The 144,179-nt window shown below is 41.0% G+C and overlaps 2 protein-coding genes and 1 long non-coding RNA gene across 10 annotated transcripts; all 3 read left to right on the top strand.

Moving 5' to 3' along the window:
• The first annotated feature begins 84,060 nt into the window (after positions 1-84,060).
• loxl5a (lysyl oxidase-like 5a) lies at positions 84,061-140,689 on the top strand. 2 transcript variants are annotated; one of them, XM_082525488.1, is made up of 7 exons: positions 84,061-84,118; positions 90,029-90,137; positions 90,718-90,855; positions 91,239-91,395; positions 91,519-91,614; positions 140,217-140,332; positions 140,416-140,689. In XM_082525488.1, the coding sequence occupies exons 2-7, from the start codon at positions 90,094-90,096 to the stop codon at positions 140,420-140,422; spliced, it is 558 nt and encodes a 185-aa protein (XP_082381614.1). In that variant the 5' UTR covers positions 84,061-84,118; positions 90,029-90,093; the 3' UTR covers positions 140,423-140,689. The 2 variants fall into 2 exon arrangements, with proteins under 2 accessions (XP_082381614.1, XP_082381613.1); XM_082525487.1 differs by lacking the exon at positions 84,061-84,118 and adding an exon at positions 87,762-88,841.
• LOC309700446 lies at positions 110,374-113,774 on the top strand. Its single transcript, XR_014274671.1, has 3 exons — positions 110,374-110,585; positions 111,409-111,434; positions 112,682-113,774. It is a non-coding gene; the product is annotated as an uncharacterized lncRNA (long non-coding RNA).
• On the top strand, positions 115,688-123,269 carry LOC309700444 (uncharacterized protein). Of its 7 annotated transcripts, XR_014274668.1 has the most exons (5): positions 115,688-121,178; positions 121,371-121,469; positions 122,425-122,778; positions 122,960-123,096; positions 123,183-123,269. XR_014274668.1 is itself a non-coding variant. In XM_082523954.1 (3 exons), the coding sequence occupies exons 1-2, from the start codon at positions 115,764-115,766 to the stop codon at positions 121,024-121,026; spliced, it is 5,133 nt and encodes a 1,710-aa protein (XP_082380080.1). In that variant the 5' UTR covers positions 115,695-115,763; the 3' UTR covers positions 121,027-121,046; positions 121,139-121,217. The 7 variants fall into 7 exon arrangements, 4 of the variants coding, with proteins under 4 accessions (XP_082380078.1, XP_082380080.1, XP_082380081.1 ...); XR_014274669.1 differs by having other exon boundaries at positions 115,688-121,469; XR_014274670.1 differs by having other exon boundaries at positions 115,688-121,469; positions 122,410-122,778.
• Positions 140,690-144,179: the final 3,490 nt, after the last annotated feature.

Here is a 144,179-nt window from a genome sequence, read left to right as displayed (position 1 = left end):
CTTTTCTACTTTAAATAACACTTTCAAAATTAATTGGGCCAAACATTTTCTTAAAACCCTACCTCTATCTGGAACTTTATACCATACCACATTTTCTCTCGTTTTGGTGGCTTTACTTTTATTTGAAATTGTAATTACAATGTTGAGAAAGTCCCTGTAAAGCTTTCATCCTTCCATAAGCAGGTCCTCTTAGCGTGGACCCTCATTTATAAACACAACTTCTCACCTCACAAATACCTTATCTGGAACAACAGAGATATTTTATAGAAAAATAAATCACTTTTCCTGGAAACTTGGCTCCAAAATGGGATCCTATTGGTGGCTCAGCTGGTTAGTAAAGAGGGACAACTACTTACTTACAACGACTTTATTGCACTATATAATTTTCCAATCAGTGTTCCAGATATCAAGCGGAAGACAGTCTGGATGGTCCCCCATAAATATTTGATTGTAAATAAGGTGAAAGAAGTCTCTTTTAAAATTCGACATACATGTTATCCAGCCAGTCACTACATGGTCAAATTTAAAAGGGACATAAATACTAATTGTACTTTCTGTGGGGATCATCCAGAAACGGTGACACATCTTTTTTGGTACTGTTCTTTTACACAGAGATTCTGGAAGGAATTTAGCAGCTTTGTTATTGTCCATATTTTAAGGGAGTTTTCTTTACGATGGGAAAATGTTTTATTCTGTTTCTTTAAGTTCCCCAAGAAGTATGAGAAATGTTTTTTATGATAAATTTCTTAATACTTTTAGCTAAATTTTTTATCCATAAATGTAAGTTTACTAACAAAACACCATATTTCTGTCATTATTTTAAGGATGTGCACATGCACATACAATCAATATCAGACTGCACCAACAAAAAGGCTCTCACAACAATATATGTATGTGAATTTTTGCGTGTATTCTTATAATTGTTACCTTTTTCTTTCACCCTTGGCTTTTTGTGTTCATGTTCTGTTGTATACTTCATCTGTTCGTATGTTGTATACTCATTGTTTGTTAAATAAAGTTTAAAAAAAAAGACACGCTTTGTTTAGACCCCCAAAATCCTTTCCACGCCCACCCCCGTGACATCACGCTCCAAAGCCCTGTTACGTCACAGAACGTGGTGATGTCATAGTGACAGTCCTTTCATCCTTTGATGTTCAAGTCTATAAATAGAGGACAGCTGTCAAAGGGAATTCATTAAGCTATCGTTTTGTTGGAGTGATACAGCACATAAAAAAGCAGAAATGAGTTCGAAAGCTAACAAAGACAGAAATGTTAATTTCTCGAAAACAATGGTTAAAAAAAGTGAAAAAGAAAAAGAAACATATGCCAGACAGTTCGAGCAAAGACTGCAGCCAATGATCGACGAGGTTGAAAAGCTCAAAACTGAGCTTGACTACTTCAAAAACCTGCATACAGTCAATAAGAAACGGATCGAGGATCTAACAAAAGAAAACAATGAACTTTTGCAGAATAATAAGCTGCTGGGTTCGGTCTTGGATGACAGGACAAACATCGCAGACAGGTTGGACTCGATAAAAGATGACCACGAAGCTCTGGTAAAGTTCCGCGCAGAGACGGAGAAAACTCTGGCTGAGCTTAAAGAAAAACACGAGGACGAAGTCCAAGTCCTGCAAGGACTGCTGGAAACAGAGAAAGAAAAGGTGGCACGTCAGCAATTTCACAACAGCCAAGTTGTTGAATTATTATTGAAACGCCACAAAGAGGAAAAAAATAAGATGCAGCAGTTTTACCAGGAAAATACTAAAAAACTGGAAAACAAAGCAAATGCTGCAGACAGGAAGTTAGAAGAGGTGATCAACATGTATGACTCCAAAATAGAAAAGCTGCAGACGGCAGTAAAAAATAGTAGAGGTGTGACCGTCAATGCGGTTAAGGAACGCGAGGAAGAACGTCAATCCTCGCAGTGTTGGATTGACGGTGTTTTGTGGCATAATACACAGTTACAAGACGAAAATGAATTTATGGTTAAAAACATGAAAGAATTAACAGAGGAGAAAGGTCAAATGGGCAAAGTGATAGACGACCAAAAGGCCCAGAATATGGCGATCAAGCAGAAATGCCAGAGTAATATTAGAGCTCTGGCCTTGGAAAAGAAAATGAAGGCTATGCTTGAAGACGAAGTTGATTCTTTGAAAAAGAAAATTGAAGACGTCAAAAAGGCCCTAAGCACAGAGCAGGAAAACCACAGAAAGACAGCAGTGGACCGGCACAAAGTAAAAGCGGCACACAATCAGGCACTGGCTGAAAAGGTGGCGCTGGAAGAGAAACTGCGCTCCACAAAAAAGCAACGGGAAAGATTTATATCCAAAGTGAATTGGCTGGAGAAGAAAGAGCGCTACTTCCAAGAGGAATTGTGCCAGTGCGTTTTGTCCTTTGAAAAGGCATTTCCACATGAAGGTCACTTGAGAGGAAAAGAAAAGGTGGAATTTAGGGATATGTTCCACTACTTGAAAAAGAAATACGTAGACGGAGTGGAAGGCACCCCCTTTGTTGGAACAACGGAGTTTCTTGAAAAACAGCTGAACTGTCTACGTATCAGATGCAAGGATCTAGATGCAGCTTTACTAGCTAAAACACGGGAGCTGGAATCATTTAAAAAGCAGTACAATGACATGGTAAAGTCTTCCGAGTACGCTTTATTCCGACAAAGAGAGGAGCTCATTGGACCAGTGAACCAGATTATCCAAAAGGCTGCCAATGAAGAAAAAGAGATAGGTCATCTAAAATCTAGAGTGAAAGACGCTCAACTCCAGCTTAAATTAGAAAAACAGAAAGGACAAAAGCTGGCATCGTTGGACCATAGAAGCATGATGGGGAGATGTTCTGAGGAGACTCCGTCTCAGATTAATCCTCGTCCACTTCCAGGGAAAACTACATTTATTCAGGTACGTCCAAGACACCCTGGCAGAAGTGCAGGTATGGCTTCCCCAGTGAATCCTCCTGTAGAGTCTCCATCAACATCACCTTTCCTCAATTCTGATGATGGATTACCACCAGTTGATTGTTAAAAATTAACTGCTAAAATAGGCCATTAGAAGTATACTTCATCTTGTCTCCCTATATCATGGGTGGGCATTCTCAGTCCACGAGGGCCGGTGTCCCTGCAGGTTTTAGATCTCACCTTGGCTCAACACACCTGAATCACATGATTAGTTCGTTACCAGGCCTCTGGAGAACTTCAGGACATGTTGAGGAGCTAATTTAGCCGTTTAAATCAGCTGTGTTGGTTCGAGGACACATCTAAAACCTGCAGGGACACCGGCCCTCGTGGACTGAGATTGCCCACCCACCCCCAACCGGTCGCAGCAGATGGCCGCCCCTTCTTGAGCCTGGTTCTGCCGGAGGTTTCTTCCTAAAGGGAGTTTTTCCTCCCCACTGTCGCCCAGTGCTTGCTCAAAGGGGATCATTGGATTGTTGGGGTTTTCTGGCTTTTACTGTAGTGTTTTTACCTTACAGTATAAAGCAGCTTGAGGAGACTGTTGTTTTGCCATGATGCAATATAGTATTAAATATGACTACATTTTAAAAACATCTATTATAGCATCAAAGTAAAACAAAAAAACTAAATGAAATGAATCAAAATGTCTAATCTGGCAAAACAAGAAAAGAAAAAAGGTTTCACCTTTAAATAAAAATCCAAATCACAAACACATTCTGATTTTTGTTGTGTGTGTTTTTTTGTGTATGTTGTCACGTATAAAATCGTTGCACTCTGTCTCGGTGTCTGCCCGGCCGGCTCCGCAAGGCTACATATGTTTATTGTGTTGCTGCTTTCTTCCACTCGTCATTCTGCCTGGGCGGAGCTCAGGCCCACGCACCTGTCTGCAATTACGCTGCAACGTGTCCTGTCTGTATGGAGACTGAGAGCTGCCAGAGTAATAATGTAGATACAGGCCTCTTTCTCCTTCTGCTGCTGTTCATGCTTTTATTCCATTGATGTTGCTATCATTTGTAAATATATTTATTTGCTCTTATTTTATCAATTTACTGTCGTTCATGTATTTAATCTTCTTTGTATTTAAATATGATTTTTTTTAAGTAATGCCGCGAGATGGACAGTTAAATAAAGGTTTCATTGAATTAAAAAAAAGATTTAAAGATGACTGGTGGCGGAAGCAGAGCACAGACTGTCTGTGAGAATCTATCGCCATCGTGTGGTGCAGAGATATATTGCCATTGAATTTAGACAACGAAAGCTTGGCTCACAGAGCAGCTGCAACACGAACAAAAAACATTAAATAGCAACATGATATATTATATTATATTATATTATATTATATTATATTTATAGCTGTCGAAATTAACGCGTTAATTGCGATAATTAAATTTTGGAATTAATTACGTTAGAATATTTAACTATTTAGCGCAACACGCAGATAAGTCGCTCCCATAATTCCACTTGATTTGTTTACCGCGCCACTGAAAATGGAGAAGCAGGAAGCGGATGGCCTTCTGGATGGGGAATTTAAATACAAGAAGAACATAGATGGGACAATAAACAAACGCGTTGTAATTTGCACTCACTGTAGTAAAGAGTTTCAATTTCACCGTTCAAATTCGACCTTAAAATACCACCTTAATGCCAAACACGCGTTTGTCGGGGCAGCAGCTTCACCCGGCCTGCGTCAGACCACTCTTAGTGAACGCAGGCCACTCGGTAAGTCTTCTTTGGACAAACTGACCGACAATATAGCCAAATGGATAGCAAAGGACTGCAGACCGCTAAGCATTGTGGAGGACAAGGGCTTTGCGGATGTTTTAAAGGTTGCATCTCAGGACGCGTCCTACAAGCCCCCAGCGAGAAGCACAATAACAATTCGAATCCACGAACTGTATGAAACGGAGAAAAAGAAAAAAGAAGAGGCTTTAGTTCACACAGAATGCGTGGCTCTGACAGGAGACCACTGGACATCATTGAGTAATGACAATTACCTGGGAGTTACTGCGCATTTAATCACTGAAGCCTGGGGTCTGACATCCTTTGCGCTGACTATAATGAAAACGGAAGAGCGGCACTTTGCGGAGGCTTGTGCAGAGCAGTTCCAGACTGTTGCTCGCAGGTGGAGAATTGAGGAGAAGGTGACAACAGTAGGCACGGACAGTGCGCGCAATATGATCGCCGCGGCTCGCATCATGCCATTCAATCACATGCCGTGTACCGCGCACATTCTACAGAGATGCATCACAGTGAGTCTCGCAGACAGTGGCTTTGTCACTGCGCTGGCCAAATGCCGCAAAATTGTTGGCCATTTTAAGCACAGCCCAGCAAACACAGCAGAGCTGAACGCAGAGCAGGTGTCACTGGGGCGCAAGCAGGAGCCGTTGGCCCAGGACGTGCCTACGCGCTGGAACTCCACGCTGGAGATGGTGAAGCGCTTGATCCGCAACCAAACTGCAGTAACCGCGACTCTGGATAAACAAAAGCATAAACTTGTCCTCCTGACGCCTCCAGAGTGGGACAAACTCCAGAGACTGGAGACACTTCTAGAGCCCTGCAGGTGAGCCTGTCATTGTGACCATAATTGTAGGTTTAGATTAAATGTATCAAACATACATCTTAAATCAGTTTTGTTATTATGAAAATGTCTTATTTAAAAAATAAATGAAATCAAATATTTTATTAATATTACCTAGTATTAAAAAGCTTTTTTAAATTTGCTGTCTTATCTCTCTCTCTCTCTCTGTGTGTGTGTGTGTGTGTGTGTGTGTGTGTGTGTGTGTGTGTGTGTGTGTGTGTGTGTGTGTGTGTGTGTATTCCACTGCAGATATGTGACTGAACTGCTGGGAGGAGAGGCCTACGTCTCCTGCTCTGTAGTTCTACCAGCCTTCTGCCACCTGCGCCGTGTCATGGAAGTAACTGATGAGGACCCTGCATATGTGGTGAGGTTTAAAGAGAAGTTTAAGGAAGACCTTGCTTCCCGCCAGGAACATACCAACTATGCATGGCTCCAGATCGCAACTGCACTGGACCCACGTTTTAAAGACCTACGCAGTGTGCCCAAGACTGACAGAGAAGCAGTGTGGACCACACTGGCAGGCATGCTGCATGAAGACTCTCCTAGAAGATCACACACTGCAGAAGGTGGTCCAGCCAAGAAGACTGCAACCCCCCCACTGTGCTTTGCCCTGATATCTGCAGTGTGAGGTTGGATCGCTCATTCTCATCCTCACACTGATGCCACTTATTTCGGTCTTTGTTTGACATAAAAGGGCATATTTGTCACTTTATTGCAACTATATTTGCACTCTTGAGCTCCTTCATTCACTGACTGATCACAAAGTTATTACTTGCGTTATGTATTCATCCGTTTGAACATAATTAATGAAGCCACATGTAATCACTAAAATTTGTATTTTGGGTACAATAAGAGAGTTTCAGATGGAATGCTGTTTTGTTTTGTTTAAATTTCACCAACTTGCTGATGCCCACGGTTGTGAGTGCGGCTTCTTGCTGTACATGGGTGGATGGTTGTAAATCACATCACAGATGCCAAAAACCTCTCAAACCAAGCCCCCTTGCCGGTGATGCTGTGCGCAACCTCGTGACGGAGTCAAGCATATTCAAAACACCCCCTCACCTCCCGTGTCAAACTCAAATGTCAGCCTATTTCATGTGTCACTTTTGGAGCAGTTGCCATCCCGACGAGCCATGGAGAAGTTCGTGTTTGTGTTATTTTACTTATTTGGTGTTCTGGTGTGTTTGGGCACCGGTCAGCACCATCGTGTTGAGCACGTGTTGGACCGTGGACACACCGGATTCAGTGGGAGAATAACGGTCAGGTGTACAGTTTACTGAGCACTGGGACTCAGTATCGTTTACCAGCACAGACACGGAGACGCGCTCAGCTTCTATTGAGAGCAAACAACCAAGTGAACCCTCCGGCTGCGTCCAGTAGACGAGACACACCGTCTGGGCCGGGAGCTTTCCGAGCATTCAGACTCTTAAACTGCTTCCTCGCATCTGCTTCATGAATATGAAGGGTTGTGGTGGGAGGAGGTGGTGTGAAATCCTCTTTTGTGTGGGGTGAGGAGGGGGGTGTTGTAAAAGTCCCCAAGAGCAATGATGAGAGAGTCCGGGAATGTCCGCTCCATGTGCAGTATCTGCTCCGCGAGTGCGCACTGAGCTGCCTGCGCATCCGCATCTGGCGGGATGTAAACAGCGGCCAAGATGAATGAAGCAAACTCCCGCGGAGAATAAAACGGTTTGCAGTGAATAAAAAGGTATTCCAGAGAGGAAGAGCAGTGCTGAGCAATCACTGTTACATCTGTGCACCAGCCACTATTAATGTAGAAGCAGACACGTCCACCTGTGGTCTTACCAGAGAGAGAGGCCTGCCGGTCCGCGCGCAGCAGATGAAAGCCCTCCAGCTTGAGCGCGCTGTCCGGGATGTCCTCACAGAGCCACGACTCCGTAAAACACAAGACACAGGAGGAGGCAACGTCTCTGTTCATGCTTCTCATCAGGGCCAGCTCGTCCATCTCATTCCTGAGTGAGCGTACGTTGGAAAGGAAGATCCCAGGAAGAGCAGTTCGCAGTCCGCGTCTCCTCAGACGCACGAGTGCGCCGGCTCGCTTTCCTCGCTTTCGGCGTCTCACTTTCCTGATCAGAGTCTGCAGTAAATCTGCCGCAGATGCGACAAATATTGGAAGTAAATCCACAGGTGTTGTAGTCCTGTAGTTAAGAAGCTCTTCTCTAGTGTAAGAATATCCAGAGGAGTGCCCAGACACAGAAGTTATGCACAAAAACAAAACAGAAGTAACGCACTGAAGCACCGGGGCATCCATACGCGGCGGCGCCATCTTGGAACAAGGGACTTGTCTTTGAAAGGTAGAGTGTTAATTACTAAAGCTGAAGGGATATCCCGATGAACATATGCTGCTCTCTCCTTACATCTGGATAAGAAAAGTAGTAAAGATATTGACCGTATGCTCTTTAATTTTATATGGAAAAACCGTACGCACTATATTAGAAAAACTGTTGTGATGAATAAGTACGAATCAGGTGGGCTTAACGTCTTAGACTTTTCTACTTTAAATAACACTTTCAAAATTAATTGGGCCAAACATTTTCTTAAAACCCTACCTCTATCTGGAACTTTATACCATACCACATTTTCTCTCGTTTTGGTGGCTTTACTTTTATTTGAAATTGTAATTACAATGTTGAGAAAGTCCCTGTAAAGCTTTCATCCTTCCATAAGCAGGTCCTCTTAGCGTGGACCCTCATTTATAAACACAACTTCTCACCTCACAAATACCTTATCTGGAACAACAGAGATATTTTATAGAAAAATAAATCACTTTTCCTGGAAACTTGGCTCCAAAATGGGATCCTATTGGTGGCTCAGCTGGTTAGTAAAGAGGGACAACTACTTACTTACAACGACTTTATTGCACTATATAATTTTCCAATCAGTGTTCCAGATATCAAGCGGAAGACAGTCTGGATGGTCCCCCATAAATATTTGATTGTAAATAAGGTGAAAGAAGTCTCTTTTAAAATTCAACATACATGTTATCCAGCCAGTCACTACATGGTCAAATTTAAAAGGGACATAAATACTAATTGTACTTTCTGTGGGGATCATCCAGAAACGGTGACACATCTTTTTTGGTACTGTTCTTTTACACAGAGATTCTGGAAGGAATTTAGCAGCTTTGTTATTGTCCATATTTTAAGGGAGTTTTCTTTACGATGGGAAAATGTTTTATTCTGTTTCTTTAAGTTCCCCAAGAAGTATGAGAAATGTTTTTTATGATAAATTTCTTAATACTTTTAGCTAAATTTTTTATCCATAAATGTAAGTTTACTAACAAAACACCATATTTCTGTCATTATTTTAAGGATGTGCACATGCACATACAATCAATATCAGACTGCACCAACAAAAAGGCTCTCACAACAATATATGTATGTGAATTTTTGCGTGTATTCTTATAATTGTTACCTTTTTCTTTCACCCTTGGCTTTTTGTGTTCATGTTCTGTTGTATACTTCATCTGTTCGTATGTTGTATACTCATTGTTTGTTAAATAAAGTTTTAAAAAAAAGACACGCTTTGTTTAGACCCCCAAAATCCTTTCCACGCCCACCCCCGTGACATCACGCTCCAAAGCCCTGTTACGTCACAGAACGTGGTGATGTCATAGTGACAGTCCTTTCATCCTTTGATGTTCAAGTCTATAAATAGAGGACAGCTGTCAAAGGGAATTCATTAAGCTATCGTTTTGTTGGAGTGATACAGCACATAAAAAAGCAGAAATGAGTTCGAAAGCTAACAAAGACAGAAATGTTAATTTCTCGAAAACAATGGTTAAAAAAAGTGAAAAAGAAAAAGAAACATATGCCAGACAGTTCGAGCAAAGACTGCAGCCAATGATCGACGAGGTTGAAAAGCTCAAAACTGAGCTTGACTACTTCAAAAACCTGCATACAGTCAATAAGAAACGGATCGAGGATCTAACAAAAGAAAACAATGAACTTTTGCAGAATAATAAGCTGCTGGGTTCGGTCTTGGATGACAGGACAAACATCGCAGACAGGTTGGACTCGATAAAAGATGACCACGAAGCTCTGGTAAAGTTCCGCGCAGAGACGGAGAAAACTCTGGCTGAGCTTAAAGAAAAACACGAGGACGAAGTCCAAGTCCTGCAAGGACTGCTGGAAACAGAGAAAGAAAAGGTGGCACGTCAGCAATTTCACAACAGCCAAGTTGTTGAATTATTATTGAAACGCCACAAAGAGGAAAAAAATAAGATGCAGCAGTTTTACCAGGAAAATACTAAAAAACTGGAAAACAAAGCAAATGCTGCAGACAGGAAGTTAGAAGAGGTGATCAACATGTATGACTCCAAAATAGAAAAGCTGCAGACGGCAGTAAAAAATAGTAGAGGTGTGACCGTCAATGCGGTTAAGGAACGCGAGGAAGAACGTCAATCCTCGCAGTGTTGGATTGACGGTGTTTTGTGGCATAATACACAGTTACAAGACGAAAATGAATTTATGGTTAAAAACATGAAAGAATTAACAGAGGAGAAAGGTCAAATGGGCAAAGTGATAGACGACCAAAAGGCCCAGAATATGGCGATCAAGCAGAAATGCCAGAGTAATATTAGAGCTCTGGCCTTGGAAAAGAAAATGAAGGCTATGCTTGAAGACGAAGTTGATTCTTTGAAAAAGAAAATTGAAGACGTCAAAAAGGCCCTAAGCACAGAGCAGGAAAACCACAGAAAGACAGCAGTGGACCGGCACAAAGTAAAAGCGGCACACAATCAGGCACTGGCTGAAAAGGTGGCGCTGGAAGAGAAACTGCGCTCCACAAAAAAGCAACGGGAAAGATTTATATCCAAAGTGAATTGGCTGGAGAAGAAAGAGCGCTACTTCCAAGAGGAATTGTGCCAGTGCGTTTTGTCCTTTGAAAAGGCATTTCCACATGAAGGTCACTTGAGAGGAAAAGAAAAGGTGGAATTTAGGGATATGTTCCACTACTTGAAAAAGAAATACGTAGACGGAGTGGAAGGCACCCCCTTTGTTGGAACAACGGAGTTTCTTGAAAAACAGCTGAACTGTCTACGTATCAGATGCAAGGATCTAGATGCAGCTTTACTAGCTAAAACACGGGAGCTGGAATCATTTAAAAAGCAGTACAATGACATGGTAAAGTCTTCCGAGTACGCTTTATTCCGACAAAGAGAGGAGCTCATTGGACCAGTGAACCAGATTATCCAAAAGGCTGCCAATGAAGAAAAAGAGATAGGTCATCTAAAATCTAGAGTGAAAGACGCTCAACTCCAGCTTAAATTAGAAAAACAGAAAGGACAAAAGCTGGCATCGTTGGACCATAGAAGCATGATGGGGAGATGTTCTGAGGAGACTCCGTCTCAGATTAATCCTCGTCCACTTCCAGGGAAAACTACATTTATTCAGGTACGTCCAAGACACCCTGGCAGAAGTGCAGGTATGGCTTCCCCAGTGAATCCTCCTGTAGAGTCTCCATCAACATCACCTTTCCTCAATTCTGATGATGGATTACCACCAGTTGATTGTTAAAAATTAACTGCTAAAATAGGCCATTAGAAGTATACTTCATCTTGTCTCCCTATATCATGGGTGGGCATTCTCAGTCCACGAGGGCCGGTGTCCCTGCAGGTTTTAGATCTCACCTTGGCTCAACACACCTGAATCACATGATTAGTTCGTTACCAGGCCTCTGGAGAACTTCAGGACATGTTGAGGAGCTAATTTAGCCGTTTAAATCAGCTGTGTTGGTTCGAGGACACATCTAAAACCTGCAGGGACACCGGCCCTCGTGGACTGAGATTGCCCACCCACCCCCAACCGGTCGCAGCAGATGGCCGCCCCTTCTTGAGCCTGGTTCTGCCGGAGGTTTCTTCCTAAAGGGAGTTTTTCCTCCCCACTGTCGCCCAGTGCTTGCTCAAAGGGGATCATTGGATTGTTGGGGTTTTCTGGCTTTTACTGTAGTGTTTTTACCTTACAGTATAAAGCAGCTTGAGGAGACTGTTGTTTTGCCATGATGCAATATAGTATTAAATATGACTACATTTTAAAAACATCTATTATAGCATCAAAGTAAAACAAAAAAACTAAATGAAATGAATCAAAATGTCTAATCTGGCAAAACAAGAAAAGAAAAAAGGTTTCACCTTTAAATAAAAATCCAAATCACAAACACATTCTGATTTTTGTTGTGTGTGTTTTTTTGTGTATGTTGTCACGTATAAAATCGTTGCACTCTGTCTCGGTGTCTGCCCGGCCGGCTCCGCAAGGCTACATATGTTTATTGTGTTGCTGCTTTCTTCCACTCGTCATTCTGCCTGGGCGGAGCTCAGGCCCACGCACCTGTCTGCAATTACGCTGCAACGTGTCCTGTCTGTATGGAGACTGAGAGCTGCCAGAGTAATAATGTAGATACAGGCCTCTTTCTCCTTCTGCTGCTGTTCATGCTTTTATTCCATTGATGTTGCTATCATTTGTAAATATATTTATTTGCTCTTATTTTATCAATTTACTGTCGTTCATGTATTTAATCTTCTTTGTATTTAAATATGATTTTTTTTAAGTAATGCCGCGAGATGGACAGTTAAATAAAGGTTTCATTGAATTAAAAAAAAGATTTAAAGATGACTGGTGGCGGAAGCAGAGCACAGACTGTCTGTGAGAATCTATCGCCATCGTGTGGTGCAGAGATATATTGCCATTGAATTTAGACAACGAAAGCTTGGCTCACAGAGCAGCTGCAACACGAACAAAAAACATTAAATAGCAACATGATATATTATATTATATTATATTATATTATATTATATTATATTATATTCATAGCTGTCGAAATTAACGCGTTAATTGCGATAATTAAATTTTGGAATTAATTACGTTAGAATATTTAACTATTTAGCGCAACACGCAGATAAGTCGCTCCCATAATTCCACTTGATTTGTTTACCGCGCCACTGAAAATGGAGAAGCAGGAAGCGGATGGCCTTCTGGATGGGGAATTTAAATACAAGAAGAACATAGATGGGACAATAAACAAACGCGTTGTAATTTGCACTCACTGTAGTAAAGAGTTTCAATTTCACCGTTCAAATTCGACCTTAAAATACCACCTTAATGCCAAACACGCGTTTGTCGGGGCAGCAGCTTCACCCGGCCTGCGTCAGACCACTCTTAGTGAACGCAGGCCACTCGGTAAGTCTTCTTTGGACAAACTGACCGACAATATAGCCAAATGGATAGCAAAGGACTGCAGACCGCTAAGCATTGTGGAGGACAAGGGCTTTGCGGATGTTTTAAAGGTTGCATCTCAGGACGCGTCCTACAAGCCCCCAGCGAGAAGCACAATAACAATTCGAATCCACGAACTGTATGAAACGGAGAAAAAGAAAAAAGAAGAGGCTTTAGTTCACACAGAATGCGTGGCTCTGACAGGAGACCACTGGACATCATTGAGTAATGACAATTACCTGGGAGTTACTGCGCATTTAATCACTGAAGCCTGGGGTCTGACATCCTTTGCGCTGACTATAATGAAAACGGAAGAGCGGCACTTTGCGGAGGCTTGTGCAGAGCAGTTCCAGACTGTTGCTCGCAGGTGGAGAATTGAGGAGAAGGTGACAACAGTAGGCACGGACAGTGCGCGCAATATGATCGCCGCGGCTCGCATCATGCCATTCAATCACATGCCGTGTACCGCGCACATTCTACAGAGATGCATCACAGTGAGTCTCGCAGACAGTGGCTTTGTCACTGCGCTGGCCAAATGCCGCAAAATTGTTGGCCATTTTAAGCACAGCCCAGCAAACACAGCAGAGCTGAACGCAGAGCAGGTGTCACTGGGGCGCAAGCAGGAGCCGTTGGCCCAGGACGTGCCTACGCGCTGGAACTCCACGCTGGAGATGGTGAAGCGCTTGATCCGCAACCAAACTGCAGTAACCGCGACTCTGGATAAACAAAAGCATAAACTTGTCCTCCTGACGCCTCCAGAGTGGGACAAACTCCAGAGACTGGAGACACTTCTAGAGCCCTGCAGGTGAGCCTGTCATTGTGACCATAATTGTAGGTTTAGATTAAATGTATCAAACATACATCTTAAATCAGTTTTGTTATTATGAAAATGTCTTATTTAAAAAATAAATGAAATCAAATATTTTATTAATATTACCTAGTATTAAAAAGCTTTTTTAAATTTGCTGTCTTATCTCTCTCTCTCTCTCTGTGTGTGTGTGTGTGTGTGTGTGTGTGTGTGTGTGTGTGTGTGTGTGTGTGTGTGTGTGTGTGTGTGTGTGTGTGTGTGTGTGTGTGTGTGTGTATTCCACTGCAGATATGTGACTGAACTGCTGGGAGGAGAGGCCTACGTCTCCTGCTCTGTAGTTCTACCAGCCTTCTGCCACCTGCGCCGTGTCATGGAAGTAACTGATGAGGACCCTGCATATGTGGTGAGGTTTAAAGAGAAGTTTAAGGAAGACCTTGCTTCCCGCCAGGAACATACCAACTATGCATGGCTCCAGATCGCAACTGCACTGGACCCACGTTTTAAAGACCTACGCAGTGTGCCCAAGACTGACAGAGAAGCAGTGTGGACCACACTGGCAGGCATGCTGCATGAAGACTCTCCTAGAAGATCACACACTGCAGAAGAAGGTCCAGCCAAGAAGACTGCAACCCCCCCACTGTGCTTTGCCCTGATATCTGCAGTGTGAGGTTGGATCGCTCATTCTCATCCTCACACTGATGCCACTTATTTCGGTCTTTGTTTGACATAAAAGGGCATATTTGTCACTTTATTGCAACTATATTTGCACTCTTGAGCTCCTTCATTCACTGACTGATCATAAAGTTATTACTTGCGTTATGTATTCATCCGTTTGAACATAATTAATGAAGCCACATGTAATCACTAAAATTTGTATTTTGGGTACAATAAGAGAGTTTCAGATGGAATGCTGTTTTGTTTTGTTTAAATTTCACCAACTTGCTGATGCCCACGGTTGTGAGTGCGGCTTCTTGCTGTACATGGGTGGATGGTTGTAAATCACATCACAGATGCCAAAAACCTCTCAAACCAAGCCCCCTTGCCGGTGATGCTGTGCGCAACCTCGTGACGGAGTCAAGCATATTCAAAACACCCCCTCACCTCCCGTGTCAAACTCAAATGTCAGCCTATTTCATGTGTCACTTTTGGAGCAGTTGCCATCCCGACGAGCCATGGAGAAGTTCGTGTTTGTGTTATTTTACTTATTTGGTGTTCTGGTGTGTTTGGGCACCGGTCAGCACCATCGTGTTGAGCACGTGTTGGACCGTGGACACACCGGATTCAGTGGGAGAATAACGGTCAGGTGTACAGTTTACTGAGCACTGGGACTCAGTATCGTTTACCAGCACAGACACGGAGACGCGCTCAGCTTCTATTGAGAGCAAACAACCAAGTGAACCCTCCGGCTGCGTCCAGTAGACGAGACACACCGTCTGGGCCGGGAGCTTTCCGAGCATTCAGACTCTTAAACTGCTTCCTCGCATCTGCTTCATGAATATGAAGGGTTGTGGTGGGAGGAGGTGGTGTGAAATCCTCTTTTGTGTGGGGTGAGGAGGGGGGTGTTGTAAAAGTCCCCAAGAGCAATGATGAGAGAGTCCGGGAATGTCCGCTCCATGTGCAGTATCTGCTCCGCGAGTGCGCACTGAGCTGCCTGCGCATCCGCATCTGGCGGGATGTAAACAGCGGCCAAGATGAATGAAGCAAACTCCCGCGGAGAATAAAACGGTTTGCAGTGAATAAAAAGGTATTCCAGAGAGGAAGAGCAGTGCTGAGCAATCACTGTTACATCTGTGCACCAGCCACTATTAATGTAGAAGCAGACACGTCCACCTGTGGTCTTACCAGAGAGAGAGGCCTGCCGGTCCGCGCGCAGCAGATGAAAGCCCTCCAGCTTGAGCGCGCTGTCCGGGATGTCCTCACAGAGCCACGACTCCGTAAAACACAAGACACAGGAGGAGGCAACGTCTCTGTTCATGCTTCTCATCAGGGCCAGCTCGTCCATCTCATTCCTGAGTGAGCGTACGTTGGAAAGGAAGATCCCAGGAAGAGCAGTTCGCAGTCCGCGTCTCCTCAGACGCACGAGTGCGCCGGCTCGCTTTCCTCGCTTTCGGCGTCTCACTTTCCTGATCAGAGTCTGCAGTAAATCTGCCGCAGATGCGACAAATATTGGAAGTAAATCCACAGGTGTTGTAGTCCTGTAGTTAAGAAGCTCTTCTCTAGTGTAAGAATATCCAGAGGAGTGCCCAGACACAGAAGTTATGCACAAAAACAAAACAGAAGTAACGCACTGAAGCACCGGGGCATCCATACGCGGCGGCGCCATCTTGGAACAAGGGACTTGTCTTTGAAAGGTAGAGTGTTAATTACTAAAGCTGAAGGGATATCCCGATGAACATATGCTGCTCTCTCCTTACATCTGGATAAGAAAAGTAGTAAAGATATTGACCGTATGCTCTTTAATTTTATATGGAAAAACCGTACGCACTATATTAGAAAAACTGTTGTGATGAATAAGTACGAATCAGGTGGGCTTAACGTCTTAGACTTTTCTACTTTAAATAACACTTTCAAAATTAATTGGGCCAAACATTTTCTTAAAACCCTACCTCTATCTGGAACTTTATACCATACCACATTTTCTCTCGTTTTGGTGGCTTTACTTTTATTTGAAATTGTAATTACAATGTTGAGAAAGTCCCTGTAAAGCTTTCATCCTTCCATAAGCAGGTCCTCTTAGCGTGGACCCTCATTTATAAACACAACTTCTCACCTCACAAATACCTTATCTGGAACAACAGAGATATTTTATAGAAAAATAAATCACTTTTCCTGGAAACTTGGCTCCAAAATGGGATCCTATTGGTGGCTCAGCTGGTTAGTAAAGAGGGACAACTACTTACTTACAACGACTTTATTGCACTATATAATTTTCCAATCAGTGTTCCAGATATCAAGCGGAAGACAGTCTGGATGGTCCCCCATAAATATTTGATTGTAAATAAGGTGAAAGAAGTCTCTTTTAAAATTCGACATACATGTTATCCAGCCAGTCACTACATGGTCAAATTTAAAAGGGACATAAATACTAATTGTACTTTCTGTGGGGATCATCCAGAAACGGTGACACATCTTTTTTGGTACTGTTCTTTTACACAGAGATTCTGGAAGGAATTTAGCAGCTTTGTTATTGTCCATATTTTAAGGGAGTTTTCTTTACGATGGGAAAATGTTTTATTCTGTTTCTTTAAGTTCCCCAAGAAGTATGAGAAATGTTTTTTATGATAAATTTCTTAATACTTTTAGCTAAATTTTTTATCCATAAATGTAAGTTTACTAACAAAACACCATATTTCTGTCATTATTTTAAGGATGTGCACATGCACATACAATCAATATCAGACTGCACCAACAAAAAGGCTCTCACAACAATATATGTATGTGAATTTTTGCGTGTATTCTTATAATTGTTACCTTTTTCTTTCACCCTTGGCTTTTTGTGTTCATGTTCTGTTGTATACTTCATCTGTTCGTATGTTGTATACTCATTGTTTGTTAAATAAAGTTTTAAAAAAAAGACACGCTTTGTTTAGACCCCCAAAATCCTTTCCACGCCCACCCCCGTGACATCACGCTCCAAAGCCCTGTTACGTCACAGAACGTGGTGATGTCATAGTGACAGTCCTTTCATCCTTTGATGTTCAAGTCTATAAATAGAGGACAGCTGTCAAAGGGAATTCATTAAGCTATCGTTTTGTTGGAGTGATACAGCACATAAAAAAGCAGAAATGAGTTCGAAAGCTAACAAAGACAGAAATGTTAATTTCTCGAAAACAATGGTTAAAAAAAGTGAAAAAGAAAAAGAAACATATGCCAGACAGTTCGAGCAAAGACTGCAGCCAATGATCGACGAGGTTGAAAAGCTCAAAACTGAGCTTGACTACTTCAAAAACCTGCATACAGTCAATAAGAAACGGATCGAGGATCTAACAAAAGAAAACAATGAACTTTTGCAGAATAATAAGCTGCTGGGTTCGGTCTTGGATGACAGGACAAACATCGCAGACAGGTTGGACTCGATAAAAGATGACCACGAAGCTCTGGTAAAGTTCCGCGCAGAGACGGAGAAAACTCTGGCTGAGCTTAAAGAAAAACACGAGGACGAAGTCCAAGTCCTGCAAGGACTGCTGGAAACAGAGAAAGAAAAGGTGGCACGTCAGCAATTTCACAACAGCCAAGTTGTTGAATTATTATTGAAACGCCACAAAGAGGAAAAAAATAAGATGCAGCAGTTTTACCAGGAAAATACTAAAAAACTGGAAAACAAAGCAAATGCTGCAGACAGGAAGTTAGAAGAGGTGATCAACATGTATGACTCCAAAATAGAAAAGCTGCAGACGGCAGTAAAAAATAGTAGAGGTGTGACCGTCAATGCGGTTAAGGAACGCGAGGAAGAACGTCAATCCTCGCAGTGTTGGATTGACGGTGTTTTGTGGCATAATACACAGTTACAAGACGAAAATGAATTTATGGTTAAAAACATGAAAGAATTAACAGAGGAGAAAGGTCAAATGGGCAAAGTGATAGACGACCAAAAGGCCCAGAATATGGCGATCAAGCAGAAATGCCAGAGTAATATTAGAGCTCTGGCCTTGGAAAAGAAAATGAAGGCTATGCTTGAAGACGAAGTTGATTCTTTGAAAAAGAAAATTGAAGACGTCAAAAAGGCCCTAAGCACAGAGCAGGAAAACCACAGAAAGACAGCAGTGGACCGGCACAAAGTAAAAGCGGCACACAATCAGGCACTGGCTGAAAAGGTGGCGCTGGAAGAGAAACTGCGCTCCACAAAAAAGCAACGGGAAAGATTTATATCCAAAGTGAATTGGCTGGAGAAGAAAGAGCGCTACTTCCAAGAGGAATTGTGCCAGTGCGTTTTGTCCTTTGAAAAGGCATTTCCACATGAAGGTCACTTGAGAGGAAAAGAAAAGGTGGAATTTAGGGATATGTTCCACTACTTGAAAAAGAAATACGTAGACGGAGTGGAAGGCACCCCCTTTGTTGGAACAACGGAGTTTCTTGAAAAACAGCTGAACTGTCTACGTATCAGATGCAAGGATCTAGATGCAGCTTTACTAGCTAAAACACGGGAGCTGGAATCATTTAAAAAGCAGTACAATGACATGGTAAAGTCTTCCGAGTACGCTTTATTCCGACAAAGAGAGGAGCTCATTGGACCAGTGAACCAGATTATCCAAAAGGCTGCCAATGAAGAAAAAGAGATAGGTCATCTAAAATCTAGAGTGAAAGACGCTCAACTCCAGCTTAAATTAGAAAAACAGAAAGGACAAAAGCTGGCATCGTTGGACCATAGAAGCATGATGGGGAGATGTTCTGAGGAGACTCCGTCTCAGATTAATCCTCGTCCACTTCCAGGGAAAACTACATTTATTCAGGTACGTCCAAGACACCCTGGCAGAAGTGCAGGTATGGCTTCCCCAGTGAATCCTCCTGTAGAGTCTCCATCAACACCACCTTTCCTCAATTCTGATGATGGATTACCACCAGTTGATTGTTAAAAATTAACTGCTAAAATAGGCCATTAGAAGTATACTTCATCTTGTCTCCCTATATCATGGGTGGGCATTCTCAGTCCACGAGGGCCGGTGTCCCTGCAGGTTTTAGATCTCACCTTGGCTCAACACACCTGAATCACATGATTAGTTCGTTACCAGGCCTCTGGAGAACTTCAGGACATGTTGAGGAGCTAATTTAGCCGTTTAAATCAGCTGTGTTGGTTCGAGGACACATCTAAAACCTGCAGGGACACCGGCCCTCGTGGACTGAGATTGCCCACCCACCCCCAACCGGTCGCAGCAGATGGCCGCCCCTTCTTGAGCCTGGTTCTGCCGGAGGTTTCTTCCTAAAGGGAGTTTTTCCTCCCCACTGTCGCCCAGTGCTTGCTCAAAGGGGATCATTGGATTGTTGGGGTTTTCTGGCTTTTACTGTAGTGTTTTTACCTTACAGTATAAAGCAGCTTGAGGAGACTGTTGTTTTGCCATGATGCAATATAGTATTAAATATGACTACATTTTAAAAACATCTATTATAGCATCAAAGTAAAACAAAAAAACTAAATGAAATGAATCAAAATGTCTAATCTGGCAAAACAAGAAAAGAAAAAAGGTTTCACCTTTAAATAAAAATCCAAATCACAAACACATTCTGATTTTTGTTGTGTGTGTTTTTTTGTGTATGTTGTCACGTATAAAATCGTTGCACTCTGTCTCGGTGTCTGCCCGGCCGGCTCCGCAAGGCTACATATGTTTATTGTGTTGCTGCTTTCTTCCACTCGTCATTCTGCCTGGGCGGAGCTCAGGCCCACGCACCTGTCTGCAATTACGCTGCAACGTGTCCTGTCTGTATGGAGACTGAGAGCTGCCAGAGTAATAATGTAGATACAGGCCTCTTTCTCCTTCTGCTGCTGTTCATGCTTTTATTCCATTGATGTTGCTATCATTTGTAAATATATTTATTTGCTCTTATTTTATCAATTTACTGTCGTTCATGTATTTAATCTTCTTTGTATTTAAATATGATTTTTTTTAAGTAATGCCGCGAGATGGACAGTTAAATAAAGGTTTCATTGAATTAAAAAAAAGATTTAAAGATGACTGGTGGCGGAAGCAGAGCACAGACTGTCTGTGAGAATCTATCGCCATCGTGTGGTGCAGAGATATATTGCCATTGAATTTAGACAACGAAAGCTTGGCTCACAGAGCAGCTGCAACACGAACAAAAAACATTAAATAGCAACATGATATATTATATTATATTATATTATATTATATTATATTATATTATATTTATAGCTGTCGAAATTAACGCGTTAATTGCGATAATTAAATTTTGGAATTAATTACGTTAGAATATTTAACTATTTAGCGCAACACGCAGATAAGTCGCTCCCATAATTCCACTTGATTTGTTTACCGCGCCACTGAAAATGGAGAAGCAGGAAGCGGATGGCCTTCTGGATGGGGAATTTAAATACAAGAAGAACATAGATGGGACAATAAACAAACGCGTTGTAATTTGCACTCACTGTAGTAAAGAGTTTCAATTTCACCGTTCAAATTCGACCTTAAAATACCACCTTAATGCCAAACACGCGTTTGTCGGGGCAGCAGCTTCACCCGGCCTGCGTCAGACCACTCTTAGTGAACGCAGGCCACTCGGTAAGTCTTCTTTGGACAAACTGACCGACAATATAGCCAAATGGATAGCAAAGGACTGCAGACCGCTAAGCATTGTGGAGGACAAGGGCTTTGCGGATGTTTTAAAGGTTGCATCTCAGGACGCGTCCTACAAGCCCCCAGCGAGAAGCACAATAACAATTCGAATCCACGAACTGTATGAAACGGAGAAAAAGAAAAAAGAAGAGGCTTTAGTTCACACAGAATGCGTGGCTCTGACAGGAGACCACTGGACATCATTGAGTAATGACAATTACCTGGGAGTTACTGCGCATTTAATCACTGAAGCCTGGGGTCTGACATCCTTTGCGCTGACTATAATGAAAACGGAAGAGCGGCACTTTGCGGAGGCTTGTGCAGAGCAGTTCCAGACTGTTGCTCGCAGGTGGAGAATTGAGGAGAAGGTGACAACAGTAGGCACGGACAGTGCGCGCAATATGATCGCCGCGGCTCGCATCATGCCATTCAATCACATGCCGTGTACCGCGCACATTCTACAGAGATGCATCACAGTGAGTCTCGCAGACAGTGGCTTTGTCACTGCGCTGGCCAAATGCCGCAAAATTGTTGGCCATTTTAAGCACAGCCCAGCAAACACAGCAGAGCTGAACGCAGAGCAGGTGTCACTGGGGCGCAAGCAGGAGCCGTTGGCCCAGGACGTGCCTACGCGCTGGAACTCCACGCTGGAGATGGTGAAGCGCTTGATCCGCAACCAAACTGCAGTAACCGCGACTCTGGATAAACAAAAGCATAAACTTGTCCTCCTGACGCCTCCAGAGTGGGACAAACTCCAGAGACTGGAGACACTTCTAGAGCCCTGCAGGTGAGCCTGTCATTGTGACCATAATTGTAGGTTTAGATTAAATGTATCAAACATACATCTTAAATCAGTTTTGTTATTATGAAAATGTCTTATTTAAAAAATAAATGAAATCAAATATTTTATTAATATTACCTAGTATTAAAAAGCTTTTTTAAATTTGCTGTCTTATCTCTCTCTCTCTCTCTCTGTGTGTGTGTGTGTGTGTGTGTGTGTGTGTGTGTGTGTGTGTGTGTGTGTGTGTGTGTGTGTGTGTGTGTGTGTGTGTGTGTATGTATTCCACTGCAGATATGTGACTGAACTGCTGGGAGGAGAGGCCTACGTCTCCTGCTCTGTAGTTCTACCAGCCTTCTGCCACCTGCGCCGTGTCATGGAAGTAACTGATGAGGACCCTGCATATGTGGTGAGGTTTAAAGAGAAGTTTAAGGAAGACCTTGCTTCCCGCCAGGAACATACCAACTATGCATGGCTCCAGATCGCAACTGCACTGGACCCACGTTTTAAAGACCTACGCAGTGTGCCCAAGACTGACAGAGAAGCAGTGTGGACCACACTGGCAGGCATGCTGCATGAAGACTCTCCTAGAAGATCACACACTGCAGAAGAAGGTCCAGCCAAGAAGACTGCAACCCCCCCACTGTGCTTTGCCCTGATATCTGCAGTGTGAGGTTGGATCGCTCATTCTCATCCTCACACTGATGCCACTTATTTCGGTCTTTGTTTGACATAAAAGGGCATATTTGTCACTTTATTGCAACTATATTTGCACTCTTGAGCTCCTTCATTCACTGACTGATCACAAAGTTATTACTTGCGTTATGTATTCATCCGTTTGAACATAATTAATGAAGCCACATGTAATCACTAAAATTTGTATTTTGGGTACAATAAGAGAGTTTCAGATGGAATGCTGTTTTGTTTTGTTTAAATTTCACCAACTTGCTGATGCCCACGGTTGTGAGTGCGGCTTCTTGCTGTACATGGGTGGATGGTTGTAAATCACATCACAGATGCCAAAAACCTCTCAAACCAAGCCCCCTTGCCGGTGATGCTGTGCGCAACCTCGTGACGGAGTCAAGCATATTCAAAACACCCCCTCACCTCCCGTGTCAAACTCAAATGTCAGCCTATTTCATGTGTCACTTTTGGAGCAGTTGCCATCCCGACGAGCCATGGAGAAGTTCGTGTTTGTGTTATTTTACTTATTTGGTGTTCTGGTGTGTTTGGGCACCGGTCAGCACCATCGTGTTGAGCACGTGTTGGACCGTGGACACACCGGATTCAGTGGGAGAATAACGGTCAGGTGTACAGTTTACTGAGCACTGGGACTCAGTATCGTTTACCAGCACAGACACGGAGACGCGCTCAGCTTCTATTGAGAGCAAACAACCAAGTGAACCCTCCGGCTGCGTCCAGTAGACGAGACACACCGTCTGGGCCGGGAGCTTTCCGAGCATTCAGACTCTTAAACTGCTTCCTCGCATCTGCTTCATGAATATGAAGGGTTGTGGTGGGAGGAGGTGGTGTGAAATCCTCTTTTGTGTGGGGTGAGGAGGGGGGTGTTGTAAAAGTCCCCAAGAGCAATGATGAGAGAGTCCGGGAATGTCCGCTCCATGTGCAGTATCTGCTCCGCGAGTGCGCACTGAGCTGCCTGCGCATCCGCATCTGGCGGGATGTAAACAGCGGCCAAGATGAATGAAGCAAACTCCCGCGGAGAATAAAACGGTTTGCAGTGAATAAAAAGGTATTCCAGAGAGGAAGAGCAGTGCTGAGCAATCACTGTTACATCTGTGCACCAGCCACTATTAATGTAGAAGCAGACACGTCCACCTGTGGTCTTACCAGAGAGAGAGGCCTGCCGGTCCGCGCGCAGCAGATGAAAGCCCTCCAGCTTGAGCGCGCTGTCCGGGATGTCCTCACAGAGCCACGACTCCGTAAAACACAAGACACAGGAGGAGGCAACGTCTCTGTTCATGCTTCTCATCAGGGCCAGCTCGTCCATCTCATTCCTGAGTGAGCGTACGTTGGAAAGGAAGATCCCAGGAAGAGCAGTTCGCAGTCCGCGTCTCCTCAGACGCACGAGTGCGCCGGCTCGCTTTCCTCGCTTTCGGCGTCTCACTTTCCTGATCAGAGTCTGCAGTAAATCTGCCGCAGATGCGACAAATATTGGAAGTAAATCCACAGGTGTTGTAGTCCTGTAGTTAAGAAGCTCTTCTCTAGTGTAAGAATATCCAGAGGAGTGCCCAGACACAGAAGTTATGCACAAAAACAAAACAGAAGTAACGCACTGAAGCACCGGGGCATCCATACGCGGCGGCGCCATCTTGGAACAAGGGACTTGTCTTTGAAAGGTAGAGTGTTAATTACTAAAGCTGAAGGGATATCCCGATGAACATATGCTGCTCTCTCCTTACATCTGGATAAGAAAAGTAGTAAAGATATTGACCGTATGCTCTTTAATTTTATATGGAAAAACCGTACGCACTATATTAGAAAAACTGTTGTGATGAATAAGTACGAATCAGGTGGGCTTAACGTCTTAGACTTTTCTACTTTAAATAACACTTTCAAAATTAATTGGGCCAAACATTTTCTTAAAACCCTACCTCTATCTGGAACTTTATACCATACCACATTTTCTCTCGTTTTGGTGGCTTTACTTTTATTTGAAATTGTAATTACAATGTTGAGAAAGTCCCTGTAAAGCTTTCATCCTTCCATAAGCAGGTCCTCTTAGCGTGGACCCTCATTTATAAACACAACTTCTCACCTCACAAATACCTTATCTGGAACAACAGAGATATTTTATAGAAAAATAAATCACTTTTCCTGGAAACTTGGCTCCAAAATGGGATCCTATTGGTGGCTCAGCTGGTTAGTAAAGAGGGACAACTACTTACTTACAACGACTTTATTGCACTATATAATTTTCCAATCAGTGTTCCAGATATCAAGCGGAAGACAGTCTGGATGGTCCCCCATAAATATTTGATTGTAAATAAGGTGAAAGAAGTCTCTTTTAAAATTCGACATACATGTTATCCAGCCAGTCACTACATGGTCAAATTTAAAAGGGACATAAATACTAATTGTACTTTCTGTGGGGATCATCCAGAAACGGTGACACATCTTTTTTGGTACTGTTCTTTTACACAGAGATTCTGGAAGGAATTTAGCAGCTTTGTTATTGTCCATATTTTAAGGGAGTTTTCTTTACGATGGGAAAATGTTTTATTCTGTTTCTTTAAGTTCCCCAAGAAGTATGAGAAATGTTTTTTATGATAAATTTCTTAATACTTTTAGCTAAATTTTTTATCCATAAATGTAAGTTTACTAACAAAACACCATATTTCTGTCATTATTTTAAGGATGTGCACATGCACATACAATCAATATCAGACTGCACCAACAAAAAGGCTCTCACAACAATATATGTATGTGAATTTTTGCGTGTATTCTTATAATTGTTACCTTTTTCTTTCACCCTTGGCTTTTTGTGTTCATGTTCTGTTGTATACTTCATCTGTTCGTATGTTGTATACTCATTGTTTGTTAAATAAAGTTTTAAAAAAAAGACACGCTTTGTTTAGACCCCCAAAATCCTTTCCACGCCCACCCCCGTGACATCACGCTCCAAAGCCCTGTTACGTCACAGAACGTGGTGATGTCATAGTGACAGTCCTTTCATCCTTTGATGTTCAAGTCTATAAATAGAGGACAGCTGTCAAAGGGAATTCATTAAGCTATCGTTTTGTTGGAGTGATACAGCACATAAAAAAGCAGAAATGAGTTCGAAAGCTAACAAAGACAGAAATGTTAATTTCTCGAAAACAATGGTTAAAAAAAGTGAAAAAGAAAAAGAAACATATGCCAGACAGTTCGAGCAAAGACTGCAGCCAATGATCGACGAGGTTGAAAAGCTCAAAACTGAGCTTGACTACTTCAAAAACCTGCATACAGTCAATAAGAAACGGATCGAGGATCTAACAAAAGAAAACAATGAACTTTTGCAGAATAATAAGCTGCTGGGTTCGGTCTTGGATGACAGGACAAACATCGCAGACAGGTTGGACTCGATAAAAGATGACCACGAAGCTCTGGTAAAGTTCCGCGCAGAGACGGAGAAAACTCTGGCTGAGCTTAAAGAAAAACACGAGGACGAAGTCCAAGTCCTGCAAGGACTGCTGGAAACAGAGAAAGAAAAGGTGGCACGTCAGCAATTTCACAACAGCCAAGTTGTTGAATTATTATTGAAACGCCACAAAGAGGAAAAAAATAAGATGCAGCAGTTTTACCAGGAAAATACTAAAAAACTGGAAAACAAAGCAAATGCTGCAGACAGGAAGTTAGAAGAGGTGATCAACATGTATGACTCCAAAATAGAAAAGCTGCAGACGGCAGTAAAAAATAGTAGAGGTGTGACCGTCAATGCGGTTAAGGAACGCGAGGAAGAACGTCAATCCTCGCAGTGTTGGATTGACGGTGTTTTGTGGCATAATACACAGTTACAAGACGAAAATGAATTTATGGTTAAAAACATGAAAGAATTAACAGAGGAGAAAGGTCAAATGGGCAAAGTGATAGACGACCAAAAGGCCCAGAATATGGCGATCAAGCAGAAATGCCAGAGTAATATTAGAGCTCTGGCCTTGGAAAAGAAAATGAAGGCTATGCTTGAAGACGAAGTTGATTCTTTGAAAAAGAAAATTGAAGACGTCAAAAAGGCCCTAAGCACAGAGCAGGAAAACCACAGAAAGACAGCAGTGGACCGGCACAAAGTAAAAGCGGCACACAATCAGGCACTGGCTGAAAAGGTGGCGCTGGAAGAGAAACTGCGCTCCACAAAAAAGCAACGGGAAAGATTTATATCCAAAGTGAATTGGCTGGAGAAGAAAGAGCGCTACTTCCAAGAGGAATTGTGCCAGTGCGTTTTGTCCTTTGAAAAGGCATTTCCACATGAAGGTCACTTGAGAGGAAAAGAAAAGGTGGAATTTAGGGATATGTTCCACTACTTGAAAAAGAAATACGTAGACGGAGTGGAAGGCACCCCCTTTGTTGGAACAACGGAGTTTCTTGAAAAACAGCTGAACTGTCTACGTATCAGATGCAAGGATCTAGATGCAGCTTTACTAGCTAAAACACGGGAGCTGGAATCATTTAAAAAGCAGTACAATGACATGGTAAAGTCTTCCGAGTACGCTTTATTCCGACAAAGAGAGGAGCTCATTGGACCAGTGAACCAGATTATCCAAAAGGCTGCCAATGAAGAAAAAGAGATAGGTCATCTAAAATCTAGAGTGAAAGACGCTCAACTCCAGCTTAAATTAGAAAAACAGAAAGGACAAAAGCTGGCATCGTTGGACCATAGAAGCATGATGGGGAGATGTTCTGAGGAGACTCCGTCTCAGATTAATCCTCGTCCACTTCCAGGGAAAACTACATTTATTCAGGTACGTCCAAGACACCCTGGCAGAAGTGCAGGTATGGCTTCCCCAGTGAATCCTCCTGTAGAGTCTCCATCAACACCACCTTTCCTCAATTCTGATGATGGATTACCACCAGTTGATTGTTAAAAATTAACTGCTAAAATAGGCCATTAGAAGTATACTTCATCTTGTCTCCCTATATCATGGGTGGGCATTCTCAGTCCACGAGGGCCGGTGTCCCTGCAGGTTTTAGATCTCACCTTGGCTCAACACACCTGAATCACATGATTAGTTCGTTACCAGGCCTCTGGAGAACTTCAGGACATGTTGAGGAGCTAATTTAGCCGTTTAAATCAGCTGTGTTGGTTCGAGGACACATCTAAAACCTGCAGGGACACCGGCCCTCGTGGACTGAGATTGCCCACCCACCCCCAACCGGTCGCAGCAGATGGCCGCCCCTTCTTGAGCCTGGTTCTGCCGGAGGTTTCTTCCTAAAGGGAGTTTTTCCTCCCCACTGTCGCCCAGTGCTTGCTCAAAGGGGATCATTGGATTGTTGGGGTTTTCTGGCTTTTACTGTAGTGTTTTTACCTTACAGTATAAAGCAGCTTGAGGAGACTGTTGTTTTGCCATGATGCAATATAGCAGGGCTGCCCAATCCCAGTCCTCGAGAGCTACTATCCTGCAGCTTTTAGATGCATCCCTACTCCAACACAGCTGAATCAAATGAATGGCTTGTTATCAGGCCTTTGCCAAACACGATGGCATGCTGAAGAGGTAATCAAACCATTTGATTCAGCTGTGTTGGAGTAGGGATGCATCTAAAAGCTGCAGGACGGTAGCTCTCGAGGACCGGGATTGGGCACCCCTGCAATATAGTATTAAATATGACTACATTTTAAAAACATCTATTATAGCATCAAAGTAAAACAAAAAAACTAAATGAAATGAATCAAAATGTCTAATCTGGCAAAACAAGAAAAGAAAAAAGGTTTCACCTTTAAATAAAAATCCAAATCACAAACACATTCTGATTTTTGTTGTGTGTTTTTTTTTGTGTATGTTGTCACGTATAAAATCGTTGCACTCTGTCTCGGTGTCTGCCCGGCCGGCTCCGCAAGGCTACATATGTTTATTGTGTTGCTGCTTTCTTCCACTCGTCATTCTGCCTGGGCGGAGCTCAGGCCCACGCACCTGTCTGCAATTACGCTGCAACGTGTCCTGTCTGTATGGAGACTGAGAGCTGCCAGAGTAATAATGTAGATACAGGCCTCTTTCTCCTTCTGCTGCTGTTCATGCTTTTATTCCATTGATGTTGCTATCATTTGTAAATATATTTATTTGCTCTTATTTTATCAATTTACTGTCGTTCATGTATTTAATCTTCTTTGTATTTAAATATGATTTTTTTTAAGTAATGCCGCGAGATGGACAGTTAAATAAAGGTTTCATTGAATTAAAAAAAAGATTTAAAGATGACTGGTGGCGGAAGCAGAGCACAGACTGTCTGTGAGAATCTATCGCCATCGTGTGGTGCAGAGATATATTGCCATTGAATTTAGACAACGAAAGCTTGGCTCACAGAGCAGCTGCAACACGAACAAAAAACATTAAATAGCAACATGATATATTATATTATATTATATTATATTATATTATATTATATTATATTATATTATATTATATTATATTATATTTATAGCTGTCGAAATTAACGCGTTAATTGCGATAATTAAATTTTGGAATTAATTACGTTAGAATATTTAACTATTTAGCGCAACACGCAGATAAGTCGCTCCCATAATTCCACTTGATTTGTTTACCGCGCCACTGAAAATGGAGAAGCAGGAAGCGGATGGCCTTCTGGATGGGGAATTTAAATACAAGAAGAACATAGATGGGACAATAAACAAACGCGTTGTAATTTGCACTCACTGTAGTAAAGAGTTTCAATTTCACCGTTCAAATTCGACCTTAAAATACCACCTTAATGCCAAACACGCGTTTGTCGGGGCAGCAGCTTCACCCGGCCTGCGTCAGACCACTCTTAGTGAACGCAGGCCACTCGGTAAGTCTTCTTTGGACAAACTGACCGACAATATAGCCAAATGGATAGCAAAGGACTGCAGACCGCTAAGCATTGTGGAGGACAAGGGCTTTGCGGATGTTTTAAAGGTTGCATCTCAGGACGCGTCCTACAAGCCCCCAGCGAGAAGCACAATAACAATTCGAATCCACGAACTGTATGAAACGGAGAAAAAGAAAAAAGAAGAGGCTTTAGTTCACACAGAATGCGTGGCTCTGACAGGAGACCACTGGACATCATTGAGTAATGACAATTACCTGGGAGTTACTGCGCATTTAATCACTGAAGCCTGGGGTCTGACATCCTTTGCGCTGACTATAATGAAAACGGAAGAGCGGCACTTTGCGGAGGCTTGTGCAGAGCAGTTCCAGACTGTTGCTCGCAGGTGGAGAATTGAGGAGAAGGTGACAACAGTAGGCACGGACAGTGCGCGCAATATGATCGCCGCGGCTCGCATCATGCCATTCAATCACATGCCGTGTACCGCGCACATTCTACAGAGATGCATCACAGTGAGTCTCGCAGACAGTGGCTTTGTCACTGCGCTGGCCAAATGCCGCAAAATTGTTGGCCATTTTAAGCACAGCCCAGCAAACACAGCAGAGCTGAACGCAGAGCAGGTGTCACTGGGGCGCAAGCAGGAGCCGTTGGCCCAGGACGTGCCTACGCGCTGGAACTCCACGCTGGAGATGGTGAAGCGCTTGATCCGCAACCAAACTGCAGTAACCGCGACTCTGGATAAACAAAAGCATAAACTTGTCCTCCTGACGCCTCCAGAGTGGGACAAACTCCAGAGACTGGAGACACTTCTAGAGCCCTGCAGGTGAGCCTGTCATTGTGACCATAATTGTAGGTTTAGATTAAATGTATCAAACATACATCTTAAATCAGTTTTGTTATTATGAAAATGTCTTATTTAAAAAATAAATGAAATCAAATATTTTATTAATATTACCTAGTATTAAAAAGCTTTTTTAAATTTGCTGTCTTATCTCTCTCTCTCTCTGTGTGTGTGTGTGTGTGTGTGTGTGTGTGTGTGTGTATTCCACTGCAGATATGTGACTGAACTGCTGGGAGGAGAGGCCTACGTCTCCTGCTCTGTAGTTCTACCAGCCTTCTGCCACCTGCGCCGTGTCATGGAAGTAACTGATGAGGACCCTGCATATGTGGTGAGGTTTAAAGAGAAGTTTAAGGAAGACCTTGCTTCCCGCCAGGAACATACCAACTATGCATGGCTCCAGATCGCAACTGCACTGGACCCACGTTTTAAAGACCTACGCAGTGTGCCCAAGACTGACAGAGAAGCAGTGTGGACCACACTGGCAGGCATGCTGCATGAAGACTCTCCTAGAAGATCACACACTGCAGAAGAAGGTCCAGCCAAGAAGACTGCAACCCCCCCACTGTGCTTTGCCCTGATATCTGCAGTGTGAGGTTGGATCGCTCATTCTCATCCTCACACTGATGCCACTTATTTCGGTCTTTGTTTGACATAAAAGGGCATATTTGTCACTTTATTGCAACTATATTTGCACTCTTGAGCTCCTTCATTCACTGACTGATCATAAAGTTATTACTTGCGTTATGTATTCATCCGTTTGAACATAATTAATGAAGCCACATGTAATCACTAAAATTTGTATTTTGGGTACAATAAGAGAGTTTCAGATGGAATGCTGTTTTGTTTTGTTTAAATTTCACCAACTTGCTGATGCCCACGGTTGTGAGTGCGGCTTCTTGCTGTACATGGGTGGATGGTTGTAAATCACATCACAGATGCCAAAAACCTCTCAAACCAAGCCCCCTTGCCGGTGATGCTGTGCGCAACCTCGTGACGGAGTCAAGCATATTCAAAACACCCCCTCACCTCCCGTGTCAAACTCAAATGTCAGCCTATTTCATGTGTCACTTTTGGAGCAGTTGCCATCCCGACGAGCCATGGAGAAGTTCGTGTTTGTGTTATTTTACTTATTTGGTGTTCTGGTGTGTTTGGGCACCGGTCAGCACCATCGTGTTGAGCACGTGTTGGACCGTGGACACACCGGATTCAGTGGGAGAATAACGGTCAGGTGTACAGTTTACTGAGCACTGGGACTCAGTATCGTTTACCAGCACAGACACGGAGACGCGCTCAGCTTCTATTGAGAGCAAACAACCAAGTGAACCCTCCGGCTGCGTCCAGTAGACGAGACACACCGTCTGGGCCGGGAGCTTTCCGAGCATTCAGACTCTTAAACTGCTTCCTCGCATCTGCTTCATGAATATGAAGGGTTGTGGTGGGAGGAGGTGGTGTGAAATCCTCTTTTGTGTGGGGTGAGGAGGGGGGTGTTGTAAAAGTCCCCAAGAGCAATGATGAGAGAGTCCGGGAATGTCCGCTCCATGTGCAGTATCTGCTCCGCGAGTGCGCACTGAGCTGCCTGCGCATCCGCATCTGGCGGGATGTAAACAGCGGCCAAGATGAATGAAGCAAACTCCCGCGGAGAATAAAACGGTTTGCAGTGAATAAAAAGGTATTCCAGAGAGGAAGAGCAGTGCTGAGCAATCACTGTTACATCTGTGCACCAGCCACTATTAATGTAGAAGCAGACACGTCCACCTGTGGTCTTACCAGAGAGAGAGGCCTGCCGGTCCGCGCGCAGCAGATGAAAGCCCTCCAGCTTGAGCGCGCTGTCCGGGATGTCCTCACAGAGCCACGACTCCGTAAAACACAAGACACAGGAGGAGGCAACGTCTCTGTTCATGCTTCTCATCAGGGCCAGCTCGTCCATCTCATTCCTGAGTGAGCGTACGTTGGAAAGGAAGATCCCAGGAAGAGCAGTTCGCAGTCCGCGTCTCCTCAGACGCACGAGTGCGCCGGCTCGCTTTCCTCGCTTTCGGCGTCTCACTTTCCTGATCAGAGTCTGCAGTAAATCTGCCGCAGATGCGACAAATATTGGAAGTAAATCCACAGGTGTTGTAGTCCTGTAGTTAAGAAGCTCTTCTCTAGTGTAAGAATATCCAGAGGAGTGCCCAGACACAGAAGTTATGCACAAAAACAAAACAGAAGTAACGCACTGAAGCACCGGGGCATCCATACGCGGCGGCGCCATCTTGGAACAAGGGACTTGTCTTTGAAAGGTAGAGTGTTAATTACTAAAGCTGAAGGGATATCCCGATGAACATATGCTGCTCTCTCCTTACATCTGGATAAGAAAAGTAGTAAAGATATTGACCGTATGCTCTTTAATTTTATATGGAAAAACCGTACGCACTATATTAGAAAAACTGTTGTGATGAATAAGTACGAATCAGGTGGGCTTAACGTCTTAGACTTTTCTACTTTAAATAACACTTTCAAAATTAATTGGGCCAAACATTTTCTTAAAACCCTACCTCTATCTGGAACTTTATACCATACCACATTTTCTCTCGTTTTGGTGGCTTTACTTTTATTTGAAATTGTAATTACAATGTTGAGAAAGTCCCTGTAAAGCTTTCATCCTTCCATAAGCAGGTCCTCTTAGCGTGGACCCTCATTTATAAACACAACTTCTCACCTCACAAATACCTTATCTGGAACAACAGAGATATTTTATAGAAAAATAAATCACTTTTCCTGGAAACTTGGCTCCAAAATGGGATCCTATTGGTGGCTCAGCTGGTTAGTAAAGAGGGACAACTACTTACTTACAACGACTTTATTGCACTATATAATTTTCCAATCAGTGTTCCAGATATCAAGCGGAAGACAGTCTGGATGGTCCCCCATAAATATTTGATTGTAAATAAGGTGAAAGAAGTCTCTTTTAAAATTCGACATACATGTTATCCAGCCAGTCACTACATGGTCAAATTTAAAAGGGACATAAATACTAATTGTACTTTCTGTGGGGATCATCCAGAAACGGTGACACATCTTTTTTGGTACTGTTCTTTTACACAGAGATTCTGGAAGGAATTTAGCAGCTTTGTTATTGTCCATATTTTAAGGGAGTTTTCTTTACGATGGGAAAATGTTTTATTCTGTTTCTTTAAGTTCCCCAAGAAGTATGAGAAATGTTTTTTATGATAAATTTCTTAATACTTTTAGCTAAATTTTTTATCCATAAATGTAAGTTTACTAACAAAACACCATATTTCTGTCATTATTTTAAGGATGTGCACATGCACATACAATCAATATCAGACTGCACCAACAAAAAGGCTCTCACAACAATATATGTATGTGAATTTTTGCGTGTATTCTTATAATTGTTACCTTTTTCTTTCACCCTTGGCTTTTTGTGTTCATGTTCTGTTGTATACTTCATCTGTTCGTATGTTGTATACTCATTGTTTGTTAAATAAAGTTTTAAAAAAAAGACACGCTTTGTTTAGACCCCCAAAATCCTTTCCACGCCCACCCCCGTGACATCACGCTCCAAAGCCCTGTTACGTCACAGAACGTGGTGATGTCATAGTGACAGTCCTTTCATCCTTTGATGTTCAAGTCTATAAATAGAGGACAGCTGTCAAAGGGAATTCATTAAGCTATCGTTTTGTTGGAGTGATACAGCACATAAAAAAGCAGAAATGAGTTCGAAAGCTAACAAAGACAGAAATGTTAATTTCTCGAAAACAATGGTTAAAAAAAGTGAAAAAGAAAAAGAAACATATGCCAGACAGTTCGAGCAAAGACTGCAGCCAATGATCGACGAGGTTGAAAAGCTCAAAACTGAGCTTGACTACTTCAAAAACCTGCATACAGTCAATAAGAAACGGATCGAGGATCTAACAAAAGAAAACAATGAACTTTTGCAGAATAATAAGCTGCTGGGTTCGGTCTTGGATGACAGGACAAACATCGCAGACAGGTTGGACTCGATAAAAGATGACCACGAAGCTCTGGTAAAGTTCCGCGCAGAGACGGAGAAAACTCTGGCTGAGCTTAAAGAAAAACACGAGGACGAAGTCCAAGTCCTGCAAGGACTGCTGGAAACAGAGAAAGAAAAGGTGGCACGTCAGCAATTTCACAACAGCCAAGTTGTTGAATTATTATTGAAACGCCACAAAGAGGAAAAAAATAAGATGCAGCAGTTTTACCAGGAAAATACTAAAAAACTGGAAAACAAAGCAAATGCTGCAGACAGGAAGTTAGAAGAGGTGATCAACATGTATGACTCCAAAATAGAAAAGCTGCAGACGGCAGTAAAAAATAGTAGAGGTGTGACCGTCAATGCGGTTAAGGAACGCGAGGAAGAACGTCAATCCTCGCAGTGTTGGATTGACGGTGTTTTGTGGCATAATACACAGTTACAAGACGAAAATGAATTTATGGTTAAAAACATGAAAGAATTAACAGAGGAGAAAGGTCAAATGGGCAAAGTGATAGACGACCAAAAGGCCCAGAATATGGCGATCAAGCAGAAATGCCAGAGTAATATTAGAGCTCTGGCCTTGGAAAAGAAAATGAAGGCTATGCTTGAAGACGAAGTTGATTCTTTGAAAAAGAAAATTGAAGACGTCAAAAAGGCCCTAAGCACAGAGCAGGAAAACCACAGAAAGACAGCAGTGGACCGGCACAAAGTAAAAGCGGCACACAATCAGGCACTGGCTGAAAAGGTGGCGCTGGAAGAGAAACTGCGCTCCACAAAAAAGCAACGGGAAAGATTTATATCCAAAGTGAATTGGCTGGAGAAGAAAGAGCGCTACTTCCAAGAGGAATTGTGCCAGTGCGTTTTGTCCTTTGAAAAGGCATTTCCACATGAAGGTCACTTGAGAGGAAAAGAAAAGGTGGAATTTAGGGATATGTTCCACTACTTGAAAAAGAAATACGTAGACGGAGTGGAAGGCACCCCCTTTGTTGGAACAACGGAGTTTCTTGAAAAACAGCTGAACTGTCTACGTATCAGATGCAAGGATCTAGATGCAGCTTTACTAGCTAAAACACGGGAGCTGGAATCATTTAAAAAGCAGTACAATGACATGGTAAAGTCTTCCGAGTACGCTTTATTCCGACAAAGAGAGGAGCTCATTGGACCAGTGAACCAGATTATCCAAAAGGCTGCCAATGAAGAAAAAGAGATAGGTCATCTAAAATCTAGAGTGAAAGACGCTCAACTCCAGCTTAAATTAGAAAAACAGAAAGGACAAAAGCTGGCATCGTTGGACCATAGAAGCATGATGGGGAGATGTTCTGAGGAGACTCCGTCTCAGATTAATCCTCGTCCACTTCCAGGGAAAACTACATTTATTCAGGTACGTCCAAGACACCCTGGCAGAAGTGCAGGTATGGCTTCCCCAGTGAATCCTCCTGTAGAGTCTCCATCAACACCACCTTTCCTCAATTCTGATGATGGATTACCACCAGTTGATTGTTAAAAATTAACTGCTAAAATAGGCCATTAGAAGTATACTTCATCTTGTCTCCCTATATCATGGGTGGGCATTCTCAGTCCACGAGGGCCGGTGTCCCTGCAGGTTTTAGATCTCACCTTGGCTCAACACACCTGAATCACATGATTAGTTCGTTACCAGGCCTCTGGAGAACTTCAGGACATGTTGAGGAGCTAATTTAGCCGTTTAAATCAGCTGTGTTGGTTCGAGGACACATCTAAAACCTGCAGGGACACCGGCCCTCGTGGACTGAGATTGCCCACCCACCCCCAACCGGTCGCAGCAGATGGCCGCCCCTTCTTGAGCCTGGTTCTGCCGGAGGTTTCTTCCTAAAGGGAGTTTTTCCTCCCCACTGTCGCCCAGTGCTTGCTCAAAGGGGATCATTGGATTGTTGGGGTTTTCTGGCTTTTACTGTAGTGTTTTTACCTTACAGTATAAAGCAGCTTGAGGAGACTGTTGTTTTGCCATGATGCAATATAGTATTAAATATGACTACATTTTAAAAACATCTATTATAGCATCAAAGTAAAACAAAAAAACTAAATGAAATGAATCAAAATGTCTAATCTGGCAAAACAAGAAAAGAAAAAAGGTTTCACCTTTAAATAAAAATCCAAATCACAAACACATTCTGATTTTTGTTGTGTGTGTTTTTTTGTGTATGTTGTCACGTATAAAATCGTTGCACTCTGTCTCGGTGTCTGCCCGGCCGGCTCCGCAAGGCTACATATGTTTATTGTGTTGCTGCTTTCTTCCACTCGTCATTCTGCCTGGGCGGAGCTCAGGCCCACGCACCTGTCTGCAATTACGCTGCAACGTGTCCTGTCTGTATGGAGACTGAGAGCTGCCAGAGTAATAATGTAGATACAGGCCTCTTTCTCCTTCTGCTGCTGTTCATGCTTTTATTCCATTGATGTTGCTATCATTTGTAAATATATTTATTTGCTCTTATTTTATCAATTTACTGTCGTTCATGTATTTAATCTTCTTTGTATTTAAATATGATTTTTTTTAAGTAATGCCGCGAGATGGACAGTTAAATAAAGGTTTCATTGAATTAAAAAAAAGATTTAAAGATGACTGGTGGCGGAAGCAGAGCACAGACTGTCTGTGAGAATCTATCGCCATCGTGTGGTGCAGAGATATATTGCCATTGAATTTAGACAACGAAAGCTTGGCTCACAGAGCAGCTGCAACACGAACAAAAAACATTAAATAGCAACATGATATATTATATTATATTATATTATATTATATTATATTATATTATATTATATTCATAGCTGTCGAAATTAACGCGTTAATTGCGATAATTAAATTTTGGAATTAATTACGTTAGAATATTTAACTATTTAGCGCAACACGCAGATAAGTCGCTCCCATAATTCCACTTGATTTGTTTACCGCGCCACTGAAAATGGAGAAGCAGGAAGCGGATGGCCTTCTGGATGGGGAATTTAAATACAAGAAGAACATAGATGGGACAATAAACAAACGCGTTGTAATTTGCACTCACTGTAGTAAAGAGTTTCAATTTCACCGTTCAAATTCGACCTTAAAATACCACCTTAATGCCAAACACGCGTTTGTCGGGGCAGCAGCTTCACCCGGCCTGCGTCAGACCACTCTTAGTGAACGCAGGCCACTCGGTAAGTCTTCTTTGGACAAACTGACCGACAATATAGCCAAATGGATAGCAAAGGACTGCAGACCGCTAAGCATTGTGGAGGACAAGGGCTTTGCGGATGTTTTAAAGGTTGCATCTCAGGACGCGTCCTACAAGCCCCCAGCGAGAAGCACAATAACAATTCGAATCCACGAACTGTATGAAACGGAGAAAAAGAAAAAAGAAGAGGCTTTAGTTCACACAGAATGCGTGGCTCTGACAGGAGACCACTGGACATCATTGAGTAATGACAATTACCTGGGAGTTACTGCGCATTTAATCACTGAAGCCTGGGGTCTGACATCCTTTGCGCTGACTATAATGAAAACGGAAGAGCGGCACTTTGCGGAGGCTTGTGCAGAGCAGTTCCAGACTGTTGCTCGCAGGTGGAGAATTGAGGAGAAGGTGACAACAGTAGGCACGGACAGTGCGCGCAATATGATCGCCGCGGCTCGCATCATGCCATTCAATCACATGCCGTGTACCGCGCACATTCTACAGAGATGCATCACAGTGAGTCTCGCAGACAGTGGCTTTGTCACTGCGCTGGCCAAATGCCGCAAAATTGTTGGCCATTTTAAGCACAGCCCAGCAAACACAGCAGAGCTGAACGCAGAGCAGGTGTCACTGGGGCGCAAGCAGGAGCCGTTGGCCCAGGACGTGCCTACGCGCTGGAACTCCACGCTGGAGATGGTGAAGCGCTTGATCCGCAACCAAACTGCAGTAACCGCGACTCTGGATAAACAAAAGCATAAACTTGTCCTCCTGACGCCTCCAGAGTGGGACAAACTCCAGAGACTGGAGACACTTCTAGAGCCCTGCAGGTGAGCCTGTCATTGTGACCATAATTGTAGGTTTAGATTAAATGTATCAAACATACATCTTAAATCAGTTTTGTTATTATGAAAATGTCTTATTTAAAAAATAAATGAAATCAAATATTTTATTAATATTACCTAGTATTAAAAAGCTTTTTTAAATTTGCTGTCTTATCTCTCTCTCTCTCTCTCTGTGTGTGTGTGTGTGTGTGTGTGTGTGTGTGTGTGTGTGTATTCCACTGCAGATATGTGACTGAACTGCTGGGAGGAGAGGCCTACGTCTCCTGCTCTGTAGTTCTACCAGCCTTCTGCCACCTGCGCCGTGTCATGGAAGTAACTGATGAGGACCCTGCATATGTGGTGAGGTTTAAAGAGAAGTTTAAGGAAGACCTTGCTTCCCGCCAGGAACATACCAACTATGCATGGCTCCAGATCGCAACTGCACTGGACCCACGTTTTAAAGACCTACGCAGTGTGCCCAAGACTGACAGAGAAGCAGTGTGGACCACACTGGCAGGCATGCTGCATGAAGACTCTCCTAGAAGATCACACACTGCAGAAGAAGGTCCAGCCAAGAAGACTGCAACCCCCCCACTGTGCTTTGCCCTGATATCTGCAGTGTGAGGTTGGATCGCTCATTCTCATCCTCACACTGATGCCACTTATTTCGGTCTTTGTTTGACATAAAAGGGCATATTTGTCACTTTATTGCAACTATATTTGCACTCTTGAGCTCCTTCATTCACTGACTGATCATAAAGTTATTACTTGCGTTATGTATTCATCCGTTTGAACATAATTAATGAAGCCACATGTAATCACTAAAATTTGTATTTTGGGTACAATAAGAGAGTTTCAGATGGAATGCTGTTTTGTTTTGTTTAAATTTCACCAACTTGCTGATGCCCACGGTTGTGAGTGCGGCTTCTTGCTGTACATGGGTGGATGGTTGTAAATCACATCACAGATGCCAAAAACCTCTCAAACCAAGCCCCCTTGCCGGTGATGCTGTGCGCAACCTCGTGACGGAGTCAAGCATATTCAAAACACCCCCTCACCTCCCGTGTCAAACTCAAATGTCAGCCTATTTCATGTGTCACTTTTGGAGCAGTTGCCATCCCGACGAGCCATGGAGAAGTTCGTGTTTGTGTTATTTTACTTATTTGGTGTTCTGGTGTGTTTGGGCACCGGTCAGCACCATCGTGTTGAGCACGTGTTGGACCGTGGACACACCGGATTCAGTGGGAGAATAACGGTCAGGTGTACAGTTTACTGAGCACTGGGACTCAGTATCGTTTACCAGCACAGACACGGAGACGCGCTCAGCTTCTATTGAGAGCAAACAACCAAGTGAACCCTCCGGCTGCGTCCAGTAGACGAGACACACCGTCTGGGCCGGGAGCTTTCCGAGCATTCAGACTCTTAAACTGCTTCCTCGCATCTGCTTCATGAATATGAAGGGTTGTGGTGGGAGGAGGTGGTGTGAAATCCTCTTTTGTGTGGGGTGAGGAGGGGGGTGTTGTAAAAGTCCCCAAGAGCAATGATGAGAGAGTCCGGGAATGTCCGCTCCATGTGCAGTATCTGCTCCGCGAGTGCGCACTGAGCTGCCTGCGCATCCGCATCTGGCGGGATGTAAACAGCGGCCAAGATGAATGAAGCAAACTCCCGCGGAGAATAAAACGGTTTGCAGTGAATAAAAAGGTATTCCAGAGAGGAAGAGCAGTGCTGAGCAATCACTGTTACATCTGTGCACCAGCCACTATTAATGTAGAAGCAGACACGTCCACCTGTGGTCTTACCAGAGAGAGAGGCCTGCCGGTCCGCGCGCAGCAGATGAAAGCCCTCCAGCTTGAGCGCGCTGTCCGGGATGTCCTCACAGAGCCACGACTCCGTAAAACACAAGACACAGGAGGAGGCAACGTCTCTGTTCATGCTTCTCATCAGGGCCAGCTCGTCCATCTCATTCCTGAGTGAGCGTACGTTGGAAAGGAAGATCCCAGGAAGAGCAGTTCGCAGTCCGCGTCTCCTCAGACGCACGAGTGCGCCGGCTCGCTTTCCTCGCTTTCGGCGTCTCACTTTCCTGATCAGAGTCTGCAGTAAATCTGCCGCAGATGCGACAAATATTGGAAGTAAATCCACAGGTGTTGTAGTCCTGTAGTTAAGAAGCTCTTCTCTAGTGTAAGAATATCCAGAGGAGTGCCCAGACACAGAAGTTATGCACAAAAACAAAACAGAAGTAACGCACTGAAGCACCGGGGCATCCATACGCGGCGGCGCCATCTTGGAACAAGGGACTTGTCTTTGAAAGGTAGAGTGTTAATTACTAAAGCTGAAGGGATATCCCGATGAACATATGCTGCTCTCTCCTTACATCTGGATAAGAAAAGTAGTAAAGATATTGACCGTATGCTCTTTAATTTTATATGGAAAAACCGTACGCACTATATTAGAAAAACTGTTGTGATGAATAAGTACGAATCAGGTGGGCTTAACGTCTTAGACTTTTCTACTTTAAATAACACTTTCAAAATTAATTGGGCCAAACATTTTCTTAAAACCCTACCTCTATCTGGAACTTTATACCATACCACATTTTCTCTCGTTTTGGTGGCTTTACTTTTATTTGAAATTGTAATTACAATGTTGAGAAAGTCCCTGTAAAGCTTTCATCCTTCCATAAGCAGGTCCTCTTAGCGTGGACCCTCATTTATAAACACAACTTCTCACCTCACAAATACCTTATCTGGAACAACAGAGATATTTTATAGAAAAATAAATCACTTTTCCTGGAAACTTGGCTCCAAAATGGGATCCTATTGGTGGCTCAGCTGGTTAGTAAAGAGGGACAACTACTTACTTACAACGACTTTATTGCACTATATAATTTTCCAATCAGTGTTCCAGATATCAAGCGGAAGACAGTCTGGATGGTCCCCCATAAATATTTGATTGTAAATAAGGTGAAAGAAGTCTCTTTTAAAATTCAACATACATGTTATCCAGCCAGTCACTACATGGTCAAATTTAAAAGGGACATAAATACTAATTGTACTTTCTGTGGGGATCATCCAGAAACGGTGACACATCTTTTTTGGTACTGTTCTTTTACACAGAGATTCTGGAAGGAATTTAGCAGCTTTGTTATTGTCCATATTTTAAGGGAGTTTTCTTTACGATGGGAAAATGTTTTATTCTGTTTCTTTAAGTTCCCCAAGAAGTATGAGAAATGTTTTTTATGATAAATTTCTTAATACTTTTAGCTAAATTTTTTATCCATAAATGTAAGTTTACTAACAAAACACCATATTTCTGTCATTATTTTAAGGATGTGCACATGCACATACAATCAATATCAGACTGCACCAACAAAAAGGCTCTCACAACAATATATGTATGTGAATTTTTGCGTGTATTCTTATAATTGTTACCTTTTTCTTTCACCCTTGGCTTTTTGTGTTCATGTTCTGTTGTATACTTCATCTGTTCGTATGTTGTATACTCATTGTTTGTTAAATAAAGTTTTAAAAAAAAGACACGCTTTGTTTAGACCCCCAAAATCCTTTCCACGCCCACCCCCGTGACATCACGCTCCAAAGCCCTGTTACGTCACAGAACGTGGTGATGTCATAGTGACAGTCCTTTCATCCTTTGATGTTCAAGTCTATAAATAGAGGACAGCTGTCAAAGGGAATTCATTAAGCTATCGTTTTGTTGGAGTGATACAGCACATAAAAAAGCAGAAATGAGTTCGAAAGCTAACAAAGACAGAAATGTTAATTTCTCGAAAACAATGGTTAAAAAAAGTGAAAAAGAAAAAGAAACATATGCCAGACAGTTCGAGCAAAGACTGCAGCCAATGATCGACGAGGTTGAAAAGCTCAAAACTGAGCTTGACTACTTCAAAAACCTGCATACAGTCAATAAGAAACGGATCGAGGATCTAACAAAAGAAAACAATGAACTTTTGCAGAATAATAAGCTGCTGGGTTCGGTCTTGGATGACAGGACAAACATCGCAGACAGGTTGGACTCGATAAAAGATGACCACGAAGCTCTGGTAAAGTTCCGCGCAGAGACGGAGAAAACTCTGGCTGAGCTTAAAGAAAAACACGAGGACGAAGTCCAAGTCCTGCAAGGACTGCTGGAAACAGAGAAAGAAAAGGTGGCACGTCAGCAATTTCACAACAGCCAAGTTGTTGAATTATTATTGAAACGCCACAAAGAGGAAAAAAATAAGATGCAGCAGTTTTACCAGGAAAATACTAAAAAACTGGAAAACAAAGCAAATGCTGCAGACAGGAAGTTAGAAGAGGTGATCAACATGTATGACTCCAAAATAGAAAAGCTGCAGACGGCAGTAAAAAATAGTAGAGGTGTGACCGTCAATGCGGTTAAGGAACGCGAGGAAGAACGTCAATCCTCGCAGTGTTGGATTGACGGTGTTTTGTGGCATAATACACAGTTACAAGACGAAAATGAATTTATGGTTAAAAACATGAAAGAATTAACAGAGGAGAAAGGTCAAATGGGCAAAGTGATAGACGACCAAAAGGCCCAGAATATGGCGATCAAGCAGAAATGCCAGAGTAATATTAGAGCTCTGGCCTTGGAAAAGAAAATGAAGGCTATGCTTGAAGACGAAGTTGATTCTTTGAAAAAGAAAATTGAAGACGTCAAAAAGGCCCTAAGCACAGAGCAGGAAAACCACAGAAAGACAGCAGTGGACCGGCACAAAGTAAAAGCGGCACACAATCAGGCACTGGCTGAAAAGGTGGCGCTGGAAGAGAAACTGCGCTCCACAAAAAAGCAACGGGAAAGATTTATATCCAAAGTGAATTGGCTGGAGAAGAAAGAGCGCTACTTCCAAGAGGAATTGTGCCAGTGCGTTTTGTCCTTTGAAAAGGCATTTCCACATGAAGGTCACTTGAGAGGAAAAGAAAAGGTGGAATTTAGGGATATGTTCCACTACTTGAAAAAGAAATACGTAGACGGAGTGGAAGGCACCCCCTTTGTTGGAACAACGGAGTTTCTTGAAAAACAGCTGAACTGTCTACGTATCAGATGCAAGGATCTAGATGCAGCTTTACTAGCTAAAACACGGGAGCTGGAATCATTTAAAAAGCAGTACAATGACATGGTAAAGTCTTCCGAGTACGCTTTATTCCGACAAAGAGAGGAGCTCATTGGACCAGTGAACCAGATTATCCAAAAGGCTGCCAATGAAGAAAAAGAGATAGGTCATCTAAAATCTAGAGTGAAAGACGCTCAACTCCAGCTTAAATTAGAAAAACAGAAAGGACAAAAGCTGGCATCGTTGGACCATAGAAGCATGATGGGGAGATGTTCTGAGGAGACTCCGTCTCAGATTAATCCTCGTCCACTTCCAGGGAAAACTACATTTATTCAGGTACGTCCAAGACACCCTGGCAGAAGTGCAGGTATGGCTTCCCCAGTGAATCCTCCTGTAGAGTCTCCATCAACACCACCTTTCCTCAATTCTGATGATGGATTACCACCAGTTGATTGTTAAAAATTAACTGCTAAAATAGGCCATTAGAAGTATACTTCATCTTGTCTCCCTATATCATGGGTGGGCATTCTCAGTCCACGAGGGCCGGTGTCCCTGCAGGTTTTAGATCTCACCTTGGCTCAACACACCTGAATCACATGATTAGTTCGTTACCAGGCCTCTGGAGAACTTCAGGACATGTTGAGGAGCTAATTTAGCCGTTTAAATCAGCTGTGTTGGTTCGAGGACACATCTAAAACCTGCAGGGACACCGGCCCTCGTGGACTGAGATTGCCCACCCACCCCCAACCGGTCGCAGCAGATGGCCGCCCCTTCTTGAGCCTGGTTCTGCCGGAGGTTTCTTCCTAAAGGGAGTTTTTCCTCCCCACTGTCGCCCAGTGCTTGCTCAAAGGGGATCATTGGATTGTTGGGGTTTTCTGGCTTTTACTGTAGTGTTTTTACCTTACAGTATAAAGCAGCTTGAGGAGACTGTTGTTTTGCCATGATGCAATATAGTATTAAATATGACTACATTTTAAAAACATCTATTATAGCATCAAAGTAAAACAAAAAAACTAAATGAAATGAATCAAAATGTCTAATCTGGCAAAACAAGAAAAGAAAAAAGGTTTCACCTTTAAATAAAAATCCAAATCACAAACACATTCTGATTTTTGTTGTGTGTGTTTTTTTGTGTATGTTGTCACGTATAAAATCGTTGCACTCTGTCTCGGTGTCTGCCCGGCCGGCTCCGCAAGGCTACATATGTTTATTGTGTTGCTGCTTTCTTCCACTCGTCATTCTGCCTGGGCGGAGCTCAGGCCCACGCACCTGTCTGCAATTACGCTGCAACGTGTCCTGTCTGTATGGAGACTGAGAGCTGCCAGAGTAATAATGTAGATACAGGCCTCTTTCTCCTTCTGCTGCTGTTCATGCTTTTATTCCATTGATGTTGCTATCATTTGTAAATATATTTATTTGCTCTTATTTTATCAATTTACTGTCGTTCATGTATTTAATCTTCTTTGTATTTAAATATGATTTTTTTTAAGTAATGCCGCGAGATGGACAGTTAAATAAAGGTTTCATTGAATTAAAAAAAAGATTTAAAGATGACTGGTGGCGGAAGCAGAGCACAGACTGTCTGTGAGAATCTATCGCCATCGTGTGGTGCAGAGATATATTGCCATTGAATTTAGACAACGAAAGCTTGGCTCACAGAGCAGCTGCAACACGAACAAAAAACATTAAATAGCAACATGATATATTATATTATATTATATTATATTATATTATATTATATTATATTATATTATATTATATTATATTCATAGCTGTCGAAATTAACGCGTTAATTGCGATAATTAAATTTTGGAATTAATTACGTTAGAATATTTAACTATTTAGCGCAACACGCAGATAAGTCGCTCCCATAATTCCACTTGATTTGTTTACCGCGCCACTGAAAATGGAGAAGCAGGAAGCGGATGGCCTTCTGGATGGGGAATTTAAATACAAGAAGAACATAGATGGGACAATAAACAAACGCGTTGTAATTTGCACTCACTGTAGTAAAGAGTTTCAATTTCACCGTTCAAATTCGACCTTAAAATACCACCTTAATGCCAAACACGCGTTTGTCGGGGCAGCAGCTTCACCCGGCCTGCGTCAGACCACTCTTAGTGAACGCAGGCCACTCGGTAAGTCTTCTTTGGACAAACTGACCGACAATATAGCCAAATGGATAGCAAAGGACTGCAGACCGCTAAGCATTGTGGAGGACAAGGGCTTTGCGGATGTTTTAAAGGTTGCATCTCAGGACGCGTCCTACAAGCCCCCAGCGAGAAGCACAATAACAATTCGAATCCACGAACTGTATGAAACGGAGAAAAAGAAAAAAGAAGAGGCTTTAGTTCACACAGAATGCGTGGCTCTGACAGGAGACCACTGGACATCATTGAGTAATGACAATTACCTGGGAGTTACTGCGCATTTAATCACTGAAGCCTGGGGTCTGACATCCTTTGCGCTGACTATAATGAAAACGGAAGAGCGGCACTTTGCGGAGGCTTGTGCAGAGCAGTTCCAGACTGTTGCTCGCAGGTGGAGAATTGAGGAGAAGGTGACAACAGTAGGCACGGACAGTGCGCGCAATATGATCGCCGCGGCTCGCATCATGCCATTCAATCACATGCCGTGTACCGCGCACATTCTACAGAGATGCATCACAGTGAGTCTCGCAGACAGTGGCTTTGTCACTGCGCTGGCCAAATGCCGCAAAATTGTTGGCCATTTTAAGCACAGCCCAGCAAACACAGCAGAGCTGAACGCAGAGCAGGTGTCACTGGGGCGCAAGCAGGAGCCGTTGGCCCAGGACGTGCCTACGCGCTGGAACTCCACGCTGGAGATGGTGAAGCGCTTGATCCGCAACCAAACTGCAGTAACCGCGACTCTGGATAAACAAAAGCATAAACTTGTCCTCCTGACGCCTCCAGAGTGGGACAAACTCCAGAGACTGGAGACACTTCTAGAGCCCTGCAGGTGAGCCTGTCATTGTGACCATAATTGTAGGTTTAGATTAAATGTATCAAACATACATCTTAAATCAGTTTTGTTATTATGAAAATGTCTTATTTAAAAAATAAATGAAATCAAATATTTTATTAATATTACCTAGTATTAAAAAGCTTTTTTAAATTTGCTGTCTTATCTCTCTCTCTCTCTGTGTGTGTGTGTGTGTGTGTGTGTGTGTGTGTGTGTGTGTGTGTGTGTGTATTCCACTGCAGATATGTGACTGAACTGCTGGGAGGAGAGGCCTACGTCTCCTGCTCTGTAGTTCTACCAGCCTTCTGCCACCTGCGCCGTGTCATGGAAGTAACTGATGAGGACCCTGCATATGTGGTGAGGTTTAAAGAGAAGTTTAAGGAAGACCTTGCTTCCCGCCAGGAACATACCAACTATGCATGGCTCCAGATCGCAACTGCACTGGACCCACGTTTTAAAGACCTACGCAGTGTGCCCAAGACTGACAGAGAAGCAGTGTGGACCACACTGGCAGGCATGCTGCATGAAGACTCTCCTAGAAGATCACACACTGCAGAAGAAGGTCCAGCCAAGAAGACTGCAACCCCCCCACTGTGCTTTGCCCTGATATCTGCAGTGTGAGGTTGGATCGCTCATTCTCATCCTCACACTGATGCCACTTATTTCGGTCTTTGTTTGACATAAAAGGGCATATTTGTCACTTTATTGCAACTATATTTGCACTCTTGAGCTCCTTCATTCACTGACTGATCATAAAGTTATTACTTGCGTTATGTATTCATCCGTTTGAACATAATTAATGAAGCCACATGTAATCACTAAAATTTGTATTTTGGGTACAATAAGAGAGTTTCAGATGGAATGCTGTTTTGTTTTGTTTAAATTTCACCAACTTGCTGATGCCCACGGTTGTGAGTGCGGCTTCTTGCTGTACATGGGTGGATGGTTGTAAATCACATCACAGATGCCAAAAACCTCTCAAACCAAGCCCCCTTGCCGGTGATGCTGTGCGCAACCTCGTGACGGAGTCAAGCATATTCAAAACACCCCCTCACCTCCCGTGTCAAACTCAAATGTCAGCCTATTTCATGTGTCACTTTTGGAGCAGTTGCCATCCCGACGAGCCATGGAGAAGTTCGTGTTTGTGTTATTTTACTTATTTGGTGTTCTGGTGTGTTTGGGCACCGGTCAGCACCATCGTGTTGAGCACGTGTTGGACCGTGGACACACCGGATTCAGTGGGAGAATAACGGTCAGGTGTACAGTTTACTGAGCACTGGGACTCAGTATCGTTTACCAGCACAGACACGGAGACGCGCTCAGCTTCTATTGAGAGCAAACAACCAAGTGAACCCTCCGGCTGCGTCCAGTAGACGAGACACACCGTCTGGGCCGGGAGCTTTCCGAGCATTCAGACTCTTAAACTGCTTCCTCGCATCTGCTTCATGAATATGAAGGGTTGTGGTGGGAGGAGGTGGTGTGAAATCCTCTTTTGTGTGGGGTGAGGAGGGGGGTGTTGTAAAAGTCCCCAAGAGCAATGATGAGAGAGTCCGGGAATGTCCGCTCCATGTGCAGTATCTGCTCCGCGAGTGCGCACTGAGCTGCCTGCGCATCCGCATCTGGCGGGATGTAAACAGCGGCCAAGATGAATGAAGCAAACTCCCGCGGAGAATAAAACGGTTTGCAGTGAATAAAAAGGTATTCCAGAGAGGAAGAGCAGTGCTGAGCAATCACTGTTACATCTGTGCACCAGCCACTATTAATGTAGAAGCAGACACGTCCACCTGTGGTCTTACCAGAGAGAGAGGCCTGCCGGTCCGCGCGCAGCAGATGAAAGCCCTCCAGCTTGAGCGCGCTGTCCGGGATGTCCTCACAGAGCCACGACTCCGTAAAACACAAGACACAGGAGGAGGCAACGTCTCTGTTCATGCTTCTCATCAGGGCCAGCTCGTCCATCTCATTCCTGAGTGAGCGTACGTTGGAAAGGAAGATCCCAGGAAGAGCAGTTCGCAGTCCGCGTCTCCTCAGACGCACGAGTGCGCCGGCTCGCTTTCCTCGCTTTCGGCGTCTCACTTTCCTGATCAGAGTCTGCAGTAAATCTGCCGCAGATGCGACAAATATTGGAAGTAAATCCACAGGTGTTGTAGTCCTGTAGTTAAGAAGCTCTTCTCTAGTGTAAGAATATCCAGAGGAGTGCCCAGACACAGAAGTTATGCACAAAAACAAAACAGAAGTAACGCACTGAAGCACCGGGGCATCCATACGCGGCGGCGCCATCTTGGAACAAGGGACTTGTCTTTGAAAGGTAGAGTGTTAATTACTAAAGCTGAAGGGATATCCCGATGAACATATGCTGCTCTCTCCTTACATCTGGATAAGAAAAGTAGTAAAGATATTGACCGTATGCTCTTTAATTTTATATGGAAAAACCGTACGCACTATATTAGAAAAACTGTTGTGATGAATAAGTACGAATCAGGTGGGCTTAACGTCTTAGACTTTTCTACTTTAAATAACACTTTCAAAATTAATTGGGCCAAACATTTTCTTAAAACCCTACCTCTATCTGGAACTTTATACCATACCACATTTTCTCTCGTTTTGGTGGCTTTACTTTTATTTGAAATTGTAATTACAATGTTGAGAAAGTCCCTGTAAAGCTTTCATCCTTCCATAAGCAGGTCCTCTTAGCGTGGACCCTCATTTATAAACACAACTTCTCACCTCACAAATACCTTATCTGGAACAACAGAGATATTTTATAGAAAAATAAATCACTTTTCCTGGAAACTTGGCTCCAAAATGGGATCCTATTGGTGGCTCAGCTGGTTAGTAAAGAGGGACAACTACTTACTTACAACGACTTTATTGCACTATATAATTTTCCAATCAGTGTTCCAGATATCAAGCGGAAGACAGTCTGGATGGTCCCCCATAAATATTTGATTGTAAATAAGGTGAAAGAAGTCTCTTTTAAAATTCGACATACATGTTATCCAGCCAGTCACTACATGGTCAAATTTAAAAGGGACATAAATACTAATTGTACTTTCTGTGGGGATCATCCAGAAACGGTGACACATCTTTTTTGGTACTGTTCTTTTACACAGAGATTCTGGAAGGAATTTAGCAGCTTTGTTATTGTCCATATTTTAAGGGAGTTTTCTTTACGATGGGAAAATGTTTTATTCTGTTTCTTTAAGTTCCCCAAGAAGTATGAGAAATGTTTTTTATGATAAATTTCTTAATACTTTTAGCTAAATTTTTTATCCATAAATGTAAGTTTACTAACAAAACACCATATTTCTGTCATTATTTTAAGGATGTGCACATGCACATACAATCAATATCAGACTGCACCAACAAAAAGGCTCTCACAACAATATATGTATGTGAATTTTTGCGTGTATTCTTATAATTGTTACCTTTTTCTTTCACCCTTGGCTTTTTGTGTTCATGTTCTGTTGTATACTTCATCTGTTCGTATGTTGTATACTCATTGTTTGTTAAATAAAGTTTTAAAAAAAAGACACGCTTTGTTTAGACCCCCAAAATCCTTTCCACGCCCACCCCCGTGACATCACGCTCCAAAGCCCTGTTACGTCACAGAACGTGGTGATGTCATAGTGACAGTCCTTTCATCCTTTGATGTTCAAGTCTATAAATAGAGGACAGCTGTCAAAGGGAATTCATTAAGCTATCGTTTTGTTGGAGTGATACAGCACATAAAAAAGCAGAAATGAGTTCGAAAGCTAACAAAGACAGAAATGTTAATTTCTCGAAAACAATGGTTAAAAAAAGTGAAAAAGAAAAAGAAACATATGCCAGACAGTTCGAGCAAAGACTGCAGCCAATGATCGACGAGGTTGAAAAGCTCAAAACTGAGCTTGACTACTTCAAAAACCTGCATACAGTCAATAAGAAACGGATCGAGGATCTAACAAAAGAAAACAATGAACTTTTGCAGAATAATAAGCTGCTGGGTTCGGTCTTGGATGACAGGACAAACATCGCAGACAGGTTGGACTCGATAAAAGATGACCACGAAGCTCTGGTAAAGTTCCGCGCAGAGACGGAGAAAACTCTGGCTGAGCTTAAAGAAAAACACGAGGACGAAGTCCAAGTCCTGCAAGGACTGCTGGAAACAGAGAAAGAAAAGGTGGCACGTCAGCAATTTCACAACAGCCAAGTTGTTGAATTATTATTGAAACGCCACAAAGAGGAAAAAAATAAGATGCAGCAGTTTTACCAGGAAAATACTAAAAAACTGGAAAACAAAGCAAATGCTGCAGACAGGAAGTTAGAAGAGGTGATCAACATGTATGACTCCAAAATAGAAAAGCTGCAGACGGCAGTAAAAAATAGTAGAGGTGTGACCGTCAATGCGGTTAAGGAACGCGAGGAAGAACGTCAATCCTCGCAGTGTTGGATTGACGGTGTTTTGTGGCATAATACACAGTTACAAGACGAAAATGAATTTATGGTTAAAAACATGAAAGAATTAACAGAGGAGAAAGGTCAAATGGGCAAAGTGATAGACGACCAAAAGGCCCAGAATATGGCGATCAAGCAGAAATGCCAGAGTAATATTAGAGCTCTGGCCTTGGAAAAGAAAATGAAGGCTATGCTTGAAGACGAAGTTGATTCTTTGAAAAAGAAAATTGAAGACGTCAAAAAGGCCCTAAGCACAGAGCAGGAAAACCACAGAAAGACAGCAGTGGACCGGCACAAAGTAAAAGCGGCACACAATCAGGCACTGGCTGAAAAGGTGGCGCTGGAAGAGAAACTGCGCTCCACAAAAAAGCAACGGGAAAGATTTATATCCAAAGTGAATTGGCTGGAGAAGAAAGAGCGCTACTTCCAAGAGGAATTGTGCCAGTGCGTTTTGTCCTTTGAAAAGGCATTTCCACATGAAGGTCACTTGAGAGGAAAAGAAAAGGTGGAATTTAGGGATATGTTCCACTACTTGAAAAAGAAATACGTAGACGGAGTGGAAGGCACCCCCTTTGTTGGAACAACGGAGTTTCTTGAAAAACAGCTGAACTGTCTACGTATCAGATGCAAGGATCTAGATGCAGCTTTACTAGCTAAAACACGGGAGCTGGAATCATTTAAAAAGCAGTACAATGACATGGTAAAGTCTTCCGAGTACGCTTTATTCCGACAAAGAGAGGAGCTCATTGGACCAGTGAACCAGATTATCCAAAAGGCTACCAATGAAGAAAAAGAGATAGGTCATCTAAAATCTAGAGTGAAAGACGCTCAACTCCAGCTTAAATTAGAAAAACAGAAAGGACAAAAGCTGGCATCGTTGGACCATAGAAGCATGATGGGGAGATGTTCTGAGGAGACTCCGTCTCAGATTAATCCTCGTCCACTTCCAGGGAAAACTACATTTATTCAGGTACGTCCAAGACACCCTGGCAGAAGTGCAGGTATGGCTTCCCCAGTGAATCCTCCTGTAGAGTCTCCATCAACACCACCTTTCCTCAATTCTGATGATGGATTACCACCAGTTGATTGTTAAAAATTAACTGCTAAAATAGGCCATTAGAAGTATACTTCATCTTGTCTCCCTATATCATGGGTGGGCATTCTCAGTCCACGAGGGCCGGTGTCCCTGCAGGTTTTAGATCTCACCTTGGCTCAACACACCTGAATCACATGATTAGTTCGTTACCAGGCCTCTGGAGAACTTCAGGACATGTTGAGGAGCTAATTTAGCCGTTTAAATCAGCTGTGTTGGTTCGAGGACACATCTAAAACCTGCAGGGACACCGGCCCTCGTGGACTGAGATTGCCCACCCACCCCCAACCGGTCGCAGCAGATGGCCGCCCCTTCTTGAGCCTGGTTCTGCCGGAGGTTTCTTCCTAAAGGGAGTTTTTCCTCCCCACTGTCGCCCAGTGCTTGCTCAAAGGGGATCATTGGATTGTTGGGGTTTTCTGGCTTTTACTGTAGTGTTTTTACCTTACAGTATAAAGCAGCTTGAGGAGACTGTTGTTTTGCCATGATGCAATATAGCAGGGCTGCCCAATCCCAGTCCTCGAGAGCTACTATCCTGCAGCTTTTAGATGCATCCCTACTCCAACACAGCTGAATCAAATGAATGGCTTGTTATCAGGCCTTTGCCAAACACGATGGCATGCTGAAGAGGTAATCAAACCATTTGATTCAGCTGTGTTGGAGTAGGGATGCATCTAAAAGCTGCAGGACGGTAGCTCTCGAGGACCGGGATTGGGCACCCCTGCAATATAGTATTAAATATGACTACATTTTAAAAACATCTATTATAGCATCAAAGTAAAACAAAAAAACTAAATGAAATGAATCAAAATGTCTAATCTGGCAAAACAAGAAAAGAAAAAAGGTTTCACCTTTAAATAAAAATCCAAATCACAAACACATTCTGATTTTTGTTGTGTGTGTTTTTTTGTGTGTGTTGTCACGTATAAAATCGTTGCACTCTGTCTCGGTGTCTGCCCGGCCGGCTCCGCAAGGCTACATATGTTTATTGTGTTGCTGCTTTCTTCCACTCGTCATTCTGCCTGGGCGGAGCTCAGGCCCACGCACCTGTCTGCAATTACGCTGCAACGTGTCCTGTCTGTATGGAGACTGAGAGCTGCCAGAGTAATAATGTAGATACAGGCCTCTTTCTCCTTCTGCTGCTGTTCATGCTTTTATTCCATTGATGTTGCTATCATTTGTAAATATATTTATTTGCTCTTATTTTATCAATTTACTGTCGTTCATGTATTTAATCTTCTTTGTATTTAAATATGATTTTTTTTAAGTAATGCCGCGAGATGGACAGTTAAATAAAGGTTTCATTGAATTAAAAAAAAGATTTAAAGATGACTGGTGGCGGAAGCAGAGCACAGACTGTCTGTGAGAATCTATCGCCATCGTGTGGTGCAGAGATATATTGCCATTGAATTTAGACAACGAAAGCTTGGCTCACAGAGCAGCTGCAACACGAACAAAAAACATTAAATAGCAACATGATATATTATATTATATTATATTATATTATATTATATTATATTATATTATATTATATTATATTATATTATATTTATAGCTGTCGAAATTAACGCGTTAATTGCGATAATTAAATTTTGGAATTAATTACGTTAGAATATTTAACTATTTAGCGCAACACGCAGATAAGTCGCTCCCATAATTCCACTTGATTTGTTTACCGCGCCACTGAAAATGGAGAAGCAGGAAGCGGATGGCCTTCTGGATGGGGAATTTAAATACAAGAAGAACATAGATGGGACAATAAACAAACGCGTTGTAATTTGCACTCACTGTAGTAAAGAGTTTCAATTTCACCGTTCAAATTCGACCTTAAAATACCACCTTAATGCCAAACACGCGTTTGTCGGGGCAGCAGCTTCACCCGGCCTGCGTCAGACCACTCTTAGTGAACGCAGGCCACTCGGTAAGTCTTCTTTGGACAAACTGACCGACAATATAGCCAAATGGATAGCAAAGGACTGCAGACCGCTAAGCATTGTGGAGGACAAGGGCTTTGCGGATGTTTTAAAGGTTGCATCTCAGGACGCGTCCTACAAGCCCCCAGCGAGAAGCACAATAACAATTCGAATCCACGAACTGTATGAAACGGAGAAAAAGAAAAAAGAAGAGGCTTTAGTTCACACAGAATGCGTGGCTCTGACAGGAGACCACTGGACATCATTGAGTAATGACAATTACCTGGGAGTTACTGCGCATTTAATCACTGAAGCCTGGGGTCTGACATCCTTTGCGCTGACTATAATGAAAACGGAAGAGCGGCACTTTGCGGAGGCTTGTGCAGAGCAGTTCCAGACTGTTGCTCGCAGGTGGAGAATTGAGGAGAAGGTGACAACAGTAGGCACGGACAGTGCGCGCAATATGATCGCCGCGGCTCGCATCATGCCATTCAATCACATGCCGTGTACCGCGCACATTCTACAGAGATGCATCACAGTGAGTCTCGCAGACAGTGGCTTTGTCACTGCGCTGGCCAAATGCCGCAAAATTGTTGGCCATTTTAAGCACAGCCCAGCAAACACAGCAGAGCTGAACGCAGAGCAGGTGTCACTGGGGCGCAAGCAGGAGCCGTTGGCCCAGGACGTGCCTACGCGCTGGAACTCCACGCTGGAGATGGTGAAGCGCTTGATCCGCAACCAAACTGCAGTAACCGCGACTCTGGATAAACAAAAGCATAAACTTGTCCTCCTGACGCCTCCAGAGTGGGACAAACTCCAGAGACTGGAGACACTTCTAGAGCCCTGCAGGTGAGCCTGTCATTGTGACCATAATTGTAGGTTTAGATTAAATGTATCAAACATACATCTTAAATCAGTTTTGTTATTATGAAAATGTCTTATTTAAAAAATAAATGAAATCAAATATTTTATTAATATTACCTAGTATTAAAAAGCTTTTTTAAATTTGCTGTCTTATCTCTCTCTCTCTCTCTCTGTGTGTGTGTGTGTGTGTGTGTGTGTGTGTGTGTGTGTGTGTGTGTATTCCACTGCAGATATGTGACTGAACTGCTGGGAGGAGAGGCCTACGTCTCCTGCTCTGTAGTTCTACCAGCCTTCTGCCACCTGCGCCGTGTCATGGAAGTAACTGATGAGGACCCTGCATATGTGGTGAGGTTTAAAGAGAAGTTTAAGGAAGACCTTGCTTCCCGCCAGGAACATACCAACTATGCATGGCTCCAGATCGCAACTGCACTGGACCCACGTTTTAAAGACCTACGCAGTGTGCCCAAGACTGACAGAGAAGCAGTGTGGACCACACTGGCAGGCATGCTGCATGAAGACTCTCCTAGAAGATCACACACTGCAGAAGAAGGTCCAGCCAAGAAGACTGCAACCCCCCCACTGTGCTTTGCCCTGATATCTGCAGTGTGAGGTTGGATCGCTCATTCTCATCCTCACACTGATGCCACTTATTTCGGTCTTTGTTTGACATAAAAGGGCATATTTGTCACTTTATTGCAACTATATTTGCACTCTTGAGCTCCTTCATTCACTGACTGATCATAAAGTTATTACTTGCGTTATGTATTCATCCGTTTGAACATAATTAATGAAGCCACATGTAATCACTAAAATTTGTATTTTGGGTACAATAAGAGAGTTTCAGATGGAATGCTGTTTTGTTTTGTTTAAATTTCACCAACTTGCTGATGCCCACGGTTGTGAGTGCGGCTTCTTGCTGTACATGGGTGGATGGTTGTAAATCACATCACAGATGCCAAAAACCTCTCAAACCAAGCCCCCTTGCCGGTGATGCTGTGCGCAACCTCGTGACGGAGTCAAGCATATTCAAAACACCCCCTCACCTCCCGTGTCAAACTCAAATGTCAGCCTATTTCATGTGTCACTTTTGGAGCAGTTGCCATCCCGACGAGCCATGGAGAAGTTCGTGTTTGTGTTATTTTACTTATTTGGTGTTCTGGTGTGTTTGGGCACCGGTCAGCACCATCGTGTTGAGCACGTGTTGGACCGTGGACACACCGGATTCAGTGGGAGAATAACGGTCAGGTGTACAGTTTACTGAGCACTGGGACTCAGTATCGTTTACCAGCACAGACACGGAGACGCGCTCAGCTTCTATTGAGAGCAAACAACCAAGTGAACCCTCCGGCTGCGTCCAGTAGACGAGACACACCGTCTGGGCCGGGAGCTTTCCGAGCATTCAGACTCTTAAACTGCTTCCTCGCATCTGCTTCATGAATATGAAGGGTTGTGGTGGGAGGAGGTGGTGTGAAATCCTCTTTTGTGTGGGGTGAGGAGGGGGGTGTTGTAAAAGTCCCCAAGAGCAATGATGAGAGAGTCCGGGAATGTCCGCTCCATGTGCAGTATCTGCTCCGCGAGTGCGCACTGAGCTGCCTGCGCATCCGCATCTGGCGGGATGTAAACAGCGGCCAAGATGAATGAAGCAAACTCCCGCGGAGAATAAAACGGTTTGCAGTGAATAAAAAGGTATTCCAGAGAGGAAGAGCAGTGCTGAGCAATCACTGTTACATCTGTGCACCAGCCACTATTAATGTAGAAGCAGACACGTCCACCTGTGGTCTTACCAGAGAGAGAGGCCTGCCGGTCCGCGCGCAGCAGATGAAAGCCCTCCAGCTTGAGCGCGCTGTCCGGGATGTCCTCACAGAGCCACGACTCCGTAAAACACAAGACACAGGAGGAGGCAACGTCTCTGTTCATGCTTCTCATCAGGGCCAGCTCGTCCATCTCATTCCTGAGTGAGCGTACGTTGGAAAGGAAGATCCCAGGAAGAGCAGTTCGCAGTCCGCGTCTCCTCAGACGCACGAGTGCGCCGGCTCGCTTTCCTCGCTTTCGGCGTCTCACTTTCCTGATCAGAGTCTGCAGTAAATCTGCCGCAGATGCGACAAATATTGGAAGTAAATCCACAGGTGTTGTAGTCCTGTAGTTAAGAAGCTCTTCTCTAGTGTAAGAATATCCAGAGGAGTGCCCAGACACAGAAGTTATGCACAAAAACAAAACAGAAGTAACGCACTGAAGCACCGGGGCATCCATACGCGGCGGCGCCATCTTGGAACAAGGGACTTGTCTTTGAAAGGTAGAGTGTTAATTACTAAAGCTGAAGGGATATCCCGATGAACATATGCTGCTCTCTCCTTACATCTGGATAAGAAAAGTAGTAAAGATATTGACCGTATGCTCTTTAATTTTATATGGAAAAACCGTACGCACTATATTAGAAAAACTGTTGTGATGAATAAGTACGAATCAGGTGGGCTTAACGTCTTAGACTTTTCTACTTTAAATAACACTTTCAAAATTAATTGGGCCAAACATTTTCTTAAAACCCTACCTCTATCTGGAACTTTATACCATACCACATTTTCTCTCGTTTTGGTGGCTTTACTTTTATTTGAAATTGTAATTACAATGTTGAGAAAGTCCCTGTAAAGCTTTCATCCTTCCATAAGCAGGTCCTCTTAGCGTGGACCCTCATTTATAAACACAACTTCTCACCTCACAAATACCTTATCTGGAACAACAGAGATATTTTATAGAAAAATAAATCACTTTTCCTGGAAACTTGGCTCCAAAATGGGATCCTATTGGTGGCTCAGCTGGTTAGTAAAGAGGGACAACTACTTACTTACAACGACTTTATTGCACTATATAATTTTCCAATCAGTGTTCCAGATATCAAGCGGAAGACAGTCTGGATGGTCCCCCATAAATATTTGATTGTAAATAAGGTGAAAGAAGTCTCTTTTAAAATTCGACATACATGTTATCCAGCCAGTCACTACATGGTCAAATTTAAAAGGGACATAAATACTAATTGTACTTTCTGTGGGGATCATCCAGAAACGGTGACACATCTTTTTTGGTACTGTTCTTTTACACAGAGATTCTGGAAGGAATTTAGCAGCTTTGTTATTGTCCATATTTTAAGGGAGTTTTCTTTACGATGGGAAAATGTTTTATTCTGTTTCTTTAAGTTCCCCAAGAAGTATGAGAAATGTTTTTTATGATAAATTTCTTAATACTTTTAGCTAAATTTTTTATCCATAAATGTAAGTTTACTAACAAAACACCATATTTCTGTCATTATTTTAAGGATGTGCACATGCACATACAATCAATATCAGACTGCACCAACAAAAAGGCTCTCACAACAATATATGTATGTGAATTTTTGCGTGTATTCTTATAATTGTTACCTTTTTCTTTCACCCTTGGCTTTTTGTGTTCATGTTCTGTTGTATACTTCATCTGTTCGTATGTTGTATACTCATTGTTTGTTAAATAAAGTTTTAAAAAAAAGACACGCTTTGTTTAGACCCCCAAAATCCTTTCCACGCCCACCCCCGTGACATCACGCTCCAAAGCCCTGTTACGTCACAGAACGTGGTGATGTCATAGTGACAGTCCTTTCATCCTTTGATGTTCAAGTCTATAAATAGAGGACAGCTGTCAAAGGGAATTCATTAAGCTATCGTTTTGTTGGAGTGATACAGCACATAAAAAAGCAGAAATGAGTTCGAAAGCTAACAAAGACAGAAATGTTAATTTCTCGAAAACAATGGTTAAAAAAAGTGAAAAAGAAAAAGAAACATATGCCAGACAGTTCGAGCAAAGACTGCAGCCAATGATCGACGAGGTTGAAAAGCTCAAAACTGAGCTTGACTACTTCAAAAACCTGCATACAGTCAATAAGAAACGGATCGAGGATCTAACAAAAGAAAACAATGAACTTTTGCAGAATAATAAGCTGCTGGGTTCGGTCTTGGATGACAGGACAAACATCGCAGACAGGTTGGACTCGATAAAAGATGACCACGAAGCTCTGGTAAAGTTCCGCGCAGAGACGGAGAAAACTCTGGCTGAGCTTAAAGAAAAACACGAGGACGAAGTCCAAGTCCTGCAAGGACTGCTGGAAACAGAGAAAGAAAAGGTGGCACGTCAGCAATTTCACAACAGCCAAGTTGTTGAATTATTATTGAAACGCCACAAAGAGGAAAAAAATAAGATGCAGCAGTTTTACCAGGAAAATACTAAAAAACTGGAAAACAAAGCAAATGCTGCAGACAGGAAGTTAGAAGAGGTGATCAACATGTATGACTCCAAAATAGAAAAGCTGCAGACGGCAGTAAAAAATAGTAGAGGTGTGACCGTCAATGCGGTTAAGGAACGCGAGGAAGAACGTCAATCCTCGCAGTGTTGGATTGACGGTGTTTTGTGGCATAATACACAGTTACAAGACGAAAATGAATTTATGGTTAAAAACATGAAAGAATTAACAGAGGAGAAAGGTCAAATGGGCAAAGTGATAGACGACCAAAAGGCCCAGAATATGGCGATCAAGCAGAAATGCCAGAGTAATATTAGAGCTCTGGCCTTGGAAAAGAAAATGAAGGCTATGCTTGAAGACGAAGTTGATTCTTTGAAAAAGAAAATTGAAGACGTCAAAAAGGCCCTAAGCACAGAGCAGGAAAACCACAGAAAGACAGCAGTGGACCGGCACAAAGTAAAAGCGGCACACAATCAGGCACTGGCTGAAAAGGTGGCGCTGGAAGAGAAACTGCGCTCCACAAAAAAGCAACGGGAAAGATTTATATCCAAAGTGAATTGGCTGGAGAAGAAAGAGCGCTACTTCCAAGAGGAATTGTGCCAGTGCGTTTTGTCCTTTGAAAAGGCATTTCCACATGAAGGTCACTTGAGAGGAAAAGAAAAGGTGGAATTTAGGGATATGTTCCACTACTTGAAAAAGAAATACGTAGACGGAGTGGAAGGCACCCCCTTTGTTGGAACAACGGAGTTTCTTGAAAAACAGCTGAACTGTCTACGTATCAGATGCAAGGATCTAGATGCAGCTTTACTAGCTAAAACACGGGAGCTGGAATCATTTAAAAAGCAGTACAATGACATGGTAAAGTCTTCCGAGTACGCTTTATTCCGACAAAGAGAGGAGCTCATTGGACCAGTGAACCAGATTATCCAAAAGGCTACCAATGAAGAAAAAGAGATAGGTCATCTAAAATCTAGAGTGAAAGACGCTCAACTCCAGCTTAAATTAGAAAAACAGAAAGGACAAAAGCTGGCATCGTTGGACCATAGAAGCATGATGGGGAGATGTTCTGAGGAGACTCCGTCTCAGATTAATCCTCGTCCACTTCCAGGGAAAACTACATTTATTCAGGTACGTCCAAGACACCCTGGCAGAAGTGCAGGTATGGCTTCCCCAGTGAATCCTCCTGTAGAGTCTCCATCAACACCACCTTTCCTCAATTCTGATGATGGATTACCACCAGTTGATTGTTAAAAATTAACTGCTAAAATAGGCCATTAGAAGTATACTTCATCTTGTCTCCCTATATCATGGGTGGGCATTCTCAGTCCACGAGGGCCGGTGTCCCTGCAGGTTTTAGATCTCACCTTGGCTCAACACACCTGAATCACATGATTAGTTCGTTACCAGGCCTCTGGAGAACTTCAGGACATGTTGAGGAGCTAATTTAGCCGTTTAAATCAGCTGTGTTGGTTCGAGGACACATCTAAAACCTGCAGGGACACCGGCCCTCGTGGACTGAGATTGCCCACCCACCCCCAACCGGTCGCAGCAGATGGCCGCCCCTTCTTGAGCCTGGTTCTGCCGGAGGTTTCTTCCTAAAGGGAGTTTTTCCTCCCCACTGTCGCCCAGTGCTTGCTCAAAGGGGATCATTGGATTGTTGGGGTTTTCTGGCTTTTACTGTAGTGTTTTTACCTTACAGTATAAAGCAGCTTGAGGAGACTGTTGTTTTGCCATGATGCAATATAGCAGGGCTGCCCAATCCCAGTCCTCGAGAGCTACTATCCTGCAGCTTTTAGATGCATCCCTACTCCAACACAGCTGAATCAAATGAATGGCTTGTTATCAGGCCTTTGCCAAACACGATGGCATGCTGAAGAGGTAATCAAACCATTTGATTCAGCTGTGTTGGAGTAGGGATGCATCTAAAAGCTGCAGGACGGTAGCTCTCGAGGACCGGGATTGGGCACCCCTGCAATATAGTATTAAATATGACTACATTTTAAAAACATCTATTATAGCATCAAAGTAAAACAAAAAAACTAAATGAAATGAATCAAAATGTCTAATCTGGCAAAACAAGAAAAGAAAAAAGGTTTCACCTTTAAATAAAAATCCAAATCACAAACACATTCTGATTTTTGTTGTGTGTGTTTTTTTGTGTGTGTTGTCACGTATAAAATCGTTGCACTCTGTCTCGGTGTCTGCCCGGCCGGCTCCGCAAGGCTACATATGTTTATTGTGTTGCTGCTTTCTTCCACTCGTCATTCTGCCTGGGCGGAGCTCAGGCCCACGCACCTGTCTGCAATTACGCTGCAACGTGTCCTGTCTGTATGGAGACTGAGAGCTGCCAGAGTAATAATGTAGATACAGGCCTCTTTCTCCTTCTGCTGCTGTTCATGCTTTTATTCCATTGATGTTGCTATCATTTGTAAATATATTTATTTGCTCTTATTTTATCAATTTACTGTCGTTCATGTATTTAATCTTCTTTGTATTTAAATATGATTTTTTTTAAGTAATGCCGCGAGATGGACAGTTAAATAAAGGTTTCATTGAATTAAAAAAAAGATTTAAAGATGACTGGTGGCGGAAGCAGAGCACAGACTGTCTGTGAGAATCTATCGCCATCGTGTGGTGCAGAGATATATTGCCATTGAATTTAGACAACGAAAGCTTGGCTCACAGAGCAGCTGCAACACGAACAAAAAACATTAAATAGCAACATGATATATTATATTATATTATATTATATTATATTATATTATATTATATTATATTATATTATATTATATTATATTTATAGCTGTCGAAATTAACGCGTTAATTGCGATAATTAAATTTTGGAATTAATTACGTTAGAATATTTAACTATTTAGCGCAACACGCAGATAAGTCGCTCCCATAATTCCACTTGATTTGTTTACCGCGCCACTGAAAATGGAGAAGCAGGAAGCGGATGGCCTTCTGGATGGGGAATTTAAATACAAGAAGAACATAGATGGGACAATAAACAAACGCGTTGTAATTTGCACTCACTGTAGTAAAGAGTTTCAATTTCACCGTTCAAATTCGACCTTAAAATACCACCTTAATGCCAAACACGCGTTTGTCGGGGCAGCAGCTTCACCCGGCCTGCGTCAGACCACTCTTAGTGAACGCAGGCCACTCGGTAAGTCTTCTTTGGACAAACTGACCGACAATATAGCCAAATGGATAGCAAAGGACTGCAGACCGCTAAGCATTGTGGAGGACAAGGGCTTTGCGGATGTTTTAAAGGTTGCATCTCAGGACGCGTCCTACAAGCCCCCAGCGAGAAGCACAATAACAATTCGAATCCACGAACTGTATGAAACGGAGAAAAAGAAAAAAGAAGAGGCTTTAGTTCACACAGAATGCGTGGCTCTGACAGGAGACCACTGGACATCATTGAGTAATGACAATTACCTGGGAGTTACTGCGCATTTAATCACTGAAGCCTGGGGTCTGACATCCTTTGCGCTGACTATAATGAAAACGGAAGAGCGGCACTTTGCGGAGGCTTGTGCAGAGCAGTTCCAGACTGTTGCTCGCAGGTGGAGAATTGAGGAGAAGGTGACAACAGTAGGCACGGACAGTGCGCGCAATATGATCGCCGCGGCTCGCATCATGCCATTCAATCACATGCCGTGTACCGCGCACATTCTACAGAGATGCATCACAGTGAGTCTCGCAGACAGTGGCTTTGTCACTGCGCTGGCCAAATGCCGCAAAATTGTTGGCCATTTTAAGCACAGCCCAGCAAACACAGCAGAGCTGAACGCAGAGCAGGTGTCACTGGGGCGCAAGCAGGAGCCGTTGGCCCAGGACGTGCCTACGCGCTGGAACTCCACGCTGGAGATGGTGAAGCGCTTGATCCGCAACCAAACTGCAGTAACCGCGACTCTGGATAAACAAAAGCATAAACTTGTCCTCCTGACGCCTCCAGAGTGGGACAAACTCCAGAGACTGGAGACACTTCTAGAGCCCTGCAGGTGAGCCTGTCATTGTGACCATAATTGTAGGTTTAGATTAAATGTATCAAACATACATCTTAAATCAGTTTTGTTATTATGAAAATGTCTTATTTAAAAAATAAATGAAATCAAATATTTTATTAATATTACCTAGTATTAAAAAGCTTTTTTAAATTTGCTGTCTTATCTCTCTCTCTCTCTCTCTGTGTGTGTGTGTGTGTGTGTGTGTGTGTGTGTGTGTGTGTGTGTATTCCACTGCAGATATGTGACTGAACTGCTGGGAGGAGAGGCCTACGTCTCCTGCTCTGTAGTTCTACCAGCCTTCTGCCACCTGCGCCGTGTCATGGAAGTAACTGATGAGGACCCTGCATATGTGGTGAGGTTTAAAGAGAAGTTTAAGGAAGACCTTGCTTCCCGCCAGGAACATACCAACTATGCATGGCTCCAGATCGCAACTGCACTGGACCCACGTTTTAAAGACCTACGCAGTGTGCCCAAGACTGACAGAGAAGCAGTGTGGACCACACTGGCAGGCATGCTGCATGAAGACTCTCCTAGAAGATCACACACTGCAGAAGAAGGTCCAGCCAAGAAGACTGCAACCCCCCCACTGTGCTTTGCCCTGATATCTGCAGTGTGAGGTTGGATCGCTCATTCTCATCCTCACACTGATGCCACTTATTTCGGTCTTTGTTTGACATAAAAGGGCATATTTGTCACTTTATTGCAACTATATTTGCACTCTTGAGCTCCTTCATTCACTGACTGATCATAAAGTTATTACTTGCGTTATGTATTCATCCGTTTGAACATAATTAATGAAGCCACATGTAATCACTAAAATTTGTATTTTGGGTACAATAAGAGAGTTTCAGATGGAATGCTGTTTTGTTTTGTTTAAATTTCACCAACTTGCTGATGCCCACGGTTGTGAGTGCGGCTTCTTGCTGTACATGGGTGGATGGTTGTAAATCACATCACAGATGCCAAAAACCTCTCAAACCAAGCCCCCTTGCCGGTGATGCTGTGCGCAACCTCGTGACGGAGTCAAGCATATTCAAAACACCCCCTCACCTCCCGTGTCAAACTCAAATGTCAGCCTATTTCATGTGTCACTTTTGGAGCAGTTGCCATCCCGACGAGCCATGGAGAAGTTCGTGTTTGTGTTATTTTACTTATTTGGTGTTCTGGTGTGTTTGGGCACCGGTCAGCACCATCGTGTTGAGCACGTGTTGGACCGTGGACACACCGGATTCAGTGGGAGAATAACGGTCAGGTGTACAGTTTACTGAGCACTGGGACTCAGTATCGTTTACCAGCACAGACACGGAGACGCGCTCAGCTTCTATTGAGAGCAAACAACCAAGTGAACCCTCCGGCTGCGTCCAGTAGACGAGACACACCGTCTGGGCCGGGAGCTTTCCGAGCATTCAGACTCTTAAACTGCTTCCTCGCATCTGCTTCATGAATATGAAGGGTTGTGGTGGGAGGAGGTGGTGTGAAATCCTCTTTTGTGTGGGGTGAGGAGGGGGGTGTTGTAAAAGTCCCCAAGAGCAATGATGAGAGAGTCCGGGAATGTCCGCTCCATGTGCAGTATCTGCTCCGCGAGTGCGCACTGAGCTGCCTGCGCATCCGCATCTGGCGGGATGTAAACAGCGGCCAAGATGAATGAAGCAAACTCCCGCGGAGAATAAAACGGTTTGCAGTGAATAAAAAGGTATTCCAGAGAGGAAGAGCAGTGCTGAGCAATCACTGTTACATCTGTGCACCAGCCACTATTAATGTAGAAGCAGACACGTCCACCTGTGGTCTTACCAGAGAGAGAGGCCTGCCGGTCCGCGCGCAGCAGATGAAAGCCCTCCAGCTTGAGCGCGCTGTCCGGGATGTCCTCACAGAGCCACGACTCCGTAAAACACAAGACACAGGAGGAGGCAACGTCTCTGTTCATGCTTCTCATCAGGGCCAGCTCGTCCATCTCATTCCTGAGTGAGCGTACGTTGGAAAGGAAGATCCCAGGAAGAGCAGTTCGCAGTCCGCGTCTCCTCAGACGCACGAGTGCGCCGGCTCGCTTTCCTCGCTTTCGGCGTCTCACTTTCCTGATCAGAGTCTGCAGTAAATCTGCCGCAGATGCGACAAATATTGGAAGTAAATCCACAGGTGTTGTAGTCCTGTAGTTAAGAAGCTCTTCTCTAGTGTAAGAATATCCAGAGGAGTGCCCAGACACAGAAGTTATGCACAAAAACAAAACAGAAGTAACGCACTGAAGCACCGGGGCATCCATACGCGGCGGCGCCATCTTGGAACAAGGGACTTGTCTTTGAAAGGTAGAGTGTTAATTACTAAAGCTGAAGGGATATCCCGATGAACATATGCTGCTCTCTCCTTACATCTGGATAAGAAAAGTAGTAAAGATATTGACCGTATGCTCTTTAATTTTATATGGAAAAACCGTACGCACTATATTAGAAAAACTGTTGTGATGAATAAGTACGAATCAGGTGGGCTTAACGTCTTAGACTTTTCTACTTTAAATAACACTTTCAAAATTAATTGGGCCAAACATTTTCTTAAAACCCTACCTCTATCTGGAACTTTATACCATACCACATTTTCTCTCGTTTTGGTGGCTTTACTTTTATTTGAAATTGTAATTACAATGTTGAGAAAGTCCCTGTAAAGCTTTCATCCTTCCATAAGCAGGTCCTCTTAGCGTGGACCCTCATTTATAAACACAACTTCTCACCTCACAAATACCTTATCTGGAACAACAGAGATATTTTATAGAAAAATAAATCACTTTTCCTGGAAACTTGGCTCCAAAATGGGATCCTATTGGTGGCTCAGCTGGTTAGTAAAGAGGGACAACTACTTACTTACAACGACTTTATTGCACTATATAATTTTCCAATCAGTGTTCCAGATATCAAGCGGAAGACAGTCTGGATGGTCCCCCATAAATATTTGATTGTAAATAAGGTGAAAGAAGTCTCTTTTAAAATTCGACATACATGTTATCCAGCCAGTCACTACATGGTCAAATTTAAAAGGGACATAAATACTAATTGTACTTTCTGTGGGGATCATCCAGAAACGGTGACACATCTTTTTTGGTACTGTTCTTTTACACAGAGATTCTGGAAGGAATTTAGCAGCTTTGTTATTGTCCATATTTTAAGGGAGTTTTCTTTACGATGGGAAAATGTTTTATTCTGTTTCTTTAAGTTCCCCAAGAAGTATGAGAAATGTTTTTTATGATAAATTTCTTAATACTTTTAGCTAAATTTTTTATCCATAAATGTAAGTTTACTAACAAAACACCATATTTCTGTCATTATTTTAAGGATGTGCACATGCACATACAATCAATATCAGACTGCACCAACAAAAAGGCTCTCACAACAATATATGTATGTGAATTTTTGCGTGTATTCTTATAATTGTTACCTTTTTCTTTCACCCTTGGCTTTTTGTGTTCATGTTCTGTTGTATACTTCATCTGTTCGTATGTTGTATACTCATTGTTTGTTAAATAAAGTTTTAAAAAAAAGACACGCTTTGTTTAGACCCCCAAAATCCTTTCCACGCCCACCCCCGTGACATCACGCTCCAAAGCCCTGTTACGTCACAGAACGTGGTGATGTCATAGTGACAGTCCTTTCATCCTTTGATGTTCAAGTCTATAAATAGAGGACAGCTGTCAAAGGGAATTCATTAAGCTATCGTTTTGTTGGAGTGATACAGCACATAAAAAAGCAGAAATGAGTTCGAAAGCTAACAAAGACAGAAATGTTAATTTCTCGAAAACAATGGTTAAAAAAAGTGAAAAAGAAAAAGAAACATATGCCAGACAGTTCGAGCAAAGACTGCAGCCAATGATCGACGAGGTTGAAAAGCTCAAAACTGAGCTTGACTACTTCAAAAACCTGCATACAGTCAATAAGAAACGGATCGAGGATCTAACAAAAGAAAACAATGAACTTTTGCAGAATAATAAGCTGCTGGGTTCGGTCTTGGATGACAGGACAAACATCGCAGACAGGTTGGACTCGATAAAAGATGACCACGAAGCTCTGGTAAAGTTCCGCGCAGAGACGGAGAAAACTCTGGCTGAGCTTAAAGAAAAACACGAGGACGAAGTCCAAGTCCTGCAAGGACTGCTGGAAACAGAGAAAGAAAAGGTGGCACGTCAGCAATTTCACAACAGCCAAGTTGTTGAATTATTATTGAAACGCCACAAAGAGGAAAAAAATAAGATGCAGCAGTTTTACCAGGAAAATACTAAAAAACTGGAAAACAAAGCAAATGCTGCAGACAGGAAGTTAGAAGAGGTGATCAACATGTATGACTCCAAAATAGAAAAGCTGCAGACGGCAGTAAAAAATAGTAGAGGTGTGACCGTCAATGCGGTTAAGGAACGCGAGGAAGAACGTCAATCCTCGCAGTGTTGGATTGACGGTGTTTTGTGGCATAATACACAGTTACAAGACGAAAATGAATTTATGGTTAAAAACATGAAAGAATTAACAGAGGAGAAAGGTCAAATGGGCAAAGTGATAGACGACCAAAAGGCCCAGAATATGGCGATCAAGCAGAAATGCCAGAGTAATATTAGAGCTCTGGCCTTGGAAAAGAAAATGAAGGCTATGCTTGAAGACGAAGTTGATTCTTTGAAAAAGAAAATTGAAGACGTCAAAAAGGCCCTAAGCACAGAGCAGGAAAACCACAGAAAGACAGCAGTGGACCGGCACAAAGTAAAAGCGGCACACAATCAGGCACTGGCTGAAAAGGTGGCGCTGGAAGAGAAACTGCGCTCCACAAAAAAGCAACGGGAAAGATTTATATCCAAAGTGAATTGGCTGGAGAAGAAAGAGCGCTACTTCCAAGAGGAATTGTGCCAGTGCGTTTTGTCCTTTGAAAAGGCATTTCCACATGAAGGTCACTTGAGAGGAAAAGAAAAGGTGGAATTTAGGGATATGTTCCACTACTTGAAAAAGAAATACGTAGACGGAGTGGAAGGCACCCCCTTTGTTGGAACAACGGAGTTTCTTGAAAAACAGCTGAACTGTCTACGTATCAGATGCAAGGATCTAGATGCAGCTTTACTAGCTAAAACACGGGAGCTGGAATCATTTAAAAAGCAGTACAATGACATGGTAAAGTCTTCCGAGTACGCTTTATTCCGACAAAGAGAGGAGCTCATTGGACCAGTGAACCAGATTATCCAAAAGGCTGCCAATGAAGAAAAAGAGATAGGTCATCTAAAATCTAGAGTGAAAGACGCTCAACTCCAGCTTAAATTAGAAAAACAGAAAGGACAAAAGCTGGCATCGTTGGACCATAGAAGCATGATGGGGAGATGTTCTGAGGAGACTCCGTCTCAGATTAATCCTCGTCCACTTCCAGGGAAAACTACATTTATTCAGGTACGTCCAAGACACCCTGGCAGAAGTGCAGGTATGGCTTCCCCAGTGAATCCTCCTGTAGAGTCTCCATCAACACCACCTTTCCTCAATTCTGATGATGGATTACCACCAGTTGATTGTTAAAAATTAACTGCTAAAATAGGCCATTAGAAGTATACTTCATCTTGTCTCCCTATATCATGGGTGGGCATTCTCAGTCCACGAGGGCCGGTGTCCCTGCAGGTTTTAGATCTCACCTTGGCTCAACACACCTGAATCACATGATTAGTTCGTTACCAGGCCTCTGGAGAACTTCAGGACATGTTGAGGAGCTAATTTAGCCGTTTAAATCAGCTGTGTTGGTTCGAGGACACATCTAAAACCTGCAGGGACACCGGCCCTCGTGGACTGAGATTGCCCACCCACCCCCAACCGGTCGCAGCAGATGGCCGCCCCTTCTTGAGCCTGGTTCTGCCGGAGGTTTCTTCCTAAAGGGAGTTTTTCCTCCCCACTGTCGCCCAGTGCTTGCTCAAAGGGGATCATTGGATTGTTGGGGTTTTCTGGCTTTTACTGTAGTGTTTTTACCTTACAGTATAAAGCAGCTTGAGGAGACTGTTGTTTTGCCATGATGCAATATAGTATTAAATATGACTACATTTTAAAAACATCTATTATAGCATCAAAGTAAAACAAAAAAACTAAATGAAATGAATCAAAATGTCTAATCTGGCAAAACAAGAAAAGAAAAAAGGTTTCACCTTTAAATAAAAATCCAAATCACAAACACATTCTGATTTTTGTTGTGTGTGTTTTTTTGTGTATGTTGTCACGTATAAAATCGTTGCACTCTGTCTCGGTGTCTGCCCGGCCGGCTCCGCAAGGCTACATATGTTTATTGTGTTGCTGCTTTCTTCCACTCGTCATTCTGCCTGGGCGGAGCTCAGGCCCACGCACCTGTCTGCAATTACGCTGCAACGTGTCCTGTCTGTATGGAGACTGAGAGCTGCCAGAGTAATAATGTAGATACAGGCCTCTTTCTCCTTCTGCTGCTGTTCATGCTTTTATTCCATTGATGTTGCTATCATTTGTAAATATATTTATTTGCTCTTATTTTATCAATTTACTGTCGTTCATGTATTTAATCTTCTTTGTATTTAAATATGATTTTTTTTAAGTAATGCCGCGAGATGGACAGTTAAATAAAGGTTTCATTGAATTAAAAAAAAGATTTAAAGATGACTGGTGGCGGAAGCAGAGCACAGACTGTCTGTGAGAATCTATCGCCATCGTGTGGTGCAGAGATATATTGCCATTGAATTTAGACAACGAAAGCTTGGCTCACAGAGCAGCTGCAACACGAACAAAAAACATTAAATAGCAACATGATATATTATATTATATTATATTATATTATATTATATTATATTCATAGCTGTCGAAATTAACGCGTTAATTGCGATAATTAAATTTTGGAATTAATTACGTTAGAATATTTAACTATTTAGCGCAACACGCAGATAAGTCGCTCCCATAATTCCACTTGATTTGTTTACCGCGCCACTGAAAATGGAGAAGCAGGAAGCGGATGGCCTTCTGGATGGGGAATTTAAATACAAGAAGAACATAGATGGGACAATAAACAAACGCGTTGTAATTTGCACTCACTGTAGTAAAGAGTTTCAATTTCACCGTTCAAATTCGACCTTAAAATACCACCTTAATGCCAAACACGCGTTTGTCGGGGCAGCAGCTTCACCCGGCCTGCGTCAGACCACTCTTAGTGAACGCAGGCCACTCGGTAAGTCTTCTTTGGACAAACTGACCGACAATATAGCCAAATGGATAGCAAAGGACTGCAGACCGCTAAGCATTGTGGAGGACAAGGGCTTTGCGGATGTTTTAAAGGTTGCATCTCAGGACGCGTCCTACAAGCCCCCAGCGAGAAGCACAATAACAATTCGAATCCACGAACTGTATGAAACGGAGAAAAAGAAAAAAGAAGAGGCTTTAGTTCACACAGAATGCGTGGCTCTGACAGGAGACCACTGGACATCATTGAGTAATGACAATTACCTGGGAGTTACTGCGCATTTAATCACTGAAGCCTGGGGTCTGACATCCTTTGCGCTGACTATAATGAAAACGGAAGAGCGGCACTTTGCGGAGGCTTGTGCAGAGCAGTTCCAGACTGTTGCTCGCAGGTGGAGAATTGAGGAGAAGGTGACAACAGTAGGCACGGACAGTGCGCGCAATATGATCGCCGCGGCTCGCATCATGCCATTCAATCACATGCCGTGTACCGCGCACATTCTACAGAGATGCATCACAGTGAGTCTCGCAGACAGTGGCTTTGTCACTGCGCTGGCCAAATGCCGCAAAATTGTTGGCCATTTTAAGCACAGCCCAGCAAACACAGCAGAGCTGAACGCAGAGCAGGTGTCACTGGGGCGCAAGCAGGAGCCGTTGGCCCAGGACGTGCCTACGCGCTGGAACTCCACGCTGGAGATGGTGAAGCGCTTGATCCGCAACCAAACTGCAGTAACCGCGACTCTGGATAAACAAAAGCATAAACTTGTCCTCCTGACGCCTCCAGAGTGGGACAAACTCCAGAGACTGGAGACACTTCTAGAGCCCTGCAGGTGAGCCTGTCATTGTGACCATAATTGTAGGTTTAGATTAAATGTATCAAACATACATCTTAAATCAGTTTTGTTATTATGAAAATGTCTTATTTAAAAAATAAATGAAATCAAATATTTTATTAATATTACCTAGTATTAAAAAGCTTTTTTAAATTTGCTGTCTTATCTCTCTCTCTCTCTCTGTGTGTGTGTGTGTGTGTGTGTGTGTGTGTGTGTGTGTGTGTGTGTGTGTGTGTGTGTGTGTGTGTGTGTGTGTATTCCACTGCAGATATGTGACTGAACTGCTGGGAGGAGAGGCCTACGTCTCCTGCTCTGTAGTTCTACCAGCCTTCTGCCACCTGCGCCGTGTCATGGAAGTAACTGATGAGGACCCTGCATATGTGGTGAGGTTTAAAGAGAAGTTTAAGGAAGACCTTGCTTCCCGCCAGGAACATACCAACTATGCATGGCTCCAGATCGCAACTGCACTGGACCCACGTTTTAAAGACCTACGCAGTGTGCCCAAGACTGACAGAGAAGCAGTGTGGACCACACTGGCAGGCATGCTGCATGAAGACTCTCCTAGAAGATCACACACTGCAGAAGAAGGTCCAGCCAAGAAGACTGCAACCCCCCCACTGTGCTTTGCCCTGATATCTGCAGTGTGAGGTTGGATCGCTCATTCTCATCCTCACACTGATGCCACTTATTTCGGTCTTTGTTTGACATAAAAGGGCATATTTGTCACTTTATTGCAACTATATTTGCACTCTTGAGCTCCTTCATTCACTGACTGATCATAAAGTTATTACTTGCGTTATGTATTCATCCGTTTGAACATAATTAATGAAGCCACATGTAATCACTAAAATTTGTATTTTGGGTACAATAAGAGAGTTTCAGATGGAATGCTGTTTTGTTTTGTTTAAATTTCACCAACTTGCTGATGCCCACGGTTGTGAGTGCGGCTTCTTGCTGTACATGGGTGGATGGTTGTAAATCACATCACAGATGCCAAAAACCTCTCAAACCAAGCCCCCTTGCCGGTGATGCTGTGCGCAACCTCGTGACGGAGTCAAGCATATTCAAAACACCCCCTCACCTCCCGTGTCAAACTCAAATGTCAGCCTATTTCATGTGTCACTTTTGGAGCAGTTGCCATCCCGACGAGCCATGGAGAAGTTCGTGTTTGTGTTATTTTACTTATTTGGTGTTCTGGTGTGTTTGGGCACCGGTCAGCACCATCGTGTTGAGCACGTGTTGGACCGTGGACACACCGGATTCAGTGGGAGAATAACGGTCAGGTGTACAGTTTACTGAGCACTGGGACTCAGTATCGTTTACCAGCACAGACACGGAGACGCGCTCAGCTTCTATTGAGAGCAAACAACCAAGTGAACCCTCCGGCTGCGTCCAGTAGACGAGACACACCGTCTGGGCCGGGAGCTTTCCGAGCATTCAGACTCTTAAACTGCTTCCTCGCATCTGCTTCATGAATATGAAGGGTTGTGGTGGGAGGAGGTGGTGTGAAATCCTCTTTTGTGTGGGGTGAGGAGGGGGGTGTTGTAAAAGTCCCCAAGAGCAATGATGAGAGAGTCCGGGAATGTCCGCTCCATGTGCAGTATCTGCTCCGCGAGTGCGCACTGAGCTGCCTGCGCATCCGCATCTGGCGGGATGTAAACAGCGGCCAAGATGAATGAAGCAAACTCCCGCGGAGAATAAAACGGTTTGCAGTGAATAAAAAGGTATTCCAGAGAGGAAGAGCAGTGCTGAGCAATCACTGTTACATCTGTGCACCAGCCACTATTAATGTAGAAGCAGACACGTCCACCTGTGGTCTTACCAGAGAGAGAGGCCTGCCGGTCCGCGCGCAGCAGATGAAAGCCCTCCAGCTTGAGCGCGCTGTCCGGGATGTCCTCACAGAGCCACGACTCCGTAAAACACAAGACACAGGAGGAGGCAACGTCTCTGTTCATGCTTCTCATCAGGGCCAGCTCGTCCATCTCATTCCTGAGTGAGCGTACGTTGGAAAGGAAGATCCCAGGAAGAGCAGTTCGCAGTCCGCGTCTCCTCAGACGCACGAGTGCGCCGGCTCGCTTTCCTCGCTTTCGGCGTCTCACTTTCCTGATCAGAGTCTGCAGTAAATCTGCCGCAGATGCGACAAATATTGGAAGTAAATCCACAGGTGTTGTAGTCCTGTAGTTAAGAAGCTCTTCTCTAGTGTAAGAATATCCAGAGGAGTGCCCAGACACAGAAGTTATGCACAAAAACAAAACAGAAGTAACGCACTGAAGCACCGGGGCATCCATACGCGGCGGCGCCATCTTGGAACAAGGGACTTGTCTTTGAAAGGTAGAGTGTTAATTACTAAAGCTGAAGGGATATCCCGATGAACATATGCTGCTCTCTCCTTACATCTGGATAAGAAAAGTAGTAAAGATATTGACCGTATGCTCTTTAATTTTATATGGAAAAACCGTACGCACTATATTAGAAAAACTGTTGTGATGAATAAGTACGAATCAGGTGGGCTTAACGTCTTAGACTTTTCTACTTTAAATAACACTTTCAAAATTAATTGGGCCAAACATTTTCTTAAAACCCTACCTCTATCTGGAACTTTATACCATACCACATTTTCTCTCGTTTTGGTGGCTTTACTTTTATTTGAAATTGTAATTACAATGTTGAGAAAGTCCCTGTAAAGCTTTCATCCTTCCATAAGCAGGTCCTCTTAGCGTGGACCCTCATTTATAAACACAACTTCTCACCTCACAAATACCTTATCTGGAACAACAGAGATATTTTATAGAAAAATAAATCACTTTTCCTGGAAACTTGGCTCCAAAATGGGATCCTATTGGTGGCTCAGCTGGTTAGTAAAGAGGGACAACTACTTACTTACAACGACTTTATTGCACTATATAATTTTCCAATCAGTGTTCCAGATATCAAGCGGAAGACAGTCTGGATGGTCCCCCATAAATATTTGATTGTAAATAAGGTGAAAGAAGTCTCTTTTAAAATTCGACATACATGTTATCCAGCCAGTCACTACATGGTCAAATTTAAAAGGGACATAAATACTAATTGTACTTTCTGTGGGGATCATCCAGAAACGGTGACACATCTTTTTTGGTACTGTTCTTTTACACAGAGATTCTGGAAGGAATTTAGCAGCTTTGTTATTGTCCATATTTTAAGGGAGTTTTCTTTACGATGGGAAAATGTTTTATTCTGTTTCTTTAAGTTCCCCAAGAAGTATGAGAAATGTTTTTTATGATAAATTTCTTAATACTTTTAGCTAAATTTTTTATCCATAAATGTAAGTTTACTAACAAAACACCATATTTCTGTCATTATTTTAAGGATGTGCACATGCACATACAATCAATATCAGACTGCACCAACAAAAAGGCTCTCACAACAATATATGTATGTGAATTTTTGCGTGTATTCTTATAATTGTTACCTTTTTCTTTCACCCTTGGCTTTTTGTGTTCATGTTCTGTTGTATACTTCATCTGTTCGTATGTTGTATACTCATTGTTTGTTAAATAAAGTTTTAAAAAAAAGACACGCTTTGTTTAGACCCCCAAAATCCTTTCCACGCCCACCCCCGTGACATCACGCTCCAAAGCCCTGTTACGTCACAGAACGTGGTGATGTCATAGTGACAGTCCTTTCATCCTTTGATGTTCAAGTCTATAAATAGAGGACAGCTGTCAAAGGGAATTCATTAAGCTATCGTTTTGTTGGAGTGATACAGCACATAAAAAAGCAGAAATGAGTTCGAAAGCTAACAAAGACAGAAATGTTAATTTCTCGAAAACAATGGTTAAAAAAAGTGAAAAAGAAAAAGAAACATATGCCAGACAGTTCGAGCAAAGACTGCAGCCAATGATCGACGAGGTTGAAAAGCTCAAAACTGAGCTTGACTACTTCAAAAACCTGCATACAGTCAATAAGAAACGGATCGAGGATCTAACAAAAGAAAACAATGAACTTTTGCAGAATAATAAGCTGCTGGGTTCGGTCTTGGATGACAGGACAAACATCGCAGACAGGTTGGACTCGATAAAAGATGACCACGAAGCTCTGGTAAAGTTCCGCGCAGAGACGGAGAAAACTCTGGCTGAGCTTAAAGAAAAACACGAGGACGAAGTCCAAGTCCTGCAAGGACTGCTGGAAACAGAGAAAGAAAAGGTGGCACGTCAGCAATTTCACAACAGCCAAGTTGTTGAATTATTATTGAAACGCCACAAAGAGGAAAAAAATAAGATGCAGCAGTTTTACCAGGAAAATACTAAAAAACTGGAAAACAAAGCAAATGCTGCAGACAGGAAGTTAGAAGAGGTGATCAACATGTATGACTCCAAAATAGAAAAGCTGCAGACGGCAGTAAAAAATAGTAGAGGTGTGACCGTCAATGCGGTTAAGGAACGCGAGGAAGAACGTCAATCCTCGCAGGGTTGGATTGACGGTGTTTTGTGGCATAATACACAGTTACAAGACGAAAATGAATTTATGGTTAAAAACATGAAAGAATTAACAGAGGAGAAAGGTCAAATGGGCAAAGTGATAGACGACCAAAAGGCCCAGAATATGGCGATCAAGCAGAAATGCCAGAGTAATATTAGAGCTCTGGCCTTGGAAAAGAAAATGAAGGCTATGCTTGAAGACGAAGTTGATTCTTTGAAAAAGAAAATTGAAGACGTCAAAAAGGCCCTAAGCACAGAGCAGGAAAACCACAGAAAGACAGCAGTGGACCGGCACAAAGTAAAAGCGGCACACAATCAGGCACTGGCTGAAAAGGTGGCGCTGGAAGAGAAACTGCGCTCCACAAAAAAGCAACGGGAAAGATTTATATCCAAAGTGAATTGGCTGGAGAAGAAAGAGCGCTACTTCCAAGAGGAATTGTGCCAGTGCGTTTTGTCCTTTGAAAAGGCATTTCCACATGAAGGTCACTTGAGAGGAAAAGAAAAGGTGGAATTTAGGGATATGTTCCACTACTTGAAAAAGAAATACGTAGACGGAGTGGAAGGCACCCCCTTTGTTGGAACAACGGAGTTTCTTGAAAAACAGCTGAACTGTCTACGTATCAGATGCAAGGATCTAGATGCAGCTTTACTAGCTAAAACACGGGAGCTGGAATCATTTAAAAAGCAGTACAATGACATGGTAAAGTCTTCCGAGTACGCTTTATTCCGACAAAGAGAGGAGCTCATTGGACCAGTGAACCAGATTATCCAAAAGGCTGCCAATGAAGAAAAAGAGATAGGTCATCTAAAATCTAGAGTGAAAGACGCTCAACTCCAGCTTAAATTAGAAAAACAGAAAGGACAAAAGCTGGCATCGTTGGACCATAGAAGCATGATGGGGAGATGTTCTGAGGAGACTCCGTCTCAGATTAATCCTCGTCCACTTCCAGGGAAAACTACATTTATTCAGGTACGTCCAAGACACCCTGGCAGAAGTGCAGGTATGGCTTCCCCAGTGAATCCTCCTGTAGAGTCTCCATCAACACCACCTTTCCTCAATTCTGATGATGGATTACCACCAGTTGATTGTTAAAAATTAACTGCTAAAATAGGCCATTAGAAGTATACTTCATCTTGTCTCCCTATATCATGGGTGGGCATTCTCAGTCCACGAGGGCCGGTGTCCCTGCAGGTTTTAGATCTCACCTTGGCTCAACACACCTGAATCACATGATTAGTTCGTTACCAGGCCTCTGGAGAACTTCAGGACATGTTGAGGAGCTAATTTAGCCGTTTAAATCAGCTGTGTTGGTTCGAGGACACATCTAAAACCTGCAGGGACACCGGCCCTCGTGGACTGAGATTGCCCACCCACCCCCAACCGGTCGCAGCAGATGGCCGCCCCTTCTTGAGCCTGGTTCTGCCGGAGGTTTCTTCCTAAAGGGAGTTTTTCCTCCCCACTGTCGCCCAGTGCTTGCTCAAAGGGGATCATTGGATTGTTGGGGTTTTCTGGCTTTTACTGTAGTGTTTTTACCTTACAGTATAAAGCAGCTTGAGGAGACTGTTGTTTTGCCATGATGCAATATAGTATTAAATATGACTACATTTTAAAAACATCTATTATAGCATCAAAGTAAAACAAAAAAACTAAATGAAATGAATCAAAATGTCTAATCTGGCAAAACAAGAAAAGAAAAAAGGTTTCACCTTTAAATAAAAATCCAAATCACAAACACATTCTGATTTTTGTTGTGTGTGTTTTTTTGTGTATGTTGTCACGTATAAAATCGTTGCACTCTGTCTCGGTGTCTGCCCGGCCGGCTCCGCAAGGCTACATATGTTTATTGTGTTGCTGCTTTCTTCCACTCGTCATTCTGCCTGGGCGGAGCTCAGGCCCACGCACCTGTCTGCAATTACGCTGCAACGTGTCCTGTCTGTATGGAGACTGAGAGCTGCCAGAGTAATAATGTAGATACAGGCCTCTTTCTCCTTCTGCTGCTGTTCATGCTTTTATTCCATTGATGTTGCTATCATTTGTAAATATATTTATTTGCTCTTATTTTATCAATTTACTGTCGTTCATGTATTTAATCTTCTTTGTATTTAAATATGATTTTTTTTAAGTAATGCCGCGAGATGGACAGTTAAATAAAGGTTTCATTGAATTAAAAAAAAGATTTAAAGATGACTGGTGGCGGAAGCAGAGCACAGACTGTCTGTGAGAATCTATCGCCATCGTGTGGTGCAGAGATATATTGCCATTGAATTTAGACAACGAAAGCTTGGCTCACAGAGCAGCTGCAACACGAACAAAAAACATTAAATAGCAACATGATATATTATATTATATTATATTATATTATATTATATTATATTATATTATATTTATAGCTGTCGAAATTAACGCGTTAATTGCGATAATTAAATTTTGGAATTAATTACGTTAGAATATTTAACTATTTAGCGCAACACGCAGATAAGTCGCTCCCATAATTCCACTTGATTTGTTTACCGCGCCACTGAAAATGGAGAAGCAGGAAGCGGATGGCCTTCTGGATGGGGAATTTAAATACAAGAAGAACATAGATGGGACAATAAACAAACGCGTTGTAATTTGCACTCACTGTAGTAAAGAGTTTCAATTTCACCGTTCAAATTCGACCTTAAAATACCACCTTAATGCCAAACACGCGTTTGTCGGGGCAGCAGCTTCACCCGGCCTGCGTCAGACCACTCTTAGTGAACGCAGGCCACTCGGTAAGTCTTCTTTGGACAAACTGACCGACAATATAGCCAAATGGATAGCAAAGGACTGCAGACCGCTAAGCATTGTGGAGGACAAGGGCTTTGCGGATGTTTTAAAGGTTGCATCTCAGGACGCGTCCTACAAGCCCCCAGCGAGAAGCACAATAACAATTCGAATCCACGAACTGTATGAAACGGAGAAAAAGAAAAAAGAAGAGGCTTTAGTTCACACAGAATGCGTGGCTCTGACAGGAGACCACTGGACATCATTGAGTAATGACAATTACCTGGGAGTTACTGCGCATTTAATCACTGAAGCCTGGGGTCTGACATCCTTTGCGCTGACTATAATGAAAACGGAAGAGCGGCACTTTGCGGAGGCTTGTGCAGAGCAGTTCCAGACTGTTGCTCGCAGGTGGAGAATTGAGGAGAAGGTGACAACAGTAGGCACGGACAGTGCGCGCAATATGATCGCCGCGGCTCGCATCATGCCATTCAATCACATGCCGTGTACCGCGCACATTCTACAGAGATGCATCACAGTGAGTCTCGCAGACAGTGGCTTTGTCACTGCGCTGGCCAAATGCCGCAAAATTGTTGGCCATTTTAAGCACAGCCCAGCAAACACAGCAGAGCTGAACGCAGAGCAGGTGTCACTGGGGCGCAAGCAGGAGCCGTTGGCCCAGGACGTGCCTACGCGCTGGAACTCCACGCTGGAGATGGTGAAGCGCTTGATCCGCAACCAAACTGCAGTAACCGCGACTCTGGATAAACAAAAGCATAAACTTGTCCTCCTGACGCCTCCAGAGTGGGACAAACTCCAGAGACTGGAGACACTTCTAGAGCCCTGCAGGTGAGCCTGTCATTGTGACCATAATTGTAGGTTTAGATTAAATGTATCAAACATACATCTTAAATCAGTTTTGTTATTATGAAAATGTCTTATTTAAAAAATAAATGAAATCAAATATTTTATTAATATTACCTAGTATTAAAAAGCTTTTTTTAATTTGCTGTCTTATCTCTCTCTCTCTCTGTGTGTGTGTGTGTGTGTGTGTGTGTGTGTGTGTGTGTGTGTGTGTGTGTGTGTGTGTATTCCACTGCAGATATGTGACTGAACTGCTGGGAGGAGAGGCCTACGTCTCCTGCTCTGTAGTTCTACCAGCCTTCTGCCACCTGCGCCGTGTCATGGAAGTAACTGATGAGGACCCTGCATATGTGGTGAGGTTTAAAGAGAAGTTTAAGGAAGACCTTGCTTCCCGCCAGGAACATACCAACTATGCATGGCTCCAGATCGCAACTGCACTGGACCCACGTTTTAAAGACCTACGCAGTGTGCCCAAGACTGACAGAGAAGCAGTGTGGACCACACTGGCAGGCATGCTGCATGAAGACTCTCCTAGAAGATCACACACTGCAGAAGAAGGTCCAGCCAAGAAGACTGCAACCCCCCCACTGTGCTTTGCCCTGATATCTGCAGTGTGAGGTTGGATCGCTCATTCTCATCCTCACACTGATGCCACTTATTTCGGTCTTTGTTTGACATAAAAGGGCATATTTGTCACTTTATTGCAACTATATTTGCACTCTTGAGCTCCTTCATTCACTGACTGATCATAAAGTTATTACTTGCGTTATGTATTCATCCGTTTGAACATAATTAATGAAGCCACATGTAATCACTAAAATTTGTATTTTGGGTACAATAAGAGAGTTTCAGATGGAATGCTGTTTTGTTTTGTTTAAATTTCACCAACTTGCTGATGCCCACGGTTGTGAGTGCGGCTTCTTGCTGTACATGGGTGGATGGTTGTAAATCACATCACAGATGCCAAAAACCTCTCAAACCAAGCCCCCTTGCCGGTGATGCTGTGCGCAACCTCGTGACGGAGTCAAGCATATTCAAAACACCCCCTCACCTCCCGTGTCAAACTCAAATGTCAGCCTATTTCATGTGTCACTTTTGGAGCAGTTGCCATCCCGACGAGCCATGGAGAAGTTCGTGTTTGTGTTATTTTACTTATTTGGTGTTCTGGTGTGTTTGGGCACCGGTCAGCACCATCGTGTTGAGCACGTGTTGGACCGTGGACACACCGGATTCAGTGGGAGAATAACGGTCAGGTGTACAGTTTACTGAGCACTGGGACTCAGTATCGTTTACCAGCACAGACACGGAGACGCGCTCAGCTTCTATTGAGAGCAAACAACCAAGTGAACCCTCCGGCTGCGTCCAGTAGACGAGACACACCGTCTGGGCCGGGAGCTTTCCGAGCATTCAGACTCTTAAACTGCTTCCTCGCATCTGCTTCATGAATATGAAGGGTTGTGGTGGGAGGAGGTGGTGTGAAATCCTCTTTTGTGTGGGGTGAGGAGGGGGGTGTTGTAAAAGTCCCCAAGAGCAATGATGAGAGAGTCCGGGAATGTCCGCTCCATGTGCAGTATCTGCTCCGCGAGTGCGCACTGAGCTGCCTGCGCATCCGCATCTGGCGGGATGTAAACAGCGGCCAAGATGAATGAAGCAAACTCCCGCGGAGAATAAAACGGTTTGCAGTGAATAAAAAGGTATTCCAGAGAGGAAGAGCAGTGCTGAGCAATCACTGTTACATCTGTGCACCAGCCACTATTAATGTAGAAGCAGACACGTCCACCTGTGGTCTTACCAGAGAGAGAGGCCTGCCGGTCCGCGCGCAGCAGATGAAAGCCCTCCAGCTTGAGCGCGCTGTCCGGGATGTCCTCACAGAGCCACGACTCCGTAAAACACAAGACACAGGAGGAGGCAACGTCTCTGTTCATGCTTCTCATCAGGGCCAGCTCGTCCATCTCATTCCTGAGTGAGCGTACGTTGGAAAGGAAGATCCCAGGAAGAGCAGTTCGCAGTCCGCGTCTCCTCAGACGCACGAGTGCGCCGGCTCGCTTTCCTCGCTTTCGGCGTCTCACTTTCCTGATCAGAGTCTGCAGTAAATCTGCCGCAGATGCGACAAATATTGGAAGTAAATCCACAGGTGTTGTAGTCCTGTAGTTAAGAAGCTCTTCTCTAGTGTAAGAATATCCAGAGGAGTGCCCAGACACAGAAGTTATGCACAAAAACAAAACAGAAGTAACGCACTGAAGCACCGGGGCATCCATACGCGGCGGCGCCATCTTGGAACAAGGGACTTGTCTTTGAAAGGTAGAGTGTTAATTACTAAAGCTGAAGGGATATCCCGATGAACATATGCTGCTCTCTCCTTACATCTGGATAAGAAAAGTAGTAAAGATATTGACCGTATGCTCTTTAATTTTATATGGAAAAACCGTACGCACTATATTAGAAAAACTGTTGTGATGAATAAGTACGAATCAGGTGGGCTTAACGTCTTAGACTTTTCTACTTTAAATAACACTTTCAAAATTAATTGGGCCAAACATTTTCTTAAAACCCTACCTCTATCTGGAACTTTATACCATACCACATTTTCTCTCGTTTTGGTGGCTTTACTTTTATTTGAAATTGTAATTACAATGTTGAGAAAGTCCCTGTAAAGCTTTCATCCTTCCATAAGCAGGTCCTCTTAGCGTGGACCCTCATTTATAAACACAACTTCTCACCTCACAAATACCTTATCTGGAACAACAGAGATATTTTATAGAAAAATAAATCACTTTTCCTGGAAACTTGGCTCCAAAATGGGATCCTATTGGTGGCTCAGCTGGTTAGTAAAGAGGGACAACTACTTACTTACAACGACTTTATTGCACTATATAATTTTCCAATCAGTGTTCCAGATATCAAGCGGAAGACAGTCTGGATGGTCCCCCATAAATATTTGATTGTAAATAAGGTGAAAGAAGTCTCTTTTAAAATTCGACATACATGTTATCCAGCCAGTCACTACATGGTCAAATTTAAAAGGGACATAAATACTAATTGTACTTTCTGTGGGGATCATCCAGAAACGGTGACACATCTTTTTTGGTACTGTTCTTTTACACAGAGATTCTGGAAGGAATTTAGCAGCTTTGTTATTGTCCATATTTTAAGGGAGTTTTCTTTACGATGGGAAAATGTTTTATTCTGTTTCTTTAAGTTCCCCAAGAAGTATGAGAAATGTTTTTTATGATAAATTTCTTAATACTTTTAGCTAAATTTTTTATCCATAAATGTAAGTTTACTAACAAAACACCATATTTCTGTCATTATTTTAAGGATGTGCACATGCACATACAATCAATATCAGACTGCACCAACAAAAAGGCTCTCACAACAATATATGTATGTGAATTTTTGCGTGTATTCTTATAATTGTTACCTTTTTCTTTCACCCTTGGCTTTTTGTGTTCATGTTCTGTTGTATACTTCATCTGTTCGTATGTTGTATACTCATTGTTTGTTAAATAAAGTTTTAAAAAAAAGACACGCTTTGTTTAGACCCCCAAAATCCTTTCCACGCCCACCCCCGTGACATCACGCTCCAAAGCCCTGTTACGTCACAGAACGTGGTGATGTCATAGTGACAGTCCTTTCATCCTTTGATGTTCAAGTCTATAAATAGAGGACAGCTGTCAAAGGGAATTCATTAAGCTATCGTTTTGTTGGAGTGATACAGCACATAAAAAAGCAGAAATGAGTTCGAAAGCTAACAAAGACAGAAATGTTAATTTCTCGAAAACAATGGTTAAAAAAAGTGAAAAAGAAAAAGAAACATATGCCAGACAGTTCGAGCAAAGACTGCAGCCAATGATCGACGAGGTTGAAAAGCTCAAAACTGAGCTTGACTACTTCAAAAACCTGCATACAGTCAATAAGAAACGGATCGAGGATCTAACAAAAGAAAACAATGAACTTTTGCAGAATAATAAGCTGCTGGGTTCGGTCTTGGATGACAGGACAAACATCGCAGACAGGTTGGACTCGATAAAAGATGACCACGAAGCTCTGGTAAAGTTCCGCGCAGAGACGGAGAAAACTCTGGCTGAGCTTAAAGAAAAACACGAGGACGAAGTCCAAGTCCTGCAAGGACTGCTGGAAACAGAGAAAGAAAAGGTGGCACGTCAGCAATTTCACAACAGCCAAGTTGTTGAATTATTATTGAAACGCCACAAAGAGGAAAAAAATAAGATGCAGCAGTTTTACCAGGAAAATACTAAAAAACTGGAAAACAAAGCAAATGCTGCAGACAGGAAGTTAGAAGAGGTGATCAACATGTATGACTCCAAAATAGAAAAGCTGCAGACGGCAGTAAAAAATAGTAGAGGTGTGACCGTCAATGCGGTTAAGGAACGCGAGGAAGAACGTCAATCCTCGCAGTGTTGGATTGACGGTGTTTTGTGGCATAATACACAGTTACAAGACGAAAATGAATTTATGGTTAAAAACATGAAAGAATTAACAGAGGAGAAAGGTCAAATGGGCAAAGTGATAGACGACCAAAAGGCCCAGAATATGGCGATCAAGCAGAAATGCCAGAGTAATATTAGAGCTCTGGCCTTGGAAAAGAAAATGAAGGCTATGCTTGAAGACGAAGTTGATTCTTTGAAAAAGAAAATTGAAGACGTCAAAAAGGCCCTAAGCACAGAGCAGGAAAACCACAGAAAGACAGCAGTGGACCGGCACAAAGTAAAAGCGGCACACAATCAGGCACTGGCTGAAAAGGTGGCGCTGGAAGAGAAACTGCGCTCCACAAAAAAGCAACGGGAAAGATTTATATCCAAAGTGAATTGGCTGGAGAAGAAAGAGCGCTACTTCCAAGAGGAATTGTGCCAGTGCGTTTTGTCCTTTGAAAAGGCATTTCCACATGAAGGTCACTTGAGAGGAAAAGAAAAGGTGGAATTTAGGGATATGTTCCACTACTTGAAAAAGAAATACGTAGACGGAGTGGAAGGCACCCCCTTTGTTGGAACAACGGAGTTTCTTGAAAAACAGCTGAACTGTCTACGTATCAGATGCAAGGATCTAGATGCAGCTTTACTAGCTAAAACACGGGAGCTGGAATCATTTAAAAAGCAGTACAATGACATGGTAAAGTCTTCCGAGTACGCTTTATTCCGACAAAGAGAGGAGCTCATTGGACCAGTGAACCAGATTATCCAAAAGGCTGCCAATGAAGAAAAAGAGATAGGTCATCTAAAATCTAGAGTGAAAGACGCTCAACTCCAGCTTAAATTAGAAAAACAGAAAGGACAAAAGCTGGCATCGTTGGACCATAGAAGCATGATGGGGAGATGTTCTGAGGAGACTCCGTCTCAGATTAATCCTCGTCCACTTCCAGGGAAAACTACATTTATTCAGGTACGTCCAAGACACCCTGGCAGAAGTGCAGGTATGGCTTCCCCAGTGAATCCTCCTGTAGAGTCTCCATCAACACCACCTTTCCTCAATTCTGATGATGGATTACCACCAGTTGATTGTTAAAAATTAACTGCTAAAATAGGCCATTAGAAGTATACTTCATCTTGTCTCCCTATATCATGGGTGGGCATTCTCAGTCCACGAGGGCCGGTGTCCCTGCAGGTTTTAGATCTCACCTTGGCTCAACACACCTGAATCACATGATTAGTTCGTTACCAGGCCTCTGGAGAACTTCAGGACATGTTGAGGAGCTAATTTAGCCGTTTAAATCAGCTGTGTTGGTTCGAGGACACATCTAAAACCTGCAGGGACACCGGCCCTCGTGGACTGAGATTGCCCACCCACCCCCAACCGGTCGCAGCAGATGGCCGCCCCTTCTTGAGCCTGGTTCTGCCGGAGGTTTCTTCCTAAAGGGAGTTTTTCCTCCCCACTGTCGCCCAGTGCTTGCTCAAAGGGGATCATTGGATTGTTGGGGTTTTCTGGCTTTTACTGTAGTGTTTTTACCTTACAGTATAAAGCAGCTTGAGGAGACTGTTGTTTTGCCATGATGCAATATAGTATTAAATATGACTACATTTTAAAAACATCTATTATAGCATCAAAGTAAAACAAAAAAACTAAATGAAATGAATCAAAATGTCTAATCTGGCAAAACAAGAAAAGAAAAAAGGTTTCACCTTTAAATAAAAATCCAAATCACAAACACATTCAGATTTTTGTTGTGTGTGTTTTTTTGTGTATGTTGTCACGTATAAAATCGTTGCACTCTGTCTCGGTGTCTGCCCGGCCGGCTCCGCAAGGCTACATATGTTTATTGTGTTGCTGCTTTCTTCCACTCGTCATTCTGCCTGGGCGGAGCTCAGGCCCACGCACCTGTCTGCAATTACGCTGCAACGTGTCCTGTCTGTATGGAGACTGAGAGCTGCCAGAGTAATAATGTAGATACAGGCCTCTTTCTCCTTCTGCTGCTGTTCATGCTTTTATTCCATTGATGTTGCTATCATTTGTAAATATATTTATTTGCTCTTATTTTATCAATTTACTGTCGTTCATGTATTTAATCTTCTTTGTATTTAAATATGATTTTTTTTAAGTAATGCCGCGAGATGGACAGTTAAATAAAGGTTTCATTGAATTAAAAAAAAGATTTAAAGATGACTGGTGGCGGAAGCAGAGCACAGACTGTCTGTGAGAATCTATCGCCATCGTGTGGTGCAGAGATATATTGCCATTGAATTTAGACAACGAAAGCTTGGCTCACAGAGCAGCTGCAACACGAACAAAAAACATTAAATAGCAACATGATATATTATATTATATTATATTATATTATATTATATTATATTATATTTATAGCTGTCGAAATTAACGCGTTAATTGCGATAATTAAATTTTGGAATTAATTACGTTAGAATATTTAACTATTTAGCGCAACACGCAGATAAGTCGCTCCCATAATTCCACTTGATTTGTTTACCGCGCCACTGAAAATGGAGAAGCAGGAAGCGGATGGCCTTCTGGATGGGGAATTTAAATACAAGAAGAACATAGATGGGACAATAAACAAACGCGTTGTAATTTGCACTCACTGTAGTAAAGAGTTTCAATTTCACCGTTCAAATTCGACCTTAAAATACCACCTTAATGCCAAACACGCGTTTGTCGGGGCAGCAGCTTCACCCGGCCTGCGTCAGACCACTCTTAGTGAACGCAGGCCACTCGGTAAGTCTTCTTTGGACAAACTGACCGACAATATAGCCAAATGGATAGCAAAGGACTGCAGACCGCTAAGCATTGTGGAGGACAAGGGCTTTGCGGATGTTTTAAAGGTTGCATCTCAGGACGCGTCCTACAAGCCCCCAGCGAGAAGCACAATAACAATTCGAATCCACGAACTGTATGAAACGGAGAAAAAGAAAAAAGAAGAGGCTTTAGTTCACACAGAATGCGTGGCTCTGACAGGAGACCACTGGACATCATTGAGTAATGACAATTACCTGGGAGTTACTGCGCATTTAATCACTGAAGCCTGGGGTCTGACATCCTTTGCGCTGACTATAATGAAAACGGAAGAGCGGCACTTTGCGGAGGCTTGTGCAGAGCAGTTCCAGACTGTTGCTCGCAGGTGGAGAATTGAGGAGAAGGTGACAACAGTAGGCACGGACAGTGCGCGCAATATGATCGCCGCGGCTCGCATCATGCCATTCAATCACATGCCGTGTACCGCGCACATTCTACAGAGATGCATCACAGTGAGTCTCGCAGACAGTGGCTTTGTCACTGCGCTGGCCAAATGCCGCAAAATTGTTGGCCATTTTAAGCACAGCCCAGCAAACACAGCAGAGCTGAACGCAGAGCAGGTGTCACTGGGGCGCAAGCAGGAGCCGTTGGCCCAGGACGTGCCTACGCGCTGGAACTCCACGCTGGAGATGGTGAAGCGCTTGATCCGCAACCAAACTGCAGTAACCGCGACTCTGGATAAACAAAAGCATAAACTTGTCCTCCTGACGCCTCCAGAGTGGGACAAACTCCAGAGACTGGAGACACTTCTAGAGCCCTGCAGGTGAGCCTGTCATTGTGACCATAATTGTAGGTTTAGATTAAATGTATCAAACATACATCTTAAATCAGTTTTGTTATTATGAAAATGTCTTATTTAAAAAATAAATGAAATCAAATATTTTATTAATATTACCTAGTATTAAAAAGCTTTTTTTAATTTGCTGTCTTATCTGTGTGTGTGTGTGTGTGTGTGTGTATTCCACTGCAGATATGTGACTGAACTGCTGGGAGGAGAGGCCTACGTCTCCTGCTCTGTAGTTCTACCAGCCTTCTGCCACCTGCGCCGTGTCATGGAAGTAACTGATGAGGACCCTGCATATGTGGTGAGGTTTAAAGAGAAGTTTAAGGAAGACCTTGCTTCCCGCCAGGAACATACCAACTATGCATGGCTCCAGATCGCAACTGCACTGGACCCACGTTTTAAAGACCTACGCAGTGTGCCCAAGACTGACAGAGAAGCAGTGTGGACCACACTGGCAGGCATGCTGCATGAAGACTCTCCTAGAAGATCACACACTGCAGAAGAAGGTCCAGCCAAGAAGACTGCAACCCCCCCACTGTGCTTTGCCCTGATATCTGCAGTGTGAGGTTGGATCGCTCATTCTCATCCTCACACTGATGCCACTTATTTCGGTCTTTGTTTGACATAAAAGGGCATATTTGTCACTTTATTGCAACTATATTTGCACTCTTGAGCTCCTTCATTCACTGACTGATCATAAAGTTATTACTTGCGTTATGTATTCATCCGTTTGAACATAATTAATGAAGCCACATGTAATCACTAAAATTTGTATTTTGGGTACAATAAGAGAGTTTCAGATGGAATGCTGTTTTGTTTTGTTTAAATTTCACCAACTTGCTGATGCCCACGGTTGTGAGTGCGGCTTCTTGCTGTACATGGGTGGATGGTTGTAAATCACATCACAGATGCCAAAAACCTCTCAAACCAAGCCCCCTTGCCGGTGATGCTGTGCGCAACCTCGTGACGGAGTCAAGCATATTCAAAACACCCCCTCACCTCCCGTGTCAAACTCAAATGTCAGCCTATTTCATGTGTCACTTTTGGAGCAGTTGCCATCCCGACGAGCCATGGAGAAGTTCGTGTTTGTGTTATTTTACTTATTTGGTGTTCTGGTGTGTTTGGGCACCGGTCAGCACCATCTGCGTGCACGTGTTGGACCGTGGACACACCGGATTCAGTGGGAGAATAACGGTCAGGTGTACAGTTTACTGAGCACTGGGACTCAGTATCGTTTACCAGCACAGACACGGAGACGCGCTCAGCTTCTATTGAGAGCAAACAACCAAGTGAACCCTCCGGCTGCGTCCAGTAGACCCACCAGAACCGGATCTTGGGAATTTAACGAACTCAACGGCCATTTTCAACAAAACGAGCGCAGTCAAGTGGATGCGTCGGTCCTTGGTGCTGATACGGATCAGTATATACTCGCCTCGGGACGACCTGGCACACGCAGTCAGTCCCCACCCCGCAGCCAAACCACCACAGAGGCTGTGGGATACTCCGGGTCCCTCCGGTCACAGTCCAGCAGCTCTTCAGCTCTTACCTCCGTCCAAGAGTTCTCCGGCAGCGGAGTCCCACGGGGAGGCCGTAGTGCACTTGGAGATGATACAGGTGTACAACGGGCCAGCGCGTCACAGGCAAGATCGCCGGATTTTACCCACAGCCGAAGCGGCAGAACCAGGTCCCAGAGCACGCATTCAACTGTTCGATCACCTGCCACATCAATATGGGTGACCACGGCAGAGGACGCTGGGAACGCACGTCATATAACCCAGGAGACCACGCTGGGAGACGCTCCCAGTGCGCGCGGTGTGCAAAGAGCGCACACTCTGACCAGAGTCACGCCAGAGTTAATTGTTTCTCCCACAGCACTGTACAGCAACGCTGTAGAATTACAATTTCCACGTAGCGGACCCGATGCCTCACGCACTACAGACGCGACTGACCCACGAGACCCGCACAGTATTCATCACAGGAACTCGGTTTTCTATAACGTTTACCCACCAGACCGCAGGAACAGGCTGAGTGCGCGCCCTCCACCAGGAGCCGGCTACGGGACCAGGTTCTTCCACAACGGTGAGACAGAAGCACCGCGGCAAAGACACCAACGTGTATTAACCCTTGTGTGGTGTTCGTATTTTTGTTACTCAGCCAGTGTTCATGGGTCTGGTGGACCCGCTAGAGTTTTGGCTTTCCAAATTAACACTATCAAACAATTTTATGTTAAATTACTCAACAGATGTTTACTTCATCCCAATTACAAGACATATGAACAGCAAACATGGTTAATTTTTTCCCTTTACCTTTGTTAGATCACATTTATGAATTAATGTGCTTCTCGTTTTTCTTTTATATAAAATGTTATAAATAAATCAGTTATAATCCAGTGGAGTGAGTGGAAAGACACAACACATTTACACGTGAAAAAATAATTAATTGTTTAATTTTTCTTTTGAAAAAAACTGAACACGGGTCTCACAGACCCGAACACCATACAAGGGTTAAAAAGTAGTTATGGAGAGGCACGCATCTTGAAGCTTTAGAGACATTATCACGCCCAATCAATCAAATTGGTTTGGCGCCGAAAGGAGTGCCGAGCCCCACATTTAAATCCCATCTAATGCAGATTTTAATGCATTTTAATGAGAACCGGAGTTAATGCCCCGTTATGACAAAACTAATGTCTCCCGTGCCAGAGCCTCTGAGCAAAGTTAAAATTAAATGCTTGATTGATAGACTTTGAGAGTCATTAGTGATTAGCCAGCAGTGATGGAGAAATTACTTCTGCAGCTTATGACAGTATATCTAAAGTTGTCCATTCATTATTCTTCCCAAGCAGATTCTTATTATGCTGATCTGTATAGATACAGGTTTTGTGACGTCTGCATAGTCAAATCAACACATGCAGCACTTTTCAATAAGGATGCAGTTTATTAGACAGTGTAGAACAGAGCTGTCAAACACAGAGGACAGACTCCATCAACAAAGCTTTATGTTTCATAAGTACAGGACAGTCTGGTCAGTGATCTAAGAGCACTTTTTCTTTTATTTTACACATTTATCATGTAGAAAAATTCAGATATTCTGTTAAAATTGCCCTTTGTTATCTTATATTCAGATATCTGAGGGATTAAATGTGGACATTTATGTGACTCTTGATGAGTAAAATGAGTTTGAAATCCCATTAGTGGAAAGTTGATGCCCCAGTTTTTGCCTTTAGGTTGTTTTAATCGTTTAAGTTTCTGATTTTTTTTCCTCTGCAGGTCTTCCAGACTTGGTTCCTGACCCTTACTACATCCAAGCAGCCTCGTACATTCAGAGAGCACAGATGTATGCACTTCGCTGTGCAGCTGAGGAGAACTGTCTTTCCAGGTGCTTTATTGGGCTTTATATGAATCTGTCTGTCAAAAATAATTTAAGTTGTTCTTCACTGACATTTTACAATACAGGTTATTTTTGCTGTGCAGCAGAAACGTGTGACGTCAGGCAGGACAAACACATTTACATCGAGATAATAAAAGATAGGACTTCTTTGAGCCTGCCTCACTGTGTTGGCCCACATCCCATTTGGATGCTACAGCTGAGTGACAGAATGACTGGACGCAAACCTGGCTGCTGCCTGAGATTCTCTCCTCTGATCTGAGCAGCCGCTCTGCCAAATAAAATAAACTCTGAAACGAAAGGCAAAGGATTTCTGAGGTGAATGCAAAAACTGCTGAGGCAAGACCAGAAACCACCTCTGCAGTAAATCATTGCGTCTGCCGCTCGGTGAGCAGGAAATAGAGTAAACTGTGCAGTGAGGCATGTATGTGTGGAGGACAAAGACTTAAAAAGGTGGTGCAAGTCGATTCCGGCTGCGCACTGAGTGCTTAAAACCCTCCGAGTGTCATCTCGGCACACAGTGAAGGTGCTCCAGGTATCTTGGCTCATTTCCTGTTTCCTTTTCCTTCAGCTCTGCATATCACCCGAGTGTGAGTGACCTCGACTATCGAGTTCTGCTGCGCTTCCCACAGCGAGTGAAGAACCAGGGAACAGCAGACTTCCTCCCGGTGAGACCCAGGCATGAGTGGGAGTGGCACAGCTGTCACCAGTGAGTTAGAAACACCATATATGTCCTCAAAGTCACACCCCAGTTCCTGCAGAGTGATGTGTGGACACAGGATTTATAACTAACAGATAAAACATTAAAACATGTCCGAGGGAGAAGTTAATTTTAGGAAACTGTAGTTTCTCAGCCAAAGATGCCTGAGGTGAGCGTTTTAGGAACATCCACTCTGACATCCCACAGAGCCAACAGTTCAGAAACAGCTGAGAGTAGACCAAATCTCTTCATCTGTTTTAATTGGAGTAATTACACGTTTTGTTTTTTGAAAAAGGGAAACATGAGATTTAAGAGAATGTTACGTACTGTAAATACAGCAGAAAGGACGGTTTCCTGAACACATTAGCAGAGAAGATTTCTCTCCTCTTCAGGCATTACCACAGCATGGAAGCATTTAGTAACTACGACCTGCTGGATGTCTCCACTGGACTGAAGGTTGCTGAGGGACACAAAGCCAGTTTCTGTCTAGAGGACACGTCGTGTGATGCAGGAGTACGGCGACGCTTTGCCTGCACTACTCACACACAAGTCAGTTTGCACTTTTGTATCTGTGCAGGATTTTCACTGGTTACGTCTTTCTCGTAAAAACGTAAAGATTTCCGCTTTTAAAGCATCGCAGAAGCAGGTTGTGTAAGTTTGGCGTCTTCTTAGGGTCTCAGTCCTGGATGCTATGACACGTACCACGCCAACATCGACTGCCAGTGGATCGACATCACTGATGTGCCGCCGGGGAACTACATACTCAAGGTGGGTTTGCAGGACGGATTTATATTATTAGTGTGAATGCTTGAAAAGCATTCACAGTATTGTTATTCTAATCTTTATTATTATTATTAGTGTGAATGCTTGAAAAGCATTCACAGTATTGTTCTTCTAATCTTTATTAGTGTGAATGCTTGAAAAGCATTCACAGTATTGTTCTTCTAATCTTTATTATTATATTTTATTCTGTATTCCGTACGTTTTTTGAAAGCCTACTCCTTCAAAACCGTTCAACTTAGAAAAACCATTCAAACATCGTTAGATTCCTATTATTTTGGACAACATTGCTTCTATTTTTCTCATTTTTAACATTTATATTTTTAATTTTATTCAACTTTATTCAACAAAAATTTCCCATGTATTTCAATGGGGAGACCCTTCAAATTCTCATTCAACTTACTCATTTTTAAACTCTTACTACTTCAACATACGTTCACATAGAGCCACCATTCAAACTTTAAAACGAAGACAAGACATTCAACTATTCAACTTGTATTTATCTTTTCAATATCTATTATACTTTTTCTTCAGTTCCAGTTTAAGTTTCATGATGTTTTTTCACCCGTTTCAGAGTTTATAATGGGTGTGTATGGGACGGAATGTTGGGGCTAGAGTGAGGCAGCTCAACTGCTAGAGTGAGAGGAGCAAAAAAATTAATCTTAAAATCTTTTTTAAAACTGCTGCTGTGTCCTCAGCGTTTGCTCTACAGGTATGATTTTACCCTCAAAACGTAGCCATGGCTGTCCTCTTTCATCCAATGTGTTTACTATTGTCCTAGGTGTTACGGTTCTTTCATAAATGTCACCAATGCACAGCCTCCTCCCTCCAACTCTTCCATAGACTCTAATGTTAAAATGGCTCAGAAGGTTCGTTTGAAAATCAGAAGAGCATGGTGTCTTTACACTGTCACCACGTCCATATAATAAACTCCACAGGCATGAAAACTGAGAATTTGGTAGACTAGACATGGCTGTCGCTCACGGTGAAAGAATTTTGTCAGTACGACTTTTACTTTTCATTTGGGAACGATTTGTTTGGGCCTGACTTTTCTGTTCATTTTAAGCAGCAAAAGTGAGGCGCATGTCTGTGTACGTGTGTATGGAGCCATTGGGTGCGGTCACTATAGCAACCAGGCTCACACCTGCCTGCTTAACGAGCTCTGCCTGCCACTCTGCCAAGATTAATCTTAAACACTTCTCTTTCAACTGCTGCTGTGTCCACAGTGTTAAAGCCATCATTTTACCCTCAAAACGTCGCCATCGTTGTTCTCTTTCCAACATCTTGTCTTTCAAAGCTCAGACATTTAAACTTTTTAAACTGTGTGGATCCAAGTGGAGGGATCACATTTTAGTCATTCAGTGATTCAAAGAATATGACCTTTTAATATTCTTTCAGATGTTTTCTGACTCTAAATGTTCTTTTCTCATTTCTTAGGTTTTTCTAATTTACAATTAAAACATTTTCAGCTTTTTTCCAACTTCTTCTTCTGTGTAACCTTCAGCTTTTAGCAGTTCAGCACTTTTGTTTTCAGGTTAAATTCGGGGTTTTTTTTTAATCTCATTCAAAATTTTTAACTTAAATTCAGTAATTATTTCATTTCAATGCATACATTCAGATTCAAGCATTCACACTGCAGTTTCTTCAGAAAATGCACTTTCTAGTTATTATATTTAGTGTGAATGCTTGAAAAGCATTCACAGTATTGTTATTCTAATCTTTATTAGTGTGAATGCTTGAAAAGCATTCACAGTATTGTTGTTGTAATCTTTATTATTATATTTTATTATTATTATTATCTATTCCGTACGTTTTTTGAAAGCCTACTCCTTCAAAACCGTTCAACTTAGAAAAACCATTCAAACACCATTAGATTCCTATTCTTTTGGACAACATTGCTTCTATTTTTTCTCATTTTTAACATTTATATTTTTAATTTTATTCAACTTTTTTCAACAAAAATTTATAATGTATTTCAATGGGGAGACCCTTCAAATTCTTATTCAACTTCCTCCTCTTTAAACTGTATCTACTTCCACATACATTGACATAGAGCCACCATTCAAACTTTAAAACGAAGACAAGACATTCAACTATTCAACTTGTATTTATCTTTTCAATATCTATTATACTTTTTCTTCAGTTCCAGTTTAAGTTTCATGATGTTTTTTCACCCGTTTCAGAGTTTATAATGGGTGTGTATGGGACGGAATGTTGGGGCTAGAGTGAGGCAGCTCAACTGCTAGAGTGAGAGGAGCAAAAAAATTAATCTTAAAATCTTTTTTAAAACTGCTGCTGTGTCCACAGCGTTTGCTCTACAGGTATGATTTTACCCTCAAAACGTAGCCATGGCTGTCCTCTTTCATCCAATGTGTTTACTATTGTCCTAGGTGTTACGGTTCTTTCATAAATGTCACCAATGCACAGCCTCCTCCCTCCAACTCTTCCATAGACTCTAATGTTAAAACGGCTCAGAAGGTTGGTTTGAAAATCAGAAGAGCATGGTGTTTTTACACTGTCACCACGTCCATATAATAAACTCCACAGGCATGAAAACTGAGAATTAGGTAGAGTGGACATTGCTGCCGCTCACGGTGAAAGAATTTCGTCAATACGACCTATACTTTTCATTTGGGAGCGATTTGTTTCGGCCTGACTTTTCTGTTCATTTTAAGCAGCAAAAGTGAGGCGCATGTCTGTGTACGTGTGTATGGAACCATTGGGTGCAGTCACTATAGCAACCAGGCTCACACCTGCCTGCTTAACGAGCTCTGCCTGCCACTGTACCAAGATTCATCTTAAGCACTTCTCTTTCAACTGCTGCTGTGTCCACAGTGTCACAGCCATCATTTTACCCTCAAATTGTCGCCATTATTGTTCTCTTTCCAACACCGTATCTTTCAAAGCTCAGGCATTTAAACTTTTTAAACTGTGTGGATCAAAGTGGAGGGATCACATTTGAGTCATTCAGTGATTCAAAGAATATGACCTTTTAATATTCTTTCAGATGTTTTCTGACTCTAAATGTTCTTTTCTCATTTCTTAGGTTTTTCTAATTTACAATTAAAACATTTTCAGCTTTTTTCCAACTTCTTCTTCTGTGTAACCTTCAGCTTTTAGCAGTTCAGCACTTTTGTTTTCAGGTTAAATTCGGTTTTTTTTTTTTTTTATCTCATTCAATATTTTTAACTCAAAATTCAGCAATTAATTCATTTCAATGCATACATTCAGATTCAAGCATTCACACTGCAGTTTCTTCAGAAAATGCACTTTCTAGTTATTAGTGTGAATGCTTGAAAAGCATTCACAGTATTGTTCTTCTAATCTTTATTATTATTATTATTATTATATTTTATTCTGTATTCCGTACGTTTTTTGTAATCCTATAACTTCAAAACCGTTCAACTTAGAAAAACCATTCAAACACCGTTAGATTCCTATTCTTTTGGACAACACTGCTTCTATTTTTCATATTTTTAACATTTATATTTTTAATTTTATTCAACTTTATTCAACAAAAATTTATAATGTATTTCAATGGGGAGACCCTTCAAATCCTCATTCAACTTACTCATTTTTAAACTCTTACTACTTCCACATACATTGACATAGAGCCACCATTCAAACTTTAAAACGAAGACAAGACATTCAACTATTCAACTTGTATTTATCTTTTCAATATCTATTATACTTTTTCTTCAGTTCCAGTTTAAGTTTCATGATGTTTTTTCAGCCGTTTCAGAGTTTATAATGGGTGTGTATGGGACGGAATGTTAACGAGCTCTGCCTGCCACTGTGCCAAGATTCATCTTAAGCACTTCTCTTTCAACTGCTGCTGTGTCCACAGTGTTACAGCCATCATTTTACCCTCAAATTGTCGCCATTATTGTTCTCTTTCCAACACCGTGTCTTTCAAAGCTCAGGCATTTAAACTTTTTAAACTGTGTGGATCAAAGTGGAGGGATCACATTTGAGTCATTCAGTGATTCAAAGAATATGACCTTTTAATATTCATTCAGATGTTTTCTGACTCTAAATGTTCTTTTCTCATTTCTTAGGGTTTTCTAATTTACATTTAAAACATTTTCAGTTTTTTTCCAACTCCTTCTTCTGTGTAACCTTCAGCTTTTAGCAGTTCAGCACCTTTGTTTTCAGGTTAAATTCGGGGTTTTTTTGTTTTTTTTTAATCTCATTCAATATTTTTAACTCAAAATTCAGCAATTAATTCATTTCAGTGCATACATTCAGATTCAAGCATTCACACTGCAGTTTCTTCAGAAAATGCACTTTCTAGTTAGTGTGAATGCTTGAAAAGCATTCACAGTATTGTTCTTCTAATCTTTATTATTATATTTTATCTATTCCGTACGTTTTTTGAAAGCCTACTCCTTCAAAACCGTTCAACTTAGAAAAACCATTCAAACATCGTTAGATTCCTATTCTTTTGGACATGATTGCTTGTATTTTTCTCATTTTTAACATTTATATTTTTAATTTTATTCAACTTTATTCAACAAAAATTTCCCATGTATTTCAATGGGGAGACCCTTCAAATTCTCATTCAACTTACTTATTTTTAAACTCTTACTACTTCAACATACGTTCACATAGAGCCACCATTCAAACTTTAAAACGAAGACAAGACATTCAACTATTCAACTTGTATTTATCTTTTCAATATCTATTATACTTTTTCTTCAGTTCCAGTTTAAGTTTCATGATGTTTTTTCACCCGTTTCAGAGTTTATAATGGGTGTGTATGGGACGGAATGTTGGGGCTAGAGTGAGGCAGCTCAACTGCTAGAGTGAGAGGAGCAAAAAAAATAATCTTAAAATCTTTTTTAAAACTGCTGCTGTGTCCGCAGCGTTTGCTCTACAGGTATGATTTTACCCTCAAAACGTAGCCATGGCTGTCCTCTTTCATCCAATGTGTTTACTATTGTCCTAGGTGTTATGGTTCTTTCATAAATGTCACCAATGCACAGCCTCCTCCCTCCAACTCTTCCATAGACTCTAATGTTAAAATGGCTCAGAAGGTTCGTTTGAAAATCAGAAGAGCATGGTGTCTTTCCACTGTCACCACGTCCATATAATAAACTCCACAGACATGAAAACTGAGAATTAGGTAGACTAGACATTGCTGTCGCTCACAGTGAAAGAATTTTGTCAATACGACTTTTACTTTTCATTTGGGAACGATTTGTTTGGGCCTGACTTTTCTGTTCATTTTAAGCAGCAAAAGTGAGGCGCATGTCTGTGTACGTGTGTATGGAGCCATTGGGTGCGGTCACTATAGCAACCAGGCTCACACCTGCCTGCTTAACGAGCTCTCTCTCTCTCTCTGCCAAGATTCATCTTAAACACTTCTCTTTCAACTGCTGCTGTGTCCACAGTGTTAAAGCCATCATTTTACCCTCAAAACGTCGCCATCGTTGTTCATCTTGTCTTTCAAAGCTCAGAGATGTAAACTTTTTAAACTGTGTGGGTCCAAGTGGAGGGATCACATTTTAGTCATTCAGTGATTCAAAGAATATGACCTTTTAATATTCATTCAGATGTTTTCTGACTCTAAATGTTCTTTTCTCATTTCTTAGGTTTTTCTAATTTACAATTAAAACATTTTCAGCTTTTTTCCAACTTCTTCTTCTGTGTAACCTTCAGCTTTTAGCAGTTCAGCACTTTTGTTTTCAGGTTAAATTCGGGTTTTTTTTTTAATCTCATTCAAAATTTTTAACTCAAAATTCAGTAATTATTTCATTTCAATGCATACATTCAGATTCAAGCATTCACACTGCAGTTTCTTCAGAAAATGCACTTTCTAGTTAGTGTGAATGCTTGAAAAGCATTCACAGTATTGTTCTTCTAATCTTTATTATTATATTTTATCTATTCCGTACGTTTTTTGAAAGCCTACTCCTTCAAAACCGTTCAACTTAGAAAAACCATTCAAACACCATTAGATTCCTATTCTTTTGGACATGATTGCTTGTATTTTTCTCATTTTTAACATTTATATTTTTAATTTTATTCAACTTTATTCAACAAAAATTTCCCATGTATTTCAATGGGGAGACCCTTCAAATTCTCATTCAACTTACTCATTTTTAAACTCTTACTACTTCCACATACGTTGACATAGAGCCACCATTCAAACTTTAAAACGAAGACAAGACATTCAACTATTCAACTTGTATTTATCTTTTCAATATCTATTATACTTTTTCTTCAGTTCCAGTTTAAGTTTCATGATGTTTTTTCACCCGTTTCAGAGTTTATAATGGGTGTGTATGGGACGGAATGTTGGGGCTAGAGTGAGGCAGCTCAACTGCTAGAGTGAGAGGAGCAAAAAAATTAATCTTAAAATCTTTTTTAAAACTGCTGCTGTGTCCGCAGCGTTTGCTCTACAGGTATGATTTTACCCTCAAAACGTAGCCATCGCTGTCCTCTTTCATCCAATGTGTTTACTATTGTCCTAGGTGTTATGGTTCTTTCGTAAATGTCACCAATGCACAGCCTCCTCCCTCCAACTCTTCCATAGACTCTAATGTTAAAACGGCTCAGAAGGTTGGTTTGAAAATCAGAAGAGCATGGTGTTTTTACACTGTCACCACGTCCATATAATAAACTCCACAGGCATGAAAACTGAGAATTAGGTAGACTAGACATTGCTGCCGCTCACGGTGAAAGAATTTCGTCAATACGACCTATACTTTTCATTTGGGAGCAATTTGTTTCGGCCTGACTTTTCTGTTCATTTTAAGCAGCAAAAGTGAGGCGCATGTCTGTGTACGTGTGTATGGAGCCATTGGGTGCAGTCACTATAGCAACCAGGCTCACACCTGCCTGCTTAACGAGCTCTGCCTGCCACTGTACCAAGATTCATCTTAAACACTTCTCTTTCAACTGCTGCTGTGTCCACAGTGTTACAGCCATCATTTTACCCTCAAATTGTCGCCATTATTGTTCTCTTTCCAACACCGTGTCTTTCAAAGCTCAGGCATTTAAACTTTTTAAACTGTGTGGATCAAAGTGGAGGGATCACATTTGAGTCATTCAGTGATTCAAAGAATATGACCTTTTAATATTCATTCAGATGTTTTCTGACTCTAAATGTTCTTTTCTCATTTCTTAGGGTTTTCTAATTTACAATTAAAACATTTTCAGCTTTTTTCCAACTTCTTCTTCTGTGTAACCTTCAGCTTTTAGCAGTTCAGCACTTTTGTTTTCAGGTTAAATTCGGGTTTTTTTTTTTTATCTCATTCAATATTTTTAACTCAAAATTCAGTAATTAATTCATTTCAGTGCATACATTCAGATTCAAGCATTCACACTGCAGTTTCTTCAGAAAATGCACTTTCTAGTTATATTTTATTCTGTATTCCGTACGTTTTTTGAAAGCCTACTCCTTCAAAACCGTTCAACTTAGAAAAACCATTCAAACATCGTTAGATTCCTATTATTTTGGACAACATTGCTTCTATTTTTCTCATTTTTAACATTTATATTTTTAATTTTATTCAACTTTATTCAACAAAAATTTCCCATGTATTTCAATGGGGAGACCCTTCAAATTCTCATTCAACTTACTCATTTTTAAACTCTTACTACTTCAACATACGTTGACATAGAGCCACCATTCAAACTTTAAAATGAAGACAAGACATTCAACTATTCAACTTGTATTTATCTTTTCAATATCTATTATACTTTTTCTTCAGTTCCAGTTTAAGTTTCATGATGTTTTTTCACCTGTTTCAGAGTTTATAATGGGTGTGTATGGGACGGAATGTTGGGGCTAGAGTGAGGCAGCTCAACTGCTAGAGTGAGAGGAGCAAAAAAATTAATCTTAAAATATTTTTTAAAACTGCTGCTGTGTCCGCAGCGTTTGCTCTACAGGTATGATTTTACCCTCAAAACGTAGCCATCGTTGTCCTCTTTCATCCAATGTGTTTACTATTGTACCAGGTGTTATGGTTCTTTCATAAATGTCACCAATGCACAGCCTCCTCCCTCCAACTCTTCCATAGACTCTAATGTTAAAATGGCTCAGAAGGTTGGTTTGAAAATCAGAAGAGCATGGTGTCTTTCCACTGTCACCACGTCCATATAATAAACTCCACAGGCATGAAAACTGAGAATTCAGTAGACTAGAAGCTGCTGTCGCTCACGGTGAAAGAATTTTGTCAATACGACTTTTACTTTTCATTTGGGAACAATTTGTTTCGGCCTGACTTTTCTGTTCATTTTAAGCAGCAAAAGTGAGGCGCATGTCTGTGTACGTGTGTATGGAGCCATTGGGTGCGGTCACTATAGCAACCAGGCTCACACCTGCCTGCTTAACGAGCTCTGCCTGCCACTGTACCAAGATTCATCTTAAGCACTTCTCTTTCAACTGCTGCTGTGTCCACAGTGTTACAGCCATCATTTTACCCTCAAAATGTCGCCATTATTGTTCTCTTTCCAACACCGTATCTTTCAAAGCTCAGGCATTTAAACTTTTTAAACTGTGTGGATCAAAGTGGAGGGATCACATTTGAGTCATTCAGTGATTCAAAGAATATGACCTTTTAATATAAATTCAGATGTTTTCTGACTCTAAATGTTCTTTTCTCATTTCTTAGGGTTTTCTAATTTACATTTAAAACATTTTCAGTTTTTTTCCAACTCCTTCTTCTGTGTAACCTTCAGCTTTTAGCAGTTCAGCACCTTTGTTTTCAGGTTAAATTCGTTTTTTTTTTGTTTTTTTTTAATCTCATTCAATATTTTTAACTCAAAATTCAGCAATTAATTCATTTCAGTGCATACATTCAGATTCAAGCATTCACACTGCAGTTTCTTCAGAAAATGCACTTTCTAGTTTATTCTGTATTCCGTACGTTTTTTGAAAGCCTACTCCTTCAAAACCGTTCAACTTAGAAAAACCATTCAAACATCGTTAGATTCCTATTATTTTGGACAACATTGCTTCTATTTTTCTCATTTTTAACATTTATATTTTTAATTTTATTCAACTTTATTCAACAAAAATTTCCCATGTATTTCAATGGGGAGACCCTTCAAATTCTCATTCAACTTACTCATTTTTAAACTCTTACTACTTCAACATACGTTCACATAGAGCCACCATTCAAACTTTAAAACGAAGACAAGACATTCAACTATTCAACTTGTATTTATCTTTTCAATATCTATTATACTTTTTCTTCAGTTCCAGTTTAAGTTTCATGATGTTTTTTCACCCGTTTCAGAGTTTATAATGGGTGTGTATGGGACGGAATGTTGGGGCTAGAGTGAGGCAGCTCAACTGCTAGAGTGAGAGGAGCAAAAAAATTAATCTTAAAATCTTTTTTAAAACTGCTGCTGTGTCCTCAGCGTTTGCTCTACAGGTATGATTTTACCCTCAAAACGTAGCCATGGCTGTCCTCTTTCATCCAATGTGTTTACTATCGTCCTAGGTGTTACGGTTCTTTCATAAATGTCACCAATGCACAGCCTCCTCCTTCCAACTCTTCCATAGACTCTAATGTTAAAATGGCTCAGAAGGTTCGTTTGAAAATCAGAAGAGCATGGTGTCTTTCCACTGTCACCACGTCCATATAATAAGCTCCACAGACATGAAAACTGAGAATTCAGTAGACTAGACATTGCTGTCACTCACGGTGAAAGAATTTTGTCAATACGACTTTTACTTTTCATTTGGGAACGATTTGTTTCGGCCTGACTTTTCTGTTCATTTTAAGCAGCAAAAGTGAGGCGCATGTCTGTGTACGTGTGTATGGAGCCATTGGGTGCGGTCACTATAGCAACCAGGCTCACACCTGCCTGCTTAACGAGCTCTGCCTGCCACTGTACCAAGATTCATCTTAAGCACTTCTCTTTCAACTGCTGCTGTGTCCACAGTGTTACAGCCATCATTTTACCCTCAAATTGTCGCCATTATTGTTCTCTTTCCAACACCGTATCTTTCAAAGCTCAGGCATTTAAACTTTTTAAACTGTGTGGATCAAAGTGGAGGGATCACATTTGAGTCATTCAGTGATTCAAAGAATATGACCTTTTAATATTCATTCAGATGTTTTCTGACTCTAAATGTTCTTTTCTCATTTCTTAGGGTTTTCTAATTTACATTTAAAACATTTTCAGTTTTTTTCCAACTCCTCCTTCTGTGTAACCTTCAGCTTTTAGCAGTTCAGCACCTTTGTTTTCAGGTTAAATTCGTTGTTTTTTTTTTGTTTTTTTTATCTCATTCAATATTTTTAACTCAAAATTCAGCAATTAATTCATTTCAGTGCATACATTCAGATTCAAGCATTCACACTGCAGTTTCTTCAGAAAATGCACTTTCTAGTTAGTGTGAATGCTTGAAAAGCATTCACAGTATTGTTATTCGAATCTTTATTATTATATATTCCGTACGTTTTTTGGCATCTAACTCCTTCAAAACCGTTCAACTTAGAAAAACCATTCAAACACCGTTAGATTCCTATTCTTTTGGACATGACTGCTTCTATTTTTCTCATTTTTAACATTTATATTTTTAATTTTATTCAACTTTATTCAACAAAAATTTCCCATGTATTTCAATGGGGAGACCCTTCAAATTCTCATTCAACTTACTCATTTTTAAACTCTTACTACTTCCACATACATTGACATAGAGCCACCATTCAAACTTTAAAACGAAGACAAGACATTCAACTATTCAACTTGTATTTATCTTTTCAATATCTATTATACTTTTTCTTCAGTTCCAGTTTAAGTTTCATGATGTTTTTTCAGCCGTTTCAGAGTTTATAATGGGTGTGTATGGGACGGAATGTTGGGGCTAGAGTGAGGCAGCTCAACTGCTAGAGTGAGAGGAGCAAAAAAATTAATCTTAAAATCTTTTTTAAAACTGCTGCTGTGTCCGCAGCGTTTGCTCTACAGGTATGATTTTACCCTCAAAACGTAGCCATCGCTGTCCTCTTTCATCCAATGTGTTTACTATTGTACTAGGTGTTATGGTTCTTTCATAAATGTCACCAATGCACAGCCTCCTCCCTCCAACTCTTCCATAGACTAATGTTAAAACGGCTCAGAAGGTTGGTTTGAAAATCAGAAGAGCATGGTGTTTTTACACTGTCACCACGTCCATATAATAAACTCCACAGGCATGAAAACTGAGAATTAGGTAGACTAGACATTGCTGCCGCTCACGGTGAAAGAATTTCGTCAATACGACCTATACTTTTCATTTGGGAGCGATTTGTTTCGGCCTGACTTTTCTGTTCATTTTAAGCAGCAAAAGTGAGGCGCATGTCTGTGTACGTGTGTATGGAGCCATTGGGTGCAGTCACTATAGCAACCAGGCTCACACCTGCCTGCTTAACGAGCTCTGCCTGCCACTGTACCAAGATTCATCTTAAACACTTCTCTTTCAACTGCTGCTGTGTCCACAGTGTTAAAGCCATCATTTTACCCTCAAAACGTCGCCATCGTTGTTCTCTTTCCAACATCTTGTCTTTCAAAGCTCAGACATTTAAACTTTTTAAACTGTGTGGATCCAAGTGGAGGGATCACATTTTAGTCATTCAGTGATTCAAAGAATATGACCTTTTAATATTCATTCAGATGTTTTCTGACTCTAAATGTTCTTTTCTCATTTCTTAGGTTTTTCTAATTTGCAATTAAAACATTTTCAGCTTTTTTCCAACTTCTTCTTCTGTGTAACCTTCAGCTTTTAGCAGTTCAGCACTTTTGTTTTCAGGTTAAATTCGGTTTTTTTTTTATCTCATTCAAGATTTTTAACTTAAATTCAGTAATTAATTCATTTCAGTGCATACATTCAGATTCAAGCATTCACACTGCAGTTTCTTCAGAAAATGCACTTTCTAGTTGTGTGGATGCTTTAAGCATCCACACTATTGAGTTCCTGTTTCTCTTTATTCTTTATTATTGTGTGGATGCTTTAAGCATCCACACTATTGAGTTCCTGTTTCTCTTTATTCTTTATACTTTATTATTATTATTATTCCAGTTGCTTCCGTACACTTTTTGGCACTTAACTACTTCCACAATTTTCAGCCGATTTTCACCGTTCAAATTTTAAACTATTCTGCTATTTTTGCTCTTTCTAGCTATGATTTTTGCTATTTTTAACTATTATACTTTTTAAAATATTCCACTTTTTTCCTTTAATTTGTCCCATTGAAATGAATGGGAAACTTCTGCAATTCTGCTAAAATTTGCTTGTTTTTGAAACTTAACTACTTCCTCATATTTTCACCTAGAACAACCATTCAAACTTTAAAATGTTCATAAATTATTGGGCTATTCAGGTATGATTCAGCTTTTTGAAATCTTTTACTGTTTTACTTTTATGCCTCTTAAAGTTTTGAGTTGCAAAATTGTGATTTTTCACAAAATACATGCGTTGTTATGGTTGCTATGCTCTTGGCTTCCAGTGTACCACTGAAGCTTTTGCAGTCTTCTCTTCATGTCCGAACAACTGTTTGCTACTTGCTCAATTTTCACTCAACTTCCACAAATTATACATCAAAACGTAGGTATTTTTGCTGGCTTTCAGAAAATGTCACTATCATTGTTGTGGTATTCATAGAACTTTCGCAAATCTCCTCAGACCAACACAATGTCGGAAAACTCTCCATATAAAGTCAATGGAGAGTTTGTTCAAAATCACGGCTGGATTTCTGTAATGAGAGGCATATTCGAATCGTCATATCTCCTTAACGAAACAAAGTTAAGACATGAGGCTTGTCCCCGAATATCTTCAGACACCCCTGACGCTCACAATTCAAGAATTTCTTTCTCACCTATTACCGTTCTGAAATGAGTTGGACTTGTTTGAGGGTAGGAAATTTGTCCTTCGCTCAGATTTCTTCAGATTTCAAACCCTGGAAATGAACCACTTTTTTCTCTCGTCATAACTTTTTGTTGGATTTCCACAGAGACCTGAAAATTTCCATGATTGTTCACCAAAGCCTGCTGTCTCTTACGGTGAAAGAATGATATCGATACTCCAAATAGATTTAGAGTTACAAAGCGTTGTTTGAGGGCAAGTCAAGGCAGTTTTTGCTTCGCTCTACTCAGTTATGGTGCATTACAAGTCAAATATCTTTAATAATTCATATTTTAATGATAAATTGTTAACACTGGAAGATTCCCCCATCTCTTCTGAACAAAACGGTGTAAGAATGACCGCTCTAGCCCCTACGGTTAGGAAATTATGGTCATTTGTTTGAGGGGAGTCGTCACTATGAGAAATAGGCTGCAATAATCCTGTGCCTCTCTGTGCTGCGTGTGTAAAAAGGATGCACCTGTTTTGGCGGGAAAACGTAAACAGCCACTCTGATTGGTGGATTTAAATTCGGCAGCTCTCTCCCTCTGTGTGTGTGTGTGTGTGTGTGTGTGTGTGTGTGTGTGTGTGTGTGTGTGTGTTTAGTGGGAGAGAGAGGACCCTGCCCTTATTTGGCAGCATGTCATTGTAGGATTTAAATTGAATATAGTTAGACTGGTTGACTGAATTAGAGCCTGTGTTTGTGTGTCCCTCTGTGCATTTGTTTCAATATGCCTCCATATTTGTAATTTTGTAAGTTATTACTATTCTGCTAAATCATAGTATTTCTGCTATTTTATAAGATTTGTGCAAAATATAGTATTTCTGATTAATTATAGTTTTTCTACTAAATCACAGTACAGTATTTCTGCTTTTTATAGGATTTGTGCTAAAACATAATATTTCTACTAAATGTAGTATTTATGCTTAATCATACTATTTCTGCTTTTTATAGGATTTGTGCTTAATATAGTATTTCTGCTAAATTATAGTATTTCTGCTTTTTATAGTATTTGTGCTAAAACATAGTATTTCTACTAAATGTAGTATTTATGCTTAATCATAGTATTTCTATATATTTCTGCCAGGTCCCCAGGCAGCCAATCCTCTGTGAGGACTTAGACATTCAAATTTTCAAATCAGGGCCTGCACGGTTTCCCAGCCAATCATATATGTGTCCTGAGGCATTCAAATTTGCATATTGGGGCCTTCGTGGCTTCTAAGCCAGCCAATCATATCTGAGGGCTGAGGAATTCAAATCCACAAATCAGGGCCTGCACAGCTTCCCAGCCAGCCAATCATGTATGTGGGCTCCAGGCATTCAAATTTGCATATTGGGGAATTCGTGGCTTCTAAGTCAACAAGTCATCCATGTCATATATCTCTAAAAATTCATATTTTAATGATAAATTGTCAACACTTGAAGATTCCCCCATCTCTTCTGAACAAAACGGTGTAAGAATGACCCTTCTAGCCCCTACGGTTAGGAAATTATGGTCATTTGTTTGAGGGGAGTCGTCACTATGAGAAATAGGCTGCAATAATCCTGTGTGTCTCTGTGCTGCGTGTGTAAACAGAAGCACCTGTTTTGGCAGGAAAAAGTGCACAGGCTCTCTGATTGGTGGATTCAAATTCAGCAGCTCCCAGGCTGACCTAGAAACTTACTTCTCTCTCCCTGTGTGTGTGTGTGTGTGTGTGTGTGTGTGTGTGTGTGTGTTTGTGTGTGTGTGTGTGTGTGTGTGTGTGTGTGTGTGTGTGTGTGTGTGTGTGTGTGTGTGTGTGAGAGACAGAGAGAGAGAGAGAGAGAGAGAGAGAAAGGCTTTCAATGGGATGACCTCATTCTAAGCTTCAAATTCAATATATTTAGACTGGTTGACTGAATTGGATCTTGTGTGTGTCTCTCTCTGTGCATGTGTGTTTCCTTATGTGTACATATTTCTGATTGTGTGGCTGTTATATACTTTTTTTTGCTGATTTTTTTCATTTAACAAGTATATTTGAGGGACCCTCAGCATGTTCAGCATTTTTTCAGCTGTCCATTTTGCTTTTCCGATTTTTCTGTTTAACTTATTACTATTGTGCTAAATCATACTATTTCTGCTTTTAATAGGATTTGTGCTTAATATAGTATTTCTGCTTTTTATAGGATTTGTGCTTAATATACTATTTCTGCTTTTTATAGGATTTGTGCTTAATATAGTATTTCTGCTAAATGTAGTATTTATGCTTAACCATACTATTTCTATATATTTCTGCCAGGCAGCCAATCCTCTGTGCGGACTCAGACACATATCACATATCAGGGCCTGCACGGCTTCCCAGTCAGCCAATCATATCTGAGGTCTTCCGTTTCCTCTCTCGTCATATCTCAGTGACGGTTGTACAAAGAGCAATGAAAATCGCAGTCAAAGTACACCAAAGTCCACTGATTCAGCCAGTAGAAGAATTATGCTTCTAGTCCACCTAGTGTTTGAGTTACACAACGTTTTGTAACTGCAAAAAATGGGGTTTTCCGCCTCTCACCGCGATCTAATTCTGACTCCTCATCACCCTGTTTTTCAAAGTGGCTCCTCTCTTTCCAAGTGGCGCAGTTGGTAATGACACGGGTCTGCAAACCAAAGGTCGTGGGTTCGATTCCACCTTGGTCAACATGTTTTTTTTCCCCTACAAATTAATACACTGTCACAGACCAGTAATTCATATTCATCATTTATTACAATTCTGCAAACTTTTATGATTTTACCAGCTTTTCTAATATGGACCTCACATTCTTGTTAACACTCCATGGCACAAATACTCTTCCCTTTAGGCTATTTCTCCCATTTTAAAGTATTACTCCTCCATAATTGTATTTCTGTTAAATCAAAGTACTTTTACTACATCTTAGTACTTCTGCTCAATCATAGTATTTCTGCTAAATCATAGTATTTCTGCTACTTTTTGGTACTTGTGCTAAATACAGTATTTCTGCTAAATCATACTATTTCTACTATATTATATTTTTCTTTCTAAATATAGCATTTCTGCTATATAATTGTATTTCTGCTATGTTATAATATTTGTGCTAAACCAGAGTATTTGTGCTGAAACATAGTATTTCTGCCAAATTATAGTATTTCTGCCAAATTATAATATTTGTGCTAAAACATAGTCTTAATTTAAAATTACAATATTCATAGTTCATCACAGTATCTCTGGTAAATCACAATATTTCTGCTCTGTTGTATTATTTTTCTAAATCATAGTGTTTCTGTAATGTTTAAGTATTTTTGGCGAAATATATTCTTTCTGTTATCTTATACTATTTCTCCTAAATTCTTGTATTTTTGAGAAGTTATCATGTTTCTGGTAAGTTACAATATTTCTGCTAAGTTCTGCTATTGTATTTCTGCCAAGTATTATGTTTCCTCTAAGATATTGCAGTTCTGCGAAGTTATTACATTTTAGCAAAGTTCCTTTGCTTCTGCAAAGTTTTTACAATTTCTGCAACTTTTCAGCTTTTTCAGCTAGTTTTAGCAGACAGCTTCAGCTTTAAAGCAATTCAGAATTCATGATTACAACCAATATGTAGTAGAATAAAAGAAACAAATGTGCAATGAACATATCAGGAGTCCCTGTTAAAAAAGTCTCATAGCAGTGGGGTTAAGGGACCTCCTGAACCTCTTGAGTCCTGCAGTGGAGTGAGATGAACCTCTGCAGCTCCTACTGTGAGGATGCTTAGGCGATCACCAACACCAGCTCCTTGGTGTTGGTGTTCAGCAGAAGACTGTTCTTATTACTGCAGTCAGTTAAATAAATCTATCATAATAAAGTACATTTTAACATAATGACCTTGTGTTTATTTATGTCTTTTAACCATTATTTCAAATTCAAAGAATCCTGTTTTAAACATTTATTAAACTTATAGAATTAAATTTCTGCTAGTTGCTTTTTGTTGCAAAAAAATCTAGTATAATAATATTTAAATTTACATATATTTTTCACGTTTTCCATGCCAATTTTGTGTAATTGCGGAGTTTCCCACTACCCGTGAATGCCTCTTTTTTTAACGTCTCTGCCTGACTCCTGAATCTCCGTCCACTCTCAGCTCGATCCCCACAGGTAAGCGCTGCTTCTCTGTCTTTCTTTTCTGAAATGAAATGTCTATAAGCTGTATGAGGGATTTACCCAGTTGTTGTTAGTGACTTATGAAGCCAGTCGAAGTATAAGTCATGTTAAAGTAACACAATGGCTGCTTTTTTAGTGAAACGTTGTAATTTTACTATTTAAAAGGAGTGTTTGGTATGCTAGCCCTAAGTGCTAACGCCTAGCCTAGCTGCTATAGGCCCAGTGTGAAATTAATATGGTTCATTTGATTGTTTATTACAGTTATTGTGTTGTATTTGGTTCATTCGGTGTGTTAGTGTTTCTGAGTCTGTTAGGGAAGCTGAAGTTAGTTCTCTTCACAAATCAGTCAGTTAAAACGGCCTCATTCTTTCGGTTGTAAGGTAATGAGCCGTCATTTTAGAACCACTGATTAGCTGCTGAAGCAGCAGGGTCGGCAACTTCAAAGGAGCCATTTTACCGCCATTAGCTGTGTCCCAAAACGTCGGCTGCATCTTTCGGAGGACCCGGCCTTCGCGGTCTACGTGGACCGAGAAGGCTGTGAAACTGGACGGTCTAGCCTTCAGATTTGCGTCACCGCTGTCTCGCTGGAGTTTAATAAACTCGGCCGTCTGCTCCTTGCTATTTAAAATATAACAGGACACTGGCGTAAATTCTCGACCGTTTAACGTTTATTGAGCTATGTGAAAATCCCAGAGGAACCCACCGGATGGATTAATAAAGCTTTATTTAATCTAATAATCTAATAACTTTGATCTCAGCCAAACCGATTTACTCCAGAACAAATAAAACACAGAAAAAGGCAAACAATTACATTTTTAAGTTATCAGAGTGACTTGTATATCATGTTTAACCTGAGTAGCGAAAGAGCGGGGGTCTGAACCCCCCTCCCGGCTTGCCATCGAGCCGGTGGGTGACAGACGTCTCTGAAAACGTCGGCACACTTTTGCAAATATGCGATGTCTTGATAAACCAAGCAGATATTTGCAATTTACACCGCTACTTTCTCGCCTAAAAATATGTTAAAAGTTTATGAAATGAAGGACTCATTTGTCGGCCGCATTTGAGACAGCCTTCGTCGACTGGCTGTGACATAATCGGCCTTCAAATGCGGCCTCCGGAGGATGCAGCCGACATTTTGGGACACAGCTTCTGACTGAAAGCCGGGAGAAGAAGAGTCACGTGCCTGTACCGGTGTGTTTTTGTGCTGTGGGTTAATTAACAGAAGGGAGAGAGAGAGTGAGGATGAAACACATAATATAAGAATAATAACATCTCTTAACAAGAAGTTTTTTTTAATTAGGTAATTTTAGTTTTTTAGTTAAATTTTAAGAACTGTTTAACAAACACTTGTTTGTGCAGGTTGTTTTTTTTTAAAATAAAACCTTCACCTGCAGTTCTGTTTAACTTCTCACTTTGTGAAAAACTAACGAAATATAAAAAACGTCTACCTTCAAATAAATAAAATGCAGCAGTGCACCATTAATATTATAAATATGATATGTAGATATTTAAAACAACAGCATATTAAATGATACTGTGTGCAGGTGATAATATTTTTAGGAAGCAGAATTTGAATGCAGACGAACTCAAATGTTGAAGCCTACAAAAATATCATCCAAGCTTTCATTTATGATTGTTCATGCTTTGAAATTGTGATGTCAGAATTTGATAAAGTGTGCAGAGCTAGGTGTAGTAAATCATTGCTTATTAAATCTACTGTGTTATCTAATAGCACCAAACTAATAGAGCTATCACATAACTGAGAAACGTGTGTGGCTTATTATAAATGGATGAAACCACATTTTACCTTAATGAAGACGTAATCTTTAATAAGGTGTAGAAAAAAGAGGTGAGTTGTTTGTTGCTGTGGTAAACAAAGAAGTGTACTGAATCTTTTGGACTACACAGAGTGATGCAGTATTGACTGTGATGCTGATTTGAGTTGTCTTATTCTGTGTTTTTGTGCTTTGTCTTTTGTTACACAGAGTGAAAGAGATCTTTGGTTTTGCCTTTGCTGGTAAGTAAACAGTGATTGTAACTGAAGCAGTATGAACCTGGCATTGCGTAGCACATTTGGCAACTTACATACAGTAGTCTGACTTTTTGTGATATGTTTCCATTTACTGATTGGCAAAAACACAAAGTCATAATGAAAAACTAAGAGAACCAGAGGTGTGAGTGGACATTGTTAGGTACATTACAGCCAGTGTGTCTAATTAGTTTATCACTTATTTGGTGAATATAATGTGTTTTAAAATTAAATAGAAAAGTTGCCAAAAAGGTACACTGCAAAATACATAAATATTCCTAGCAACGGGTACAATGAGAGGACTTTTTAGTGTAAAAATTTAAGACATTTAATTTTAATTACAAAACATGGTGCACCTCTGCTATTGTAACATGTCAATATTTATTTTAAGATTTACATATTCATATCAGACATGATGAGGTTTTCTGTTGCTTCTGATTTATATAATTACTTTGTATCTAACATTTTTAAAAGTTTTGGTTTTCACACTTTACTAGTACTGACCTGTTGTAGAAAATGTTGGAGCCACAAAGCTTCTGTGTAGGAAATATTTGGTATATCCTGCACTTGTGCCAACAAATATTGGTGGCTATTCTTTGTATTTCTGTAGTAAAGAATGCTTTTATTACACTTGCTATAGCCATGTGAGACGCTGCAGTTCATTTATCTCCTCTTTAGACTACAGTAAGTTCATAAAGCCTTAAATAAATTTACTAGTTAATTTATGTCACAGTAAATTGGATTGTGTGTGAAGAGGCTCAACAGTCTGAATCATCAAACAGTGATCTGATGAATTGTTTCCTTTCTCTAGACTGCTGATCTGATCGTCTCAGTCTGGTAAGTAAAGGTTTGTCTGAGGTGCAGTTCTGGGAAATGTTTCTCATTATAGGAGATTCAGTTTAGTGCAGTGAGTCAGCACAGCTCTTGGGAATAATCAGATCATAGAAAAGTCTATGTAAACATTTCCAGACTTACAGATCTCTCTTATCATCATAGTACATTTTTAATTAGGCCCTAATATCGGCCATGCTAAGTTTATTGTAGATTTAGTGGAGTGTGTATTAAACATGCCCCAAATTTGACTGAAAAATGTAGAAACTGCTGTTTAGGAGTCATCTGTCTCCAAATTTTTCATTTTGCCAAAAGTCATACTGAGTAAATTATTTTTTTACTTTTATGTTAACTGCTCCCCAGACATTATGATATACTGTTGTACCAGGTAAGTACACACAGAAATGGGAATTTGAGACCTTTGGGCATTTAGGATCATGTGAGTTGAGTGCATGTGAAGTGTTTAAAGCAGGTGGTCTGAAACTGTCTGCTCTGACTTCATTGTGTGGGTTTAGCTTGACCATATAATGTTTATAGTAAGTTACTATAGCACCATATCTTGGTTTACAGACTCTGTTTGTTTTTATTGTGTTAATAGAATGCGAAAATGTCCTTAGAAATGTTCCACCACCATATGATAAACATTTTTATTCAGTTGAATCTAATAATGTACTGTACAACTCTTCAGTGTGTAATGATATATATGTTCTGTATTTTTCGGACTGTAAGGCGCACTAAATTCTAAGGCACATTAAGCCAAACAAAACAGATAAGTCAAACTTTATTCAACTCATTTACAATAACTCTCAAAATTGTTCAGTTGTAAGACATAAAATACAGAACAATACACTTACTTTTCAGGATTTATGGACTGATGAATGTGGATTGATCAGTTTGAAATCTGCTACATAAGCATGGCTCTCAACAGGTGCCAGGCCCTTATACACACACACCATATTATGTTGAAGCACAGTACGAATTACTCTACGAGGGTGCTGACTATGGTAGCCATGCTCCGACGATACATCAAGTGGTGCTGCTTTGTAGCTTACCAAAGTCATACTAGAACATTTGACAGAGTGCCGTGTACCACATAGAATTGGTTTGAAATCAGTAAGCACAACCATACATAAGGTGCACTGTCTATTTTTGAGAAAATTAAAGGCTTTTAAATGTGCCTTATAGTCTGAAAAATAGGGTAAAGCCAGGTTTATTGGAAGTGTGTCTAATTCCACTTTCTTTCTGTCTTACAGGTGACCTGCTGCAGAAAACCCTCTCCCTCTATCATTAACAAGCCATTAACAAGCAAATTCAGTCTGTCCTATCACTCTCCCTCTCCCTGCTCCATCTTTTTTGACAAGGGATTCTATCTTCTATCATTTCTCCGCCATGTACTCTATCTAATTTTGACAAGCATAAGCCCTAGTTTGACAAGAAACCAAGTTTGACAACAAACCAAGGTTGACAACAAACCAAGTTTTTGGAAATTGAAGTTACCGCAACTTCGACGATCTGTTTTCAGAAATCTGAGAGATCTCTGCTCTCACTGCTCCTTCTTTCCTGTCGTTAAACTCTCTCATATCCACTCATTTTACTGGAAATTACAAGTAAGAAGTTGAATATACAGTACAGTAGAAGTCACTGTAGAAACTATTTACACAGCCCTAAATTTGTCATTTTAATTTTGCATTACACTTTGGAATAAACATTGATTGGCTGTTTGGCTTACAGGTGCAATTACTTTGAGAAATTATATAAAATATACACCTCTTAAAGGTTTATTTGTAATAAGACAATCTGGTTATTTTGTAATATATACATTCAGACTGCTCTATTTAGATAAATATTAAATTAGATTCAAATACATTTTTCAAGTCTGTTTCACTGGCTATAACATTTGACTACAAGTTTAAACTATTATTATTTAAGGACAAACCCTTTTTTTGTCACTCAGTGTAAGTATTCAGTTACAATTGTCATCTAGAGGCTGCCCTGAGAACCCAGACTTCCTGTTTCCTGACTGCTGCAGAACATCCAGCTGAAGAATCCTCATCGCCTGTCATCTGATCACCACCACAGCTCCTTATATTTGCTTTAGATTTTAGATATCTGAAAGATTTACACAAAGTCTACTTTAAAACTAAGAGTTTTATTATAGCCTGTTGATTGATTGTTGAGATTTATTCTGCATATTACTTCACAGAAGTATAGACCTATTCATTAACCAGTCTGGTTAAAAAAAAAAAGTATAATATACAGTTTTTGAAAAAGCTACAATAAAACTTTTTAAAGATCTTTCAATAACTTTTATATTGAGTTTGTATTTAAGTCAGCCTTTTACATCAATTAAACAGTTATAAGAACACTACCATTTGTATAGTTTTACATTTATCCATTTAATAGAAACTTGAGGAGTTTTTCAGTGTTTACAGGTTGATTTTTGTATACATTTGTGTATAAATACATATAAGGTCCAGTTTGTACTTGCACAAAATGCCAAGGAAAGGTCAAAGGTCACAGTCCCAGAAGCTTAGATGGCAAAAGCAGAAGGAACAGGTAAATCTTTCTCAGACCGGTGAGCAGGTAAAGGTGTCTGTTACAAGTATTCCCAGTCCAGAAGTGCAGCTCAGCGTTCAGACAGCCGCAGTGTCTTATGCAGATGTGGTAAAGAGAGGTGTTTGCTCATCATCGGTGCCAAATGCTAAAGTACAGCAGGTAATCCAGACTGAACCCCAGCTAACTGTGCAAACGCAGCATGATGGAGAAGCTCCAGGACCGTCTCATGTACAGGTTACAAACAGTGAAAGTCGTCCACGAGTGAGTAGCATCTGTGCATCCCGAAGCCAGGCCAATGTTAAGTATGGAAAGTACCGGAATCAGCAATGCATGGCGAACAGTTTGGTTTTCCTGTCATTCTTACACGAGGATGAATTCATTACCAGAGCAGATCTTAACCGTGTGTTGGACAAAGGCCATGCCGTGTATTCAGATGCCAGAAAGAGGTTTGTGAACAGCGTGTTTCTAGCCTGTGATGAACTTCCCACTGTGATCATCAGCCGCAGATACGAGTATCAAGTCGACATGTCTCAGTTTGCTCTTTATGGCACATTTGACGGTACAGATCATCTTCCGAGCCTTGAACAGGGACTACAGTGTTTGGCTTCAGACATTTGCTATGCTTTGCTAGTCATGGGAGGAACAGCCATTGCAGTTTCCAGGCTGACTTCAGGTGAATACGCATATTTTGATCCTCACCCACGTAAGTCTACAGGAATGCCATTGTCGCTAAGTGTAAGTGGTGGAACTGCAGTTATGTTAAAATTCACACGTCTTAACGACATGATTGACAGGATCAAACGTTTGTACCGAATGTGTAGCATCGCACCAACCTGCACTTATGAACTACAGCCTGTTGAGTTCCACAGTGAAAACGTTGCTGACCAAAGAAATGCTGATGAAAACAGACAAACAGCTACAACTGTTCCAGCACCAGCTTTAAATGAACCTAAATTTGAAACCCCCAAATCCACTGAGAAAACACAGAAAACTATGGCCGACACTTTAGCTACTGAAGTGATGTCATCCAGAGTGGATTATTCAAATGAGCCAGCTGCTGAGCTGAACAATTCTGATTATTTAGAAATAGAAACCTCTGCATCTTCTGTAAGAGACACTCAGGTAACAAAAGATTCTGTTCCTCTGAATGATTTAAACACTGCCTCCTGTTTAACTATGACAACAGATGAACTCTCACATAAACTGTTGAAGCATAATAAACAGCAAAGGAGAAAGATTAGGAGACGACTGTTGGTCCAAGAAAAACTACCACAGAGAAGGGAAAATCAGAAAAAGAAAGAAAGACAGATGTACGCTTTTGATGAAAGCTTTAAGGCAAAGAAAAAAGATTCTAGCAGAAAGTCTCATGATCCTGATCACAGACAGAAGAAGAGTGTGTACAAAAATAATCTGTGTAAACTCAATGCTACATATAGAGAGAAACAGAGAGAACATTTTAGAAAAATCTATAGAGATAGTGCTAAAATTAGAGAGAGAAAAAGAGAACGTGTCATAAGGATGTATAAAGAAGATTCTTTATTCAGAGAAAAGCAGAAGGAACGTATAACAAGAACATATAGAGAATCTCCCATTTTTCGAGAAAAGCAGAAGGAACGTATAACAAGAACATATAGAGAATCTCCCATTTTTCGAGAAAAGCAGAAGGAACGTATAACAAGAACATATAGAGAATCTCCCATTTTTCGAGAAAAGCAGAAGGAACGTATAACAAGAACATATAGAGAATCTCCCATTTTTCGAGAAAAGCAGAAGGAACGTATGAGAAAAACATATAAAGAATCTTATAGACAATCTCCTATATTCAAAGAACAGCAGAAGGAACGTATAAGAAGAAATTACAGAACTTGTGCTGGATTCAGAGAGAAACATAAAGCTTACATGAGGTCATATGTTTCTAACCTATATAAAGAAAGTGTAGAATTTAGACAGAAAAAAAAATGTTACATCACTAAACGTTATGGAGAAGAGAGACAATTTCAGCAGCAACACAAGGACAATATGAGAGAACGAATGAGAGTAAAATATTGGAACAGTATTTCTTTTAGACAGATGCATAATATCAGATGTGCAATGAAAATAAAAAGAAAATATCGTCAGATGCATCGACCAGCTGACAGTTTACAGTGTCATCCAGAGAACACTTTAATGAATGAGGCCATATCTCGTTTCAGATCAAACATTAAGTCAGCACCATCTTATGTTTGTACTGTTTGTCTAAAAGCTTCTTTTCCTAATCAGGTGAAAATCTGCAAAAGAGAAAATTACTCAAAACACCAAATTGTAGCTCAGCAGTGTCTAACTGGTAAATTTGTTCATGTGTGTGATGAAGCATGTCATGATCACTGCAGCTTTCCTGTTGAGAGAAAAAAGGAGTATATCTGTCACACGTGTCACAGTTCCCTCAAAAGTGGACGCATGCCAAGACTTGCTGCTGTCAACGGTTTAGAACTGCAGGATATTCCAGCTGAACTGTGCGATCTCAACATTCTGGAGAGACATCTGATTGCCAAATGCATACCATTTGCTAAGATTATTCCACTTCCAAAGGGCAGACAGAGACTCATACGTGGTAATGTGGTGTGTGTACCATCTGAGGTCCAACAAACAGTTGACAGTTTACCGAGGATCAGAAGCCAATCACAGATCATGAGGATAAAGCTGAAAAGACGACTGTGCTACAAAGGCCATCAGCTGTTCCAGACTGTCACCTGGTCTAAACTCATTCAAGCCCTGCGTAAACTCAAACAAATTCATCCACAGTACACAGATATTATTATCAGAGATGATGCATTGCTTTGTGATCCAACGTTACCTGATGATGACAGCAGTGATGAAGCCAGCATGGGAAGTGATGATTATGATGAAGCAGATTTAATGGAAATTGACAACTATGAAAAAGATGCCCTTTTGTGCGAAAGTGAGTCTGAAAGTGACCAAGCTATTAATATGCAATCCTGTGATGAACAACCAGAGGAACAAAATCCAGATGAACCAGAAAGTGATTTGAACAATGGAGGTTTTGCTCTAGAAAGTTGTCTGCAGCCTGTTGACATTTCAGAAGAGATTCTCTGTTTCACTGATAACACATATTGTGTGGCTCCTGCAGAAAGAAACAATCCTGTTAGCTTCTTCAGAACTCCTCATTTGGAAGCCATGGCATTTCCTGTGCAGTTTCCTACTGGTCAGAATACACTGGATGAAAAGAGACTTCTTAAACTCACACCAAGTGCTTACTTCAAGTCAAGGCTTTTCAACATTGATGCAAGATTTGCTAAAGACACAAATTACCTGTTTTTCTCACAGTTTGTCACTGAAATACATTTGGCTAATTCCAGCATGACAATACAGCTAAGGAAAGGTAAAACTATGACCAAAGATGGACGCAAAATCACATCGGGAATGTTACAAAGTAAGACAGAAGTAGAGAAGCTGGTAAGAAATAAAGATGCAATCAGATTTATGCAGCCACTCAGAGGAACTCCAGCTTACTGGCAGAAAACTACCAAAGATTTATTCAGTATGATTCGTCAAATAGGAACACCTCAGTTCTTTGTCACTTTCTCTGCTGCTGAGATGAGATGGCCTGAAGTGATTCAAGCAATAAAGAGACAGCAAGGTGAAGAGGTTGATTTTGAAGCCCTGGACTGGTCAGAAAAGTGTGAAATTCTAAGATCAAATCCAGTAACCACCATGCGAATGTTTGATAAACGTGTTGAGGCTTTGTTCAGAGATTTGCTTTTTTCTCCTGCACAGCCCCTTGGTGAGATCATTGATTACTTTTACAGAGTTGAGTTCCAGCACAGAGGTAGTCCACATATACACATGTTGCTGTGGATTCGAGAAAAGGTAGAAGCAGATGTGGATGATGACCAAACTGTCTGTGACTTTGTGGACAGATACATCTCAGCTCAACTCCCTGATCCAGAAAAACAACCTGAACTGCACAAAAAAGTCTCTGAACTACAAAAGCACAGCAAGAACCACACAAAGACATGCTTTAAGAGTGTGAACTCTGGTTGTAGATTTGGGTTTCCAAAACCACCATCCACAAGAACAATGATTGTGAGACAGGATGAGGATTCAGACACTGAAGCTGCAAAAGCCAAACTCAGACCTTTGTTGAACCTGCTGAAGGAACCTGAAGCTGCTTCCCTCACCATAGAGCAGATTCTGTCACGATGCAACTTGACAATGAATGAGTATGAACAATGCCTCCAAGACATAAACAAGAAAACAGCTCTGATTCTGAAACGTGACCCAAAGGACTGTTGGATCAACAATTACAACCCAGACCTGCTTGAAGCCTGGAACTCTAATTTAGATGTCTCATTCATTTTGAATGCCTATTCATGTGTAGAATACCTCTGTAAATATATAACAAAGAAAGAATCTGGCCTCTCTGAATACCTGAAGACAGTTATCGATAACTCTGATAAGAACACCGTCAATGAATGTGATGAAATGAGAGCTGTGATGCAGGCTTACTCAAAAAAGAGAGAGATCAGCGCACAGGAGTGTGTGACTCGAGTCTGTGGCCTAAAAATGAAAAAATGTTCCCGCAGTGTTGTATTTGTACCAACAGATGATAACCCAGTAAAAATGAGTCGGCCCATGAGCTTCCTGGAAAGCACAACACATGACAGCTGTAATATTTGGATGACAAGTTTGAGTGATAAATACAAATGCAGACCTGAGACCCCAGAATATGAGGAAATGTCGCTGGCTGATTTTGCTGCCCTGTGCCGGTTGGTGAGTGGTCCAAATGAAGGAAAAGATGTGCTTCCTCTTCTAAACCAGCTTGGATTTGTACAAAGGCGAAAGAATGATAAACCAGCTATAATCAGGTATTACCACTGTTCACAGGAAAAAGATCCTGAGCAATATTATGGTCGACTGTTGAGACTTTACCTTCCACACAGATCAGAGCAGGAACTGAAACCACAATGTTTCCAAACCTATCAGTCCTTCTACAACTCGGGTTTTGTGCGACTTCCATGTTCAGACCACAGTGAGTCTGTGAAACGGATTGTGAAAAGAAATAAAGACAAGTATGAGAAGAACTCTGAGGATATTGAGAGTGCACTGGAAGAGTTTGAACAAAATAGGGATGTTGTGATCGATGAATGGTGTAATCTTGCTCCTGAATCTGAAGTTGTGAGGCTGCAATGTGATGAGAATCTTCCTGAGAGACATTCTGATGATGAGAACGAACAGGAGAATGTCCCCGACTACAGTCGTCAGTCTGATGCTGTAACAGAGATCAGAGCCATCAGAGAACAACCTGCAGTCGATCCAGCCGTGGTACGTGTAATGTATCAGAATCTGAACCAGAAGCAGGCCTGCGTGTTCTATACTATAAGAGACTGGTGTATTCAGCGAGTTTGTGGTTTGAACCCAGATCCATTTTTCTTCTATATCAACGGTGGTGCAGGAACTGGAAAGTCACATCTGATTAAATGTATTCACTCTGAAGCATCAAAGATCCTGACCAGACTGCCTGCTAATGCAGAAGAAGCTGACATATCAAATCCAACTGTTTTACTTACTTCATTTACCGGGACAGCAGCTTTTTCTATCAATGGCTCTACATTACATTCTCTACTGAAACTACCCAGGAGTCTGAAACCACCCATTCAAGGACTTGGTAACCAACTGGATGAAGTCAGATCTGAGCTGATGAATGCAGAAATTATTGTTATTGATGAGATTTCAATGGTTTCAAAACCCCTTTTTGCCTATGTGGATGCAAGACTGAAACAAATCAAAGGCACTCAGAGACCTTTTGGTGGAATGTCAGTTTTAGCTGTTGGAGATTTTTACCAGCTGCCACCAGTGCGACAGTCTAAACCTCTCTGCGTTTACGATCCAGAACAGATTGACCTATGGCAGGAACATTTTCAGATGATCACTCTAACCGAGATCATGCGTCAGAAAGATGATGTGGCCTTTGCAGAGATGCTGAACAGGATTAGAGTGAAAGAAAAGACGGATGAACTTTCTCAGTGCGACAGAGATTTGTTGTCACAGGCTGTGACTGCACCAGAAGAATGTCCAACTGAGGTCTTACACATTTATGCCACCAACAAGAATGTGGAATCCCATAACACAGATACCCTGAAGAAGCTTCATTCAAACATCATAATCATCACTGCAGACGATTTCCAGAAGGATAAACGTACAGGCAGAATGGAACGAAGAGACAAACCATTTACAGGTGGGAGAAATGATTTACCTGACACTCTGAATGTTGCTGAAGGAGCTCGAGTCATGCTGACCAGAAACTTGGACACACTAAACGGTTTAGTCAACGGTGCTTTTGGTATACTGGTAAAGGTGGTGAGATCTGAAAATGATGGACACATAATCAAACTGGGGCTCAGAATGGACAACCGGCAGCCTATGAGACACAACCGCAGTGCTAATGCAGCATCTGATAATCTGGTTTACATTGAGAGAGCAGAGGAGAGTCTGAAGTTTAAAGGAGCGGTACGCAGACAGTTTCCTGTAAAGCTAGCATTTGCCTGCACAATTCACAAAACTCAGGGTCTTACAACACAGACAGCTGTAGTTTCAATGAAGAACATTTTTGAACCAGGTATGGCTTATGTTGCTCTCAGCAGGGTGACGTCTCTCAGTGGACTCTATTTGCAGGACTTGGATGAGAAAAAGATTTACTCCAATCCCGAGGTAACTGCAGCACTCCAAACCATGAGACAAGCCAGCGTTGAGGAAATGATGCCTCTTCTTCAGGTCAGAGAAACAGCCAGCAGACCTGACACTCTTACACTGATCCATCACAATACGGAGGGTTTGCCATCTCACATCAGTGACATCAAGAGTCATCATGAAATGTGTTTAGCAGATGTTTTGTGTCTCACAGAGTCTCACCTCCAAGGCTCCTTTGTTGCAGACAGTCTTCATTTGGACGGCTACACCATGTTCAAACGCAACAGACATGTGTCCTACACAAACTTTCCTCACATGGCCAGCAGAAGTGGTGGTGGAGTTGTTGTGTATTTGAGGAATCATTTTCAGGTTCAGGTAAAACAGTATCTGCATAATGTCACTGATCTTGAGTTTTTAGTGTTGAAAGTTCAGGCTCCATTCCCTGCACTCATTGCTGTTGTGTACAGACCCCCTGACTACAGTTTGACACCATTCATGCAAAACCTGGTAAGTCTTTTAGATTCCCTTGAAATAATGGACTGTCACCCAATCATTGTGTGTGGAGATTTTAATGAGAACCAGTTGCAGAGTGGAAGAAAACAGATTCTGGAGCAGTTTCAGTCGAGAGGGTATTCACAGCTGATCACTTCTGCCACTACAGACAAGAACACCCTGCTTGACCTCATTTTTATTTCTCAGCCAGATCAATGTCTCCATTCCGGTGTTCTGAGATCATACTACAGTTACCACAACCCTGTGTTTTGTGTCCTGTCCTCGAGCCAATCATGAAGTCGTCTGGTGAGTTTTGAAACAATTACAGATCATGTTTGTTACAGAGTTTACTGATTGTAGAGTATGAAAAATATTTTTCATTGGAAAAAATTGTCTTCCCTACTCTGTCTGTAAGAAGACCCTTTCTTATTGCAATGTTATTAATCATGTCACCAAATCATGGCTGTACTTCATGCAGAGCCGGGAGATCTGCTTTCTGTTATCATGCACCTCAGATCTGAAATATACTGCATTAAACGGACATAATTTATTTTTTATTCTCATGTTTTAAATGACTAAATCTACTTATACATTTTTTCATGGATGTTAATTGTCATCTCCTTTTTTGATACTTTTTTTACTCTGACGTATGTATCTCAACAAACGAGACCTTCCCCTCCAAGATGCTTTCAAATATGAAATAGTAAATAAATAAATCACAGATAAATGCAGGTATTTATTATGGGTCACATGAATAAATACAGACAATTATATTTTCTTGATTATAGTAAATTTTGTAGAATCAAATGTTTTTTGGATGAATGAGGTTTTGCTTATCATGTTTTACAGGTAAAAAATGTTAAAAGTTTTAAACTATCTTTAGGCTACCAGAGATGTCTATAATTATACATTATGTAGAGAAAAACATTTTCACAGCTTACAGAATTTGTATAAAAACTGATACATGGAAAGTTTCTGCATCAATTTTCTGACTTGGCCTTTATCCGGGTGGGTTTGGGTTTGGGTGGATAAAGGCCAAGTCAGAATTCTCTGAGCAGCTGGAAAAAGCTGCTAATAAACAAAGACATCAGAAAGCGGGGGCTTTAGGTGTAGCCCCCGCTTTCTGACGCACTAATTAGATTTAGTAACTGACACCCCATACCAGCATTATATAGACACTTGGGGGCTGAGATGGGTGGGTGGGGAGGGGGGGTGGGTGGTGTTAAAAGCACTTTATGTTTTGTAGATGTATTTTTTTCAGACAGGGCACACACAGTCCTGTTTCCTTTGTGGGAAAACCTTCAAACTTCACCATCCTCAGCTGAAACAACAACATCTTAACACCATCTTCATGAACTGCTGAGCCAAACCTGATCCATCAGTGCTGGACTGCACAGATAACTACATGCCACACAGAGACTGCTGTTTTATGAACTGCCATACCAGTATGTCTTCAATGGAGAAGATGACACACCCATCACCTGACCTCCTGCCTGATCTGGAGACCATCATGATGCTGCCACACTACACACCTCTGAGACCATGAATGATGACTCCTACTGAGGAAACTGTATTTCCTGTCAGAGATGCTCAGTGATCCTCAGAGCAGAGAGAGGTATGATTCTTTATCTTTGATAAAAAATGTCAGTGTTTTTAATTCAATTAATTAATTAAAATCCTGTTTAGTGCATAAATAATTCCACACTCAAATGATTATACTTGTTGACACTTTTTGAGTTTTAATTCACATTATGGATTACAAATCTATGCTTTTTCTACTCTGTCTCTCTGTGCAGGTATTGCTGTCTTCTGAGTTCTTCAGTGTCCCAACTGAGACATTCAAACCTCATTGCAGAGCTCATGTCTTTCCTCACCATCATGTGAGTGTGAGATTGCTCTGGATTCTGGTTATGTGGCCTGCAGCACCTATAAGGTATTTCAACATTGTTCATTGCATAACTTATTTGTAGTTTTTAGGCCTTAACAAAAATAAAATGTTCCTTTTTCTGTATTTTTTAGAACAAGCTCGTCCAGTGTGCCTGCATTCCAGCTTCTTAGACTCTACTCAAGTGGACAGAGTATCAGTGTTTGGCCACTCTTACAGACACTTCTGTCAACTCACTGCTACTGATCAGGCACCTGACTCCAGGAAGACAGAGGGCTGCAAGCCTGTCATCGTTTCCAGTGTGGCTTTGTATTCTTGGGGTAGCATCAGATTTTTCCCACAAATATTCAAAGGTAACACTTATTTTAAGCGTAGTTATTAAGTCAAAAGTCTTCCCTTGTGTTAATTTTATTTTTTTTATTTGTTTTTGTTTTCTTTTAGATTTATGTGCAGTGATCGGATGTGGTGGAGCTTTGTTAACTGTGTGGAAAACATCTGTTTGTGATGATATTTACAATGAGGCTTTAAGGTGACAGTTTCCATGTAATTTCAATCCTTTTACTAAGCAAAAACATGTTTGCAATTAACATATTTTTTTCAGTTTTGTCTTTTGGATTTATGGTTAACATTCCTCTGTGACAGCAAATACTAAACTGGTCCAAGTAACCAGCATATCATTGGTCAAAGGCAAAAAGGACCACATGTCACGCTAGCAATGAATTATTGACTGTGTTTGTGTCACCAGATTTAACAAACAATATCAGACATATGAAACTGAACTCTGGATTAATGTGCAGATTTTTTTTGTGTTTTTTTTATTGTTGAATAATTATTTTGTAGAACAAACCCAATCTATTTACCCAAACAATGTAACTTGTTTGGGTAAATAGTGGATTAATATATCTAAGTCTATAAGTATAGCAAGCTGAATTCATACAGACACACAGCTCTAAATCCTGGATTGTAGGATGTACAAAAATGATCATGTGATTATTATGGACATTTAAATAACTATATCTATTGAACCATTATATGTATTCTTTTTAGAAATTACACAATCTCAAAATGTGAAAAAAGAAAGTGTTTAAGAGAATAAATAATGTGTGTTTGTATGAATCCTGCCTTAGTATGGGGTGTCAGTAACTACATTAGTATAGAGTAGGTCTAACAGTGGTTTTCCACATCTGCTCTAATACAGCGGTCCCCAAACTTTTTTGCGCCATGGACCGGTTTATGCCCGACAATATTTTCATGGACCGGCCTTTAAGGTGTCGCGGATAAATATAACAAAATAAAACTAGTACCGGTACCGAAAAAAAGAAAATTTATTCATAACACACGTCAAAAGACCCAGGAAAACCGAGTAAACGATAAAAACGATAACAAAATAACGCTGAAAACCGATAAAAACCCTGAAAACGATACATTTCACACCTGAGCCTCATCTCTCGCGGCCCGGTACCAAACGACTCACGGACCGGTACCGGTCCGAGGCCCGGGGGTTGGGGACCGCTGCTGTAATATATATAGATAATGGGTCAGACATATAAAGTCATTTTGAAAAGTTCATAAAGGTCACATCCATTTATATGTGTTCCTCTTTATCATTTTATATCAGGTCACACAGCTGACTTGAGTTTTGATCAGAGTAGAACCATAACATTCATGCTAATGGTTCTACTGTTTACAGTTACTTTATGATGGATTTCAGCCTGGTCACAGCACTATGTGAAAAGCTGTTAGAGGTAAAGTTAAGCCAATTAATACCTCATCATAAGTCACTCTCTAACGCAAAGCAGTGATTATTTTTCACTGTAATTTATTCCACAACGATGTTCTTTATTTGATCCTTGTTTCTTTAAATATGCAAATCGATTGTTCAGCTGTGTGACTCTCCACACCTCAAATATATCACAATGTGGACTTCATTTTGACAGTATTTTGTAGATTGGTACCATATTTATCATCAAATCAGGAAACTGTAAACTAATTGAAAAAATTAAGCTTATGAAAATTTTAATGTGGCATAGGAACATGTTGTTTATCCTTGCCAAATGGTATTTACACAAAACTCCAGCAAATCAGAGGATATATTTTTGTCTCTCACTTGCTATATATGTGTATATTTTTGCAGTTAATAGCCTATCATGTGTCTGCGCATCTTAGGGCCATAAACATAAACATGGCAAACAAGGATATGTTCACAATTCCAACAGATGCTTCAATTGTTTGTATAGATTTTAGATCAATTTGATTTGCATTTTCTATTAATATTTTTCTGTTTGTCCCAAATGGTATTTTTATTTCTTTATGCCATTATTGTAATCATTGGAAACAACTGAGTAAATATTTTGTATCATATGTTTCTAAAAATATTTGAATGTTCTACTTTTCTACTACTGGTTTTCTACTTTCTAAACTTTCTGCCACTTTTTGGCATTTCAATAACATTATTTTTGGGTGTTTTAATCTCTGACCGCAGCATCTTGTGCATTTATTACCTAAATGTTGTTTGTGTGGGTCTTGCCTTTGTTATGTTTTTTTGCCATTTTTAGATTTCACCAGCTGTGCAAACTCGCAATTTTACCTTGGTTTTGTTCCACATTAGTTTATCTGCCGGCACGTTTTCTTCCTTTTCTAATGTTTTTGGTAATTTTTCACAGTTAAACAAGTAACTTTGAGGTTACTTCAGCATTTTCAGCTGTTATCTGTTGACAGTTTTGCCTAATTATTACATTTCTGCAAATTTCTAGCAGTTCTGATAAGTTGTAATATTTCTGCCAAGTTTTTAATTTTCTACTAAATTATATTATTTCTGCTAGGTTACACTACTTTTGTTTGTTATGTTATGTTAAGTTATGTTATTCTAAATTATTGCATTTCTGCTAAGTTATTACATTTTTCTTAACTTGATATTGTTCTGCAAAGTTATTAAAATTTCAGCAACTTTTTAAACACTGACTTTGATTTCTTCAGCTTCTTCAGCTATTTTCAACTATTTTCAGCAGACAGCTTCAGCTTTACAGTTTCCTCTAAGTGATTGCAGTTCTGCTAAGTTATTACATTTTAGCAAAGTTCTTTTGCTTCTGCAAAGTTTTTACAATTTCTGCAACTTTTCAGCTTTTTCAGCTACTTTTTGCAGACAGCTTCAGCTTTAAGCATCCACACTGCATTTTCGCAGGAAATGCAAATTTTTCTAGTTATTATTATTGTGTGGATGCTTTAAGCATCCACACTATTGAGTTCCTGTTTCTCTTTATTCTTTATTATTATTCTAGTTGCTTCCGTACACTTTTTGGCACTTAACTACTTCCACAATTTTCAGCCGATTTTCACCGTTCAAATTTTAAACTATTCTGCTATTTCTGCTAATTTACGCTACGATTTTTGCTATTTTTAACTATTATACTTTTTAAAATATTAAGCTTTTTTCCTTTAATTTGTCCCATTGAAATGAATGGGAAACTTCTGCAATTCTGCTAAAATTTGCTTGTTTTTGAAACTTAACTACTTCCTCATATTTTCACCTAGAACAACCATTCAAACTTTAAAATGTTCATAAATTATTGGGCTATTCAGGTATGATTCAGCTTTTTCAAATCTTTTACTGTTTTACTTTTATGCCTCTTAAAGTTTTGAGTTGCAAAATTGTGATTTTTCACAAAATACATGCGTTGTTATGGTTGCTATGCTCTTGGCTTCCAGTGTGCCACTGAAGGTTTTGCAATTTTCACTTCATGTCCGAACAACTTCTTGCTACTTGCTCAATTTTCACTCAACTTCCACAAATTATACATCAAAACGTAGGTATTTTTGCTGGCTTTCAGAAAATGTCACTATCATTGTTGTGGGATTTATAGAATTTTTGCAAATCTCCTCAGACCAACACAAGGTCTCAAAACTCTCCATATAAAGTCAATGGAGAGCTTGTTCAAAATCATCGCTGGATTTCTGTAATGAGAGGCATATTCGAATCGTCATATCTCCTTAACGAAGCGACTTTAAGACATGAGGCTTGTCCCCGAATATCTTCAGACACCCCTGACGCTCACAATTCAAGAATTTCTTTCTCACCTATTACCGTTCTGAAATGAGTTGGACTTGTTTGAGGGTAGGAAATTCGTCCTTCGCTCAGATTTCTTCAGATTTCAAACTGTGGAAATGAACCACTTTTTTCTCTCGTCATAACTTTTTGTTGGATTTCCACAGAGACCTGAAAATTTCCATGATTGTTCACCAAAGCCTGCTGTCTCTTACGGTGAAAGAATGATATCGATACTCCAAATAGATTTCGAGTTACAAAGCGTTGTTTGAGGGCAAGTCAAGGCAGTTTTTTCTTCGCTCTACTCAGTTATGGTGCATTAGAAGTCAAATATCTTTAATAATTCATATTTTAATGATAAATTGTAAACACTGGAAGATTCCCCCATCTCTTCTGAACAAAACGGTGTAAGAATGACCGCTCTAGCCCCTACGGTTTGGAAATTATGGTCATTTGTTTGAGGGGAGTCCTCACTATGAGAAATAGGCTGCAATAATCCTGTGCATCTCTGTGCTGCGTGTGTAAAAAGAGGCACCTGTTTTGGCGGGAAAACGTAAACAGCCACTCTGATTGGTGGATTTAAATTCGGCAGCTCTCTCCCTCTGTGTGTGTGTGTGTGTGTGTGTGTGTGTGTGTGTGTGTGTGTGTGTGTGTGTGTGTGTGTGTTTAGTGGGAGAGAGAGGACCCTGCCCTTATTTGGCAGCATGTCATTGTAGGATTTAAATTGAATATAGTTAGACTGGTTGACTGGATTAGAGCCTGTGTTTGTGTGTCCCTCTGTGCATTTGTGTTTCAATAAGTTATTACTATTCTGCTAAATCATAGTATTTCTGGTACTTTTCGGTACTTGTGCTAAATACAGTGTTTCTGCTAAATCATACTATTTCTGCTTTTCATAGGATTTGTGCCTAACATAGTATTTCTGCTAAATTATAGTATTTCTGCTTTTTATCGGATTTGTGCCTAACATAGTATTTCTGCTAAATTATAGTATTTCTGCTTTTTATACTATTTGTTCTAAATTATAGTATTTCTGCTTTTTATAGGATTTTTGCCTAATATAGTATTTCTGCTTTTTATAGGATTTGTACCTAATATAGTATTTCTGCTTTTTATACTATTTGTGCCTAATATAGTATTTCTGCTAAATTACAGTATTTCTGCTTTTTATACGATTTGTGCTAAAACATAGTATTTCTACTAAATGTAGTATTTATGCTTAATCATACTATTTCTGCTTTTTATGGGATTTGTGCCTAATATAGTATTTCTGCTTTTTATAGGATTTTTGCTCAAACATAATATTTCTACTAAATGTAGTGTTTATGCTTAATCATCCTATTTCTGCTTTTTATAGGATTTGTGCTTAATATAGTATTTCTGCTAAATTATAGTATTTCTGCTTTTTATAGTATTTGTGCTAAAACATAGTATTTCTACTAAATGTAGTATTTATGCTTAATCATAGTATTTCTATATATTTCTATATATTTCTGCCAGGTCCCCAGGCAGCCAATCCTCTGTGAGGACTTAGACATTCAAATTTTCAAATCAGGGCCTGCACGGTTTCCCAGCCAATCATATATGTGTCCTGAGGCATTCAAATTTGCATATTGGGGCCTTCATGGCTTCTAAGCCAGCCAATCATATCTGAGGGCTGAGGAATTCAAATCCACAAATCAGGGCCTGCACAGCTTCCCAGCCAGCCAATCATGTATGTGGGCTCCAGGTATTCAAATTTGCATATTGGGGAATTCGTGGCTTCTAAGTCAACAAGTCATCCATGTCATATATCTCTAAAAATTCATATTTTAATGATAAATTGTCAACACTTGAAGATTCCCCCATCTCTTCTGAACAAAACGGTGTAAGAATGACCGCTCTAGCCCCTATGGTTAGGAAATTATGGTCATTTGTTTGAGGGGAATCCTCACTATGTGAAATAAACTGAAAGAAGCAGGTCTATGTCTCTGTGCTGCGTGTGTAAAAAGATGCACCTGTTTTGGCGGGAAAACGTAAACAGCCTCTCTGATTGGTGGATTCAAATTCAGCAGCTCCCAGGCTGACCTAGAAACTTAGTCCTCTCTCCCTGTGTGTGTGTGTGTGTGTGTGTGTGTGTGTGTTTAGTGGGAGAGAGAGGACCCTGCCCTTATTTGGCAGCATGTCATTGTAGGATTTAAATTGAACATAGTTAGACTGGTTGACTGGATTAGAGCCTGTGTTTGTGTGTCCCTCTGTGCATTTGTGTTTCAATAAGTTATTACTATTCTGCTAAATCATAGTATTTCTGGTACTTTTCGGTACTTGTGCTAAATACAGTATTTCTGCTAAATCATACTATTTCTGCTTTTCAAAGGATTTATGCCTAATATAGTATTTCTGCTAAATTATAGTATTTCTGCTTTTTATAGGATTTGTGCCTAACATAGTATTTCTGCTAAATTATAGTATTTCTGCTTTTTATAGGATTTGTGCCTAACATAGTATTTCTGCTAAATTATAGTATTTCTGCTTTTTATACTATTTGTTCTAAATTATAGTATTTCTGCTTTTTATAGGGTTTGTGCTTAATATAGTATTTCTGCTAAATTATAGTTTTTCTTCTTTTTATAGTATTTGTGCTAAAACATAGTATTTCTACTAAATGTAGTATTTATGCTTAATAATAGTATTTCTATATATTTCTGCCAGGTCCCCAGGCAGCCAATCCTCTGTGAGGACTGAGACATTCAAATTTTCAAATCAGGGCCTGCACAGTTTCCCAGCCAATCAAATAAGTGTCCTGAGGCATTCAAATTTGCATATTGGGGCCTTCGTGGCTTCTAAGCCAGCCAATCATATCTGAGGGCTGAGGAATTCAAATCCACAAATCAGGGCCTGCACGGCTTCCCAGCCAGCCAATCACATATGTGGTCTCAGGCATTCAAATTTGCATATTGGGGAATTCGTGGCTTCTAAGTCAACAAGTCATCCATGTCATATATCTCTAAAAATTCATATTTTAATATTAAATTGTCAACACTTGAAGATTCCCCCATCTCTTCTGAACAAAACGGTGTAAGAATGACCGTTCTAGCCCCTACGGTTAGGAAATTACGGTCATTTGTTTGAGGGGAGTCGTCACTATGAGAAATAGACTGCAAAAATCCTGTGTCTCTCTGTGCTGCTGCGTGTGTAAACAGATGCACCTGTTTTGGTGGGGAAAAGTGCACAGCCTCTCTGATTGGTGGATTCAAATTCACCAGCTCCCAGGCTGACCTAGAAACTTACTTCTCTCTCCCTGTGTGTGTGTGTGTGTGTGTGTGTGTGTGTGTGTGTGTGTGTGTGTGTGTGTGTGTGTGTGTGTGTGTGTGTTGTGTGTGTGTGTGTGACAGAGAGAGAGAGAGAGAGAAAGCCTTTTAATGGGATGATCCCATTGTAAGATTCAAATTCAATATATTTAGACTGGTTGACTGAATTGGATCTTGTGTGTGTGTGTCTCTGTGCATGTGTGTTTCCTCATGTGTACATATTTGTAATTGTGTGGCAGTCATAAATTTTTTTGCTGATTTTTGTCATTTAACAAGTATATTTGCGGGAACCTCAGCATGTTCAGCATTTTTTCAGCTGTCCATTTTGCTTTTCCAATTTTTCTGTTTAACTTATTACTATTGTGCTAAATCACACTATTTCTGCTTTTATAGGATTTGTGCTTAATATAGTATTTCTGCTTTTTATAAGATTTGTGCTTAATATAGTATTTCTGCTAAATTTAGTATTTCTGATTAATTATAGTCTTTCTACTAAATCATAGTACAGTATTTCTGCTTTTTATGGGATTTGTGCTAAAACAAAGTATTTCTACTAAATGTAGTATTTATGCTTAATCATAACATTTCTGCTTTTTATAGGATTTGTGCTTAATATAGTATTTCTGCTAAATTATAGTATTTCTGCCAAATTATAATATTTGTGCTAAAACATAGTCTTAATTTAAAATTACAATATTCATAGTTCATCACAGTGTCTCTGGTAAATCACAATATTTCTGCTCTGTTGTACTATTTTTCTAAATCATAGTGTTTCTGTAATGTTTAAGTATTTTTGGCTAAATATATTCTTTCTGTTATCTTATACTATTTCTCCTAAATTCTTGTATTTTTGAGAAGTTATCATGTTTCTGGTAAGTTACAATATTTCTGCTAAATTCTGCTATGCTATTGTATTTCTGCCAAGTATTATGTTTCCTCTAAGATATTGCAGTTCTGCTAAGTTATTCCATTTTAGCAAACTTCTTTTGCTTCTGCAAAGTTTTTACAATTTCTGCAACTTTTCAGCTTTTTCAGCTACTTTTTGCATACAGCTTCAGCTTTAAGCATCCACACTGCATTTTCGCAGGAAATGCAAATTTTTCTAGTTATTATTCTAGTTGCTTCCGTACACTTTTTGGCACTTAACTACTTCCACAATTTTCAGCCGATTTTCACCGTTCAAATTTTAAACTATTCTGCTATTTCTGCTAATTTACGCTACGATTTTTGCTATTTTTAACTATTATACTTTTTAAAATATTAAGCTTTTTTCCTTTAATTTGTCCCATTGAAATGAATGGGAAACTTCTGCAATTCTGCTAAAATTTGCTTGTTTTTGAAACTTAACTACTTCCTCATATTTTCACCTAGAACAACCATTCAAACTTTAAAATGTTCACAAATTATTGGGCTATTCAGGTATGATTCAGCTTTTTCAAATGTTTTACTGTTTTACTTTTATGCCTCTTAAAGTTTTGAGTTGCAAAATTGTGATTTTTCACAAAATACATGCGTTGTTATGGTTGCTATGCTCTTGGCTTCCAGTGTGCCACTGAAGGTTTTGCAATTTTCACTTCATGTCCGAACAACTTCTTGCTACTTGCTCAATTTTCACTCAACTTCCACAAATTATACATCAAAACGTAGGTATTTTTGCTGGCTTTCAGAAAATGTCACTATCATTGTTGTGGGATTTATAGAATTTTTGCAAATCTCCTCAGACCAACACAAGGTCTCAAAACTCTCCATATAAAGTCAATGGAGAGCTTGTTCAAAATCATCGCTGGATTTCTGTAATGAGAGGCATATTCGAATCGTCATATCTCCTTAACGAAGCGACTTTAAGACATGAGGCTTGTCCCCGAATATCTTCAGACACCCCTGACGCTCACAATTCAAGAATTTCTTTCTCACCTATTACCGTTCTGAAATGAGTTGGACTTGTTTGAGGGTAGGAAATTCGTCCTTCGCTCAGATTTCTTCAGATTTAAAACTCTGGAAATGAACCACTTTTTTCTCTCGTCATAATTTTTTTTTGGATTTCCACAGAGACCTGAAAATTTCCATGACTGTTCACCAAAGCCTGCTGTCTCTTACGGTGAAAGAATGATATCGATACTCCAAATAGATTTCGAGTTACAAAGCGTTGTTTGAGGGCAAGTCAAGGCAGTTTTTGCTTCGCTCTACTCAGTTATGGTGCATTAGAAGTCAAATATCTTTAATAATTCACATTTTAATGATAAATTGTAAACACTGGAAGATTCCCCCATCTCTTCTGAACAAAACGGTGTAAGAATGACCGCTCTAGCCCCTACGGTTTGGAAATTATGGTCATTTGTTTGAGGGGAGTCCTCACTATGAGAAATAGGCTGCAATAATCCTGTGCCTCTCTGTGCTGCGTGTGTAAAAAGAGGCACATGTTTTGGCGGGAAAAAGTACACAGGCTCTCTGATTGGTGGATTCAAATTCAGCAGCTCCCAGGCTGACCTAGAAACTTACTTCTCTCTCCCTGTGCATTTTTTTGCTGATTTTTTCATTTAACAAGTATATTTGAGGGACCCTCAGCATGTTCAGCATTTTTTCAGCTGTCCATTTTGCTTTTCCAATTTTTCTGTTTAACTTATTACTATTGTGCTAAATCATACTGTTTCTGCTATTTTATAAGATTTGTGCTTAATATAGTATTTCTGCTTTTAATAGGATTTGTGCTTAATATAGTATTTCTGCTTTTTATAGAATTTGTGCTTAATATAGTATTTCTGCTTTTTATAGGATTTGTGCTAAAACATAGTATTTCTACTAAATGTAGTATTTATGCTTAATCATAGTATTTCTATATATTTCTGCCAGGTCCCCAGGCAGCCAATCCTCTGTGAGGACTGAGAAATTCAAATTTTCAAATCAGGGCCTGCACGGCTTCCCAGCCAATCATATATGTGTCCTGAGGCATTCAAATTTGCATATTGGGGCCTTCATGGCTTCTAAGCCAGCCAATCATATCTGAGGGCTGAGGAATTCAAATCCACAAATCAGGGCCTGCACAGCTTCCCAGCCAGCCAATCATGTATGTGGGCTTCAGGTATTCAAATTTGCATATTGGGGAATTCGTGGCTTCTAAGTCAACAAGTCATCCATGTCATATATCTCTAAAAATTCATATTTTAATGATAAATTGTCAACACTTGAAGATTCCCCCATCTCTTCTGAACAAAACGGTGTAAGAATGACCGCTCTAGCCCCTATGGTTAGGAAATTATGGTCATTTGTTTGAGGGGAATCCTCACTATGTGAAATAAACTGAAAGAAGCAGGCCTGTGTCTCTGTGCTGCGTGTGTAAAAAGATGCACCTGTTTTGGCGGGAAAACGTAAACAGCCTCTCTGATTGGTGGATTCAAATTCAGCAGCTCCCAGGCTGACCTAGAAACTTAGTCCTCTCTCCCTGTGTGTGTGTGTGTGTGTGTGTGTGTGTGTGTGTGTGTGTTTAGTGGGAGAGAGAGGACCCTGCCCTTATTTGACAGCATGTCATTGTAGGATTTAAATTGAACATAGTTAGACTGGTTGACTGGATTAGAGCCTGTGTTTGTGTGTCCCTCTGTGCATTTGTGTTTCAATAAGTTATTACTATTCTGCTAAATCATAGTATTTCTGGTACTTTTCGGTACTTGTGCTAAATACAGTATTTCTACTAAATCATACTATTTCTGCTTTTCATAGGATTTATGCCTAATATAGTATTTCTGCTAAATTATAGTATTTCTGCTTTTTATAGGATTTGTGCCTAACATAGTATTTCTGCTAAATTATAATATTTCTGCTTTTTATAGGATTTGTGCCTAACATAGTATTTCTGCTTTTTATACTATTTGTTCTAAATTATAGTATTTCTGCTTTTTATAGGATTTGTGCTTAATATAGTATTTCTGCTAAATTATAGTTTTTCTTCTTTTTATAATATTTGTGCTAAAACATAGTATTTCTACTAAATGTAGTATTTATGCTTAATAATAGTATTTCTATATATTTCTGCCAGGTCCCCAGGCAGCCAATCCTCTGAGGACTGAGACATTCAAATTTTCAAATCAGGGCCTGCACAGTTTCCCAGCCAATCAAATAAGTGTCCTGAGGCATTCAAATTTGCATATTGGGGCCTTCGTGGCTTCTAAGCCAGCCAATCATATCTGAGGGCTGAGGAATTCAAATCCACAAATCAGGGCCTGCACGGCTTCCCAGCCAGCCAATCACATATGTGGTCTCAGGCATTCAAATTTGCATATTGGGGAATTCGTGGCTTCTAAGTCAACAAGTCATCCATGTCATATATCTCTAAAAATTCATATTTTAATATTAAATTGTCAACACTTGAAGATTCCCCCATCTCTTCTGAACAAAACGGTGTAAGAATGACCGTTCTAGCCCCTACGGTTAGGAAATTACGGTCATTTGTTTGAGGGGAGTCGTCACTATGAGAAATAGACTGCAAAAATCCTGTGTCTCTCTGTGCTGCTGCGTGTGTAAACAGATGCACCTGTTTTGGTGGGGAAAAGTGCACAGCCTCTCTGATTGGTGGATTCAAATTCACCAGCTCCCAGGCTGACCTAGAAACTTACTTCTCTCTCCCTGTGCATTTTTTTGCTGATTTTTTTCATTTAACAAGTATATTTGAGGGACCCTAAGCATGTTCAGCATTTTTTCAGCTGTCCATTTTGCTTTTCCAATTTTTCTGTTTAACTTATTACTATTGTGCTAAATCCTACTGTTTCTGCTATTTTATAAGATTTGTGCTTAATATAGTATTTCTGCTTTTAATAGGATTTGTGCTTAATATAGTATTTCTGCTTTTTATAGAATTTGTGCTTAATATACTATTTCTGCTTTTTATAGAATTTGTGCTTAATATAGTATTTCTGCTTTTTATAGGATTTGTGCTTAATATAGTATTTCTGCTAAATTATAGTATTTCTGCTTTTTATAGTATTTGTGCTAAAACATAGTATTTCTACTAAATGTAGTATTTATGCTTAATCATACTATTTCTGCTTTTTATAGGATTTGTGCTTAATATAGTATTTCTGCTAAATTATAGTATTTCTGCTTTTTATAGGATTTGTGCCAAAACATAGTATTTCTACTAAATGTAGTATTTATGCTTAATCATAGTATTTCTATATATTTCTGCCTGGTCCCCAGGCAGCCAATCCTCTGTGAGGACTTAGACATTCAAATTTTCAAATCAGGTCCTGCACGGTTTCCCAGCCAATCATATATGTGTCCTGAGGCATTCAAATTTGCATATTGGGGACTTCATGGCTTCTAAGCCAGCCAATCATATCTGAGGGCTGAGGAATTCAAATCCACAAATCAGGGCCTGCACAGCTTCCCAGCCAGCCAATCATGTATGTGGGCTCCAGGTATTCAAATTTGCATATTGGGGAATTCGTGGCTTCTAAGTCAACAAGTCATCCGTGTCATATATCTCTAAAAATTCATATTTTAATGATAAATTGTCAACACTTGAAGATTCCCCCATCTCTTCTGAACAAAACGGTGTAAGAATGACCGTTCTAGCTCCTACGGTTAGGAAATTATGGTCATTTGTTTGAGGGGAGTCGTCATTATGAGAAATAGACTGCAATAATCCTGTGTCTCTCTGTGCTGCGTGTGTAAAAAGGATGCACCTGTTTTGGAGGGAAAGAGTGCACAGGCTCTCTGATTGGTGGATTCAAATTCAGCAGCTCCCTGACCTAGAAACTCACTTTTCTCTCCCTGTGTGTGTGTGTGTGTGTGTGTGTGTGTGTGTGTGTGTGTGTGTGTGTGTGACAGAGAGAGAGAGAGAGAGAGAGAGAAAGGCTTTTAATGGGATGATCTCATTCTAAGATTCAAATTCAATATATTTAGACTGGTTGACTGAATTGGATCTTGTGTGTGTGTGTCTCTCTGTGCATGTGTGTTTTCTTATGTGTACATATTTGTGATTGTGTGGCTGTTATAGATTTTTTTGCTGATTTTTTTCATTTAACAAGTATAGTTGAGGGACCTTCAGCATGTTCATCATTTTTTCAGCTGTCCATTTTTGCTTTTCCAATTTTTCTGTTTAAGTTATTACTATTGTGCTAAATCATACTATTTCTGCTATTTTATAAGATTTGTGCCAAATACCGTATTTCTGCCAAATATAGTATTTCTGATTAATTATAGTTTTTTCTACCAAATCATAGTACAGTATTTCTGCTTTTTATAGGGTTTGTGCTTAATATAGTATTTGTGCTAAATTATAGTATTTCTGCCAAATTATAATATTTGTGCTAAAACATAGTCTTAATTTAAAATTACAATATTCATAGTTCATCACAGTGTCTCTGGTAAATCACAATATTTCTGCTCTGTTGTACTATTTTTCTAAATCATAGTGTTTCTGTAATGTTTAAGTATTTTTGGCTAAATATATTCTTTCTGTTATCTTATACTATTTCTCCTAAATTCTTGTATTTTTGAGAAGTTATCATGTTTCTGGTAAGTTACAATATTTCTGCTAAATTCTGCTATGCTATTGTATTTCTGCCAAGTATTATGTTTCTTCTAAGATATTGCAGTTCTGCTAAGTTATTCCATTTTAGCAAACTTCTTTTGCTTCTGCAAAGTTTTTACAATTTCTGCAACTTTTCAGCTTTTTCAGCTACTTTTTGCATACAGCTTCAGCTTTAAGCATCCACACTGCATTTTCGCAGGAAATGCAAATTTTTCTAGTTAGTGTGAATGCTTGAAAAGCATTCACAGTATTGTTATTCTAATCTTTATTATTATTATATTTTATTTTTCCGTACGTTTTTTGAAAGCCTACTCCTTCAAAACCGTTCAACTTAGAAAAACCATTCAAACACCGTTAGATTCCTATTCTTTTGGACAACATTGCTTCTATTTTTCTCATTTTTAACATTTATATTTTTAATTTTATTCAACTTTTTTCAACAGAAATTTATAATGTATTTCAATGGGGAGACCCTTCAAATTCTCATTCAACTTCCTCCTCTTTAAACTGTATCTACTTCCACATACATTGACATAGAGCCACCATTCAAACTTTAAAACGAAGACAAGACATTCAACTATTCAACTTGTATTTATCTTTTCAATATCTATTATACTTTTTCTTCAGTTCCAGTTTAAGTTTCATGATGTTTTTTCACCCGTTTCAGAGTTTATAATGGGTGTGTATGGGACGGAATGTTGGGGCTAGAGTGAGACAGCTCAACTGCTAGAGTGAGAGGAGCAAAAAAATTAATCTTAAAATCTTTTTTAAAACTGCTGCTGTGTCCGCAGCGTTTGCTCTACAGGTATGATTTTACCCTCAAAACGTAGCCATCGCTGTCCTCTTTCATCCAATGTGTTTACTATTGTCCTAGGTGTTATGGTTCTTTCATAAATGTCACCAATGCACAGCCTCCTCCCTCCAACTGTTCCATAGACTCTAATGTTAAAATGGCTCAGAAGGTTCGTTTGAAAATCAGAAGAGCATGGTGTCTTTCCACTGTCACCACGTCCATATAATAAACTCCACAGACATGAAAACTGAGAATTTGGTAGACTAGACATTGCTGTCGCTCACGGTGAAAGAATTTTGTCAATACGACTTTTACTTTTCATTTGGGAACGATTTGTTTCGGCCTGACTTTTCTGTTCATTTTAAGCAGCAAAAGTGAGGTGCATGTCTGTGTGCGTGTGTATGGAGCCATTGGGTGCGGTCACTATAGCAACCAGGCTCACACCTGCCTGCTTAACGAGCTCTCTCTCTCACTCTGCCAAGATTCATCTTAAACACTTCTCTTTCAACTGCTGCTGTGTCCACAGTGTTAAAGCCATCATTTTACCCTCAAAACGTCGCCATCGTTGTTCTTTTTCCAACATCTTGTCTTTCAAAGCTCAGAGATGTAAACTTTTTAAACTGTGTGGGTCCAAGTGGAGGGATCACATTTTAGTCATTCAGTGATTCAAAGAATATGACCTTTTAATATTCTTTCAGATGTTTTCTGACTCTAAATGTTCTTTTCTCATTTCTTAGGTTTTTCTAATTTACAATTAAAACATTTTCAGCTTTTTTCCAACTTCTTCTTCTGTGTAACCTTCAGCTTTTAGCAGTTCAGCACTTTTGTTTTCAGGTTAAATTTGGGTTTTTGTTTTTTTTTTATCTCATTAAAAAAGTTTTAACTCAAAATTCAGCAATTAATTCATTTCAGTGCATACATTCAGATTCAAGCATTCACACTGCAGTTTCTTCAGAAAATGCACTTTCTAGTTATATTTTATTTTTCCGTACGTTTTTTGAAAGCCTACTCCTTCAAAACCGTTCAACTTAGAAAAACCATTCAAACATCGTTAGATTCCTATTATTTTGGACAACATTGCTTCTATTTTTCTCATTTTTAACATTTATATTTTTAATTTTATTCAACTTTATTCAACAAAAATTTCCCATGTATTTCAATGGGGAGACCCTTCAAATTCTCATTCAACTTACTCATTTTTAAACTCTTACTACTTCAACATACGTTCACATAGAGCCACCATTCAAACTTTAAAACGAAGACAAGACATTCAACTATTCAACTTGTATTTATCTTTTCAATATCTATTATACTTTTTCTTCAGTTCCAGTTTAAGTTTCATGATGTTTTTTCACCCGTTTCAGAGTTTATAATGGGTGTGTATGGGACGGAATGTTGGGGCTAGAGTGAGGCAGCTCAACTGCTAGAGTGAGAGGAGCAAAAAAATTAATCTTAAAATCTTTTTTAAAACTGCTGCTGTGTCCTCAGCGTTTGCTCTACAGGTATGATTTTACCCTCAAAACGTAGCCATGGCTGTCCTCTTTCATCCAATGTGTTTACTATTGTCCTAGGTGTTACGGTTCTTTCATAAATGTCACCAATGCACAGCCTCCTCCTTCCAACTCTTCCATAGACTCTAATGTTAAAATGGCTCAGAAGGTTCGTTTGAAAATCAGAAGAGCATGGTGTCTTTCCACTGTCACCACGTCCATATAATAAACTCCACAGGCATGAAAACTGAGAATTTGGTAGACTAGACATTGCTGTCGCTCACGGTGAAAGAATTTTGTCAGTACGACATGTACTTTTCATTTGGGAACGATTTGTTTCGGCCTGACTTTTCTGTTCATTTTAAGGAGCAAAAGTGAGGCGCATGTCTGTGTACGTGTGTATGGAGCCATTGGGTGCAGTCACTATAGCAACCAGGCTCACACCTGCCTGCTTAACGAGCTCTGCCTGCCACTGTACCAAGATTCATCTTAAACACTTCTCTTTCAACTGCTGCTGTGTCCACAGTGTTACAGCCATCATTTTACCCTCAAAATGTCGCCATTATTGTTCTCTTTCCAACACAGTGTCTTTCAAAGCTCAGACATTTAAACTTTTTAAACTGTGTGGATCAAAGTGGAGGGATCACATTTTCTTCATTCAGTGATTCAAAGAATATGACCTTTTAATATTCATTCAGATGTTTTCTGACTCTAAATGTTCTTTTCTCATTTCTTAGGGTTTTCTAATTTACATTTAAAACATTTTCAGCTTTTTTCCAACTTCTGCTTCTGTGTAACCTTCAGCTTTTAGCAGTTCAGCACTTTTGTTTTCAGGTTAAATTTGGTTTTTTTTTTTTTTTTTTATTTCATTCAATATTTTTAACTCAAAATTCAGCAATTAATTCATTTCAGTGCATACATTCAGATTCAAGCATTCACACTGCAGTTTCTTCAGAAAATGCACTTTCTAGTTTATATTATTATTCACATTTCATCTCTAAATGATTGTTGTTTATTTGATTTTCAGGTAACGGTGAACCCCTCTCACCTGGTCGAGGAGTCTGACTTCTCCAACAACGAGGCTCAGTGTGACGTCAGGTACACGGGAAGCTACGTCCAGGCGAGAAACTGCAGGATCGTTGTGTAAGTCGGGTCAAGTATTCTCGATTTTCACGAGTGACTCTGGAGGTAAAAATGTTTAAAGTATTTTTTTCTTTGCTTCACAGGAGCTGACCTGACAGCAGACTGAACATCTCACAGGCAAACATGTACTTAATCTCTTCTTACTGCTCCTAATGAGCAGCTGCTGATACCATCATCTGTTTGCTTCTAAATGAATCTGTATTTATATGATTTATTGTATCCAAAGCCAGGATGGCTCAATTTGACCTTTTACTTATTTATATGAATATTCATTTTAAGTGGATTTTGTGCTGTTGGCTGTTACTGTGAGACTGACTTGGTGCTGACTGTGGGGAAGCAGTGGTGCTCCAGCTTTCCTCCATCACATCTATTAGGATTTTGTCAGAGACCAGCAAATATACCCTGAAGTATACAGCGTGCCGCTGCTCTTATTTAAAAAGTTCAAAAGCTGTCACGTGTGGATTATTTGCAATGCTTTGCTCCAGCAGCAGTTTATAGTTTTATGTATTCTACTGAAACAAGGCTCGACTTTTAAAAGCTTTTTACTTTATGGTAAAACTTATTTAGATTTCTGAAAACAAAGGCAACCCCGACATCTAATTATTGAATTAGTCTAATTACAATTGGGAGCAAATATTTCTCAGCCTGAACTCATCTGGCTGCCCATTAACACCAGTTAACACGAGCTGAGAGGCGGTTCAGTGTCGAGCGGTACATTTCCTAAATGCTTTAGGAATAACACACCTCAGAGAAATACCTGAAACGATCCCACTTTGCTCATTAACGTCATCAAAATAGCAGCGAGAGAACGAGAGCGCTGTGACACCAGTGTGTTTTTGCGTGCTTGTTGTGTTGTGTTATTGCTGGTGAGTGATTGGGAAAACATTTAGTCACCTGGCAGTGGCTCCATGTGAGACGCCTGCGAGTGTCTCGCTCTGTTTACACTTTGTCACCGAATTTAGTCGGGACCAACTGGGACGCTGTCTGGAGGACATAACCAGCGCAAAACACAATTCTTCCTCTTTGCTCCGTGTTTTTATTAATTTTTTTAATGAGGCCTGTTTGCCTCACAGAAGATTGGCAGAAAAACAAGCAGGAGGTATGTCCTGTATTGTACGGGCTTTTTCTTTGGCACTCGTCATTAGGCACAGCAGGACTGTCGTGGGAACCATTCCAAACCAAACATGCCCACTGCAGTAATTTGAACCTCAGCAGAAAACTTCTTGCAGTAAAATGGAAGCTTTTAGCAGCAGTAAGCCTAAATGAAAGAGGATTTTGATGAGATGCATATGCTAACAGGTGCAGAGCGGGGTCGCGGGAGTTTGTTCTAGGATCACATTCACTGAATCATTTGCAGAGTTTGTCTGTGGCAGCATCAAGTCACAGCCTGTCACCAACTTCTCCAGTTCCTCGCACAATAATAGTAAGAGTCTGTCGGTCCTGATGAGGTCACCTCTATTTGTTATGTTTTAAGGACACAGAGGAAATCAAATACACACAATGATGCAAGAGATGGAAAAACTACCAGAGATGACATGGAAAGCATGCTGCCTGCACCGCATCCTGTATAACCGCATCACACTGTGCTGAAACCCATTTCACTCATCCTCTTATCCAAACATGGACTCTGTGCTGAACCTACACCGTCTCTGGCCAGCGAACCATCTGAGTGTGAAAGAGGGTCAGGGCAGAGCCACCTCCTCCAGCGCTCCCAGCTGCTGTGTGCTAAGGGTGGGCCGGTGCACTAAGCCTGCAGGGTGTGGGCAGAGCTGCCGGTCGCTCCGGCTGGAGATGACAAGGAGGAGAGAAATTCCACAGATCCACTGACGGGCAGGAAAACCCGACTGCAAACTGCTGACATCAGCGACGGAGCCTTTCTTACTGTGGGCTGAGTGTCTGTGAGGCCGTGCCCAGACTGTCTGAGACGCCCAGTCAACAAGTGTCCGAGCCAAGAGCCCAGACCCCAGCGACACATGATGGACGTCAATATTCCTGGGTACAGACTTAGACTGGAACAGTGTCGATAAGCAGTCACAGACTAAAAATATGCACGTGTGTTAGTTTCACGCCCATATTGTTACGCTTGTCTTGTGACTTCACTAAAGCACCACACTTGTATTAAAGATGCATTGTCAGATTTTTACAGTCACTTAGTGGCAGCATAACCGCCTATGTGAGCACAACACTGATCATCCCCTGCACACAAACTCAGACATTTATGTGCAATTTAACTCTACTCTGTATTTGGTAATTGTTCTGAATTCATTTTTTCCTGCCACAGACTGTGGGTAAGAAAACACTCAAAGACACTAAAACACATCACCTTTTAAAATGCAATCAGATCACAAATGGACAGCACTAAAAGCTTGTGCGAAGTACCACAGCGGGCAGCTTGGAGGTGTGTGACAATAACAGGTGTGGACAATGACGCGCTCCACTTGTGTCCAGATCACTGAAACGCATTTTAAAAGGACGCATTAACAGGTCACAGACTCCACTTAATCACAGCTTTGTGCGCCACGATGTCAAGTGTTCTCTTTAATGCACTCCGAGAGAACATTATCACAGCGCTGACCAGCCACTTCATTAGGTACACCTATTCATCTGCATGTTAACACTGCAGAAAATGATGTTAATACGTATCACTAGAGACAATAAGAGATGCCTGTTAATCTGTTAAACTAAACCTTTTGAAAAGAGATCATTTTGGTTTTGGGACTGACTCAAACATACGCTCACTGGCCAATTCATTAGGTATACCTGGTGTAGTCCATCTTATTGCAAATGTCTAATCGGCTAATCACAGTGCATATAGTCATGTAGATATCATTCAGATAACCTTCTGAAGTTCGAACTGAGCATCAGAATGAGGCTACCTGAGTATTGTTGCTGACCATGTCTGTCGACTGTGTCACAAATCATCTCCAACTATCTTGTACATGACGGTACAAATGGCCTCCACAGTCAACGGATCTCAATCCAAAAGAGACCTTTGGGATGTGGTGGAACAGAAGATTCACATCATGGTTGTGCAGCCAACAAATCTGCATCAGCTGTGCAATGCGAGTATGGACCAGAATATCCCAGGAATGTTTCCAGTGAAAATCAGAGCCACGAAGAAATACGGCAGATCTGACAAGGTCTGATCAAGTCACTACATCTGCTGTTAACACCAAACACCAGTGGCCGCATCACGACGTGCACAGTGTGATCTCTTCCTATATTCAGCACCTGTCAGTTAGAAACCACGATGCCCGGCCCACTGTGGGTCCAGATGTCCATAACAGCATAAAACCATCACATATAACTCTGTTTCAGATCGATCGCAGACATCAGCACCATGAATACATAAATACCAAAACATTGCAGTTGTAGCCACAGTGATCAATCACCCAGAGGTAAGAAACAAACGATGCAGTTTTCCTGTGCTGGTTGTTTGTTTTTAACTAAGAGGAAGAAATTGGAAAGTTTTCACGCCACAGGGCGACTCAGCTCAACAGCAGCTGCTCAGAACTAATAAAAGCACCAAATTAACCCTGACGCCTGTAGAGTCACACACACACACACACACACCACCGACGTGCTGCTGTGTTGTTTTCCTCCCACTGTGTGAGTGTGTGTGTAAAGTCTGGAATACGAGCTTCCATCACGAGTGAAATTATTCGATGGCAACTTAATGTTCCCTTCCTCCATCCGTGCTCTGTGTTTGCTGTGAGTGAACTGTTTGTCTAAAGCAAAGAGTCGAAGCTATTTGTGCGAGCGGGGGGGAAATGACTGAATCATTTTCACGGCTCTCCCGCCGGCGGCGTCTGATGTCCCAAAAGTGGAAACAATGTTTACCTGGACT

This window comes from Aulonocara stuartgranti (assembly GCF_965226115.1).
Source record: "Aulonocara stuartgranti genome assembly, chromosome: 23".
Classification (NCBI taxonomy): domain Eukaryota; kingdom Metazoa; phylum Chordata; class Actinopteri; order Cichliformes; family Cichlidae; genus Aulonocara; species Aulonocara stuartgranti.
This window is presented reverse-complemented; position numbering and strand designations above follow the sequence as displayed.

Excerpts from the sequence above, each read along its gene's own strand:
- loxl5a (XM_082525487.1), top strand. The coding sequence starts at position 87,833 with ATGGAGAAGTTCGTGTTTGTGTTATTTTACTTATTTGGTGTTCTGGTG. Across the intron at positions 91,396-91,518 it reads CCTGCACTACTCACACACAA|GGTCTCAGTCCTGGATGCTA; the intron begins GTCAGTTTGCAC and ends GCGTCTTCTTAG. Across the intron at positions 91,615-140,216 it reads CGGGGAACTACATACTCAAG|GTAACGGTGAACCCCTCTCA; the intron begins GTGGGTTTGCAG and ends TTTGATTTTCAG.
- LOC309700444 (XM_082523952.1), top strand. The coding sequence starts at position 115,764 with ATGAGAAAAACATATAAAGAATCTTATAGACAATCTCCTATATTCAAA.